General features: G+C 38.5%; 1 protein-coding gene across 1 annotated transcript; it reads left to right on the top strand.

Annotated features, from left to right (window-relative positions):
• Positions 1–5027: 5027 nt before the first annotated feature.
• Positions 5028–73270, top strand: HSD17B4 (hydroxysteroid 17-beta dehydrogenase 4). Its single transcript, XM_083354055.1, has 24 exons — positions 5028–5278; positions 7833–7886; positions 22219–22326; positions 24033–24092; positions 24809–24830; positions 24932–24978; positions 25077–25161; positions 27977–28164; positions 28277–28368; positions 29137–29161; positions 29755–29883; positions 37367–37473; positions 40169–40405; positions 41143–41194; positions 41900–41971; positions 43821–43924; positions 44476–44541; positions 55141–55210; positions 57222–57328; positions 57958–58044; positions 60191–60277; positions 61706–61844; positions 70955–71082; positions 72761–73270. The coding sequence occupies exons 1-24, from the start codon at positions 5221–5223 to the stop codon at positions 72848–72850; spliced, it is 2214 nt and encodes a 737-aa protein (XP_083210181.1). The 5' UTR covers positions 5028–5220; the 3' UTR covers positions 72851–73270.
• Positions 73271–126560: the final 53290 nt, after the last annotated feature.

Below are 126560 nucleotides of genomic sequence, written 5' to 3'. Positions count from 1 at the left end.
TTACCAAATGCTCTTGCCCTGAATAAACTCTAAATTGAGTGTATCCAAATTCAGTTGATCTTAATGTGATTATCCTGAGTAAAAACATTCATTCTAGCATGATTTCTTCACTTTTCCCTCGTTAAAGGTATGGCATTTCCACAGAAAGTCTCTTTACCGAACATTTTTTTTCAGTGTCTTGCCTTTAAAGTAGGTTAATTTTTAATTTTTGGTTCTTGTTCCTTGTCTCCTCCTCCCATCAGAATAGTGTGTGAAGTTCAATTCTCTGCATTCATTTTTTTTAAAAAAATGTAATCGATAATCACTTTAAAGGATAACCATTGCTCTACTTTTAGCTGTGTCCCTTCATTTCACGTTTTTGTTAAACATCTTCATCAGTTACATATTAAAGCACAGAAACTTCCTGCCCACGGAGCAAACAAGAAACAATGGTTAACTTAATCCCTGAGATGTTTCACGTGTTAATCTGTTAATCACACTTTTTAATAGGCAAAACGTTGCAACACTGCATATACCTTTAAGCACGCTGTAGTGAGAAAGATATATGTATATTTCTGTTTCCCAATATTTTATGGCACACTGACAATTCTACAGATTAATTCACTCAAGAAAAGCACATGGTATTAATAGAAGGTATTAACATTATGCATTCTTTATTTGAAGAGAAGAAGAAAAAAAGAATTCTTTATAATTTAATTATAAGCAGTCAGGTTCCCTGTGTGTGTGTGTGTGTGTGCGTGCGTGCACACGCGCGCCATAGGACCAGTCTAACAAGAGAAACCAGTATGTTATGCTTGTACCTTAGGCTCATTATGCGCTGCAAGTGCAAAGCTCTGTACTTGCAGCTAAACAAGAGAACAGACCATTCTTAATAAAAAGAAAAGTGAAGTGCTTCTCAAAATATTTGCATTTGCCAAATTGTTTTGAACTATGTCATTGCACAATACTTCTTGCTTGCAATCACATCCAGGCAGAAGGGTTTTTTTAAAAAAAAAACATGTTGATGACAGATGGTCAACTGCATAAGTCTGACAAATCTACAACTTTACTATTTTTGAAGCAAAAAAATAAGAAACTGCAAATTATTCTAGTGTGTCTGTACTAGCTCTGTACTAAATTAGCAACTTGTCACACATTGCAGGAAGTATTATTGCCACAAAAACTCCAAAAAAATATGTTCCAAACAGCTGGAAATTATAAAAGTGTGTGCTTTGAATCAGACTTCTCCATCCTGGTATTCTTCAGATGTATGGTCCTGCTCCACAAATTCTCAGCGAATACTGCATGTTAATTGCTAGAAGTTGTGAGAGTGAAAGTATATATTTCTGAAAGCTTCCAAAATTAGGTAAGCATTTTTTGCTGTTAACGAAGGTATCTGGTCCCTTAATGAAAGAATGATGCGTGGTCTGGGCTTTTGTGAGCAACTAATTTCAGGTCCAATACAATTCCTTTATTTTTCATAGGCCTTTTTACTGCAAATAAGCAATTAAAAATAGTCTCTTGACCATATCTGTATGGATTAGTCCAGGGCTTTTCAACCTTTTCACCCATTGTACCACTTTTAGGATATGGCAACATCCGAGTACCACCAGTTGCCTAACGGTGTCAAAAACTTGCCCACCCCAAAAAGGAAAAAAGTGATGAAGTAAAAGTAGTCCTCGACTTACAACAGTTTTCTGAGTGACTGTTCGAAGTTACAATGGCACTGAAAAAAGTGCCCCCCAAGCCACAGCTAAGCAAGATACCTGCTTGCCTGCCCGGCACTGCTCTTCCTCCTGTCCGAAGTTTTCATTGTTGTATTTCTGTTGAGGATTGGCAGTGGGGGAGTGTTTGGTTTTTATTCCCCCCCATCTGCTGGGTGGTTGCAGCAGGTTTTGGTCACTTCACAAGACCCTGGGACACTGACCGTCATAAATATGAATCAGTTGCCAAGCATCTGAATGTAAATCACAAGACCCTGGAGATGCTGCAACATTCCAGCTGATCGGCGCTTTTGGGCTCAGCAGAAGCGCCAGGATCAGTGCCGAGCTCCAACGGGAGCCTAGCGCTGATCCTGGCGCTTCTGCTGAGCCCTGACAGACCTGCAGCTCCAGCCATCTCTTGCTCAGGCTTGTGCGGTGCTGCCACCGGTTCAGCTCATTCCCTTCCCTTGCTACCACTTTTCTAGGATGGTCATGTATAACCTGCCAGGTGCCAATGTACCACAGTTGGTACCCATACCACTGGTTGAAAAGCCCTGGATTAATCCATCTAGGTTTGTTTTGCAACAAGAGGACAGATATTTGCTACTGCTTTCTATCAGTACTTATTCTTTTGCTATTTAGTCCAGCCAATAACTATGGGATTTCTAAATAGTCTTCCATATGATCATGCTTAGTTTTGTAAAAAATCAAAATTAGGTGGTGTTACGTATTGTGATAAGAAAGCAATTATTATTGAAATAAAACCCTACTTGCATATGTGCTGCTCAAAACCTTCGATTATTTTGTCAGAATTTATTTTAACAATTATTCTTGAAAACAGATTCATTGTATTGAAAAGAAAATGCTAAACAACATTCATAATCGGCTTAGTTCAATACAGTGTGTGTATAACTTTCAGTCAGTGATGATTCCTCACAACTGCATGTCCCTTGGCAAGATTTTGGGAAGTGGTTTGCCATTTTCTCCTTGAGGCTGAAGGTGAGTGATTGGCTCAGTTGACTATCAAAGGCAGAACTAGAAGTCCTGGTCTCCTGATTCTAGCCTAATGTAGCAGTCTCTAGTTCAATACAGCAAGAATAGTAATTATGAAGTTGAGTGTTATACATGGGTCTTAGGAAACAATTTTTCAGGCTTGAGTTTAGAAACATCAAAGATGGTATTTCTTTAATCATATTCAATAGGTTTCCCTCACTACTGAATAACAAAACACGATGGAGGCATATGCCACTATTATACACTATACACTAAAAATGATGTTTCTCTGCTCCTTTTCGAAATTACCTCTTATCTTTAGCAGGCCGTAGCAATGTGTTTGTTGGGTTCTGGTCAGAACTCTGCTTTGTAAATTGTGGTTTATTGATTAACATGTGAACTTAAGCAAATTATGTTTTACTCAATGATGGTTAAACTTTGATGTGCACATGTAGACATCAACATGTGGAAGATAAAAGTTGATTGTGAAGACACGGTGAGCTGAGGTCAGTTCAAGGAAACTTTCTCTTTTATGGTCAAAAACATTGATCAAATCATAGCTCTCGGCTTCATGTTTTGCTATAATTTGATACCCATAAGGCATCTCAGATATAGAAGAAAAATTATCAACCAAACAGATTTATGCAATTATGATTGAGATCTTAAGGAAAGCAAAGGCAAGAACAGTAATACCTAATACAAACTCTGGCTGCCTTTCAATGAAACAATATAGTTTTGTTCCTTGTGCATTTAACTCTATTTATACTAAGTAAGGTTTTTAATTCTGTACTATGTTTTCAAATTAAACCAAGTTTATTTTTCCATAACAAACACACATGCTGAAAACTGGTATCCCACTCAAGTGTTCATTGCTGTCCTTTTCTACATTAGAAATATTAATCAGAATAAATCTAGTACTTTCCTCTAAAAACTTCAGATTTATTTTGGAGTGATTATGTACTAATATATAAAATTTAAGACTGTCTTCACCTTTTCAAAGGCTACTCACACAACCTGCATCAAATTATTTTTATAACCCCAGAGAAAATTAGGAATTTTAAATATCACAAAACACGATTTCACCATTATTTGGGTGTAAGAGGTATAGTATAATAGCATGTCTCCTGGTGACATATTTGTGATACCCTTCTCAAAATCTTAAGAATTTGTGTCTGTGATCCTTACCTCTGTGATTTTGGTTGAAATTGCTGAATAGTTAATTTTTACCCAACTGCTATGGAAGCAGTTAAAGTCTGCTATTTGATTGAGCTTTGTCCACTGAAAGCAAAGAATATTTTATCATCTTGCTTCTTGCATTATTTTTTTTTACTTTTTAAGCATATGAGTAGATTTCCAAAGTCAGAGCAGGCTCTCAAAATACCAAATGAAAGGAGAGCGGATATAATGAAACCATGGCAATACTCCCCCTACTGGTTTAAAAAAAACAAAACAAAACACGTATCTCGAGTGTCTTGAAGATTTTGCCCAGGTCGGAGAGTTAAGGATGGTACAGATGTTTCTAGCCTTTTTAATGGCCCCGGCCTTCAATAAGTCCAAAGTCTCCCCATCTTTCCTCCTTCTAGGATTCCGCCCAGAATTAAGGTATTTAAAATACGGATGCGAAAAAGAGAAATGTTCGGGCTTCTTTTTCCCACCGCGGACTCCTCTCAGAAGTCTGATCGCGGCTCGCAGACGCAGGGAAAAAAGGATAGAAACAAACGGCAAAGACCGTTCCCCTCGGAGAAACATCTTTTAAAAATATCTCTTAAAAGAAGTGAGTACCGGTACCTTACTGTTCACTTTTATGCGTGCCTGCATGCGCATGCGCCCCCACTCCTATATTAGAAGTGGGGGTGCAGTTATGATGCAAGGACGGGCTTAAAGTGGTGTTCTCAACTTTGGCAATATAAAGACGGGCGGATTTCAACTGTCAGAATCTCACAGCCAGCAAATTGAGAAACACTGTCTTAAAGAGAGGAGGAATGTTTTAGAAATCAACGGCTTCACTGAAGTGCCTTGCATAAGCACGATCTGGATCTCGGAGCTGTTTTTTTTAGTACTAGGGCTCAGTTCAAGGCGAGAAGGACTCCACCTGCAGATGTAATCGATCCTCGGTCTCCTCTCATGGCACTCACATTTATAGCTCACCATATTTTGCTTAGCGTATTGTGAATAGTATCTAATCCCGTGGTTGAACGGGGCCAGGGCACTCAGGAATGGGGTTGAATATGCCAGGTTAATTTAACTATCCGTAAACACGCCCGATAATTAAATCTTATTCCTATTATGCAGTGGCTCTCCTCCGATTGTCGAGGCTGCTATGATGAAACTGTTGTGGGGTGAGTGGGAGTGGAACGTACAGTGATAAATTATACAATTAAATTCTCCTAACTCGGCAGCCGAGAGTAAATAAGAAAACTACATTTCCCAGGATGCAGCAATCTATTGTGCGCATGCGCATTTTCAAGTGCCCTTTGCTCTTATTCTCTCTAGTCCTGCAGAACATTTCGAAAGGTTGTCTGATTTTGTGTTGATCGGGCGCAGGATGTCTTCTCCCCTGAGATTTGACGGGCGGGTAGTTCTGGTGACCGGTGCTGGGGGAGGTAAGTGGTGGATCACGGTGACTGTTGATCATCCGGAGGTTTCCTTGCATGTGTGTTTAATTGCAAATAGGTTACAAAGAGATCTTTGCAGCTTTCTTGTATTCTTGTTTGCATTTCTCCTTCAGGACGAAGACATCTAAACCTCCCTTTTAAATGAAGCTGAGTTTATAATTCTGTCCATGCCTTTCTGGAGTTTACTTTTAAGTAGATCCAATGATAGACCTTTGTAAGTGCAGTCTGTTTTCTCCCCAGAAATAAAGTCATTTAGTGGTTGATGATCTTTTTTTTTTAATGAAATCCTGAACCTAATAGTAATAATACCTGTTCACATACCTGTTAGTTTCTGGGTTGAGCCTGGAAGTTGGGAGACTTCCCAAGTACCCTTCGTGGCAGTAAATTCTGTGAATTAAGTTTAGTAATTCATGCAATCAAGTCATAATTCAAAATGAGATGATCTGGTCCCTTTGCATCCATTTTTCTTTATTGATTATTTCCCTACTAACTCAAAGTCACATGTAAATATAATATTATAACTGATTCAAGAATAGTAAAAAAAATCACCTCCATTTTTAAAATGTCTGTGAAATATTCCCTAGCTTTAACTAGGCAGAGATTGGATAGATAGCTGCCTATTCAGAGATGAAGAAATGTGATACCAATAGATTGTGTGATAATTTTTACTCACCATTGACTTGTCAAACTAGTTTTGCCGAATAAGATATTTTTTATAGCAGTCTTTCTCCATTAGTTCATTAGCTGATTGTGATTTTTGTTTTAATGGCATTACTTATACATGTTTTCCCTTTAAGTTATTGAGAACTGGCTTTAGGAGACAGACTAATTGACCGTCTATTAATACTTTAGCATAAGGTGCATTCTGATTTCTCCTGTTCAATAAATATATAATCACCCATTGGATTCTCTTTCCCCACTGAATAGTGCAATGTATTTTAAAAATAAAGGGAAAAATATCATTATATATTTGAATTTGACAGAAATTTAGCCAAGAATATTGAAACATTACTGAATTTAGGAAAATATTCAAAAATCTGGATGAGATTGGCAGGCTATTTGATCCACACAATATCAGATATCGAGGTATACCATTTTAGTAAGGGTTTTGGACTTTTTACACTCAATTTCTCTACACATGCCAAGATACTCCAAATCAGCTCTGTAAGGTCTTTCAGTTCTCCAGAGCAGATTTAAGATCTCTGGAGGGCTGGAATAAAAGAAAAATCTGTTCCACTTGTAGGTTCTTAAGTATAGTGTATACATCTTATATATAAAACAAAATAAAATTACAAGGAAACCTAATGGGACTTTTGAGCAATATGTAGAGAATTGTACTGACAGATATAATGTGCTGATAGTTCATAGTACAGAGTTAGATTACAAGGTTCATAGTACAAGGTTAGAGTCATTCTCTCCAAAACAAACTTCTTTTGACTACAAAATCATCATTTAATTAATTCACTGAGTTGTTAACATTACTCACATTTAGAAACAGAATTTATCATTGGCCTAAACTACAATTAAGAAGAGGAAAGAGGCTACAGAATTGTGTATAACTGTAGCTATGATAAAAAGTAAAAAAAAACAACACTTTTAAGTTGGAACCATCAAGATCTCAGTTGAGGTTTGCTAAAGAAATGCATAATCAAAGATGAATTGATACCTTGTCAGCAGTATTATTTTGCACTTTTGTTCAAAAAAGGACATTGAATCATTCTGCTTGAAAATATGTCAGATATATTCTCCAATATATTCAGATCAGAGATTGCCTATGTAAAGAAACTTAATTATCAATCTTGTCTCAATTTGAAAATGTGATTTTAGTTTCTAAATGTGGTAGCTGTAAGAACTACATAGCCAGTTTATCTTTACAATAATTTTGTCTGAGTGGAGAAGGCAGCTTCAAGAATGATCATGGGATGAAATTCAAGAAAAGGACACTTTGAAAATATTTTAATTCATATGTATCCTTTTCTGTTTAGTCAAGATGCATTTTAAACTATTTCACTTGTACTGAAAAGAACTTCAAGAAATTTTATCATGTGTCAAAAAAATTTTAAAGCCTTACAAAATTCCCTCTTTAGTAGAAAATTTCTTCCAGACATATAAAGGGCACAATATCTTCTAAAGTTTCGTGGCTTACTTGAATTGTACCAATTTGCTGCATTCTGTGCAGTTTTTTGCCTTTTCAGATAGTTTCTTCTCTGGTAACCTATTTGAAATTCCCACTTGATTCTAGAACATGGTTTCTTAATCTTGATAACTTTTTAAGACATGCAGCTGGGAAATTGTGGAAGTTGAGGTCTATGCATCTTAAGGTGCCAAGATTGAGCAACACTTGTGTAGATCACATGTCATCAGAACTGAGTATTTTTTTGCTTCTGTTTAATCTGATGCATCAGATACTCAGATATCTGAGAGCCATACCACATTTTGCTTTTAAGTATATATTTGCCTCCTTTGATGTTGACGTCCTGTGTATTTTTTTAAACTGTCAGGTTATAAAAGACTTTACTTAATTTTTTTTTCTTTATGCAAGGACTGGGAAGAGCATATGCATTGGCTTTTGCTGAAAGAGGAGCTTCTGTAGTTGGTAAGTATCTTTTTCTTCTGCCAGTAATTATTGAAACCATAATTGTTTTTTAAAATGAAACTTGTTTTAGTCTTCACCTTTTTTAAAATAAAATTATTTTCTTTACTCATTTTTTTTGCTTTTCCATTGAAAATCCTCATGAAAAAATTATGTGCTATGGTAACAAAGATCTAAGGAAGTTTGTTCAGTGGGTATCACGATACTTACTCACCGCCCTGAGTCCCTAGGGAGAAGGGCGGTATAAAAATTTAATAAAACTAAAACTAAAACTAAACTTAGCATGCTAGGGTACTATTAATATGTCACCTTACCCACTACTACTTATTTATGGGAAACATAATGCTAAGTTATGATGATGGCTAGTGGTTAGGAAATGTAAAGTTCCTGAAATACAGGTTCATTTTGTATTATTAGGCTTTCTGAAATGCCTTATATGACCATTTCTAAATCATGTGTACAATACTAGTATACACAGATAACATTGTGAAACTTAAGAGATTAATTTGGATATTTGGCATACATTTTTTTTTAATTCCATTTATATCCCGCCCTTCTCCGAAGACTCAGGGCGGCTTACAAGCTTAGCAGTAGCCTTCATTCTATGTATATGCCTGCTTATTAGGGCTTTCACACACACCCCAAGCGGCATTATTACAAAGTCAGCTTATTGCCCCCAACAATCTGGGTCCTCATTTTACCTACCTCGAAGGATGGAAGGCTGAGTCAACCTTGAGCCTGGTGGGATGCGAACCTGCACTAATTGCAGGCAGCTGGTGTTACTTAAGGAGGCATTAGCCCACTGCTCCACCAAGGCTCTCTATTGGTAGCTCTCTTTTGCAACAAGGAATTGCCTACTGCAGTTAGATATTTGTACATTGACTACATTAGTTTTTGTCCACTGAAGAATTAAAAGGGTGTTGACCAAATAATATTTACATCCGTGTAGGAGTCTAAGTCAAGTTTAGCTATGAACTAGAAAAAATTGGAGGACAAAGTGCAAATGTTACAAAATCCATATTCTGGTGTAACTCCATAATGAGTATAGAGTGTCTAGTAAATTGGTGTCATGTCAGAAAACCTGGCAAAGCCAAATCTTACAATTTTGGGAACAAAGAACACAGTTTCTTATACAATAGTTTATTCAGCTGGAACTGGCAACAAATAGTATAATGAAAACATACAATTTTAAGAAATGTAGGTAACATTCCATCTTGCTGGCTAGACTGACACTAACTAGCCACAGAGGATATTGTACTTTGGAATAGAATAACTGTCAGTTTCTGACTTTTTCATGTTCACATTAATCTGTGAACAAGTAGTATTGCTTTCAATCTGGATGTGTTTGAGTGGGACAAAGCATTTTCAGCTGACTATCTGTTCTCCACCCTCATAATCTTTGGACCGTGGTTCCGTGGCACCTGTTGTGATTTTGGTCGGTGCCATTGGATTTTTGGACCTAAAAGAGTTAGACTTAGCTGATTACAATCTGGAAGGCCCCAATGACTGCAGAACTGAGGGCCCATGGAGTTGTGGCCATGAACAATCTTCTGGAAAGGCAGAGCAACGGAGGACTCGGCTATTTAGCAGTGCAGACTTTGATGGCGTATTACGATGGATTATGATACTATTATATCTCTGCCTTCGGACTGTTGCTTATTGTCATCCATATATCATCCCCAAAGGATTCAGCGTTCCCTGGGTACTAGCCACCGTGAGAGGGTGGCTTGAACTTACATCTGCTGCCCCTAGAGGTGAGAGCTCTAGGGGACATGCTATACCCAGGATGGGTGTTTCGGACCACTCCCCCAGGAATAGGCTTTGCGACTGTCGTGAGAGGACGGTGGTTGGCCTGTCCTGGGGTTGCACCCAGCTGAGTGGCAGTGGCTGGGTGGAGGCTCATGACACCTATTTGTCCTCTGCTTGGACCCTCCTTAATTAATTGACTATGGACTGCCTGTATCTGGACTGCTCTTATGCCTTGTTTTAGGTACTCCTCTACGGACTTGCTCGCCCTCGGGTGCTCCCCCTTCCTGGGGGCGACCCGCCTTTCCAGCCGAGTACAATCTCGAGGAAGGGCCCATTTATTGGGACCCTGAGAGATGGCTGGGCACGGGTACGGGCCTCCGACGTAAACCTAACAAGAGGCCCCTGGTTTGTTTTTTGTCGAAATTTTTTCGGGGGTTAGGGAGGAGTGAGGGTTCTTCTTTTGGTTGTTTGGACGAGGGGGGCAGTCCAACAACCTCTGTTCAGGCCAGTGCCGGGGCGGATCGCGGGGGGGAGGAGCGGGGGTCGGTTGCTTCTGGGGCTCCAGGGCCAGTCGTGGGACTACCCATTCCCACGACGTTAGGGAATGGCAGCAGGTGTAGGAACAGAGGGCCGTATCGATCTCAGGGAAGGTCTCTCCGCTGCTTACAAGCGGTGAGGCACTCCGACCCTCTGGTTCCGCCCCAAGGTCCCGGGAGTGAGGATGTGCAGCCTCCTGAGCTCCGGCTGGTGTACTTGAATGCCAGGTCGGTCGTTAACAAAGCTCCTCTCGTCCGTGACTTGGTCGAGGGTGAGCAGGCGGACCTGGCTTGCATCACGGAAACTTGGTTGGGCCCAGAGGGCGGCATTCCTCTGGTTGATCTTTGCCCACCAGGTTTCCGGGTGCTGCACCGGCCTCGGGCTCAGGGTAGGGGTGGGGGAGTGGCTGTTGTTATGAGGGAGACCTTGTGCCCGCGGGAGGCCACTGTTCCCCAGATAGTCGGGTGTGAGTCTCTCTTTTTGAGATGCGGCCCTGGTGCGCAGTTGGGCTTGCTGCTGGTGTACCTTTCGCCTAGTCACGCAGCAGCAGCCCTGCCTGAGCTTCTCGATGTCCTCTCTGGGTTGGTGATTGAGTTCCCGAAAATTATAGTTTTGGGGGACTTCAATCTACCATCTCTGGGAGGATCATCTGAGTTGGCTCGGGAGTTCATGGCTTCCATGACGGCCATGGACCTGACGCAAGTAATTTCGGGACCGACTCATGAGGGAGGCCACACCCTTGACCTAGTTTTCTTATCTGGACGGTGGTTAGATGATCTTGGTGGGGGCTCGCCAATTGTTATGCCCCTGTCATGGACCGATCATCATCTTCTGCGGCTGGTCTTCCGTTTTGCCACCCCCCGCCGTGGGTGTGTGGAACCTATCAAATGGTACCGCCCCAGACGCTTAATGGATCCCCAGAGGTTCCAGGCGGCGCTGGGGTCCCCACCTGCCTCCCTTGCTCACAGCTCGGCAGACGCCTTAGTGGAAGCCTGGGAAAGGGCAGCCACTGAGGCTCTTGACCGAGTTGTACCCCTGCGGCCCCTGACCCGGTGCAGATCCCGTCGAGCCCCATGGTTCTCCGTGGAGCTCCGGGAGATGAAGCGTCGGAGACGGGGCCTAGAGAGCGGTTGGAGATCCAGCCGATCCAAATCCGATCGATTGCGACTAAGAACCTATACTAGGTCTTATCTCGCTGCGATAAGGGAGGCGAGGTCTAACCACTTCGCCACCCTTATCGCGTCCGCAGATAATCGCCCGGCCGCCCTGTTTAGGGTGACTCGCTCACTCCTGAATCAGGAGGTGAGGGAGGATCCCTTGCAGGGTCGTGCCGAGGAGTTTAACCAGCATCTGTCGGACAAAATCGCTCGGATTCGGACCGGTCTGGACTCTGACTGGGCAGAGTCTGTCGAGCAGGACACGGGTGGTCTTGTCGATATCACCTGGGAGGAGTTTGATTCTGTGACTCCGGAGGAAGTGGACAGGATCATGGGGAGGCTGAGCACCACCACATGTTTTTTGGACCCGTGCCCTTCCTGGCTGGTTTATGCAGCCCGGGAGAGGACACGTAGCTGGTTCCAGGCAGTTATATCGGCGTCTTTGAGTGAGGGTAGCTTCCCCGCCATCTTGAAAGAGGCGGTGGTGAGGCCTCTCCTCAAGAAGCCTGCCTTGGACCCAGCTATATTGAACAACTTTCGTCCTGTCTCCAACCTTCGCTTTCTTGCGAAGGTTGTTGAGAGTGTGGTGGCACATCAGCTCCCTCTGGTCCTGGATGAAGCGGATTATCTAGACCCGTACCAATCGGGTTTCAGGCCCGGGTACAGCACGGAGACGGCATTGGTCGCGCTGGTGAATGATCTCTGGAGGGCTCGGGACAGGGGGCATTCCTCTGTCCTGGTCCTATTAGACCTCTCAGCGGCTTTCGATACCATCGACCATGGTATCTTGCTGCGGCGTCTTAGGGGATTGGGAGTGGGAGGCACGGTTTTGCAGTGGTTCTCCTATCTCCAGGGACGCTCGCAGTCGGTGTTGGCAGGAGGGCAGAGGTCGACCGCGAGGTCTCTCATTTGTGGAGTTCCTCAGGGGTCGGTCCTCTCGCCTCTCCTGTTGAACATCTATATGAAACCGCTGGGTGAGATCATTCGTGGTTTTGGAGTTGGGTATCATCAGTATGCTGATGATACCCAGCTTTTCCTTTCGACCCCAAACCACCCCAGTGATGCCCTCACCGTGATGTCCCGCTGCCTGGAGGCGGTTCGGGTCTGGATGGGGAGGAACAGACTTCAACTCAACCCCGACAAGACCGAGTGGCTTTGCATACCTTCATCCCGGGTTTATTCGGACATTCCACCTCTCGCTATGGGGGGCGAATTATTACCCCCTGTAGATAGGGCTCGCAACTTGGGAGTCCTCCTAGATTCACGGCTCACCCTGGAAGACCATATAGGAGCTGTGACTAGGGGGGCTTTCGCCCAGGTTCGCCTGGTGCGCCAGTTGCGGCCCTATCTAAGCCGGGATGATCTATGCACGGTCACTCACGCGCTCGTGACCTCTCGACTAGACTACTGCAACGCTCTCTACATGGGGCTGCCCTTGAGGACCACCCGGAAGCTCCAACTGGCACAGAATGCAGCCGCGAGAGTTGTGTTGGGAGTTTCCCGATACTCCCATGTCACACCTCTGCTCCGTGAGCTGCATTGGCTGCCAGTTGTCTTCCGGGTGAGATTCAATGTACTAGTTATGGTATTTAAAGCCCTACATGGCAGGGGGCCGGAGTACCTTAGGGAACACCTGCTTCCAGCGTCAACTTCCCTCCGCCCTGTGCGTTCCCACAGAGAGGGACTCCTCAGGGTGCCACCGGTCAGAGAATGTAGATTGGTGGCCCCCAGGGGGAGATCTTTCTCTGTGGGCGCCCCGGACTTATGGAACCAGTTACCGGTTGAGCTCCGGACGGCGCCCGATCTTCGCTCCTTTCGCCGTGATCTGAAAACATACCTGTTCGAACAAGCCGGCCTGGCCTGAGGGTGGGATTGCTGGGGTTTTTATTATCATTTTATTGGGGTTTTTATTAATGTATTTATTGTTTTTATGGGCATGTATTTAATTACTTTTTAATTTTTGTAACTTTATGTTTTATTCTTGCCCTGTACACAGCCCTGAGTCCTTCGGGAGAAGGGCGGTATAGAAATATTAATAAATTAAATTAATAAATTAAATTCAAGTAGGTAATATCCAAGGAGCTAAATTAGATTTTCTTCTTTCACTTCAATTTAGAATTGTGTGTTCAAATAGTAACTCTTAAATAATAGTTGAATTCAACAAGAGTTGAACAATAACTTTGATTTCTTTTTTAAAAAAATGTTTTTCACTTAGTTTTATTGTTTTGAAAAAAGAATATATCACTAAGGTCTTTGTCCTATGCAGGCTGTGTAGTTTCACAGGTATTACTTGTGATCTTTGAATTTTTAACAAGTATTTCTAGATTTTGATCAAGAAAATCCAAAGTATCTTTTAACTTTTTCTCCCAGGCTGTGCTAGAGGGAGTAATCTTTTAGACTACTCAGCTGACAGAGTAGAATTGTCAGAAACGTTAAGTGATACTTAACAATCTGTGTTGCATTACCGTGTTTTCCCAAAAGTAAGACCTATCCTGAAAATAAGCCTAGCTTCATTTTTTGGGGTGGGCCTACCCCAAAAATAAGCCCTAGTTTTAGGACACACACCTAAAAATCAAGCTAGGGTGGGGGGGGTGCAGCTGCCTCACATGCCCTGCACTCACTTACCTTGCTGCCAGCCTCTCCTTGTCAGCACACTTCTGCAGCGTCTTTTGCAGCCAGGCCTGCATTTCTCAGTCACAGGCCTTTCCAGAAGGCCATTTCAGCCGATTCAATCCATAGCTTGGTTCTGCAAGACCTCTGCAGCCGAGAACCAAGCTATGGATTCAATACCTAGCTTGTACTCGTCTGCATAGGCCTTCCGGAAAGGCCTGACTGCAAAATGAAGCTGCTCCTTCGGCCCCAGAAGAAGTGGACCAGTTGGGCGGGGCTGTTAGTGTCGGAGGTAAATATAAAAGACATCCCACAAAAATAAGACCTGATGGCTCTTTTGGAGGCAAAAAAAAAGACCAGTTTTATTTTTGGAGAAACACGGGTATTAATTAAATATTTTTTAATTTCTTTTACAAAAGAATGAATGTCAACAACCCTCAGTTTACTAAAATTCCTACAAATACATAAATCTGCTTTTAGTGACATAAGTTTGTAATTCCCTGTACTTTTTCAACATTAACACTGTAATCCTAACTGGGAAATATGTGTTACTGATCTCAGTGAGAATTATTTCTGAATAAAGAGATCTGGGATTAGCCAAGTAGGTACTTTGACCATCTGGATTTAACAGTGGCTGATTCCAACTTCCACTTAAAGAAGAATTATTATGATAGTTTGAAATTACCTGGTATTTAGAATGAATGGCAAACCATTACATCGTGGCTGGATAGTTCAGCCACTAACTAATAGGGTTATCTTTTGAATTCAGCTTAGCAGTAATGGAAAAGATTATTAGACTGGCAACCTAATTTAGCCCAGTGTGCTTACCATAGGATGTTATGATGAACCTAATTTAGGGATTCAGTAATGGAAAATAAATTAAGCACCACTATTTAGTTGCTCATTTGCAAGACTGTGTACCTTGGTTCATTTAAAAGCAATTTGGAGCCAAATTTGTTGGTAATATAGGTGTCAAATAGATGGGTTAAATTTCCAAATACACCTGCTGTAAATTTTAATGTCAAATAAAATATTGATGAAAAATAAATCGTGTATATTTATATACACATACATACATATATATATACATTCTCACATATATACATATACATACACAAATTAAACGTGACACTGATTTTGAAAGTATTAAATGGAAAAATATTAAAAATGTAGTGTTTTACTTATGAAGTGGGTGTCTGTGATTGGAAGAATTTATGGTTGTTCCCATATAGAAACAGAAAGGTAGCAAAAATGAATCCAAACTTAAAATACAAACTTGTAAGTGTGCCTAGAAAGATATTTGACCAGTTTCTGATTGTAACAATGATTGTAACTCCTGCACCTTTCAAAGAGCAGAAAATGAGAAATGCAGTGTGACTTAAGCTAGCAGGAAATATGTAGTTGATCTTCAGCAGGTCATTGAGAACTCAGTGTGGAAAAAAGAAAATTTATATATTTTGTTATTTAGAACAAAATTGCTAAACTGAAATTCAAATTATTATGAAGGTTGTATGAGGAATAGTTTATTAGCCCCAGGTCTTCAACTTTAAAACTTTTTCATACTTTGATACAAAAGTCTCCAGTGAATGAAAAGTGAAAAGGTAACTAACTAAATAAAATAACCTCTTCTGCAAAAGAACCGCTTTTTCACCATTTCATCGTGGTTGCCTATCTGACAGCTTTTTAAATATTATTTACAAGACTGATATTTGGTTTTGGTTGTTGAATAAGATTAAAATGTTAAATCCCTTGGCAGGATTTTTCCACTCATAAGAGGCAATTATGTTATGCCTGAAAATTGTTTCCAGTTGTGCCCAGTAATAGAAATGGCACTGGCAGTTCTCAAAGGAAAGAGGGAATTATATTTTGTCTTCCATTTGGCATGTATCACCCTCCAGTAAGAAGCTGTCATTTCTGCCAATTTAGTTAAATGTCAGATTATTGTTGATGGAAAACGGGAAAATACAAGCAAACAAATAGGTATACTGTTGTGATGTAAAAAAATATGATTGGCAGTTGTGGGTCTTCCAGGTATGTATTTATTTTCAGGATTTATCTTGCTGCCTATCTCACATCATGATCTAGGCAGTTCACAACAATTCATAAAAACTATAAAAATTAAAATACTGTCTCCCCCCCCCTTCCAGGTGCCACATGAAACAGCCTACCACTCAACCCCCAACTTAGCTTCACAATCCTCCAGAAGCTTAAAGGGAAGGGATCCTTCTTAGATTTGGGACAGGGTAACACTCATCCAATGGGAGGTGTTCCAAGAGACTGAATGGCTACCAAGGAGACATGCTTCATAAGTCTCATCCAGTAGCAACTTTTAAGGGTAGGCACTTGGGGCACACTCACCCTATCTAGCTTAATTGAACAGGCAGATACCCTTTATGGGAGAGGGGGGTCCCACAATTAACATGGCTCTGTGCTATATAGGGTTTTAAAGGTGGTGGCACAGTGATTAGAATGCAGTATTGCAGGCTACTTCTGCTGCCTGCCTGCAGTTCAGCAATTCAATTCGGACCGGCTCAAGGTTGACTCAGCCTTCCATCCTTCCGAGGTTGGTAAAATGAGAACCCAGATTGTTGGGGGCATCTGACTCTGTAAACCGCTTAGAGAGGGCTGTAAAGCACTGTGAAGCAGTATATAAGTCTAAGTGCTATTGCTATAACCACCTCCTTGAATTGCAGTTGGAAGGCAGCTGGGACCTATTGTAGCTCATGCAGCAGAGATGACTCATGTGAAACAGAGCAGTCAAAACTATGTGCTGCTGCATTATGGACTACTTGAAACCAGATGGTCTTCAAGGGGAACCTCCTATGGAGCATGTTGCAGTAATCCAAACTGGAGGTGAACAAGGCATGAATGACTGTGAACAAGGCCTCCTGGTCCAGGAATGAACACAAATGGAGCACCTCACCCCCCTGACCACAGCTGCCTCCTCTTGTAGCTGGAGCCACAACTCTAGGGGGCCCCTCAAATTCTAAAGCAGGTCTGTCCAGATGTGTGTTACCTTGTCCAAAATCTGAGATGTCAACTCTCCTGACCCCAGGTGGCCAGAAACCTTCAACCTCTCCACCTTGCTTTCGTCGATTCATAGCCAGTTTTTCCCCATACAGGGTCTTACAGCTTCTACTCCCAGAGCTAGCATCTGAACAGCATCACTTTCCCCGCAAGGGGTAGAAATGTATAATTGGACATCACTAGCATACTGAACATAGGACAACAGAACCATAAAAATGGAGTTTCAAATTCCAGTGAAGATGTGAACTGAAGACTTGTCTCTTTTGTTAGGCTGTTGGGAGCAAAAGGCAGTTTGTGGCAGAAGCCCAGACTGGTGTCTTTAGGATAGGCAGGTGGCTTCTCCTCAGTATCAGGAATATGATGATGCAGTGCCTCATGAGGGGATTGCTTCAGGGTAAGGTAAAGCCCTGGTGCAAGTACCTTGTCTTTGCCCTGGGAAACAGAGAATAGCTATCCCATTATTTCACTAGGAATCTTCCTGCTACATAGGCAGAGGTGACCTTCTGCCCTTTTTTAGGCCTTCAGCGGTCATCTCCACCAAGCAAAGATTGTTATAGTTGGCTGGGGTACATTGGTCCTTCTTCCCACTTCTGCCGGTTTTTCCCAAAGCAGCCATTCCCAGACATCCTGACTTGAGTGGTTAGGGAGCAAAGTGAAGAATTGATTTTGCTTGGTTTGTTTGTTTGGAGCACCAGCCAGCAAGCCTACAGTAATTTACTTTTGTTCCCCAACACAACCCTACAGTGAGATAGAAACAAGACTTGGGGGTGAAGGGTGTTTTTCCACGTACACATACTCGCACAAACCTAAGTTTTCTTTTTGTCTTTTCAGGGCTTTAGATTTCAACCAAATTCAGCCCTATTTGGAGTTCACTTTGAGTTCTATTTTATGAATGAAGAACTGTCTTCATTTAGTAACTGGTCAAAGTTCCAAAGGCACTGAAAAAATAACTTATGACCGTCTTTCACACTTAGCAACTGTTACAGCATCTCCATTGTCACATGATCAAAATTCAGACACTTGGCAACTGACTCATATTTATAATAGTTATGTCCTGGGATCATGTGATTGTCACCTTCTGTCAAGCAAAGTCAATGGGGAAGCCAGATTCACTTAACAATCATGTTATTAATTTAACATCTGCAGTGATTCACTTAACTGTGGCAAGAATGGTTGTAAAATGGGGCAAAACTCACTTAACAACTGTCTCATTTAGCAACAGAAATTTTGGGCTCAATGGTGATCGTAAGTCGAGGACTACCTGTATAAACAGGAAAAAAAGCTTTTGAATTTACCAGACCTGTACCATCCTGTAGAACAGTGTTTCCCAACCTTGGCCACCTGAAGATGTGAGGAAGTCATCATGGCTCTCTGAGGAATTCTGGGAATTGAAGTCCACGCATCTTCAGGTGGCCAAGATTAGGAAACATTGTTTTAGAATAAACTTGTGATGATGGATGCAGGCAACAAGCAGATTAAATTATGCTGAAATCTTGAATTAGGCTTTGTGCCCCCAGTTTCAGCTTGCAAATCTATATGATCCAGGTCTGATTGTCTTAGCAGTTTTGACTACAGCACCTCATTACACTAGGTTTTGATTTGAGTTAATAGGTGTGTCAAGTTCTTGTTTTTATTCTGTAAGTCTCTTTCTCAACCTCAGCAAGTCCTCAAGATGTATGGACTTCAACTCCCAGAATTCCCCAGTCAGCAGAGTTGCCATGGTTGACAAATACTGTTAATTAAAAGGGGTTGGAATAGGCCTTTATCATTTTATACTCAATAAATGTTACATAAAACAAGTGTTTTACAGCAAGAAAGCCCCATATTGGATAGATGCTGTTTCCTTTTTTTAGATGTTTTTAAAAATCTATAAACTGCACAGAATTATTGGGAGAATCAAAGTTGGGCAGCGTAATAATTACGGTATTTAGGATTTAAAACTGTATTTTAAATAATGGAAAAAATATTTTTCCATTTCTGTTACTGAAATAACCATAAATATTTATTTTTGAATGTTTTATATAGCTGCTGTAGTCAGCATATGAATATAAATATAAGCAGGATAATTTTATAGACAAATGCTAATCCTTTGCCAGAAACATTGAATGCAAACATTCTTTTTGAATAAAAATCCGATTTGTATAAAGCTATTTTTGTTTCCACAGTAGCTTTCATGAACTTTGTATTGGCCCATTAGCAGTTTTGTTTACTTGTGTTGCTTTTGTGAGGATCAGAACTCTTAGAATGAGCAAGAGTGAAAGTGAATTTTTGTGGAACAAAGTTTTCTGAGTTTTCATTAACAAGATTTGTTAAGAAATCCATCACGACAAAATATAAGCACCTGGATGAATACCTTTGGTTTCAAATGGGAAAGTTGTTATATATGGATAGTTCAGTACCATCAGTTCATTGCGTAGCCCCCCCCCCCATCCCTTTGGTAAGAAGTGACAGGCCTGTCTCCAGAGAAGCTGAGCCTTCCTGCATCTTGATAATGCCCCAGTATAAACATTAGCCAAAGCAGAATGAATAAAAAAAGAAACAAAAGTATAAAATAGAAGAAAAATTATTGCACATGTCTGCCTATTTCATGGCTATATTGGGGCTTTGGAGTCAGTGCTGACTCCTGGCAACTGCCTGGACAAGTTCCTGTAGTTTTCTTGGCAAGATTTAAGAAATAGCTTGCCATTGCCTGCTTCCTAAGGCTAAAAGAAATTAATTTTCCCAAGATCTTTGTGCCTAGATAGGACTAGAACTCAAAGAGTCTTCTGATTTCTAGCCTGATGCTTTAATCGCTAAACGGCCTCTCGTCATGAATAGTCTGTATCTTATTGGAAGCAAAAGGAAGAATAGCTAGTAAAGAAAATGAAGGCAATTTTTTAAAAAAATGCAATATCTAGTTCAGGGGTCTTCAAACTTGGCCCTTTTATGACTTGTGGACTTCAACTCCCAGAATTCCTCAGCCAGCTTTGCTGGCTGAGGAATTCTGGGAGTTGAAGTCCACAAGTCATAAAAGGGCCAAGTTTGAAGACCCCTGATCTAGTTGAAATAAAGTAATGCTGGAAATGTAAAATAGTTGATTTTGAAGTCAGTTTCCCCCCTCCCCCCAAGTGGTTCCTTTAAATGTACTGCAAATTGAAACATAAAGACTCACTTGAATCAAGCTCAACTCCTGGTGACTAAAATGTATTCTGTGTATTTTGAATATAGTCTGTCATCCAAATAAATGATTAAACATATTTTTCTGGTTAAAACATTTTTAGGTTTGACCACATGGGGGAGATGCTGCTTCATAAAAACAGATTTTGTTAATATACTTTGTTCTATCTTGAACTGTTCTTTTAGATGAATTATTTTCTGGTATTATTGCTAAATTTGGAATTTTCTGTATTATTTAGATAGAGAGCACTCCATTCATCATGAAAAAATGCAATGTTTTGGAATGGCTTTTTAGATTAAAAATAGTTTGTGAAGGAGTAGTAAATTCTTGGCTCTGTCAAAGGTTGATCAGCATTTTCAAAAAATCAGTGACTTTTGTGCTTATTGCCACAAAAGGTTTGTCCACATTTTTGTATACAGCTTACATTAATTGTGCATCCAGCACACAACTGTTCTCACAAATGTTTTCCCATGGTGTCCCTACTCATCAAAAATATGGATTACTTGATGATTTCTCAAGATTCTTCAAAGTATTTTCACCTATTCCATGAAAGAAAGATTGAACTTGTCATGTTGCATGAGATGGTCTTTATATATTCTTTCTGAAAATCTTTTTAAAATGTATAATTTATTTTACCCCTTCAGAGTCTTTTGATCTGAATGGGCTATAGGTTTGTACTATAAAAATAAATCAGTAAGCGCTCTCTGTATAAACATAAATTAGGTCTGAGGCCTGGTTGAAAAGAATGACTTCTTTGACCTGGTGGGCTGAGCTGTTAGTAAAGAAAATAAATAAAAGAAATGTAGCACTACAGGTTGCCCTTCACATATGAGTGTAATTAAACCTGTAATTACATTTGTTAAGTCATCCTGATCATGAAGTGGGTCACCATATGCCTACACCCAATCTTTTTTTGGTGGTCATGAAGTGAATCACCATGACCATTAAGTGAATTCATTGTCCACAATGAATTGTCAGGAACTAGACGTAAATGCCAGTTTCCAGCAAAAAAAGTATATAAATTGTGACTGCTGGATCCTGCAAATGTCTGTAAATGGTGGCTGGTTGCTGAGCACCCAAAATGGGAGGGCCTTTCTAGCCGTTGAATTTCAAATCTGGATCATATGTAGCCATGGGGAGGTATGTCATAGTTTTAAATCAGGGGTGTTAAACTGCCGGCCCACGGGCCGGATGCGTCATCCAGAAGCCACACCCACCCCATTGCCCGCAATTGCAAAACCATCCCAATATGTTGTGCGATGTCACGTAATGTCGCAAGTTTGACACGTCTGCTTTAAATGGTTGCTAGGTGATCAATTGTAAGTTGAGGGCTACCTGAACTCTGGTATTCATTAAAATAGCCAGAGTTTTTTCAGGCTTCCATGTGAGTCTTAAAAAAATATATAATATTTTTTTGAAGAAGCCACTCATTAAAATTAATGAAACTGATAAATCACTGATAAATCACAGGAAATGGTATTTAGTACTTAGAGCAGTTGATTGGATAAGCTAAATTGCTTAATATCTGCAAAGCTGCTGCAAGAATAAAAAGACCTCTTCAGATAGCAGTTTGTGGAAAGATATTAACAATATTAACAGTATATTCAACATAAACTCTGAGAAAGACTCAGTTCAGTTATCTGCAGGATGGCAACTACTTATACTATTGTCACACTTTCATAGGAGATGCTAGCACGTCTGTCACTTGGCCTCACCAACCTGAAGCCTGAAATTCACACATTCATTACAGCATCTGGAAATTGAGTTATAACAACTGGATCTCTTTTCTTGTTGATTTGAAATGTTTTACTGCTTATTCAAATAGCTTCTTCAGTCTTCTAATATCCTTGAGTAAGCATTGAAATGTTTTAAATCAACAAGAAAAAAAATCCTGTTGGCATCACTCAACTTCCAGACAATGCTACTTGGAGAACTATGAATCTTCATTGACATTCATTACAGCATGAAATCTTCACTATACCAGTGAGGCAATGCCCGAATGGTCACTGAAGACTGCAGAATATGACAGCTATTTTATCTAAGCACTAGTTGGACTCAATTTCTCTGTCTCTCTTTGTCTTTTTTACATCTGTCACAGTGAATGATCTAGGAGGCGACATCAAGGGACATGGAAAGAGTTCTTCAGCTGCTGACAAAGTTGTACAAGAAATACGAGCCAAAGGTGGAAAAGCAGTAGCTAATTATGGTATGTTTCTCCCACTCCATTCCAGTGAAAATATCTGCAGATAAATAACAGCTGTAATTTTACAATGGTGCATGCTACAGATCTGGACACAAGCATCTGCCATTCTATCATTGAGGTGATTGTTGTAAATAATAATCAATACAAAATCAGAAAGTTCCTTGAAGTTTTAAATGATGTCTCATGCTAAATTATTCCACTCAATAGAAAGTGGTCATGCCACCAATCGGAAAAAGATCTGATGTGCCTTGAATTTCATGATATTTAATGCATTCAAGGATTGTTTGTGATTGTAAATCCACGTTAGATATATATACTGTATAGCAGTGGCCTCCAACCTTTTGGGCACCAGAGGCCAGTTCTGTGGAGAGAGGTTTTCCCACGGATCAGAGGGGGTGTGGTTTTGTTTGCTGCCTGCATCCTGCAGATGGGGCTTCACTTGTTCGTGGCCTGGTTTCTGGCATGCTGCAGCCCGATGCTGATCCACTGACCAGGGGATGACGACCCCTGCTGTATAATATTGAGCCATGATCCATAATTCCATTCATTTTAAAATTTTAATTTAATTTAATTTAATTTAATTATATTTTTATACCGCCCTTCTCCCGAAGGACTCAGGGCGGTGTACAGGGCAATAAATATAAAAAAGCAGAATACAAAAGTTAAAAAACGATTAAATATTTAGCCCAGTTAAAACAGTATTAAAACATATTAAAACCCCAACCCTAACCCATCAGACCACTGATGGTTCACTGCCTATTAAATTCTTATTCATGCGTTGTGGTGTTTGGTTTTGAAATATATATTATATAGATGCATTACGTGAAATAAAATCCAGGTAAAACTGATATCCCTATTTTAAAAGCTTGGGGATCTTTGGGGAAGAATAGTATATTCTTTAATTTGTATATATTTATTATACTTCCCAGAGTTTTGTGTGGTTAAAGAAATAATAGTGCACACTTAAACTTCGCACACGATAAATATACTATGCAAGTGAGTTGTTACAATCTCCCCTCTAGGAATATTATGTGCCACTGTATGATGTGTGATGTCGAAAAATTCATTTCATCATTTAAGAGTAACCGCATTCTCCTAATTTCATATTCAAGCTTTTCCAAATGTCATTTACAATCCTTGTTTTTTCTGACCATAAGAAAACTTGGATACAATCATTTGCAGATTTATTGCATCTAGTGCTACCATAAGCAGACCCATGTACCTATTTTTGCAGTCATTCCTGAAAGGCATCTCTTTGGGTAGGATATTTTGGGGAGATAGGGACATAACTGGGAAGTGAGGATATTGGCTTTTATGCCCAAACCTAAATTCCCCTATTCATAAAAAAAGAACATTTAGAATCCAATTCAGTATTTCTTTCCCATGTGGAACCTGTTTTTCTAACCATAGCTACCCACTTTTGTTAGTTGTACCTCAGGGAATTATGAATACAGCTGAAAGATTTCAATAGCTGCAGTCATAGGAACAACTTCTATCTTTATCTGTCATGAACTTGCTATCATTGGTTAGTGCATACCAATGAATAACTTGCTTATGAAAGAAAATATTTGTACAGAATATTCCCTCAAGATTACATTCTGTTATCATTTCATGTTCCCTCCCATTGTGCTAGGATCTCCGTCATTTCAATAGATTCTGATCTCTGTGTTTCTTTCTTTCCTGTTGGTTTCCCCCCCCCCCCCCCTCAGATTCAGTGGAAGCCGGTGAGAAGCTTGTGCAAGCCACTCTGGATGCTTTTGGAAAAATAGGTATATTTCAAATAGAGGCATAGTTTGTGGGATTAGATTAGCTGGACTCCTTACCATTATTCTGTATTGTTTCATGAAAAAATGGAGCAGCTATGGAAACAAAGCAACAATAAAGAATCCTCATAAGAGTTTTCACTTTTTCACTGTAAGCTACACACATGCAAAATCTGTTATGATTATTCTTCTAGATAAGATCTTTTTCCCCACTAGCAGCGCTGCATATTTATGCTAAATGGAATGGTGTCCTGAAACGTGGACTTGCTGTACCAGCAAATAGTTATTATAGCATGCATCAGCGTGTTTCTTTATCCTTATTTTACAAATGTTACTTCATAAAGATACAGAAATGCATTTGAATTACAATGAGGCTGTTAAGCCTGTTTAACTTATTGCAGAAAGCAAGCAAATGACTTCCTGCTACACTTGCCCAGAATTTTGAAACCATTAAATTCATTCTACAAAATATACAGAGGGTCCCTATCTATATCTGAGTTCATTTTTGCTCCTTAGGAGATTATCATAGTTCAGTCCTACAGGCAGTGTCAAAGGTGTTTGGCAGTCTTTTACAGCCACAATAATTCTGAAATTCTATTTCCTTTATCGATTTTGGTAAGGACAAAATTAAATGCAAATGGTATGTTAATGTTATCCTTCATGTCAGAAGCAAGAATAACTAACTTTGTTTCTTAATATTTTTTTATGAATTTAATTTACAGATATTCTGATCAATAATGCTGGGTAAGTTGATCTGAATGTTATTTTCTTTTTCCAATACACTGGAATATTTTTGATTCAGTTTATGATAATTTTCCTCTTCTTTTTTCCTTTTTGACATGTAGTATCTTGAGGGACCGTTCATTTTCTAGGATCAGTGACGAAGACTGGGGTAAGTTGATTATGTACCACAGTCCATTTTTTAAATAAACATATTATGTTCTTAATGTATTTAATGAATAGATATAATCAATGTTGAATTGTTTCTAGATATAATTCACAAAGTTCATTTGAGGGGATCCTTTCTGGTAACCCGAGCTGCATGGAACCATATGAAAAATCAGAAATTTGGAAGGTAAGTAGACATGTTTTCTCACCAAATGTATATACTGATCAGTCCAAGACTGTCTAGATTAGTCACAGAAAAAGTGGCTGGTGATTATACTGTATAAACATATATTTCTCAAAAAATCTTCATCATGTAAAACTATATCTAGTATACCCCTTATTTTCTACAAACAACCAAACAGTAATATATATCAGAATATTATTAGATTTCTTTTTAACAAAAAGCAGCAATATAATTACTAATATAAACAGTGCTGAAGAAACTGCATTCTTTATAATTATTCCTACGGCCATATAAACTTCATTTCCCATGTTGTAGCTGCTGCAACTGAATCTAGAAATTTTGCCTAAGATTTCCAACTGCATCCTAAAGTTGGGATAGTAGACGAGAATTTACCATGGATAGTTTCTTACTGGGTATTGCAGTAGGTTGGAAAAGTAATTAGAGGTCTGCCACAGTGGTACCATTCGCAATAGTGTTTAATTGGAAGCCCAGAGCACAACCTGTTCTGTTCTTTTATGACACCATGGAAATTATGATTAGCCATGGCTGAAATCCACAAGTTGGAGATGATGGCAATGGAGATGCTGAATTCTGGAAGTGCTACCTATGTTTTCCCGGAAGACCTAGTTTAACTTTTATGTTTGTGCCTAATATGCTTATGGGAGTATGTTGGTACTCCCATGTTACACCACTCCTGCGCGAGCTGCATTGGCTTCCGGTTGCGCTCCGAGTGCGTTTCAAGGTGCTGGTAATAACCTTTAAAGCCGTACATGGCTTAGGCCCGGGGTATTTGCGAGACCACCTGCTGCCATTGTCAACCTCCCATCGCCCCGTTCGCTCCCACAGAATCGGCCTCCTCAGGGTGCCGTCTGCCAGGCAATGCCGGTTGGCGGCCCCCAGGGGGAGAGCCTTCTCTGTGGGCGCGCCGACCCTTTGGAACGAACTACCTCTGGAGCTGCGGTCCTTCCGTCGTGACCTGAAGACTTGGTTGTTTCAACAAGCGGGTCTGGACTGACTACGTATTTTAATTAGGTTTTACTGGGTTTTAAATTGTCATGTTATCATTGTATTTACTAGTTTAATTCTTTTTAAATTTTCTTTCTGTTTGTTCTTTTTAAATTTTTATTGTTGTGAGCTGCCCTGAGTCCTTAGGGAGAAGGGCGGCATATAAATTTAAGTAAGTAAGTAAGTAAGTAAGTAAGTAAATAAATAAATAAATAAATAATATAAGCCCTACCTCCAAAATAAGCCCTAGTTAAGACTCTGCCCACTCATCCCACCATATGTTTGTACAAGAGGGGGGCAAGGCGCACATGTAAAAATCAAGCTAGGGTGGGAGTAGGGGATGGAGCTGCCCCACAAACCTATGCACCTGTTTACCTCAGGGCCGCCGCAGCCAGGCCTCCCACGCCCCAACACCTGCTTCGCCTTGTGGCAGCGGCAACAGCAGCCCAGGCTACTACTTCTGGTTGCTGGCGGCTGCTCATGGCAGGAGGTCAGGTGGTTAGTTGTGCCGGTGCTGCCACTCTTAGCAGGCCATTTGCATCTTGATGGTGCCACCACTCATGGCAGGAGGCCATGTGTGTTGCGTCAGTGCTGCCACTCACACATGCCACAGCATGATGTGCCACATTGCTTCCTGCCCCGAGTGGGGCACAAACGCGATGTACCACGTGGCCTCCAGCGTGAGCGGCCGCAGAGGTCAGGCGGTGGTGCAAGAGGTGTCGGGCCGTGGGAGGCCTGGCTGTGGCAGTCCTGAGGTAAGAGGATAAGACATCCCCTTAAAATTAGACCTAGTGCCTCTTTTGGAGGCAAAAAAAAAAAAAGACTGGTCTTATTTTCAGGGAAACACGTATATGATACACATTGGAAGCTGTTTTTAAATAGGGTTTTTTCCCATTATCCCCAAAGCCAAAACATCGTTAACAAGTATTTCACCAAAATAATAAGAATAGCTCTCAGTAAGGACTGAAAGCTACTCCTGCTGTTTGTGGGAAATGCTAGTTCTCTGAATAATTTGACTGCTTTAAATTTTGAAAGATTTAATCTAAAATTGAATATCTTTTCAGGAAAAGAGGCTTTTTCCAATTGCATCTGTGTCATTAATTGCACTTAATCACATTTAAATAGGATAAGTTTAGAAATAATGATCACATTACAAAAGAGTTGTTTACTCTGTTTTTAATTTTTCTGCATTCATTTTTGCTTATTCCTTTTATAAACTGTTTTCTGTAAGTTATCGCTAAATAAAGAATGTGACTTTTTTTCTTGCAACTCTTTGATGTTGTTTTCTTCTACATTCAACTAGTTTTCATTACCAACAACATGTTCTGAAAGCAAATTTATTTGCAATAAAGCTCTGTGACTCAACTAGGGCCTATGTCTATATTCAGTAGTTATGAAATATAACCTTTGTAGTCACTCCACGCATATCAGCTCTTCAGAGATATTGGATTAAATGTTGTCTGACGGTAGTCACAGTAACATGCTCAATGGGTTCCTTAAACACAGCTACTTCGATATTTTTTATGAAGCCTAATGCAGAATAAGAGAATATATTGAAAACAGCTTATGTTCTATTTAGCAAATGTTCATTGGCACTTCTAAGAGTTTGTTAAACGACAATGTTGTCTAATCAGCAAAACTTTTACATTATTTTGCTGCTTTTTATAGAGAGGTTAATGAATTGAGCCAGATGTTTTTTCATGTAGTACCACCTAATTCTATTGCTCTTACTGATGGGATTCTCCTTCAATCTTCCATCAGACTTTTTGTTGCTGTGTTCTAATCCCACAATTTCTTACTGTTTATTTTCAAGAATAATCATGACTTCCTCAGGTGCTGGAATATATGGGAACTTTGGCCAGGCTAATTACAGTGCTGCCAAACTTGGCCTTTTGGGTCTGGCAAACACACTTGCAATTGAAGGCAAGAAGTACAACATCCACTGCAACACAATTGCTCCCACAGCAGGCTCCAGGTTGACGCAAACTGTTATGCCTCCAGGTAAATATACAATATACAAATATTCTCAACAAATTAGCCAGAGTATATGGTAAAATATCTCTTCTGTTCTCTACTCCTGAGGCCTGTTTTGTATAAATTTCATTTTCCCTAGCTATGGTGGAAGCCTTCAAACCAGAATATGTGGCTCCTCTTGTCCTTTGGCTTTGTCATGAAAGATGTCAAGAGACCAGTGGACTGTTTGAGGTAATATCCATGCATTGTCCTTTCTCAGCAATGTTTCTTGCATCCATCATGTTTTCCTTCTCTTTCCCTCTCCCTCTCCCTTATTTTCATAATTCAAATCCATGCAGTAATCATGTTAATATCATGTTGAAATTGAAAAACAACAATGGATTTGCAATCAAATGTTTGATCAAACTGGTGAAAAGTATATTGAAAAGATTCGAACACATGTTGAACCTTGGGTAATAACTGCTGTAAGAAGAAAGAACTCCTTTGATGGCCTCATCCTTCATGTATTCTAATTCGATACTCCAATTCACTACATTCACAGTCAAAATGGCAAGGACCACAGGGAAGAGAGAAATATTAGTTGAGTTGCAATAATCCCACTTTTTGCAGAAATATGAAAATCTTTAAAAAATAATCTTAAATACTAAAACCTGTGAGAATGAGCATGCTCAGAACCTAAACAATATTTGACTGACTTGTTATGTGGGAGAAACTGAGGAGACAGGACACAAAAATCGGAACAATGCCTTGTAATATAAGAAGCTAATGCCCAGCCTTGTTTAAAGCTGGTCATGTATTGGTTGGTTTGAACTAAATCTAATCATAGTGCCTTTTATAAGAATCAGCTTCGTATGGAAGTAAAAAGTAAAATGCACATTTTGACCTATTGGAACTAATCTGTTGTGATTAAATGGGAACCACTCCCACATAATTTGCTTTCCACTCTTCATTTTCAATTTTCTTTGTAAATTATATTGATTTTTAAAATGTATGTTGCAGGTTGGAGCTGGCTGGATTGGAAAATGTAAGTCTTCTTGCTCATTTGGTCTAGTCTTAAAGACTCTGAATTCGACACAAAATCCAAACTAAATTAGGATATAACATTAAGTCATTTCATTTTAATAGTAGAATTTGAGGATAATTTCAGAGATTTTCCATCTGAGTTTCCTGCCCTTATTCTCTTTCTTACTATATTAGGATTGGATTTTGTTGATTTATTTATTTGGTTTGGTTAAAGAGATTAATCATAGATAGTTGGTAAATGCAGTTACTTTTGCTTTAAATTCACTGGGATCCTCAACTTTTTTGTAATTCTGCCATTTCTATTCTTAGCTGTCAAAATGGTTTTGGTCTCCAACTCCAAACAATATGTTGATAACAAATCAAGAGAAACTGCAGCAGGTTCATATATTCAGACTGGAATAAATGCTCTTATTCAAAGTCCTCAAGAATTACACAATATGCTAAATTCTAGTTTGCTACCAGCAGGGAAGATAATCCATTCTTTGTTTTGATCAGAAAAATCTAACATGTATAAAAGAAACTAGTGATGCAGTTACACCTGAATAACTATTTTTAATTGGAGTTTAATACCCTTTCTGATTGTTATTTTCTTAGTACGCTGGGAGAGATCCCTGGGAGCTGTTGTCAGGCAGAAGAACCACCCAATGTCACCAGAAATTGTGGAACATAATTGGGAAAAGATCTGTAATTTTGATAATGCCCAAAAACCTAAAGATATTGGAGGTACAAGCTATTTAAATTCATTACATACTACAGTATGTAAAAATAAAAGTGCATAATGATTTATTTTTATTTTAATATTTTGTGTGTGTGTTTTTGTGTGTGTATTCATCTACTTATGTCCTCCATATAGCTTTAGAAAATAAACTTTTTTCCATAATATTTCATTTTCCCCAAAATTTTTAAAAAATTTAAGATGTCATAAATTTTTGTGTAAGTAGATAAAGTCATACCAATTTGCATAAAATGTTTCCATTTTCTTTCATTAATGCTACTAATTTATAAATTACCTTTTCCATAAAGGCTAAAATACAAAGTTTCATCCCAAAACTTTAGTCTACTTTGATTTAGTTCCAGGTCTGGACTATAACTTGTTGCTGTTAAGAAAAACACATTTAACACTTTGCTGCTTAATGTTTTGTTGTTTGTGTTACACATATTTCAAAGTCTGTGTTTTGCACTTTGCTTGATAAGTCATTTTTTTTCAGCTTTATGAAAACGTCTATAAGATAGTACAAAATCACCATAAAATGTGCCTTTTTGTGTATATGCGTGGCAAGATAAAGTTGTCAAATTCTCATATGTTCGGACAAGGGCAATATACATTCTAAGTGAGGTACCATCTCTGAAGCATTTCTTCTGTTTTTGCTACTAACTTTAATCTTCCAAACTGAAATCCATGTTTTTTCCTCAGTCGATCGTCACATATTTTCTTCAGTTCATCTTCGAAGTCTAATAGCAATCTATAATCTTTTGCAGTTGTACTCTTGGGTGCTGTTAAACAAAAGTTTATTATTTGCTAAAAAATGATTAAAGGTCAAAGAGCTTGGGTTTTCACTTCAGAGTGTGATAGAAAATAGTTAAATTATGTCCAGTGCAGTCAAAGTAAATTGATTGGGGTCTGTTGATGTTTTTGATTTTAAGACAGCATTTATATAAAATCTTTTACATTCCAAAATCCAATTTGGTGTGAGTTGTGGGTAGAGAGTCGTTTTAAAGCAATTTAAATTCCTTCTTACAAAATAAGCTAGAAGCTAGCATGAGACTGAAAATATTTTAAGGAATTGAAGAATCCAGATTAATTAAAGGTAGGAATGGAAGTGTTTCAAAAATTTGATTTCCTTTTATTATTACTATAATATTGTTTTCAAAGATTTTTAAGAAAGTAAGAAAAAAACAAGGAACAAACAAGGAAAAAAGCAGGAAGCAGAAATAAAATGAATTATGTACAAATCATTGAATTAAATAAGACTGAATTCATTAGAATTTAATAATTGCTTGAGATTTGGGATATTTAAATCCAAGAATTTGAATATCTTTCAATATTTCATTACTTTTACACAATTTAATATCTTATGCTATTATTAAATGTGCAGATCATTGTTCAAATTCCATTAGAACATACATACCAATGGCAGTATTTAGCCTGGTATAAATCATGAAAATAAAGAATTACAGTAATTTCTATCTGAAGAATGAAAGATCTGTATTGAGTGAAAAGGGCGAAACATGTTAATTTATGGCAACCAACATTAGGAGGAGTTTAATAACATATTTTCTGACTACTGCTATTAAGAAGCGTATGTTTTTGTGAGTTGTAACTTAAATTATCAGGTAATTGAAAATTATAATATTTTAGGTTAAAAGAGCCCAAATTTTAAGAAGTGGTGCAATCCCATAAATGGCATTATAATCCATAAATCATTTGCAAATTGAATTAAATTTTAGATCAGATTATTTTTCAAATGCAGTTATTTTAAACATTGAGGCATATTCTGACAACCTATTTAAACATTCTTCTGCACAACTATCTACATATACTTTTTAATACCAAAAGTAAAATATCCTTGCTGCAGTTGCAATGTACAAAACTAGTTTGGTATACCTTGTGGGAATGTAAGATTTAGTAGTATTTTATTTGTTTAAAATTAGCAGGTTTCAAAGGAAATTCAGCTTTTAAAATTAGACAACTGCATATAATCCAAAAATTTCCCATCATGCTGTATACAAATATATTACATTACAAAAGAGATGAAATTTATTTCTCTGTCATAGGAGTTTACTGAGTTAAACAGCAAGTTATAAAGCACATTTTTTTAAGTTTGTTTCCTGAGGAATGACAGTAGTCTAGTTGTAAGACTCTTGGGAGTTAAGTTGTATTGATGCTACATAAATTGTTGGCAACAAGCTAATCAGATGGGTCTATGTGGAAATATATGCTTAATCATTTATCAATTCATATAGATTGATATACATTTTAGGTATATAATTCCAACAACAGATCAATAAAATGATAGGCATATACATTATTCAAAAGGATCACCTACTCTTCCTTTTTCAAAGGAATCAAAATGATAGTTGAGAAATTCCTGTTAATTGACTGTCAATTCAATAATCCTACCTTCATTATTTAACAGTGAAAATCAATTTTAATGTGATTGGGAATGGCTATGGCCATGAAAAGACTTTTTAATTGATTGATTTTTTTAAAAAACTAACTACAACCTTATTTTAGGACTGATCATTTGGCATTTATTATGCACCTAATTATGTGGATTGAATGCTGGAAATTAGGTCCAGGTTATGTTTCCGGGACAATTTGAATAAATAAGCCTAAGCACGTACTACAGGTACTAATTATTGGAAGAATTAGGGGAGAAAGGCATATCGAGGTGCAAAGATGTGGCACTCCTTTTATCTCCATATCTTAGTTTCAAATAAATATTTTGGGTACATAATTTATTTCTAAATAGATGAGCAATAGTTCAGGAATGCAACACATGCTTTGCATGCAGTAAGGTCTCTTTATAGGTTCCAAGATTTGGATCTAGATGTGTCCCAAATCCTTAAAAATCCTTGCTGTAAGTGTGGACAGTATTGGGTTAAATTTATGAATGATCTGAGTTAATGTAAGGTTGCTTCCTATGTTTTTGAGCTCTACTTAACACAGAAAAGAGCAATTTCAAGCACATTTCCCCATCTCCATGTCCTTTCTAGCAAATCCAGGTAGTCTCCAGATAGGACAATATGTCACAGACCATTGCTACCTATGTATGATAAATAGGTATCTTAGGTAAATATGCAAGTGTTTCAAGATTAGAGACAGATTGCTAAGAGTTCATGGCATATAATCAACTCTGAGTCTGACAAGTCATGGTATCTTATACAAAAATTATTAGTTTTGCTTTGCATTATTCTTTTTGATTTTGACACATCAATAAGAAAATAGCTTATTATGTATAATGTGCCTTTTAGTTTTCTACTAAATCGCATTTTGCATGTTTTTTGGGTGAGAGCCCAACTTCTCAATCTTCACCTGTGAGAATTTATATACCGCCCTTCGGGAAAGGGCGGTATATAAATCTAAATAAAATAAAAATAAAAATAAAATAAAAGAGGAAGGGAAAAATGCTACACATACCTGAGAGACTATTTAGTTTTTCTGTGTTAGAGCATTAGAAAATTAGACAATTAAAAAAAACTTTCTCCCTTAATGCCTGAACACATTGAAGTAAGGAAAACTAATTAGAGTATTTACATTAAAATTGAAGGCTATATTCCTTTATATCTGCAAATTAAAGCTATCCTAGTTTTATTAAAAACTATTACAGCATTAATGTAAGTAAATTAATGTTCTGAAAAGCTGTTATATACCAAACCATTATATATAATTGTACAAAAATACTAATTAACATAAGCTTTTACCTATCATTTGTAAGGATTAGCTAGAGTTGTATTTATTTGCAACTATAGGTTTTAGCAAAATACATGTAAAATTTCAGCCATTCAATACATGCTCTCTAATATTAATAGTACTATTTGCCAAGTTGTCCTTTCGCATCTTCCTTGCAGCCATTGTAAACAATGAAATTTGCTTTGTTATATTTGTCTTCATCAGATTGATTCACTTGGATTAACAAGAGTGAATCTGTGCTCCTGATAAAGTTTGCAGTAGGTCAAATCTTCCACCTGTAAGTTATTACACATGCATAAAGTGGTGTGTAATTGGTTAACCTTTTTGTCTTTCATCCAAATAAACTGTTGGCATTGTTTGAAAACAGAGTTCTGTAAAGGCTTCTCTCAGGGATGTAGGAGACTAAATAGTATGACATTCCTTGTCCTTCTTTAAACCTATATGTGGGTCAAGAAGCAACAGTGAGAACTGGACACGGAACCACTGATTGGTTCAAAATTGGGAAAGGAGTCCGGCAAGGCTGTATACTGTCGCCCTGCCTATTTAACTTATATGCAGAGCACATCATGAGAAAGGCAGGGCTAGATGAATCAAAAGTTGGAATTAAGATTGCTGGAAGAAATATCAACAACCTAAGATACGCAGATGATACCACTCTAATGGCAGAAAGTCAAGAAGAACTAAAGAGCCTCTTGTTGCGGGTGAAGAAGGAGAGTGCAAAACTTGGATTGAAACTTAACATTAAGAAAACCAAGATCATGGCATCTGGCCCTCTCAATTCCTGGCAAATAGATGGGGAAGAAATGGAGGTAGTGACAGATTTTGTTTTCCTGGGCTCCAAGATCACTGCAGATGGGGACTGTAGCCAAGAAATTAAAAGACGCTTGCTCCTGGGAAGGAAAGCCATGGCAAATCTAGACAGCACACTAAAAAGCAGAGACATCACCCTGTCAACAAAAGTGCGTATAGTCAAGGCTATGGTCTTCCCAGTTGCAATGTATGGCAGTGAAAGTTGGACCATAAGAAAGGCTGAGCGCCAAAGAATTGAGGCCTTTGAACTCTGGTGCTGGAGAAGACTCCTGCGAGTCCCTTGGACTGCAAGGCAATCAAACCGGTCAGTCCTAGAGGAGATCAATCCTGACTGCTCTTTAGAAGGCCAGATCCTGAAGCTAAAACTCAAATACTTTGGCCACCTAATGAGAAGGAAGGACTCACTGGAGAAGAGCCTAATGCTGGGAAAGATTGAGGGCAATAGAAGAAGGGGACGACAGAGAATGAGGTGGCTGGATGGAGTCACTGAAGCAGTAGGCGTGAGCTTAAATGGACTCCAGAAGATGGTAGAAGACAGGAAGGCCTGGAGGAATGTTGTCCATAGGGTCGCGATGAGTCGGACACGACTTCGCAGCTAACAACAACAACAACAATCTCACTTAAGCTTTCACACCTACTTTCTATCTTGTCTAAAATCTTTAAAAACTATATAATTTTTCAATAATGTATGTTAAATTATATCACTCAGAAGTTCCTTGATCTAGTGAGAATTGTGAGAGTAGTTTTAGACACCAATTTATCCATCTGTTACCATTAATTTTTTTGTGAAGGCACTGTTGTGCCAAATCACCATCAGGCATATTCCTATAATATTATATTCCTGTAATATAAAATTATTGCTTTCTTTACCCTTATATTTATTGATGGAAGGCCCATTTCTAATCCCAACATTGCTATTGGTATACATGAAGGTAGGGCTAATATTGAATTTATGAATTTATTCTGGGCCATTTCTGGATCACTTCTAATTCTTCTGGTTCACTAAATCCCCAAATTTGGGCCTGGTATTAACTGTGATACTGTTTTCCCCAGAAAAGTGCTAAGCATAGACTGTACTAACCATCCTTTATAGAATTATAAACTATGGCTCAAAATGGTATGCAGTTATTTAGTTTCTGAATGCACATAATCTAAAATTTCATTTTACTGAGATTAACAAACGTGAAAAGTTGAGTGTTGTATCATTTCAAAAATGATTTCTTTTTGTAATAACCTTAATAAAATGATTATAAGCCTTAATAATATGTCAATGTTTTGTGTGGTGTTTTTTTTTTGCTAGATAATTATAGCATCTTTGTCCAAAAAATACTATTAAACAATTGAATAATTAATGTAATAAGTTACTATAACATTTAATCTGGATATATGCTTATGTGGAGTCTGTGATATCTTAAGACTAGCCGATTATGTTGTGTTGGCTCAGATTTGGGAATGAAATTCTGTTAGCTCTTATGTTTATTTGTCAACCTGCCATGTTTTAACTACTTATTGTGTTCAGTTAGAAGGTCATGCTGAACTTTTGAGTTAAAATGAGATACAGAGATAACAGGGAATGAGTATACCATAAAGACATCATGTACGAAGGTGGATAGCTTTTTAAGTAGCTAGATGGTAGCTAGACACAGATGAACAGTGTTTTGTTTTTGTTTTTTTCCTTTCTGCAATGACATTCTCTTCTCTGGTACCAAACAGACCCAGTGTTACTTACTTCAAAAACTTTTAAGACAAAAACTCCCCGTAACCATTTGTGCAAGGTAAAGAAACAGGATAGAGCTTTGAAACAGATATTATGATTGATCACGTTGAACCCCTACTTTATTTCACTTTGCACAAACAATATGAACAAAGTATAGGATTAAACCAAACTGAAGAACAATCTGTCACTCATTGTGACAGCATTGGCTAAGAAATACAATCTGTATGTACAATCTATATCTAAATATTCTTACACCAGCTGGTGCAGAGTGCATCTGCACGAGTGCTTTTGGGGGTCTCCCGATACTCCCATATTACACCTCTGCTCCGTGAGCTGCACTGGCTTCCAGTTGCCTTCCGGGTGAAATTCAAGGTGCTAGTGATGACATACAAAGCCCTACATGGCGTGGGTCCGGATTACCTACGGGAGCACCTACTGCCAGCGTCAACATCCCTCCGTCCTGTGCGCTCCCACAGAGAGGGCCTCCTCAGGGTGCAACCGGTCAGAGAATGTCGGCTGGTGACCCCCAGGGGGAGAGCATTCTCGGTGGGTGCACCAATCCTTTGGAACCGCTTACCAGCTGAAATCCGGATGGCCCCCGACCTTCGCTCCTTCCGGCGTGATCTAAAAACTTATCTATTCCAACAAGCCGGCCTGGCCTGATGGATTTGGGTTTTAAAATTTTCTCACTTTATTGCTTTATTGTATTCTTACTTTATTGCTCTGTACACCGCCCTGAGTCCTCCGGGAGAAGGGCGGTATATAAAACAAATAAATAAATAAATAAATAAATTTTTAAAAAAATGATTTTGCTTCCCGCCAACCCTGTATAAAAGTATTAAAATATGTTTTACAATGTTTAGGAATACAAACAGAGTCCTTTTCTTCAAATAATTTTTTGCCTCAGTGTGATTCTTTGAAATCGGCTTCCAGCGGTCCTCTTATGTGAAGACAGTCAGATGCAATTTCCAAAGCACCCATGTGAACATTAGCCATTCATTTGTACTGTAATAACACAACGTATAGGAATAGCAGACTGACCTAAATCATCCCTGCTTACTATAGACAGTTTCTTATTCATTCCAGTCAAGTAACACTTCTGTAATTTACAAAATGTATCTGATGCTGTTAAAAGATACCCACTGCATGTGAAATCAAATGTCATGTTAACATTTTGAGTTGCTTGTGTTACAGCTCCAGAGACAGCTATGGAAAGGCTATTTTCTTTTTTGTAGTTTTGAAAGTACTATTTTTTCTATTTCCAGATGTACTTGCTATTCTGAATGATGTACTGAATCAAGCAGAGTCCCAGAATGTCTCTCCAAATCCTATAAGCCACAGTGCGCCCACATCCTCTTCAAACATTAACTCTGTAAGTAAAATGCATGTGTATATAATTGTACTTGGAAGACATTCCACTTGTCTAAAACCACGAGAAACGTCTTACAGATGTGAATCAGGCGATGCAGTACATAGTCTTAGAAGTTCAGTTTTAAAATGTGATCAAAAAGAGAGGTACAAAAATATTTTTCTGTCAGTCTTACTGTTTTCTTCCTTAAATAACATTTATAAAAACCATTACATTGATTTGATGAGAGATGAATTGTTTTTGCTCTGGAAAATTCTGACCATTGTTTTGTTAAATATATTTAAGTTCTCTAAGCACTAAGACAAAGTACAGTTTTGGCCAAAAATAAAATATTCTAATTCATAATTCTAATATTGTGACTTTATAGCAATAGTACTTAAACTTATATACTGCTACACAGTGTTTTACAGCCCCCTCTAAGCGGTTTACAGAGTCAGCCTATTGTCCCCAACAATCTGGGTTCTCATTTTACTGACCTTGGAAGGCTGAGTCAACCTTGAGCTGGTGAGAATCAAACTACCGGCAGTCAGCAGAATTCGTCTGCAGTACTGTATTCTAACCTCTGTGCCACCACTTTATATTTCAGATAATATATCTGCAGCAGTGCCTTTTAAACAATTAAAGAATTGAGAGGACATTTATTATCCTAGGATTATTTGTACCTTATAGGCTGTCTTACTATATTTCATTTTGCAGAATATGATAAAAAAATGGTGTTTGATCACCTAGCAAACAGAAAAGTGGAACCTATTGTTTAATCATACAAGAGTTAAGTTAAAGAACACATGGTAGAAATATAGATGAATCTCAACATGTTAGCTTCCTTTCATTTTGACAACAGGATTTTCCCCTGCTTTCCTCACTTCTGCAAGCCTCACCTAGACTTTCACAATTAAATATCATGATCACTTTTGGAAATATTTGATCATTCTGCTTAATAAAATCATTCCTATAACAAGAATGGTTAATTGGAGACTACCTATTTTAGTAAATATTTCTCAATTGAGAGATAGACTGGAGGATGAAAACACCAGATTTTATGAAAAGCCAGATCCAGTTAGAGATAATCAGGCAGGGACCAAACGTGACGTAAGTAGTGAGCCAGATAGAAAACTGTGGATACATTCAGGTCCTCTATCCTTTATTTCCAACATTTGAGGGGCTGTCACAAAGAAGAGGAAGTCAGTCTATTTTCCAAAGCACCAGAAGGCAAGATAAGAAACTATGGATAGAAACTGATCAAAGAGAGAAGCAGCCTAGAACTAAGGAGAAATTTCCTAACAGTGAGCACAATTAACCAGCTTGCCATCAAACGTTGTGCGTGCTCCATCACTGGAGAGACTAGACAGTCACTTGTCTGGAGTGATATAGGATCTCCTGCTTGAGCACGGGTTGGACTAGAACACGGGTCGCCAACCCGCGGCTCTTCGAACGGGCAGTGGTGCGCGCGCACCTCTCCAAATGGAGAGTGGCACCGCCCGTTTGGAGAGGTGCGCGTGCACCTCCGAATGGGCGGAGGTGCGTGCGCACCTCCCCAAACCTTTGGAGAGGTGCGCGCGAGCGGGCAGCGGCGCCGCTCTTTGGGAAAGCTGCCGCAGCACATTTGCAGGCTGCCGAAAGCAGCAGCTCTGCAGACGGGCCACGGCAGCTTTCCCAACAAGCGGCGCCGCTGCCCATTCTGAGAGGTGCGTGCACACCTCTCCGAATGACTGTAGGTGCGCGCGCACCTCCCCAAACCTTTGGAGAGGTGTGCTGCTCTTTGGGAAAGCTGCCGCGGCACGTTTGCAGGCTGCCGAAAGCGGCAGCTTTGCAGACGGGCCGTCGCGCAACCAGGAACCGGTTCCATCACACATAAAAAAAATGGCAACCGCGCGCGTCCACGCATGTGCAAGAAAAAACCGTTTTGCGCATGCGCAAAATGGTTTTTTGCGCATGCGCATGCATGGATGCACGCGGCTCCCACTTTTTTTATGCGTGATGGAACCGGTTCCCAGTGGCTCTTTTCCTTTTTCAGGTTGCCGACCCCTGGACTAGAAGATTCCCAAAGTAATTCTAACTCTGTTATTCTGTTATTTATCTGACACCATATTCTACAGATGGTTTTTAACAGAAGTTTGAACTGATACCTTACATCGAGATATCGAAATAAGGGTGCATTTGCTCTGGGGTTATAATTAACCCATATCACCTTTTCCTTCAGCTTTCCTGACATTTTAATGCTTAGAATTAAAAAAAAAGATGTGTTATGCTTAGAATGATTTAAATCTTGATAGGATTTATTAGGATTATGTCGTAATTTATAAAAAGATTTTTACAGTTCATCCATGCCTTACAGTTCATCCATACATTAGGAGTGTCTCACTCTCACAATGATTAGATTTACTGGCAGTGGGGGTTCAGCAACAATATTGTCCTATATGTTAGTCGTTAAAAGGTATTACTCCATAAAATGCTTAGTGTGTCATCATTTATATAATAAAATAGGTGCTATTAAAATATGTAAAATCATTGTCTAAGAAATGTGAACCACATTTTTTCCTGTAAGTATACATACACCTTGATACAACTAGAGATAATTATCATCACTTATGGCAAGTATTTATTTACAAACATTAATCACTTTAAGCTGCTTGAACTAATGGTAAATATTATTAGCTGAATATCTAAATCAAGTAACATGTGTATTTAATACCCACAGGCAAAATACATTGGCCAGAAACTCCCTGAGTATGCATATGAATATACTCATTTGCAGCCCATCTTGTATGCCCTTGGAGTGGGTGTGTCTAGCAGGGATCCAGACCATCTGAAATTCCTGTTCGAAGGAAGTGAAGAGTTTTGCTGCCTTCCTACTTTCGCAATCATACCAGCTCAATCTTCCATGCTTGGTCATGACATATACAGTATTCCAGGACTCAATATTGATGTAACAAGAGTAAGAGCAACTGAATTTGTTTTATTAGGAATTGGAAAGAGTTTTAAATATATAAAACTTTAAAATCTTTGGTTAGAATCTGAGTGTCAAATCCATAGTTTGGCTTCCCATTTTTCCTGTGTCCAAGATAACGAAGTTTGGGAGTTGGGTTTAGTCAATTCTGTAGGATTAATATCAATATCACAGCAATTTAGTAGCGATGGAATAACAAAGTAATTGGATATGCTTGATTAGACATTTCATGTAGGTGTTTTTTCAATGCTTCTTTGAAGCCAGGATGAAGTACTAATGAGCTTGAGGTATTTTGCACTTTAATTTCTACTTTCAGAAGAAAGAAAGAAAGAAAGAAAGAAACTAGGAAAGATACTGATAATATGATTTTTAAAGAAATACCCAAGTCACTGAAAGTTTAGTGAAAGGAAAAAGGTGAATTAAATGAAAGCTACTTTTTAAATTGGATCCTTAGTAGAGATAAGGATATTTTGCATCTAATGGCATATTCACTTCCAGACACTGAAGATTTACAAGGCCATAAAATAGTAATGCCTCATTTCTTTCATTACTTTTCACCAGATAAAAAAGTAATGCCTTTTATTGGGAAAATCCTCAATGTGAACTTTAGTCCTGTTTTTCCCCCCACTTTGCCAAATTAAACTGGTAATGTATTTAAGAAAACAAGTTTGGTATATATTTCAGTGAAATAGTTCTATATTCTGTGAAAAATCTTTTTTTCTTAGGCTTTACATGGTGAACAGTATTTGGAGTTGTACAAACCGCTTCCTACATCGGGTGAGACTTTTATGTATCTAATTCCATTGGAAAATATATTGTATTCCCATAAATGTACCACACAATTTCTCTCCTTTTTTCAAGAAGAGTTATTGTTTTTTTCTAAGTTCTTTGAAATTATATGAATAGGAGTTCCATTGGAATAGAACCACTTCTGAATACTGTAGAGCTATAGCTAAGTTATACCTTTTCTGCCTGCACTTAAGGGAAGATGTTCTAATCTATGTACTATCATGCATCAAAGAGTATTTAATATAATCTTCATCAACAGTGACTCCAAATTGGTTAAGGTTCAAATAATCTGTGCCACCTAGGAATAATGAAAATGAAAATTCCAACGCTCCTGAAGACCACGTTTTTTGTAGGATGAATTAGTGTTTTTGTGCAGAAGGATACTCCTTTTGCATTCAAATCAAGGACATGCAAGGGGGTCAAACAATTCAAATGATTGCCACAATTATCTAGTTGAAACCCTGCCTCCTTTATATAAGTATCACAATGGGGCTTCAATCACATGGTTACACCTGCCTTCTTGATTGGTCTTGGTTGTTGCCCTCAAATGTCCTTGGTTCAAATAATACCATTTTGTGTAATACCTGTTCTGTGCCATATTAATAATAAACATTGATAGTCTGTGAAGAAAACAGAAAAATATCTGTTCTGTTTGAATGCTTATTTGTTATTTAATTTTTTTTTACATTTTAGGAAAACTGACTTCACAAGCCACTGTTGCTGACATTCTTGATAAAGGCTCAGGAGCTCTTATACTCTTAGATGGTAATTCTCTTGGATTTTGTGATCGATAAATGGCTAGAGGGGTTGGAGTAGAAACTGTGCTGAAAAGTCATTGATGATAACTTGGAAGCCATCTCAGGAGAAAGTTTTATAAAATGAATTTTGCCTGGGTTTTCCAAACCATTCCCATAGCATTCCATTTCCACAAAGTAGTATTGTGGCTCTTCCAATTTTGCAATGCTGCCTAATCTGAAAAAGTAGTGATATGTGTGTTTGAAGTCCAATTTTTTAGAAGGCATACTGAAGCCTAGCGTCTCTTACCCCAACCAGACATTCTTCTTGTTTTCACTTATAACCATATTCATAGATATATTTTAAAAGTCATCTGCTGTTTTAAAATACCTTTTACAATTCCTTTCAGCTGTTCCTACAATAGTTTTTCCAATAACCATAAATTTTAACAAATGGGTAAAATAAAGTCTCAACCTAGTTCATGTAGGTTGGTCCAAAATAAAATAAAAGCATTCAGAATAAAAAATGATAAAGAGCTGGCATCAGACAAGGTTTTATAGTCACCAGTAGCTAGTTTCCTGATCTCAGATGGGAAAGTGATAGAGTAGAGCATTAAAAACTTATGACAACATATAGAAAACCCTCACATAACTTTAATTCCTCTAGATGTGCTAAAGATGTTCAGCTGTTCCAAAGTATTCGTTCTGTAGGGCTTTAACTGAACATGCCAACCTTGAGATAAGGCTAGAAATAGAATAATACAGGTAGTTCTTGACTTACAACAGTTCATTTAGTGACCATTAAAATGGCACTAAAAAAAGTGACTTATGACCGTTTTTCACATGATCATTGCAGCATCCTCATGATCACACGATCAAAATTCAGATGCTTGGCAACTGACTCATATTTATGATTGTTGCAATGTCCTGAGGTCACATGACCACCTTTTATGACATTCTGACAGACAAAGGCAATGGGGAACCCACATTCACTTATTGTGTCTAACAGTTGCAGTGATTCACTTAACAAACATGGGAAGAAAGCTTGTGAAATGAGGCAAAACTCACTTAACAAATATCTTGCTTAGCAACAGAAATTTTGGGCTCAATTGTGGTCATAAGACGAGGACGTAATCTGAATGAGGTGAAATTAAATATATCATTTCCAGTTTGTTGCAGTCAATAAGTAATATCCTAGCAGTATCAGAAAAACAAAGTGATTTTGGTTAAAAATCCTATTAAATTGAAACTAAACCTATATAATAACTCTGTTTCACCTTAGTCCAGTTCTTGTACCGGACATTGCCTGGACAGTCATGCCCTCCTTATCTCCCTCTGAGGGCAGAAAAATAACCCTAGTCCATTCTTCTTCCCTTCGCTGAATAACAACAAAGAAAGAAATCCTGAACTCATGTATACAATATAACTCAATACTATAATGAACCAGCATTTCATATACACATTACTTATGCCTGCCAGTGTTCTAAAACAGGAGCCAGTCTTCCCCTTCTAGTGTTTTATAATTAGCTGACCATTACCCAGTTCATTCATAGCTGTAGTCAGGTTGATATATTCCATATACCAGTGATATAGTCTAGGATGGCAAAAGCATCTCTAAGAATCATCAATCATTTTAGTGTCATACTTACCGTATATTAATTTCAAATACCGGTAATAATAATACAACCTCAAATATGTGAATATTTCAGTTTCCAGATTGAACCATCAGCAAAGTTAATACTCTCCCAGTGATTGTAGGTTTCTATCTTTGAAAAGTGTATTACACCCAAGCCACTCTATTCATTTAAAAAAAACCAAACCAAACCATGGTATGTTTAAAATTAAAAAGGCACCATTTTTGACTTTCTATTCCTATCTAGTACACACATACCATGGAAAGGATCTTTTGTGCTATAATCAGTTCTCTGTCTTTGCTGTTGGAGCTGGAGGATTTGGGGGAAAGCGATCATCTGAGAAAGCCAAGGTAATATTAATTTTGTGTTAGGCTACTGAATTTCAAATGTACTGCCAATTACTTAACAGTCATAAAAGTAATTACTCCCTGTATTCAGTTCACTCACTTTAAAGTTGATTCCCCCCCCCCACTAAGTTCCTTCCAGCTCATACTATGCTCCCTACCATCGCCTCTCAGAATGTATCTATTGCATTGGTTGTGCTAAGTACGGCTGATGGTAGGGCACTGTAAGTAAAAGTGAGGTAAAGATAATATGCTCCCTGGCAACATTTGCTATTTAGGGAGGATGGTCAGGGTGCTGATTTTTGGCCTAATATTACTTTGATGTATTATTATATCAACTTAAAACTTTGCAGTGTACCAATCGATTGCCCCCTGCAATCCATGTTCTCATTAATTACCTCTGCCAAATTTTCAGTACAAGGTCTCTACATGAGAAACTGTCCACTCTAGTTAAGTTTTAGAGTTCACCAATTTGTTTAAAACTATTAAATATCTGGCATTTCATAAAGAAAAAGAACGCTTGTTTCTGTGTTCATTTATTCATTCCTCTCCTTTAGGTGACAGAGGAGGCCCCCAAGAGGCCCCCAGATGTTGTAGTCACTGATGCCACTACAGCAGATCAGGTAAATACTTTGCTTCTTAGTGAAATGTTTCATCTGTACAATTTTATGTGAGGAGTCTCAGTTCACATTTTTTTATAAATACTAAGTTACTACTAAAATTAGAGGACTCAACGATTTTTAAAATTTTGCAGTACAGAGTTTAACTGCTTGAATCCAAGACCTAACTTAGGTCTTGTATTCTACGGCAAACACCAGCATGCTTCCTATTTTAAACATGTTTTAAGCATCCATTAATAGAACTTTGTCCTTTAAATAAATATATTCACATAATCACATCTAAAAAAACCTGTTTCCCTCCTTTTCCTAGGAGGTCAATGTGGGATACAGATCTAACAATCTCACTTGTTCAGTAAATTCCTCAGAAATAATCCTCTGGGGTAGGCTGGGCCCAACATCACTCAGTGATCTTCTACGAATGAGAATAAATTTGAACCTCGGCTTCCCCAGGAGTGAGGGAAGATACCAGCTCACTTCAACAACTCTGAATGAGGAAAATCTAGGTTTTCATTTGCACCAGTTCTTATACATGGCGTTGAACTAAATAGCAGAAGCTTTAACCATTCACAGTGCACTTTTCTAATATGTGGCTGAATAATTATGGGCAGGAATTAGTCTTTCTCTCTTTGCCTCAGTCATATGCAGAGAGGCAGAAGGAATCAAAGGAAGAAGGAAATGTTCTTAAGCAGATGTTTAAATCATTGTCAAAACCTTTCTTGCATTCACTCCATACTGAAAATCCCCATCATCTGTCATGACTGGCATTGGAAAGCATAAAGACAGAAGTGATGGAGGGAGCAGAGGTTGCTATCACATCAGAAGCCTGAGGTCCTTTTCCTTATCTCTCTCTCAGCCTTTGAAGCATATAGCGAATATTCTTCCCTTTCCATCTGCTTTTGCACAGATTCACTGACTTTGCCCCTAGTCCACAGGTCTGCAACCCGCAGCTCCGGAGCCGCATGCAGCTCTTTCAGCCGTCTCCTGCGGCTCCTGGTCCTCTGCCATGTGCAGTCCCAAAAAAAAAAAGTGGGACTAAAAAAGTTCAACCAATGAATTCAAATATGCAGGGTAGGTGCATATCTCGCCTTGGCTCCACTCTTCAGTCAAACCCTGTTCTGTGCATGTGCGCATGTACATGCATGCGCACATATTTTTTGCGGCTCCCAGTTTTTCCTTTTGTGAGGGAACCAGTTCCGAGTGGCTCTTTCACTGTTTGAGGTTGCTGACCCTTGCCCTAGTCTGTAAAGTCAGGTTTTTGGCCTGCAAATCAAGACTGACCAAGGAGAATAGGACCAGAAGTGCAACCTACTTTTCGAACAAGCTGGCCTGGCCTGATGGGATGGGGTTGGGTTTTATTAATCTGTTTTAACCTATTTTTTAATGTGTTCTAACTTATTCATGGGCATTTTGTTTAATTGTTTTTAATTTTTGTATCTTGTTTTTTAATATGTATTGCCCTGTTCACCGCCCTGAGTCCTTCGGGAGAAGGGTGGTATACAAATAAAATTAATAAATAAATAAATAAACACTAGGCTCATTTCCTTGACTGTGAGGGGGCCAATGAAGGAAAGAATTTAATGACCTGAGGGTATCCAGAAGCGATTGTTTTATAACTTCTGCCATACAAGAGAGCAATTATTTCTACAAAGTCTCCCATCTTCTCTAGCAGTCCATGATATTTAAGGCAAGTTCACTGCCTTAAAACAGTGAAGGAGGAGTGGCAGGAGGGAGGAGGGAGAAAAACATTAATAGGTTGTCATTAGAATATACAGTGATCTGTAATATCAGGTAATTGGCTTGGATTCTGGCTGAATTAAGTAATGTGTTCTAAAAGTTTCAACATAAATTTTAAAAGACTTTTTTTTCAGCCATGAAAAGCAAATGGTGCTTTTTTTTCTATCCTTCCCGTTATTTCTTTGTAATGGTGCGCTTCTTTCAAGTGTGTTTTCTTCTGTTTAATCTTTGCATCAAGCCAAAGTGTTGACAGAAGATAGAACTAAATCTAAAAGCATTTAATTGTTAACAATTTGTGGACAGATGAAAATATCCATTTCGCCCCCGCAGGGGGATGCTCTGACTACAGAGTTTAAAAGGATCTTCTCTGTACTGCCAATTATCAGAATGAGGTTTTAAATCAATGAAAGGAGAAATATTTTATCAGGGGATTTATTTCCCTATTGGGAGCCATCTCTTGATCTGTCTGTGATGGCTTTTGGAAAAGGGCTAATAAGAAATCAGTTTTCAGAAACTCCTATCACTGGGAGTCAGTAAGGAGAAAATAAATGGTGGCAAATAATGGCAATGACAACAAGCAGCCATTTGGGACAACAGTTGTGTCATTGGTAATGCATGTAATATTTTGTATTTTTTCAAAGTTAACCTAATGGACTTTTAATTCCATTCTTTTCCTCTGTATAAAGAATACATACAGTATTAATGCTGGATATAATAATGATATATTCTCATTGTCTTGATTTTTGTGTGTCTGTGGTAGTTTTCATATGTTGTCTTTGAATTCCTTTCTGTTTGATTCCTTCACCACTTATTGTGCAAATATTGTAAATTGACCTAATAAGTGTTGATAAAATGTTCTCCTCTATTCATGTTTTAAGAAGTATTTATACTTCAGCTACTATAGTTCACAAATATATTGGAATATACACAATCTCCCTACAGGTGATTGAGGCTAGTACCTAAAAAGGCATTTTTTATTAAGATTACAGTGTTTTCTCAATATGTACTATAAACCACTAGAAGAGAATATATGTAGCTCAAAATTGAGCTGTGGGGTCCCTGGTATTTTCTGAATTTGGTTGTTTTCCTACAGATGTTTCATTACCCAACTAGGTAACATCTTCAGTCCTAGTAGAAGAAAGCACACAGTACTTTGCCATGAAGCATGTCCAAGATTCCATGAAATACTGAATTTTCAACAGTTTTGCCCTTAAGTGTATTGTGTAACTTCCATCTTTTGTCCTACTGCTATGTAAGAAAAGTTTTTTTAAAGTCTTTGTTAGAAGTTTATGTATTAAATGTATAAACTGTTTGACTTCATTATGACTCTGGGCAGTATAACATTTAAATAAAACTATTCCACACAGTATAAAAAGAATGTCCAGAGAAAACAAACACTATCTCCCAAATTGGTTTCAGACAGCTGCCCCCACTCACCCCTCTTTGAGAAAGAACTATAAATCTAAGAAGATTCCTCAAATTTTGCAACAATCCTAAAGGCAATTCAACTCCCCCCCACAACTAAAGGTGGGGTATGTCCCCCATCAAGATGGTCCAAATATCCAGTGATAGATGTCTGTGCTACAAGGCAGAAAACCAAGAAATAAACTTCACACAAAAGTTAAAAACTATTTTTATTTAGACTGGCTATAGTAACACAATCTTGTAAGTCTGATTGCACTTCCTCCTCCTCCCTTTTTTATAAAATGTAAATTAGGAAAGTGACTGAGAAGTTTGTGGACACTTTTTCTTTTTTATCATATTTTATTGATTTTTTTTTACAAATCATTAGTGCTTAGTAAACAATGTGTTGTCTGGGTTCATTTTTTACTTAAAGATACAAACAAGACGTTTGTCCACACTTTCTACATATCACAGGTTCAATCTACATTTTTCTTCTCATGCTCTGGGGAATGGTTTCCCCATGTCTCCTTCAATGTCATCTTCTTTACTCTCTACAATAGGGCAGTTCAAATCCAGCATTGCCATAGTTTTTAAATGATTCATAATGGAAAAGATTATGAAAGAGATTGAAATAATCTATCAATAGCTGCACCTCTACTTTGAAGGGGATGGACATACAGAACTACATCTTTGAGTCAATGTGAAAGGGACCTTTACTGAGACACGAGGTACATGCAGAGAATTTCTCTGTTTGGGGAACACATGAACACCTTTGCACTACCACTGAACCCATGCTTATAGAAGAAGCATGAGGTACTGGTGGACTGTGTAGGAGATTTCACTAGTAGGTACCATTCTTCAAACAGTTAAATGTTCCTACCTTTAGGATTTATTGGTGACCTCTACAATTCATACTGTTTCTAGTCTGGGGGTCCGTTTGGCTTCTGTTATTACTTCTGTTATTGTAGTTGCATTGAATTGTGCTGGATATTGAAACACCACATAAAGTATAGTACTAAAGACTGGGGGAAGCTTTCAGAAGCTTCAGTGATCTCTTTGTTTTCAACTCTTATAGTAAGCATAAATAAGCAGCAATAGCATAGCAATAAACAGCAAAGCCAGGAATCCAGACAGCAGCCTAGTTACATAAAAGGAAGGAAGATTTCAAATGACTTAACAGACCAAACGGATCTTTTGCCAACTCAGTGGAAGCACCTACATCCCAGGACTATATATCTTAAGTGAAACTTGTCGTAGTAGAAATTTATAAACAGAAATACGTGCATGTTAAATTTTTTAAAAGTATACATGTAATAGCCTCTGTGATTCAGGAAAACAAAAGCACTCTCAGAGCGTGGATATATGTGCATTTAACATCCGGTTTCATTAGCTCATCTTTAGTTTAATTCTTTTCCTCCTATCCTTCCATATCTCAAGGTCTTGATGAACTTCAAGGATTCATTGTTCTATGAGAGAAAGTGAAATCTGTGGGTCCTTGTAATATTTGCTTTTAATTTGGTAGCGTGACATGGCGAAAATGTATGTGTATTGTTTCTGCCATAGATTGATTTTTTGCTCCACAAATTACATATCCTTGGATCCTTTAGTGTTCTTTTATTTCTGTTTTTCTTCCCTTGCTATTTCAGCTGCTCTTTGATAGGGTTATGGAGTTAAACAACAGGGCTGGCCTTAATTCACAGTGCTGCTGTTTGTTATTATAGAAAATAATCTTGTAAGGGATTAATCTTGCAGAGGGCAGACCTAATTCTAGCTTAGGTATTTTTTTTAAGCGTCCTTTGGCCAGTGTGTTTATTTCTAGATGATAGAAGATAAAACTGTAGCTTAAGGGATTTGTCAGGCTGTTGCTTTTTTCCCTTACACAAATGTTTAATATCTGACAACTAAATTTATCTTTATAGCATTCCTTGCTATATCAATTTTCAGAGCAAACATTCCCCTTTATGTGTGCGTGTGAAGCTACTGATAGTTTTTCTCTCCGTATGTACATTCTCTTGTATAACATATTTGCTTTCAAGAGCTTTAATTTAAACTTTAAATATTTGTTAAGTTTCCATATTTTCAAGAAATTTATATTATTTTATGAATGTAGTAGAAAGTTTTCACTTATATAGCCTTCCATAAGTATGTTTTAAATTGATAGCAAGAAGTTAAACAGAACCTAGTTCTGTGCAGATGTTCACACAAGAATGGATAAACAGAAGAAAAATATGCATGTGATACTCCCGTTTACATAGCTTCTTTCAGTTATTATTATGAAGAGCTCTATAAAATGCCATGTGTACACTTGCAATGCTATATTGTGTTATATTTTGTAATTAAGGAAAGAGAGGGATTTTCAGTGTTTTTATAAAAAACTGCAAGAAAAAATGTTCACTGTTTCTTTTGAGAACTGTGATCCTCAACCAGATAGGGGCAGAACTGCTCTTTATCAAAATGTATAAGAAATAAGAAATTCAGTTGTGGATCTACATATTTTCAATTTAGCTTTATTAATTACTTATCTATACTATGCCACTATAATTGTTTGCTTTATTCTAGGTCTGAAAATATATTTGATTAAAACACTTTTTACTTAGAGAGAGAGAGAGAGAGAGGCTGATTCATTTTCTCTCATTCATAAAATAATGCATGATTGTATTGTTGGCTTCAATTTATGTTAGTTTTGCCTGTAACCTTTATTGTTGACAGCTGGCAGTACTGAAAAATGGGTACAGACAGGCTGGATATTGTCTTTCCACTTTTGATCTGGCAGAACTTCTAAATTGTTAGGAAATAAAATTTGACAGTTTCTGTTATTAATTGGAGAACAATCCACCCATATCACAACTGACTTCAGTCTATTACTCCTAATGATTTGATTTTTGTCCAGATTTTTTTACATGATATTGAAAATGAAAGGAAATATCATTGTTGCAGGCATGTAGAGGTTGCTAGGGTTATTTCATTTGTTTTTCAGTTCTCTTTTGCCAATTTTATCTGTGCTCTTAAATTACTTTTAATTAAGACAGAATAGATTCCCCATACAGCATTGTTGGCAAAGTGATTTTTGGAAGCATGAACATTAACTCAGAAGCAGCAAATTCCAGGGCCAGTTTGGTGTAGTGGTTAAGGCACCAAGCTAGATACCAGGAGATTGTGGTTTCTAGTCCTACCTTAGGCATGAAAGCCTGCTGGGTGACTTTTGACAGGGTTCTTTTAGTGGGGAAAATATGAGAAGGGAGGAGTATTAGATACGTTGAGTTATTTACAAAAATAATAAAGGTAGGCTATAAATAAACGAAGCCAAGTTGTACATAGCAGTTTATAAAAAGTTGTATGCTTCTGGAACAGTTTTGCTTTCCAATATACTTCAGTTCTACCTTAAGAAAGATCTGGTTGCTGCCTGCTCCCCATCAGTCCTAAATGTCTCAGTTATATAACAAAGTAACAGATGAGCAGGTTCACTCCAGCTGTACATCAGCAATCCGACCGATTGCGACTAAGACCCTACATTAGGACTTATCTCGCTGCAATAAGGGAGGCGAGGTCTAACCACTTCGCCACCCTTATTGCGTCCGCAGATAATCGCCCGGCCGCCCTGTTTAGGGTGACTCGCTCCCTCCTAAATCAGGAGGTGAGGGAGGATCCCTTGCAGGGTCGTGCCGAGGAGTTTAACCAACATCTGTCGGACAAAATCGCTCGGATTCGGACCGGTCTGGACTCTGACTGGGCAGAGTCTGACGATCAGGACACGGGTGGTCTTGTCGATATCATCTGGGAGGAGTTTGATTCTGTGACTCCGGAGGAAGTGGACAGGATCATGGGGAGGCTGAGCACCACCACATGTTTATTGGACCCGTGCCCTTCCTGGCTGGTCTATGCAGCCCGGGAGAGGACACGCAGCTGGTTCCAGGCAGTTATATCGGCTTCTTTGAGTGAGGGTATCTTCCCCGCCGTCTTGAAGGAGGCGGTGGTGAGGCCTCTCCTCAAGAAGCCTGCCCTGGACCCAGCTGTATTGAACAACTTTCGTCCTGTCTCCAACCTTCGCTTTCTTGCGAAGGTTGTTGAGAGTGTGGTGGCGCATCAGCTCCCTCTGGTCCTGGATGAAGCGGATTATCTAGGCCCGTACCAATCGGGTTTCAGGCCCGGGCACAGCACGGAGACGGCATTGGTCGCGCTGGTGAATGATCTCTGGAGGGCTCGGGACAGGGGGCATTCCTCTGTTCTAGTCCTATTAGATCTCTCGGCGGCTTTCGATACCATCGACCATGGTATCTTGCTGCGGCGTCTCAGGGGACTGGGAGTGGGAGGCACAGTTTTACAGTGGTTCTCCTCCTATCTCTTGGGACGTTCGCAGTCGGTGTTGGCAGGGGGGCAGAGGTCGACCGCGAGGTCTCTCATTTGTGGAGTTCCTCAGGGGTCGGTCCTCTCGCCTCTCCTGTTCAACATCTATATGAAGCCGCTGGGTGAGATCATTCGTGGCTTTGGAGTTGGGTATCATCAGTACGCTGATGATACCCAACTTTTCTTTTCGACCCCAAACCACCCCAGTGATGCCCTCAACGTGATGTCCCGTTGCCTGGAGGCGGTTCGGGTCTGGATGGGGAGGAACAGACTTCAACTCAACCCCGACAAGACTGAGTGGCTTTGCATACCTTCATCCCGGGTTTATTCGGACATTCCACCTCTGGCGATGGGGGGTGAACTATTACCCCCCGTAGATAGGGCTCGCAACTTGGGAGTCCTCCTAGATTCACGGCTCACCTTGGAAGACCATATAGGAGCTGTGACTAGGGGGACCTTCGCCCAGGTTCGCCTGGTGCGCCAGTTGCGGCCCTATCTTAGCCGGGATGATTTGTGCACGGTCACTCATGCGCTCGTGTCCTCTCGTCTGGACTACTGCAACGCTCTTTACATGGGGCTGCCCTTGAGGACCACCCGGAAGCTCCAACTGGTACAGAATGCAGCCGCGAGAGTGGTGTTGGGAGTCTCCCGATACTCCCACGTTACACCTCTGCTCCGTGAGCTGCATTGGTTGCCAGTTGTCTTCCGGGTGAGATTCAAGGTACTGGTAACGGTGTTTAAAGCCCTCCATGGCATGGGGCCGGAGTACCTCAGGGAACATCTGCTGCCGGCATCAAGCTCCCTGCGCCCTGTGCGTTCCCACAGAGAGGGCCTCCTCAGGGTGCCACCGATCAGAGAATGTCGATTGGTGGCCCCCAGGGGGAGATCCTTCTCTGTGGGCGCTCCGGAGCTGTGGAATCAGCTACCGGTAGAGCTCCGGATGGCGTCCGATCTTCGCTCCTTTCGTCGCGATCTCAAGACATTTTTGTTTGTACAAGCTGGCCTAGCCTGATGGGGATTGGTGGGGTTGTTTTATCTTTGGGTTTTTAAATTTATTTTGGGGTTTTTAGAATTGTATTTTATTGTTTTTAACTAGGGCATTGTTTAATCTCTTTTTAATGTTTGTATTTGCTGTTTTATTCTGCCCTGTGAACCGCCCTGAGTCCTCAGGGAGAAGGGCGGTATATAAATGTTATTAAATTAAATTAAATTAATTCATCAACCTCCAGATATGGTGGACTGCCATTTTTCTCCATTGAATTGTAATGTAGTTTGTAGACCAAAGACATAGACCAAATATATATCTCTTTGGACCAGGTTACTATGTCACTGTACTTACAATTAATTCTTCTTTGCTTAGTAAATACTGTATATGTCCTGACACAGATGACCTAACAGTACTGTAATATGGATTTTTTTTTAATGAATAGTGGAGGATCCCATGTAAGAACCTAAGTGATTCCTCTGGAGTCACAGCTTAACAGCATTGCAGATTTGATCCCATTAAGTTATTTCATGTGTCAGTCATCTTGTCAACAGTTTATACAGGAAAATCCAGAATCTTAGCTTTCCAAAATTAATAGCAATTCTTAAGCTGAAAAGGTATAAATATTTGGACTATCAGGAAGAAACATGATGCATATATTTAAGGTTTGTTCAGTTGCACATATAGCTTATGGAAAAAGAATATTAATATGTGCCTAAAGAATATTGTCTGCCCAGAGGGTCAGTCTGAGAATGGAAAAGAAATAAAGACTGGCATGAATGCTAAAGGTTTCCGTGGAAGAAAAAGAATCCAAAATGTTGCTGTTGGTTATGTTTAGAGCATCCCCCTTGATTTTGAAGTGTCTTTTTTAAATATAGATTTTGTACAACTATATATCTATGCCTCCATCCACATAAATAACACACACACATAGACACACAAATACGTATTTTTGTGTACAATAGCAAACTCTCAGGTGCCAGCTCCTATAGCAAAAAGAAAATTGAATTGCACACAATACAGAGATATCTGAAGGCTTAGGAAATCTTAAGGTTTGTAATACTCCAAATAATATTTGGTTTCTTCCTCAACTCTAAATTCTAATCATTCTCCTTGGACAGGAGATGGCACCTGATTATTATGAAAACAAAAGTAAAGGTTCTTTCAAACAAAGTTTAGCAATCTTAGAATAGAATAGAGCTGGAAGGGACCTTGGAGGTCTTCTAGTCCAGCCCCCCACTTAAGCAGGAGAACCTATATTATCTCATGATGTTTATGTGGTTTCCCGGCAATAATGCAGAATGGGCTTGATGCTGTCTTCCTCCAAGATTTGGAACTTGTCTCTCCAGCCTAAAACCCTAGGATTTGAGGGAGGATCATCTTAAGTATTAACTGGTTCTACCCTTCTTGCCTGCTTTTCTTTTTTCCCTGAACCCAGTTCAGGTCAGATAGGCACTATCACCTAGAGAGGAAGAAAAAAAAAGTCAAATAGAGAATTTGGAAGAGACTGTCCTGCAAAATGGCATAGTTAGCTTAGCTGAAATGGTAAATAAAAACATTCCAGCAGCATTTTATTGCGTATTGATAGCAGTAGTAGTATTGAAACAGAACTGGAATTAACTTCCTTTCAGATTTTGATCCTGTCGTTGGTCGCTCAAATGACATGCTTCAGTTTGTTTGTTTGTTTACAAATTGTAGTGGTTAGGTAGTTGATTCAAAAACAAGGTTCTATAGAAACCTTCTCCATCTCTCATTCTATGTACTATCTCAGCCCATTTGGCCGAATCAGGCAGATGTACACTCCACACAATGTATCAATCTGTTCTGGAGGATGAAAACACAGACGACTTTCCATTCTGTGTTCATCCTTGCTTGACTGATGTGCCAGGAAATGCAGCTGAATTGAGCCTGTTTGGTTACATTACAGCATCGGTGGTGTCCTGCTTAGATTCTGTATCTTGAAATTTGTTGTGTGTTTTTTTGTTTGTTTTATGATGTTACTTTATTTCCCTCTCAGTAAACTGTAAACTGCAATGAATGTATTTTGGAGTAAATTCTGCTCTTAGTCACAAGAAAAAAATGTAAAGTTTGATTTATTTGTTGATCATGTTTTTCAAATGATTTTTCTTCTGTAGGCTGCCTTGTATCGGCTTAGTGGTGATTGGAATCCTTTGCACATTGACCCTGGATTTGCAACCCTTGGAGGTGAGTTTGAGTAGCTTTTCCATGAAATGAATGACTATTGCTTTTTTAAAAAAAAATGTCCTTTTTAAAAAATATGTATAATTAAGTTTGAGGATGTTTGAATTGTAGCAAACAGTGTTCTTTCCCTGGAATAAAATTACTGTAAGTTGCTTTTGTTTTTCCCTTATGTAAAATACGGTGATGTTTTTAGGTGAAAGTGTGTTTCAAATGTATAACAATAACAACCGTTTGAAAAAATATGTATTTTATTATTCTTCAAGATTAGAGTTGGTCATCGAAAGAAATATTGAGCACTTTGAGAAAACTAAATTTATCTAAAATTAACTTGAAGTGATTAAAACAATGAAACATTGAAGCGTGGGAGAAATGAGTATTTTTTTTTTATTGAAAAGTTTTAACATACATTTTATCTTTAACAGTCCCCCCTCCCCCTCCCCTCTCCCTCCCTCCCTACCCCTCTCCCCCTCCCCCCCGCCCCGACTTCCCAGAGCTAAGTACAAGGTATAAAAACAAAAAAAAACAATCATAAACATCCATATGCTAACAACCATAAACTCTAAAATCTATCACTCTCTGGCTCATATAGGATAATACAAACACTATTAATATTAAATATATATAGAAAAAAAAGGAAAAAAAGAAAAAGAAGAGGAAGACTTATTCAAATGCTACATGAAACTTTTTAGTCCTATATTTGTTCTGGATATACTCAATCCATTTTCTCCATTCCATAATATAACGTTCTTGCGAGTGATCTTTCAAATAAGCCGAAATCTTTGCCATCTCTGCCAGGTCAGAAACCTTTAAAGTCCATTCTTCTATAGTCGGCAGTTCCTCCTTCTTCCAATACTGACCTATTAAGAGTCTTGCTGCCGTAATTAAATTCAACATCAACTTAGTGTCCACAACCGTAGCATCTGTAATTATTCCCAACAGAAAAAGTTGCGGACAAAACTTTATCCTTTGCTTGAAAATCTTCTGCATATTCCACCAGATTTTTATCCAAAAGGCCTTAACCTTTTTGCAAGTCCACCATATATGAAAATATGTTGCATCTTCATCGCCACACCTCCAGCATTTTGGCTGATAATTCGGGTACATACTTGCAAGCTTTTTAGGAGAAATGAGTATTTTTATCTAATGCCAAAAGAACAAAAAAGGAATGCTGCATTCTTGGAAAAGATGTTCCTTAAACAGGGAGTTACCAAGAACACATTTGAAGTCACTTTTTTTTGGCTGGTATCTACCTACTAGATGGGAACATCCTGGAAGCAGAATGTAATAAAGAGAAAGTTTCCTAAAGGAGAATATTGTCCTTCATACACTGTAGGTCAAGACATTTATAGATCACAGCATTTAAATACAATCAGGATTACTTTCTACAATGTCTTTTATTTCTCCAAAAATAAAGGGAATTTACTACTGCAAGTTGTATTGTCAGCTTTAACCTCAGATGACTTTAAACGGAGATTGGGCAAATTCATAGCGGATAAAGATGTTTCTGAATCCTAGCTACAAGGCTGTTTATTACAATATGTGCAACTGTTGGAAACCGCAAGCAGTGCTATTATAGTTATGGCCTGTTTATTGGCTTTCTGTTGGCATCTTCATGGGTCAAAAAACTGCATAAGGCAGACTTTTGATTTGATGATATATACCTTTTGTTCTCTCCAGTTCCAGACTGTGATCCTGGTTAGCAACTTGGCTGCTGTGTTATGCATCAGTTGAGGCCTTTGGAGAATGACCGGATTACAGTCCTTTAGCCAGCAATGTGCTCTATTGCAAATATTTCATGTAGCCATCTGTACTAATTTCAGTGTTTTTGTTGGCAGGTAGATTCTAACACACACTCTGTGTGTGTGTGGGGGGGGGGTGTGCGCGCGTGCGTGCGTGCGCGCGTGCATGTGTGCATATGAGTTTGTAAAACAATAAGTAGTCACGATCACTAGAGTTCACGCTTAAACATAGGAATGTAAATAAATAAACTCTTTGAAAAAATGTTTTCTAATAGGATTTCAGAAGCCAATATTACATGGACTTTGCACTTTGGGATTTGCTGCCAGGCATGCTCTAAAACACTTTGCTAATAATGATGTGAGCAAATTCAAGGCACTTAAGGTCTGTATGGGTTCATGTTTTCCTTAAGTATAGAAGATTACTTTTCTTAAATACAGTTCTTAAAATTACAGAAATGCTACGTTATATTGTTTGAACAAGCCAGAATTGTAAGCCATAGTTTGATATTTACTTTTTTTTAAAAAAAATGAACAAGACTTAGTTTCCAGTTTGGTACGCCCAGTGGGAAACCTGTGACTCCTAAGATGTCTCTGAATTACCACTGCCAGCACACTTTATCCTTGGCCACGCTGGCTGTTCCATCATTGAGATGTCATTCAGCAGTATCTGGGGACCCATAGATTTTCCACTTCTGTGGAAAAGCTCATGACTTTTGACCTTCTCCTGACTTCAGAAAGAAACAAATGGATTTCTTGATAATTCAAGACTCTATTATTCTACTTATATTATCCAGTTGTGACATTATGCCTAACCTAGAACACCTGAGATGCCCATACTACTGGCTTGATGAAGTTAGGCAAGATCTTCACAACAAAGTTCTCTGCATTTTCTTTCTTTCTTACATGTGACTACTTGTCGCAAAAGTGGGTGAGGTTGCAAAGGTTAATTTTTGTATTATGCAATTATGTTTTATCTATATTTAATGTCTTTGATTTTTTTTCTTCTGACAGATTCGTTTTGCAAAACCAGTTTTCCCAGGGCAAACTTTGCAAACAGAAATGTGGAAGGAAGGAAATAGAATTCATATTCAAACCAAGGTCAGAGTCTCAAAAGTATAGCCTTGTTAATAGTTTGTATAAATCTCACCGATTTCATTGGGAAATAAACAGAAGAAGCTAACATGCTTCTTTTTGTATGCAGACTTCCTAAACATATAAACATAAACTTCTTTTAGTACATAAAACTGTTTAAAACAGCAACTTGAGAATTCTAGATATGGCATAAGGAATACTTTGATGAAAAGTAGAGAGATGTAGGCATATATTTAAATTCGACCCATAGATTTTGATACATGTTCATATTATTCATATCTTATTTTTTAAATAATCAATACTAACATACTAAAAACACTTTTATAATATAATTAAGATTTCTAATTCTTTTAATTGCCAGCATTTAGTAGGGACACGGTGGCTCAGTGGGTTAGGACACTGAACTTGTCGATCAGAAGGTCAGCAGTTTGGCGGGTCAAATGCCAAGTGCCGCGTAACAGAGTGAGCGCCTGTTACTTGTCCCAGCTTCTGCCAACCTAGCAGTTCGAAAGCATGTAAAAATGCAAGTAGAAAAATATGGACCACTACAGTGGGAAGGTAACAGCGTTCCGTGCGCCTTTGGCATCTAGTCATGCCGGCCACATGACCACGGAGACGTCCTCGGACAAGCGCTGGCTCTTCGGCTTTGAAACGGAGATGAGCACCGGCCTCTAGAGTCGGAAACGACTAGCATGCATGTGCAGGGGAACCTTTACCTTCATTTAGTGTATATGCTGTATCCTACAATAACTTCTCTTCCATTTTGTAACCTGTTTTAACCCTACACTGTGCCTTCTGGATGTGATGTGCTACAATTCCAATCATCATGACCAAGAATAGTACGAGTTGCCCAGCATATGTCTAGGTACCAGGTTGAGGTGGCTTGCTTACCCAAGCATTTTTTTCTGTTTCAAAACTGAATAATTTCATAACTCTGGCATTCTAGGCAGTCCTCTGTTCCTAGCTGTGAAGCTCCTGTTCTTGTGGACTAGAGAAGCAATGTTCAAGATTAAAATCAGTATCTTGATATTGGTCTAGATGCATGTATGGCCATCAATAAAATTGGGTTAGAGCCATAATGATGTTATTCTTAGGCACAATTTGTGGACTGGTTTAGAGTTACTTTATATTGTAAGGTACTTGATCTTACTACCTGGCAGGAGCTGTCTAGGATTTTAAAAAAAATTCTAATCACTTCCCCAATCCTTATTTTTTAATTAGAGATACCAGAAACTAGAATTTGGGGCATGAGAACCCTTATGTGTTCTGCCATATTACTACATACTCTCCTTCACTTCTCTTTTTTATTTCATAGGACTTGATATAACAATTTAATTGCAATTGCTTTAAAGAGTTTGTCTTGTCTTTTAAACTTTCATTAAAAATCTAGGGAAAAGGAATTAAAATAACTTTTAAAAGCTCCTGTTTCATGTGCTTGAATCTTTTTTCTCATAAGAAGTGCACTCAGACTTTGTTGGCCTTTAAAAAAAAAGATCCATGTAAATAGGCTTTGTTGATACTGCCTCTGGCTTGAAGTCCCTTGGCATCACCCCCTCCCCCCGCAAAAAAAATCTTTTATTTTTCATTCATCTCTATTTTTCTAAAACACATTTCCTTCCTGTATTTTTGTAAAAAGCCCACAGCAAACTGAGAAGAGGTATTGCTATAGAGCTGTGGAAGTGAATAAAGATTTTGAAAAACGTAAAGTGTATTTTATTGAAACAAACAAAACAGATTCCAAGTTAAATGGCTGCAGTTTATTAAATGCTAGAAGCTTGTTGTTCCATTTGCAGTGTGCTTAAAATGTGCAGCTGTTCTTTATAAATCTACATTTAACACCAAGTGTTTCTTTTCCGTGCATGCGGATTTTATCCATAACTGTGTTAGGAATTGTAGATTTTCTTTCATTAACTGTTATTTGCATTATCATAATGAATAGTTGTACGAGCAATTGTTCTATATTTAGGAGGGTTTGCTTTTTATGATTTCTAATTATTTCACTTTTTCATTTCCCTCATACTGAGGCTTTGTTTGTGCAATGAAAGGAATGAAGAGGATTTCTCACTTGACATAAAGCATAGCAGTAACCCTGCTTGTAATTGTAATGTTATGGAGACGAAAAACCCACTTCTATTTTTTTTTCCTTTTACAGGTCAAAGAGACTGGAGATGCTGCAATTGTAGGAGCATATATGGATCTAGTGTCATCTTCTATGCAGCCTTCAGCTAAGGAACCTAAGGTAGGAAAAACATGAGTAGCCTCTTGGTATGATGGCCTCCAGATTTATGTGTGCCGTCTGTCAGAACAATAGCAGTAACTTTTGTATATAGCATTTGTACTTCCACAAAAAAGCCAAATTGTGTTGCCTGTTTACATGTAGCCAATATCTGTTTATTTGCTCTGTGAGATTCTGCCTGTATTAGACAAAAAAGAGATTTATTTAAGCTGCTGAAGCCACTTTTAATTTAGCCACTTATATTCTTTTTGCTAGTTATGTGGTCTTGTGTTCTCTGAATTGAACCCTTTCTACAGCTGAGCATTAAGGCTTATTAATAATATGCAAACATATCAGAACAGTGTATTCTCAATCCAATAGTATTGGCATCACTTGGTACTTTCTTTGGTGAATGAGATATTGGGAATATAAATTGAAAGGGAGGATAATCTGAATATTTCGGGTTAAAAAAATGACTTAAAAATTTGTTCCATATCACTTAAATGGGCTACATCCAGAAGTGTATCAGAGCATTTACAATTAGTGATTTTAGTGACTTAGATATCTTACACACTGCATATGCCTCAATCCTAGAGGTACACAGATTCATGACAGAAATATGAAGAATGCATTCTACTGATAGATGCCAATCTATAAGTGCACCAATATACACTATTTGGTTGCTACAATGTTCAAAAATACTCTTTTCTTTAGAAGCTGTACGATAGGCAAAAAGTTTATCTACCCAGTAGTTTTCCATAATGATTTTACCTTAAAATCTGCTATGTTTCTACTATTCTCTTACAGGTTTCTATTTTGTACACTGCTCAACTGCCAGTGCTGAGTTGATCATTAAGAAAATATTAAAGTTCTAAAACAATACAGTAATAAATGATAAAGTGGGAAAAATGAATGAAAAAACTAGGCAGCAACAAATTATACACTTACTCCTCAAAAGAGGCTATGCCCTTCCTAACCAAAATCCTGGGCAATGAGCCAAGTCTTCAAGGCGCTCCCAAGACACTAGTATTATGTTACCTGGATCTCAGGAGGAACCTCATTTCACAGGGCAGGAACTGTGACAGAGAAAGTGCACTTCCAGCATCCTGATAGAAGGCATTGTTCAACTGAAGGAAAGAGCGCAGAAACCCTGTTGGACCCAAGTGGACAGGCAGATATTAGGGAAGATAGGCAGTGCCTCAAGTAGTTGCATCCTATGCCATGTAAGGCTTTATAGGTAAAGCTACAAGATGACCAGGGTGTGAATGATTTGAACTGTTCCTGATTAAAGTGAATAGCAGCATATTGATCTCATTTCTCTTTCAGTGCAGTTAGTCTCTATTAGTGACACCTTAAAAAGGAGGCTATAATGTTATATAAAAGTGGCTGACTTAAATAATATGGATGTGAGGTGAATGCAATATCTCAGAGAACCTTCAATTTCTATGCTAGGCAACAGGGTTGCAGAGCGACCTTATTTTTGAAGAAATTGGTCGCCGTATCAAAGAAGATGGAAATGAGCTGGTGAAGAAAGTAAACGCTGTATTTCAGTGGAACATCAATAAGAATAACAAGCCTGCAGCACAATGGAGTAAGTTGCAAGTTTAATTAATTTATGGAGCATCTTATTTTATCCTCTAATGGAATAAATGAATCTTGTTTCTAAATCCCACTATGTGAAAAGCAACAACATAATGTTCCCTTGTCCTGGAACTGACAATTGTAATTGTGCCTTTGTCGGCCATGGACATTCATAAGTTTGAGCCAGTTGTTATCTCTTAGTTCAATCTGTCACATAGATTTGTTGCAGGAAAAAAATAGGCATGTGAGTTCTATTTGTGCAACCTTGAATGTACGAAGGAAAGGCAGCATTTTAATCTAATAATTGAATGAATGCTATGTTTTGTTTTGCTAATTTTCTTTTCCAGGGCTATATTGTATACTGGCAGTCCTCACATTAAGCAAACTTTGCCTTTGACTAAAACCTTCTTTTAACCAAGGAATGATATTAATAATTAATAGCTGTGTTCCTGGACAGTGTTGTGATTCAGGGTCAGCCTGTGGGTTCGGCAGTTGGGTCGGACGACTCAGAGGAGGAGGGGGGTGTTGAAGACCTTGCTGAGGGGGTTGAAGATCTTGCTGATGATTGCCCTCAGGCAGGCCCCTCCCACTTGGTCACCATGGAGACCCAGCTGTGTGAGCCTGACAGTGTGGATGAAGATGACCCACAGCTGGCCCTGTTCAAGGACGCCCGACGCAGGAGGCAGTCAAGTAGGAGTAAACAGAGGAAGGCATTGGGGCTTCTCGGAAGGAGGGAGAGAGAAGCCACGCCCTGAACTCTTTATAAAGGGAATGTGTGGGGAGGGCTGGTTTGCTGAAAGCAACCGCTCGGATAGTGTTTCAAAGCTCCTGTATCTTGGTTCGTGTCTTGTTTGTTTTTGTAGTAATAAATGTGGCAGACGTTATTCCAGCCTCTTGCCGTTTGTAAAGGGGTCGTCCCTGCTTTTGTTGCAGGGCCGGTAGCAGGCTGGTACAGAACAGACAGCTAGTAATGTGGGTCCACAAGATTGTAAAATTTTAACATCATCATCATCATCATCCAGTCAACCAGATGTTCAGACTGGGTTTGGCATTTCTGTCTATCTATTGAGTACTTACCAAGAACCTGGGATAGGCATGTATGAATGTTTGATGGTGTTACAGATATTGTCGCAGGATGGATGCTATTCCCAGTAAAGCTGCCTTTTGCAAGGTATTCAAGTGATGTTCCAGTTGTTTTGGGATTGAACCCAAGGCGCCTATTATTATTGGTACTACCCTTGCTTGCCTTTGCCATACTCATTCTATTCTATTTGTAGCTCTTTGTATTTTGTTATCTTCTCCAGTTCTTTCTCTTTTGTTCTGCTGCCTCCAGACACTGTCACATCCACTATCCAGACTTTTTTGTCTTTCTTATCAACAATTGTTATGTCCGGGGTGTTATGTGGCAGGTGCATGTCTCTTTTAATCTTAAAGTCCCAGAGCAATTTAACTTTTTCATTTTCTATGATTTTCTCTCTTTTATGGACCCACCAGTACTTGCTTGCAAACAAATGAAATTTCTTGCAGAAATTATAGGTTCTGCCTATAATTTGCAATTCGAGCTTCGTATCTACTGATTTTCCTGGCTACAGCTGTTATTTGCTGCTTTATTATTTCCAGTGCTTCCTTGATCTTCCTTGTTTCTAAGGGGTATTTCTTGATTAGGTATTCGTTGGTCTTCTTCTTCTTTTTATTGTTGTTGTTGTTGTTGTTGTTGTTGTTGTTGTTGTTGTTATGGGAATTGACCTCCCTTGTCTTTAGGCCCAAAGCAGAAATATTTCTGAACCACTGCTTTTGAACAGTTCCATTCCATTTTATAAAAGTAAAGTGTCATATGGTGAAACCTTTAGGTCAGCACCTCTCCAAGGAAGATGGAGGGGGGGAAAACTGCATAGGCTCTGCTAGTTGATATTTCAATTCAGACATAAGATAGATTGACCCAAACATTATTATGTCCTAAATTCTGTCTTTCTTTCATATAATACCCAGGGACAATTTATGTAGCAATTAGAAAAGGCAGCTAGCTAAGCTTAATTTTAGCTATAATTTACCCTTTTAGACTGGCATTTTAATGACAACAAACCTGGGTGTATTTTTTTCTCCATTTTTGTTTGTTAACTTTGGTTAAAACTTGCTTGCTTGTTTTTATGTCCCGGAGTCTTTGTCACTTCCCACAACCTTTCTTCTTGGACCCTCTGTTGTTAATAACTAGTAAACTAAAATTCACCTGCAGATGTTAGCTTCTGGCACTTTCTCTTTTCCTGTATCACCTGCTAGTTTGTTTGTATTGTTAACCGTGTGTTGCAGCCTACCTTTGTCACTGTTCCTTGGCCTTCTGCTGCTCTGGGCCCTGTGACTGCTGAGAGCTCTGGCTACCTTCAGAGACCCTGCAGCTTGTAGCTGTTGTGGGCAGTGAATAAAACTCTGGCAACTTTGCCTGATGTCCTTGGGCTGCTTGTAAGGAAGGGGATGGGGGAGAGAAAGCCTTTAAGGAAATGATTTGCAGTTCTGGTTGACATGCCCAATAATTTTATTCTTCCCAAATTCATGACTGCCAAAAAAGCTTTTATTGCTTTGTGCAATTGTCTGTAGCCTCCTCCCTCATATCACGCCAACCTCTTCATTTCATTAGTGTCCCTTAGCGGCTGGAGTATGTGAACTAGAATTAATATTTGCAATGGGAGTGCGAATTCTTCACTGTGAAACTTTTAGCAGTTTATTTTAATAATAACAATATTTTATTTGCAGGCTGCACAGAAATGCATTTGATATATCAGGACAATTCATTGTCTCCACCTCCCCCCCCCACCAAACATGCATACCCTGTTTAAATCAGGACCATTTTCCTTCCCTCCCCTGATGATTAACTAGGTTTGTGAAGCTATTTAGCATTAGACTACTGCAATGCCCTCTACATGGGGCTGCCCTTGAGGACCACTCGGAGGCTTCAACTGGTGCAGAATTCAGCCGCGTGAGTTGTGATGGGAGCTTCCCCATACTCCCATGTAACACCTCTTCTCCGCGAGCTGCATTGGCTTCCGGTTGCCCTCCGGGTGAGATTCAAGGTGCTGGTAATGACCTATAAAGCCCTAAATGGCTTGGGTCTGGACTATCTAAGGGAACACCTGCTGCCGGCATCATCTTTCCATCGTCCTGTGCGCCCCCACAGGGAGGGCATTCTCAGCGTACCGCTGGTTAATGAATGCTGGCGGGTTATTCCCAGAGGAAGGGCGTTCTCTGTGGGTGCGCCTGCCCTATGGAACCAACTACCCACGGAACCTAGGACTGCCCCCGACCTTCGCTCACTTCGCCAGGACCTGAAAACCTGGCTCTTTGAGCTGTTTGGTCCAGACTGTGAGGTTGTTAATTTAATTGGGTTTTAGATTTACTTTTGGGGCTTGAATTTAATTTAATTGTTTTAATTGATTTTTGATTTTATTTTTTTGTATTTCATGGTTCCAACTGCTCTGTAAACCGCCCTGAGTCCTACGGGAATAGGGCAGTATACAAATTCAATAAAATAAATAAAATAAATTTATATTTATGCAACGCCTTTCAAATGTCCAGAATGTTGTGTATATGAACACCAATAAAGCAGTCCTGTACATATGCAGTTAAACAGCAACTATGTATAGTTGGCCTGTACTACTATATGATCCCATACTGTTGATGATAAGCAGAGACTATGATTTAGCAGATACCAAGCCACCAGGTGTTTTTGTGGGAAAATGAAATGTGAATCTACCTGTGTTTCCCCGAAAATAAGACTGGGTCTTTTTTTTTTAACCTCCAAAAGAGGCACCAGGTCTTATTTTTGGCAGTTGTCTTTTATACTCATCTCTGGCACCGACAGCCTAACCCAGCCAGTCCACTTCTTCTCAGGCCGAAGGAACAGCTTAATTCTGCAGCTGCATTCCAGCCTGCATTTTGGAGTCAGGCCTTTCCAGAAGGCCTATGCAGCCGAATACTGAGTTAGGGATTCAATCCATAGCTCGGTTCTTGGCTGCAGTGGTCTTCTAGAAAGGCCTGTGATGGAGAAATGCAGGCCTGGCTGCAGAAGATGCCACAGAAGAACTGGGCCAGTCAGGCAGAGACCTGTCTGCAAGGTAAGAGGGTGTGGGGCCCATGTGGCAGCTCCATACCTCCACCCCACCCTAGCTTGATTTTTAGGTCTGTGCCTTGCCCCAAAACTAGGCCTTATTTTTGGGGAAAGGCTTATATTAGGCCCACCTCCAAAAGTCAAGCTAGGGCTTATTTTCGGGGTAGGCCTTACTTTCGGGAAAAACATGGTAGAATTTCCTGAGTATGTACTGCTATAGGCTTTCATGGCTAGAATCTCAAAGGCAAGGGTAGCTGGCATTTTCAGAGGCAAGGTGGTCTCTGCACAGAACCCAGGCAACTGAGCAGAATGACTGGGCTTTAAAATAAATATTTGATTCTTGCCTGGTCTTTACCTGAATTAATTTCCCATTAGTGCAGGTGAAATTAAAGCTGCATAAACAATGGACAAATCAGAATAAACAGCATTAAAATGACCAATCAAGATCAGGCACAAAGAATCGATTGGAGATAAAGTCCTCACCAATCTGCAACAATCTGAGTCAATTCCTTCTCAGTTGTGTGTGATCTAGGTAGTCATAGTTGCTGGTGAAACTTCATGAAGTCTGTCTAGATCACAGTGACTAAATCCTGAAACTCAATACTGCCCAATAGCGTTTTGACCATTGCTTGTATTCCTCTCCAATACATTAGATTATTAATATGTGCTTGTCATAGACAATTTGTATTCAGCTAAGTTCCAGTATTTCAAGCCATATATCCTCTAACAAAACAATTCTATCAAAATATATTTTTTTTGTTTCATTAACTTTGATTAAGCTCTGTTCTTCAGAATGAGTAATATAACTTAGCCCTTTCAGTACATGTATTATGCAATTGTTATGGTAAAATGGAGCAGGTTTTTAAAGAAACTAAGCAATCAGGTCAAATCAGATTTTTCATGTGCATTGAATATTCTATATTAAAATGTTTTTTTAAAAATAAAATTAGTTTAGATGAAAATATTACTCGTAGAAACAAATTAAGGCAGCCTCCAAATTGTTGTCTTATGATGTCTTTTGCAATCCTTGTATGGGGTGAGAGAAGAAATAGCTCTGAAAATCTGCAAGACATGAAAATAATAATAATAATAATAATAATAATAATAATAATAATAATAATAATAATAATAATAATAATAATAATAATAATAATTTAATTTCTATACCGCCCTTCTCCCGAAGGACTCAGGGCGGTGTACAAGGCAATAAATACAATAAAATACAATGTACAAACGTTAAAAAAGAATTAAATAAGTAGCCCAATTATAATAAAAATTAATAAAATTAATATTAAAATACCCCAAACCCATCAGACCAGGCCGGCTTGTTCAAATAAGTAAGTTTTTAGGTCACAGCGGAAGGAGCGAAGGTCAGGAGCCATCCGGGGCTCAAATAAATAAATAAATAAATAAATAAATAAATAAATAAATAAATAAATAACCGGTAAACGGTTCCAAAGGTCTGGCGCGCCCACAGAGAACGCCCTCCCCCTGGGGGCTGCCAGTTGACACTCTTTGACCGACGGCACCCTGAGGAGGCCCTCTCTGTGGGAGCGCACTGGACAAAGGGAAGATGATGCCGGCAGCAGGTGCTCCCGTAGGTAATCCGGACCCATGCCATGAATTGACAGAAAACAATGTTGTCACAACATTCTCCATTGCTAATATCATAATACCTGACAACTTAGGTACCTTGTAGTAGATCATTTTGGCAGTATATCTTGTGCAAGAAATAGGACTTTGAAAATCAGACACTTTGAGAAATAGTGGTATTCCTTGAAGAAAGGAGATCTACTTGGCTGACATTCAGGATACTTGTGAAACTGATTGTTTTAAAGAAAACAACAACAACAAAAGAAGAAAGTCTGTAATATACAGGAGTTTAGGAAATCAAAATTAAATAATAATTTCTCCTTAAATATTTATAAAATAATACATGTATGCTGCTTTCTGTTTTTCCCAATCACAACTGTGAAAAAACACTTATTAAATATGTTACTTGATTAGAGTCTTGGATGGTTATGCAATGGAGAAAATTCAGCATATTTCTGTGAATGATAAAAATATTTAATAATTTGTAGAGCCATGGCTCTCTTTTTCAAATGTAAGAGTTAACATTGAGTAATTTATGCCCGCTAGCTGAGCAGATGTCTGTATATTTCATTTCCATTCTGCAGTTTCACAGCACTTGTGAGCACCAATTAATAGAACAGAATAGCTGTATGTATCACTTCATAGTTCTTTACAGCCCTCTCTAAGCAGTTTACAGTCTCAGCATATTACCCCCAATAATCTGGATCCTTATTTTACCGACCTTGGAAGGATGGAATCAACCTTGAACCAGTTAGGATCGAACTCCTGGCTGTGGGCAGAGTTAGCCTGCAATACTGCATTCTAATCCCCTGCACCACCACAGCTAGAATTAGAATTAGAATTATTAGAATACTTCATTTGGCCAAGTGTGAACAGACACCCAGGAATTTGTCTCTGATGCAAAAACTCTCAGTGTACATGCAAAGCAACAGAATAATAATGATCGTTATCATAACAATACCAATTCCAATAAGATGGAGTAGTAAAGAAAATAAGGATAATACTAATATTACAGCCATACAACATGGGTAAACATGCATAGACATTAGACAGTACTGTGAGAGTTAGGTGTTCAGCATAGTGATGGCACAAAGGGGAAAAAAAACTGTCCCTGCTTGTAGTTGTAGTTGTATAGTGGTATCCCAAGGGGAAGAGTTGAAACAATTTATGCCCTGGATGTGAGGGGTCTCTAGCTATTTTCTCAGCCCTTCTTCTGGCCTGTGCAATATATAGATCTTCTATGGAAGGCAGGCTGGTTGCAGTTATTCTTTCTGCAGTCCTAACTATCCGTTGGAATCTGTACCTGTCCTGTTTGGTTGCTATACACTTATAAAAGTACAAATGACAGACTCAATAAATAATTCCTCTGTAAAACTTTATCAGCAGCTCCTAGGGCAGTCTGAAGTTGATGCAGGAAGAACATTCTTTGTTGGGCCTTTTTAAGGATGGTTCTAATGTTGGGTATCCATTTCAAATCCTGGGAGATTACAGAATACAAAAACTTGAAGGACCCTGCTGCTGATACTGTGCCGTCAAAATATAATGAGAGGTGATAGAATAGAAAGGCTCCTCCTAAAATCCATTCTCATCTAGAAATAATACTTTCCTTACTGAGTTTTAGATAATCTAGAAAAGTGCCAGCAAAAAAGCCCATAAAGAAGAATAACATTTTTAAAAAGAATAAATTTAAATAAAAGCACTTGCTTGATGAAGGTACAAAGAACCTATGATGTGGGTTAGGCTCTGTCTTATGTTCTGTCCTTGCAGATCGAGTCAGATGACTTTCCATGGCTATTGCTCTTGACATAGTTGATATTGGCATATTGAACTGGAAGATCTGTTTACCTATTTATTTGATTACAGTTATTAATCATAAGCCAAAACACAATCTTTTTAATAAATTTCATGGGTCCTTTCTTTATGGCATTTTTCCTTTACTTACTTAATTGGAAGCTGTAGTGTAGTGGGTAATAAAGACCTTTAAAAATAGGTAGACATTGAATCTAAATTCTGAAAAGCCTGTCCAGTTCATTTACTAATTACATTTGGCCACTTTCGCTGGTTAGAGGGTTACAGAGGAGAAGAATATGTTCATGTCATATGATGCATACCAGGTGAATGAATAAATCAGCAAAAATGCTATTCAAATTTCAAACTAGAGTAATCCAAGGTTCAGTTTGAATTTGTGATTCATATTGAAAGATGACAAGCTTCTACTTGAATTGATTCAAGTTCCAGTTGGATATTAATAATAATAATAAAGTTGGAAGGGACCTTGGAGGTCATCTAGTCCAACCCCCTGCTCAGGCAGGAAAACCTATACCATTTCAGACAAATGGCTGTCCAGGCTCTCCTTAAAAACTTCCAGTGTTGGAACATTCAGTTTCTGGAGGCAGGTTGTTCCACTGATTAATTGTCCTAACTGTCAGAAAGTTTCTCCTTAGTTCTAGGTTGCTTCTCTCTTTCGTTAGTTTCCATCTGTTGCTTCTTGTCCTGCCTTCAGGTCCTTTGGAAAATAGCTTGACTCCCTCTTCTTTGTGGCAGCCCCTGAGGTATTGGAAGACTGCTATCATGTCACCCCTCATCCTTCTCTTCATTAGAATAGACATACCCAGTTCTAGCAACCATTCCTTATATGTTTTAGCTACTTAGATAAAAGATACCCTTTCCAGTTCAGCCTATATCTCAGATTAGTTAAGAAAGAAAAGATCTTAAATGTTCCCCATGTCTGTCTTACTCAGTTTAGAAAAATACCAGTGCTTTTTCTGAAAGTTTTCTTGAATAAATAGCTGTTAAAGCATGTGAACAATATCTTCATTGAGATACTTAATTGAAGGTAGTCTCTGGGAAATTGGAGACTTAACCAGCATATGATAATCTGAATGAGATGAAAGGGCTTAAGTACTGTACCTGGGGAAAAGTCAGTATGGAAAGCTTTGCATTTGTCCCTTAACTACAACCATTCTGTTAGCATATTAATACAGAAAGTAGAATGATTAATGACTAGAATGAGTGCATGGGATGCACATAATTAGATATATGTTATTACTTCTGTCCTTTATTAAATTAAGAAGTCTATGGTTAGAAGTTTGAAACTAAGTGGTAGGAGAGTGGTTTTCATAATTTCTGTGTCTATATTATTTCCTATTTAATATATTTTTTTAAAAAAAATCTGTTTAAACTAATTCCATTTATAAATTAAGCTCATTTTCTTCAGTTACTAGTATTCTGTCCTGTACTTACAACACCTATCTTGATCTAAAGTTTTTGGGTAGAATAATATGTTTCCCAGGAAGCATGCAGCTTTTCCTCTGATTTTCTTCATTAATTTTTCCCCTTCCAATGCTACTGCATAGAGTTTTAAATAATTAAGTTCACATTTCTTCCTTCTCTTAATGTTCCTTTTTGGTATCTTTTTCCCCCACCAGCCATAGACTTAAAGAATGGCTCTGGAGAGTTATACCAAGGACCTGCCCGTGGAAAAGCTGATACTATTTTCATTGTGTCAGATGAAGACTTTATGAACTTAATACTAGGCAAGATCAATCCACAGCAGGTATACATACAAATGTTTGCAACAAGCTGTAACTTATTAAGTAGAACATCGGCATGAAAATAATCAGCTTGCATTTACGCTTAGCTGCTGCTATGAAACCAACCTTTTGTTATTAATCATGGTCTACACTGCCATAATGTTAACTCTGCTTTAAATTATATGATCCAACTTTGGATGTATAGGTAGTCCTCGACTTATGACTACAACTAAAGTCAAAATTTCTATTGCAAAGTGAGACTATTGTTAAGTGAATTTTGCCCCCATTTTACAACATTTCTTGCTACAGTTGTTGAGTGAATCACTGCAGTTGATAAGTTAGTAAATGAATCTGGTTTCTCCATTGACTTTGTCGTCAGAAGTCACAAAAAGTGATTGCATGAGCCTGGGACACTGCAACCATCATAAACATGAGTCAGTTGCCAAGGGTCTGGATTTTGATCACGTGATCGTGGGGGATGCTGCAATGTTCGTAAGTGTGAAAATGGTCATAGGTCGCTTTTTTCAGTGCCATAGTAATTTGGAATGGTTTGACTGGTTGTAAGCCGAGGACTACCTGTACTCACAAAGTGGTAAAGGTCAAGAGTTCCTGCAGAGTTTAATTGCCTAGTCATTGCCGACTGTAGGAGGTGGTGCTCATCTTCGTTTCAAGGGCTGTTGAGTCAGCCCTGTCCAAAGACGTTTCCACAGTTGTGGGGCCAGCATGACATCAACTTGCAAAGTGGGAGTAAATAAATAAATAAGTAGGGGGAAAAAGACAATACATAATTTTAGGCCAGCCTAAACTACCTCCCAGGATTTTTATTTTGGGGGGAAAATGAAAGGAGGGAGCAATATATTCACATTCTTTTACCTGAAAAAGGACTGTTTTCTCTCTGCAAAGAGGAATGTGTGTGTGTGTGTGTGTGTGTGTAAAAAGTCTCTTGTTAACCTCATAAACTTTGTACGCCTAAACTTGCAAATGTTCCATATGTGCAACAAATGTCATTTTCCCCCTGAATTCTTTCCTCTCTGGGTTTATAGGGGTGTGTGTGTGTTCACTTGTGATATGCATCAGTTTTTAAAGATTTTCAAGCACAGTAGCTCAGGTATCAAAACCAACTTAAAAATAAACTTGGCCAAGAATTACACATCCGTTGAAATTTCAGTGTCTCCAGTTTTCAGCCTCTTTTCTTAAAATTGTGGAGTTTAGTTTTTGGTTGGGTGTTTAGAGGTATTGGAAGCATTGCTGATTTCTTGAATACAATATCAAAATGTTGCAATTATAAGGGTTTCATGACAGTGTAATAAGGCTGTAAAGCATAATATTTAAAGCCCAGATGAAATTATTCTCAAATTTTCAAAATGAAGGCAAGTTCCTCACATTTATTGCTACAGTAAAAACTTTATGCATACAAAGGATTTTAAGCACAATGAAGAGAAGGAACAATTCTTCCCTCTCTACTGCTTTTCTTCTTCTTATGTCTTCTCCATAATCTTGGCAAGTTATCTAATGAAGGTGACCACACTGGATATCGAAAATAGTCATAATGTTGTTTGGTTTGATTTCTTTTATTTGACTGTAGTTGAAGTATGTGTCTAATTGTGGTTACTGTGTATTCGGCCGTAGTCGCTTTTAAGGGTTTCAGAGGTGCCACTTTCAGGCACACTTAATTGTTTTTCTTTCCTTTTCCTACTATAGGCATTCATCTCTGGTAAGCTAAAAGTTAAAGGAAACATCATACTGAGCCAGAAACTGGGGACGATACTCCAACAATATGCAAAGCTGTGAATTTCTTGCTGAAATGATTTACCTTCTGAAGCAAAAAGGAAACAATTTCAACTAGAAAGACAAAGAAACAGCTCTTTCATTTTTAGAACAACCTGAAATGTTATACTAATTCTGCATTAGATAATTTCCAAAACACTTTATTGCTAAGATGAAAGTAGTCTTGATTCTTGCAGATTCAGACAGTGGATTATATTACTGTTTCTTCTCTTTTATTCTATATTGCAAGGCTTTGTACCAGATTTCCTCTGGCTGGTGTCTTTAATATTGCAGTTGATGGGGTTTTGTCATACAATTCCACTGTGAGAGCATCTTATTGGGGACACTTGATTTATGCCTTTTTCTTATTCTTCCTTAGTTAAAAATGCAATTAATATATTTCTTATGAAATCTAAATATAAGTAAATAAACTTTGTTTGATACTAACCACCTGATTTTGTTTCTTCTTCCTGTCACTGACGTAAAACAGATTTCTTAGTTAATTAGTTCCTTAGCTATAGAATTCATCATTTGCTTAAAAGCAAATTAACTGGGAATTGATTACTGGTTATATTAAGGAGATAGGGGTGTGTGTGTATTTTATTGTATTTTACTTTGAAGTGCTTGGTGAGTCTGCAACCTGCAATAAACACTAAAATAAAATAATTTGTTATTTAGAAAAAAATTATATAAGCTAAAGAACTTTGGAGATGGGTGTATTAATTTTTAGCCTATGGTAGATCCTAGAATTACAGGAGCTACTAACTAACTTGATTGACTAGATGCTATTTGGAAGGGATAATTATATATTTGGTTCTGCTCACAGATTTCTAATTTTAAATAATTGAGGTATATAGAAGAAATGGTGAGATTATTTTCTTCCTGGTCATACTACATGTTATAGTTTGCCATGTCCTGTTTTGTTCCTCTTCATTTCTTAATCTGAGTTTCTAACAGAGATTAGTTACCTGCATCAAAAAGACATAGATTTAGTTCACATAGTGCTAAACTGAAATGTGATTTGTTTAGCATATTATGCAACTTCTGGTAAATATTTTGTTCATTAAATCAACGTTAATTAGGTTAACAAAATGTATGAACCCTGCCAATAGAGAAGTTTCCATCATTTGTTAGTTTAATAGCTTGGGAACACAAGTCATAATAAAGAATTTCAAGTAATACAGCAGCAAAAATCACAGTACATTTTTGAAACATACAAAAGTTTTGGAGATTAATTTCTGCCATTGAATCAAATGCTGAAGTTATTGGATCTCATATCATTTCTGCCTCCCAGGAATTCCTGTGTGTGGCTCATTTCTTTCTGGCCTCTCTTATAGCATCAAGCACTTCATCCTGCTATTCACATTCAATGTTATAATCATTAAAATTGCTCTTGAAAAATGAAATAAGATATGCAGATGCGGTCAGATTACATCTATTTGAAATGGTTTAGAACAGAGGTCCCCAACCTTTTGGTCACTAGGGACTGGTTCTGTGGAGAGAGGTTTTTCCACGGACTGGAGGGGGTGTGGTTTTATGTGCTGCCTGCATCCTGTGGATGGAGCTTTGCTTGCTTGTACCGACCGGTCCACGGACGGGGTTAGGGACCCTTGGTTTACAACATATTTTTTCTTATGCATCTGTATGCAAAAGCAGATACTTGGATCTCTAATCAAAAGTAGTTTGCAGCAGTAATTCTAGCTGGAAAAGCAATAGATAATTAGCAAGATACGTACAATGGATATTATTAGGGCTTAGACTTATATACCCTTTCACAGTGCTTTACAGCCCTCTCTAAGAGTTTTACAGAGTCGGCATATTGCCCCAACAATCTGGCTCCTCATTTTACCGACCTCGGAAGGATGAAAGGCTGAGCCAACCTTGAGCCGGTGAGAAACTGCCGAACTGCTGGCAGCTGGCAGTCAGCAGAAGTAGCCTGCAATACTGCATTCTAACCACTGCGCCAGCATGGCTCTTGATGGATAGTATACTTTAAAAAGTATCTCTATAGCACGTAAGACAGCTATTTATTTAGTTGCACATAGAGAATTTCAGAAGGCGAAAAGGAGTGAACAAGTTGCTTTCATAAGAATAAAGGAAAAGATGCAAATATGTAATAAACTGGAAGGGCAACTATGGTTACTGTAGAGACCATGTAGGATGTATTGTATGTATTGTATGTATTGTATAGACCACAGTTAAAGAAAAAGACTTAGTTAGTTTATTTTGGGGTCAGAATTTTGAGTTTGCTTGATTGTGTCTGACCTATATACCAAGCCCTAGTTCTCAAACCACACCCTCCTAAAAAGACAAACAGCAGGGAATAGCTTGAGGAAGGTGATGAGATGAATATTGATCCTCTATGGTGCAGAAGAAAAACAAGATACTTTAGGTGCTAGTCTTCAAATTGCAAAGCAATTCAAAAATTCTAAGAAAAGAAGCAGCTTCAACATATCAAATCTGAGGGAGAAAATTACTTAAAATCATTCTTCTTAAAAACTAGAAATTGGATAAAAGATTTTTTTACCAGGATCGGAGAAAACTAGTATGCTTGTAAATGGTGAATGTATAATGCAGAAGTGCAGGGTTACAATAAGAAATCTGTGTTTATATTTTGCCACTTTATTATGTTAATAATTCAGTAATCCACCTAGAAAGTCTTGTTGTTGGGGCTGATTAAAAGATAAAAGATAATTAACTTTACTTGATATGATGACAAATTGATGAACTCAGTTCTATCCCACGGTTTATATCTTTGTTTTTTTATTAATTGTTTAGTAGAAAAGTCATTTTCTCTTTGTTTAAATCACTCTGCTGTGACAAATTAGGGATCTAAAGAAAATTAGAGTTTCTGAATAAGATGAACAATTATGAGCTTTAGCTTCTGCTGAATTTATTCTTGGCCCAAAGTAACTGACGAAAAGGGTTATATAGAGTTGCTGCCACTATAAAAGTACTCATCTTTTGTAGTCTTAGAATTGAATTTATCCAATCAGAAAATAATTAAAATCCTTAGTGATTGATTCACAGGAAACTAGATATAATCTGCTTGAAAATACTACTAAAGTGCTAGAGATTTTAAAACTGTCAAAATCAAAGTTGTCAAGATTAAGTGACTTCTTTACAGGATCTGCCTTGTAGAATGATTTATGATTCTTAAGCATTCCTCATAATACTAAACTAAAAAAAAGTCTTTAACAATCTTTGTGTAGAAGTGTATATACTTACATTTACTGCAGTTGTAGCACAAGCTTGAATTGAAACTTTATTATGAAGGCACCCTTTTTATTGCTTTCCATTTCCATTGATTACAAAAATGCTGCCCTGTTTCAAAAATCTATAGTACAGTCTACTATCCCACAATGATATCATCAGGCACTGTCTTTATATACGATTAAAACTTTTGTTATGACCTTTAACTGTGCAAAATGGTACATCCTAGGGCAACAATTTGAACTGAGGTACTTCAAATGGGCTAATGTAGAGAAAGTGTCCAAAATTCCCTTTCCCCCCTCCCCATAAGGAGGAAAGGGAGGGGAGCTGAGAATGGAGCAATCATCAACTTTCCAAGCACATATAAATTGATAGTCAGAGCATGGTGAATATAAAGAATTGAAAAGAATTCCAAAAGCCTTGCTTCTTTACCTTGTCTGAATAAAGTTTCCTCAGCTACGTTTAATGTGGTTCATTAATTCTGAATTCTGGGAAAGACTGCTGATTATGGAAATTTCCTTTTAAATGATTATCTTGGCATATAGATTGTTCTAGCAAATGATACTGCTTTTTTACAGACCACCCTAAACAATCTGGCTTCATAATAGAGCAATAAATCTCAAATGGTGTTGGAATACCACAGTGATTGTTATTTTAAACATACATTCAGAAAAACTAAAATTGCCATTGGTGATCTCACTGGACACGGAAAAAAAAATATTGAATATGGAAAATGTCTTCCTTTTGACCTCTGTTTCTCTGTGGGACCCAAGAGCTCAGCTCCAGAAACCACAATAGGCATAATTAGAAAATAGTGCCATAACCTATATCTTGGCAGGGAAAATTGTTAGTGAAAATTGAATTGGTAAGCATTACAGACACATATGGAAGCTGTTGGGATAAAAGCATAATTTATACTTTTTGTTAATATGATTTTATGGACTTCTGACTTGGCATCGCAGTGGTGCGGACGCGGTAAGATGAGCTCTGTCTTTCACATCTGAATTCACTCCATTTGGAGACCCTGGGAAAAATTGAAAGTTGCCCCATAGAGGCGACGAGCAAGGGGGGACCCACGTTTGTTTGCGGGAGGGTGGAGGCTCTTCAGTTTGATGCGGGGAAGCCCTCCAAATCAGTGGGGGAATGACCCCGTCATATTAATATGGCTGGTCACTAAGCTGCTGAATGTCAAAAGTACCACCAAGCAACTTTCAAGCAATGCGGATGAAACTGGGTGAGACCTGATCCTCTCTTTAAAATTCTAAGTTTATTTTCCTGTAAAAGCTGCCCAAGGCATTTTTCCACCTGTGAGGAGAGGGAAGGGAATTTTTACCCCACCCTCTAAGAAAAGTGGCAACCAACTACCCAGGGCAAACAGAGCAACTATAAGATTAATTTTAATCTGATTAGATGTATATTCTTTTGAAACTTGGGGACTAAAAATGTTCTTTTTATTATTGGAGACTTTTAAAAAAAAAAGATTGGGAAAACCACCATATAAGTTTTGGACTTAAAAAGCTTAAAACGGCATTGGTGACATCCTGTGGTGAATTATGGTATTGCAATTTGTTATTGCCTAAAAGACGCTTGGCTTGAAGCCCAGACTTCAGATAAAATTTGTTTGACCTTGACAGTTACCAACTTTAAAAAACCCAGCTGCAAAGAAGGGGCTTCTGAGTGGCTTATCTGGTCTGCTTGAACTATGAATGTAAACTTGTACTGATTTTCAGAGCTATACTTGGAGCATTGCTTTCCTATTTCCCTGCATGAGAAGCCTATGTAATTACATGAGCTGATGGAACACCTTGGATTGTAAACTCTTCCTTGATAAACAATTTCTACTATAAAGACCACCTCTAAAATGTGAAATAGATAAATAAGAAGCAATACAAAGGAACAAGGTACTAGCTTAAATATACAAACCCAGAACTTGACTACAAGCAAAGAACTAACAACGCAGAAAAAAATTGGAATAACTAAACACTAAGACAGAGGACCCAGCTGACCAACAGACCCAGCCAACTGAAAAATCAGAAAACGGAGTGACAACATTGAAAATGGAAAAGACTTTTTACAAATTAAGAAATCAGAATATATTTGAGGAAAAGGAAGAAGAACAGATTGAAGGGAAGATAAACCTATCAGGACAATTGTGGGAAATTGGAGTAATAGGGAGACAATTTAATGAATACCAATAGGTTTGTCCTTCCAAAAAACTTCAGCCAAATGGTCTTTCTTATTCCAAATAATATATATAAAAATAGAGGGAGAACTATTTGATGATTCAAAGGAACTGACATAGAAGGTTAACTGGCAAAGGAAGAAAACCAGAGTAAGGCTGAAGAAAATAATGGCTTTCACCTACTAAAGGGAATATTATATTATTACTTAGATGGTTGAATATGGTGAGATATAAATAACTTTTAGAAAATAGAGTAACATTCTAATCAAATAGATAAGATGTGTAATTAGACTATTAGACTTTGGTATGAAAAGGGAAAAAGGGAGAAGTTGAGATAAGGGAAACTTGGTCACCTAAACATAAAGTACTTGGAAATCATAAATAATAGTGTTTTCTTGAACATTGATGGGAAATTAAAGTTTGGGGGGGGGGGAAGAAGCAATAATAGCACATTGTTTATATAAGGATAGTGCAAATGCAGTTAGGATATATATAGGCTAAAATTATTGATAAATGTAACAAAGATCTTTATATTTAGTTGAAAATAAGAATTTTGTTTGCCTAATATGAGATAATAGATAATGGAGAGAGGAAGTATTTGATGTTCTAATATTAGACTTAAACTAAAAAATATGTATATTACTGAACTATTGGTTAACCCAGACAACACCTGATAGCAAAGTGCTCCTTGAGTTATCAGGAACCTACACAGGCAAAAGCGTACTGAGAACAGTAAGAGTCACACAGTAACCACACAGATACACTGAGTTGTGATAAACAGAAAAAAATACTTTACTATTAGGTGTAAAAACAAAAACACAATCCGAATAAACAGTCCAGGTCATACACGAAGAACAACAGATAAGCAACAGCAACAGTTCAGAGAGTATCCAAAATACAATGTCTTCTTACTGGTCTGAAGGTCAAGTACACAGTTCCTAAGGTTTAACACAGTAGTAAGCCAAAAAGCAAAAACAATGAGAGCAAAGAGAGAGAGAGAAGCCACGTTCCTAGCTCCCTGTTATGGCCATTGGAAAAACTTACACACCCATTGGCCAATTAGCACCTTAAGGTTATAACATCATGGTTTATATATTTCCAACCCAACCAGGTAGGCTATAACCATATGCCTAACAGCACCTATAATAGTTTTGACTTATTAGAGGGGATACTGTATTATTAATTAAATGGTTTAACATGATGGGAAATAGATATTTTTTTAGAAAACAGAGTAATACTATAATTAAATAAGATGTATAACTTGCTATGAAAAGGGAGACTTTGGTCACCTAAATATAAAATACTTGCAAATCATAAATAATAGTATTAATTGGAATATTGATGGGAAATTAAAGTCTGAAAAAAGCAATAACAGGATATTGATTCTATACAAGGATTAAGTGCAAACACAATTAAGATATGTATAAGCTAAAAATTACTGATAACTGTAAGAAAGATGTTTTTATTTAGTTGATAATAATAAGAATTGTACTAGCCCAATATGAGATAGCAGATATTAATGGAAAAAGAGAGGAAATATTTGATGTTGTAATGTGCAATTTATACTAAAGACTTATGTACGCTATTGAACTATTGATCAACCCAGTCATCATGTTGCTTTTTAAATACCTAATTGTAAAATGAGAAAATTAATAAAATATTATAACAAAAAAATATAAACTCATAAATATGATATTAAACTGTATACCAAAATTTTGGAATATACCAATATATGGATGATGGATTTATTTAGCATGGGATATTTAAAAAAAATGTTTTACAATGGGATTACTGTGCCCTGGATTTAAAACTTTGTTGATGTGTGTCCACATTCTCCTTATAAACTTGTTCTTTATTGATGTAATAAAAAAATTGTTCAATATTATTCCATATGCTCATATTTATAGCAATGTTTAAAAACTGGCTTGTCTTTTATATGTTTTGTAAACTGTTTCTGCATCTTTCCCCCTTTCTTTCTGCTTAGGAAAGCAATAGTTTTTTAAAAGTTAATAAATGCAGTATTTAATGGTAGTGGAAATGCCTTAGGCATGGCATTTTCCCTTTTCAGACCTCTGATTTAAATATATATGTCTTTTATGACTGTGCAAAAACTTTAACGAAGCTGGTTCCAAGCCACAAGCATGTAGGTTCAGTCACAAGCAGCCTCCTGAGTCAGCTATGGATGCTTGGAAAAATATGTAGCTATTTCAATCATTTGAAAAGAAGCATTTAATACAGGCTCCCATATGCCATATTTTTCCGTCTATAAGGTGCACCCTTGTATAAGATGGCCCCCAATTTTCTAAACAAAAATTCAGTGGCAGTAAAACAAGTGGCCATGCCATCACACAAGAGAGGCGACTTCCTCCATTCAGATGGCGCTCTTCAGCTTAGTCCCGCCCAGCCCCTCGGCCGTCAATCACTGTACTGAGGCGGCTTCCTGGTGCCTCTTGCGGCTTCAGCCCGAGCTGCGCTGGTGAAAAATGGTTCATAGAAGGCGGCTTCAGTGGGACTGGTGGCATCCTTGGGGCAGTGCAATCCTCCAGCACCAGGTGGCATCTTGGTCCAGCTTTCTCACTATCCAGGCAGCACCTCGGGCCAGTGATATCCTCCTGCACCAGGCAACATGGCAGCGGCATGTAAAGAACCCACACAGGCATACCCTGGGCTGTGGAGATTACCATTATTTTTCGTGTATAAGACGCTGCACTTGTATAAGATGCACCTGATTTTTGAACAGGGTGTTTGCAGGAAAAAATAGCATTTTATACATGGAAAAATATGGTATTCTGAAGAGCCTTTTTCAAAATGTTTGCATAGCTCTGATACCTTGAAGCTTTAGCAGAGTGAATAGCCATCTACAGAACGCTTTGGGTTATTTGTGGGAAACTGTACAATAATCTTGCAGGATAGTAATAGTGCCCTGAGATTTTTGAATTTTGTATTGAGAAACCTGTGTCCCCCACCTCTACCACCAAGCCTTAAGGATGTAACAACATATAGAAGAACTGTAAGGCAGTAGCACATTGGTAGTAAAGCATTAAGATCCCTCCACCCAAAAAATATCCAATTTTCTTTACTTTTTGAAGCAAAAGGGACTTTAACCTAACTAAAAAGCTAAAAAAAAGAAGCATGTATGACTGCCAGTGCATTGTAAAGAAGTCTTATGTTATGGGGTGCAGGAGGATTAGTTCTTAAAACTGGTCTTTTTTGCCGACCACTTACAGTGGCAATTCCAAACATAGCTGTCCAATACATTATATTTTTAATAGATGAGTGAAATGAATGCTTAGAGGACAGACCAAATTTATGGAGTCATTTTTGAACTGTATTCTTCGTTTGATGGAAGTTCTCTAAATCTCTTCAGTGTAGATCCATCTGAACCTAAGATCAGAGGTTTAAGTTTTAAGGTCCTTAAAACACACTTTGCATAGTTCTGCATAAGTTACAATAGAAGAAGAATATATAATCTTTCCAATTTTTGCTTTGTTTCCATAAATTTTGGGTTATGGTACAGCACATCAATTTCCCTTGCAGGAAATGGTTGCATTCCCAATGCATAGAGAGATAGACATAGACTTGGTTTGGAGGGTGAAAGATAATTAAATTTGATCAGGACCATCTGTAACAAAAACAGGCTTATTTTTCTCCTAAAAAACATGAGGATAGTAATGAAATTACAGTCAAAGAGAATATATAATTCTAATTTTCAGATAGCAGATAATTATATGTAGCAGAAGGAACGTGTGGAGAAAGACTAAAGTTAGGCATATAATTTTTAAAAGAAGTATTAGTGAGACTGGTGCTTATGTGAAAGAAAAAGATAAGTTTGATTTAGGCAACATTATGGAGATAGGAAAATCAGAATAGTACTTTAGTACTACAGTTAAGAGCCTATAATGTGCTGTACTCTATTATGGAAAGAGAGCTAGTAGGTAAATACTTGAACTATATAGATCAGATCTGAAGAGCAAAGGAGAGAGGAACCGTGACGAAAGCCCTGAGAATATTAGTTTAATCAAAGCATATCGTCTATCTTTTCTATGGGAAGAAAGAAAGCACTTCAGCTCAGTCAGCCCATTGTGCTATATACTTCACACATAATGATACTTGATATCAAAGTACTTTTTATGTGAAATAGCTTTCTCTGCTTTGGGAATTGGGATTCAACTTTATTGTCCTTGTGCATAATTGTGGGGTTTGTTTGGTTAATTCTTCTTAAAATGCAATATTGGTTTGAACAGCCAAGTTAGCTTTTGACAAACTAGTGCTGCAGATATGTATTTTCCTGTAGATGAGAGGGCAACTTCTGACTGATTTTTTTTGACTATCTTCTCATCCTTATACCACATAATATATAATCAAGATAAATTAAAAACATATGCCTTTTTCTTATTCTAACAGCTGGTATATGAACAGGGACCCGCTTTGCCTTGTGGGAACGCTGCATAAAGCAACAATTGATTCAGTTTTTAATTCCGAGCACTTCCTGCTTATTTGAGCCCAGAAATACTATTTTGTAACTTGTTCAGGATTTTGTTTTTCTTTTTCCAGTATCTGTGGATCCTGGTGACTCTTGCTTTTATATATGTTCCTCAGTGTCCCCATGTGAGAAAACTCTTTATATACTGTACGTGTGCATGATAAACATCAGACTGCAATATGACAATGCTCTATTTGAAGTGTGTAAAAGATTGAAGGTGAATATATGTGTCCCAGGATAGTGTTGCAAGATCCAATCTGGGTCAGTCATCAGGACCAGAGCTTTCGTCTTCCGAGCTGTCGGACTTGTGGCTGGAGCCCATCCATGGGGAACTTCTCTGTGTGCTTTGGGCAGTTCTGTGTGTGGTATTTATATAGTTCTGGTTGTGTGTAGCTTTTTAGATGTAGATTGGGGTGCTGAAGGCTCTTTATTAAGTCATTCCAACAACCATCCCAATCTATATCTAAAAAGCTACACACGACAGCCACCATATAAGTAACACACAGGGAACAGCCCAAAGCACACAGAGACGTTCCCTGTGGATGGGCTCCAGCCTGTGTCCGAAAGCTTGGAAGACAAAAGCTTTGGTCCCGGTGACTGACCCAGATTGGATTCTGTGTAAAAGATTTATCATATTGGCTGAATAAAGTAGCTCTGTACTACAGCCATAACTGGGACTGGAATTCCTGTTGCTAAGTTATGCAGTTGTAAAGCATAATGCCCCAACTGCCCTTGTAATTTCAGGTGTGCAGGTTGTTAAATGGGAAGCAGGAAACAGAAGATGGAAGTGGGAAGTCCAAATAAAAAGCATGGAGTGCTACGGGGGGGGGAAGAGGCCCTGGAAAGCCTGGTACAAGGCATGTGTGACTTGGGGGAGGGAGGTTGCTACAGTGTGCCTTTAAGTATGCCAGGAAAGGAGAGTATGGCTGTGTGTACATGCATTTGTGCAAATACAAGGAGGCTAGAGAAAAAAAGAATATGCTGTGATTCTGGGGCTTCACAGTACAACACAAAGCTGCAGCCACTCCTAGAAATCTTAGCCACCCCAATTCATTGCACCCCGGAAATCCCCTAGTAGCATGGCACAAATCCCCTATCCTCTGGTAAGTACAAATGAGCTTTTTGGTGCACCACAGCTCTTAGACTGCAAAGTATTAAAAGGATGCTCACTGAGAGACGTAAATGTGCAGATGTACTAGCAAAAGAGGGGAGAATGGAATCCACAGCTTTTAAAGGCATTTTTGGATATGCTGACCAGCTGAGAATAGAGCAGTAGGTAGCCCAGAATATAATGACTGTACAAGGCACCAGTCAGACCCATGTAGAAAAGGTCATTCTAATCACTGCAGACAATCCATGCTGTGGTTATCACTGAAGTGGAATGAAGTACAATAGTCTAAGAAGATGGCAGTTTTAAGGCAGCTCAGAATGGAAATGTGCAGTTGAGGCATAGTCAGAGATGCATTTATGGTGGGTTGGCACTCGATGGAGGACAACATTGTCAGTTCCTATATTCAGAAAATGGAGGGTGGTTCATGAGTGGCAATGCAGCAAAGAGACAGTACAGTGCAATTGCTTATTAGTGGGAAATATAGGAAAATGCTATTTAACACTATTTGATCAGAGCTGATTCAGGACATTATACAGCTTGAAGTGGAGGAAGAAATTCACAAACAGCTTTAACCTGTTTTTAGCATTTTAAAAACACAAAACACTAAATGATTAGCATAGTCACTACTGTCCTTTGATGACCTTTAGTATCCGCCTAATATTCAGGTTATCCTCATAATTTTTCTTCCACTTTTTTTTTAAAAAAAATGGGTGTTAGTTTGTTAGCTGTTCAGCTAAGAATTCAGCTGTTTTCTAGTTCAGCTGCTTAAAAGCATATATTGGAACATCATTCCCCCAGAGATAAGATTGGCCCCCATCTTGTTGCTTCTCTGCAAGGCCTTGAAAATGTGGTTTTGTCAGCTAGTTTGGGGACCTCATTTGGAGCCAATCAAATGATTGTCTGAGTCTCTTCTTGTAGAACTTTTCTTCTGGACTCTTTAAGACTCTGGATGTAAAACACAATATAAAATATAAAAAATATAAAAACACAATATAAAATATTTCAGCTGGAAGCTATATGCACTGTGAAGTCCCAAACAACCAGGATGTAAAATATGCTAAACAAAGCTAAATGTTCCAATTGATTTAGCATGTCACAATCAAATTTGTTTCTTGCACTTTTAAATCACCCATTACACACAGGATTTAGGTTCTTATTCGCTCAATATGTACTGGAAATGGTGTTGCCAAGAAAGATTGCTGGCATTTTTCTCTGTCAGGCTTACTACTCTCTAGCTAGCTTTGCATTAATTTTCCATTGTTCATTTGAATAGGTCTTTTTGCATTGTTTTTATTCTTTGCAACCCAACAGAATGCTGGAAATGAATTATGCAAAGGGTCTCAGGATTCTGTCCAACCATCTGTCTGGCCATCATCAGGTTAAGTCTTTGAAAACAGAACAGAATGGGACAAATTCCGGTGTGGTGGAGAAGCTAAGAGGAGAAAGTTTGACTTTGAAAATGGACCAGAACCAGTGATGCTTGATTAAGCATCAAGACATAACAATACAAAAGTCACCATAAAAATCAGTGCATGGAGTTTTGCTAAATCACTTTTTCTTTTTCTGAAAGATGGAGAGATATGAACTGATTCATGGCTTGAGTTTCAAAGAAAAGGGGAAAAATATCCCCACTGTCTGTCTCAAGCCTTTTTGTATTTTCTTTTGTGCCAATGTTATGGATGTCTAGAGGTTTTTGTGACTCCTTTTCTGCAAATCAGTAGAAGAATTGCAGTGGAACATTCTCTTAAGTAATCCATGTAATGGCTTTTAGATAACACAGGAGAAGCAAAAGAGAACTAAAGCTTTTTATGCATTTGTTTCAGCTTAACCTAGCTCCACGCTGCTGACTATTGCCTTCAAGCCATTGGCTTTGCTCTTTCTTAATTAGGTTATTCTGGAAGATTTCCCTCCACCTAAGAACTGTCTTCAGGAATTGGCATTGCTTATTAATGAATTACTTTAAAAATGAATGGGAAGATAAAAGGACGAGAACTTTGTAGCCTGAAACTTCTGGAGCTGCAACAGGCTTTGAAAGGGGGAGCCATTGAAATACTTCCATACACTATGATGGTACCATCTTTGGTAACTGCTGCAATTCCCACAGATTAGTAAAAGTAAGATCGCTATGCAAGGTCAAGAACTCTCTAAACACTTCCCTACATAATTTGTTCTTTTTAAAAGAACGTAAAAGGTATTGTTGTAAATATCCCAGCTGCCATGTCCTTAAGAAAGGTTCCCTGGCATCCACTCATAACCTTCCCAGTTACCAAATTTATGGGATGATCAAAATCTGTAACATGCCTATAAAAACAATCTTCCTCAATGGAAAGTGTAAGAGCATAAAGGTCACCCTTCCAGGTGGTCAATTTTTCCATGTACAAATACTTTTCAGCATATGGAACAAGATGTCAACTATGTATTCCTGTGCAGAAAATGAATGCCATCACGACACTACATATGTTAAGAAGTCAGGTCCTCCATCTTTTAAGCTGGTATCCTGAAACTGTTCTAGTGCCCTATCTCTGAACAATAATGTGTAACTATAATAATTGCAGGTGAGATTAAGAAAGTTCACTTTAGTCTTGGAAGAAACCTCAAGAAGAATATGCTAATCCTTGCAGCATCTTTATTGAAAAAAATGTATCTTCTAATATGATGAAAAAATGCTAAGATATGCTAAGACCCTGTTTATTTCTCTCTACCCAGTCAACTGGAAAATAAAATTTGTGGACTGCATTTGAAGATTGCAAAGCATAACATTTAATCAAATTCCTTCTGCTGGTCCTGGGGTTTTGGAAGATATTAATGCCATGTAAATCCAGGAAACAATGTTTTTCTTCTTTCCCCTCCTTTTTTCCCCTTGCAACATGGATGCATTGGAGATGTTATAGAGTTAGGGAAAGTCAGTCCTTCAAAGTAGATCAGATCAGGAAACGGAGAACTGTCCTTAACAGAAATAGGCTATAGTAACAGTATCTTGCAAATCTGTGTCTGCCTTTGCTCTCTTTTATACTCAAGGGATTTATGTGTGTGTGTGTATGTGTACTCTCCTGCATATTCTGCAACTGCTCTACCTCTAATTGTGTTTGAATTTTATGTCCAAGATCATCTCCCCGGCTGTCCCCTAGCCTCAGATTGGAGTGGCAGCTGGAACCGCAGCAGAGAGGAGACAGACCTTTTCCAGGTGAGTGATCTGTGCCTCGGAAGCTCCCTAAAGCCGGAGATGTGCGTAAGTTCCAGCACCTTTTTTTAAAAAAAACAAAAAAAGCACTATGTGTTTGGGTATAGGTATGTTTGTATGTGGGTATATATATATATGTATGTATACACACACACACACACACACACACACACACATATATGTACTGTATATGTACTGTATGTGTGTATATAGATATACATACATGTTTTCTGAGGTTTTTGTGGGTGTTTGTATGGAGATCTTTGGTCATTCGGTTTTTCCCCCCCACGTTACGTGGGAAAAATTCCCAATTTTACATGGGAAAAAACCCGAATGACCAAAGATCTACATATATATACATATATATATGTACTGTATATGTACTGTATATGTGTATATGTGTATATATATACTATATATATATGTTTGTAATGTGTATATGTATATATATTATAATAGTAAAATCTATACAAATTAAAACAATAATAAGAAAGTGAAAGTTGCAATAGAAAAGTAAAAAAAGTAGAAAATAGGGGGGGAAAAGGAAAAGTAAGAATGTAATAAGAAATATATAAGGAAGTGATTTCCAACCTTCATTGTAACAAGTATAAACAATTTTAATAACTTAAATACCTCAACTTAGTTTATGACTGATGGTTCTCTTCATCCCACAACCCATCTCTTATCTATTGAGAAATTCATGAAACATCATTCTTTTCAGTCCTGCCTGGTGTCAGCACAAAATCCAATAAAGTTTACCAGAAATAACAACATATCTTATTTTAACCATAATCAAAATAAACTAATTTTATATTCCTTTCTTTTACTTCTAACATTCTTAAACTTAGTCTATTCAAACTTAGTCTATTCATTTATTCTTTGCCCAAAATCCAATATAAAAAATTATCCCAGTCACTCACTTGGATTATTATTTGTGTTTGATTTTTGAAATATCAACCAAGCTTTTTATATGTTCAGTGTGGGATAATAATAATAATAATAATAATAATAATAATAATAATAATAATAATAATAATAATAATAATAATAATAGTTGGAAGGGACCTTGGAGGTCATCTAGTCCAACCCCCTGCTCAGGCAGGAAACCCTATACCATGGATGTCAAACTTGCGATGTCATGTGATGTGTCGTAACGTATCACAACTTTTTCCCCATTGCCAGTAATGGGGTGGGCACGGTTTTGGCGTGACGCATCTGGCCCATGGGCCAGCAGTTTGACACCCACGCCCTATACCATTTCAGACAAATGGCTGTCCAGTCTCTTCTTAAAAACTTCTAGTGTTGGAATATTCACAGCTTCTTGAGGCAGGTTGTTCCACTGATAAATTGTATTAACTGCACTTCTTCCATGTTATCTTTGTAGCTTCTGCAAATACCATCTCTTTCTTGTCAAATAAAACTTGTTCATTATCTGCCATTGCTTCTATGACTTCTTCTGGATACAGTCTATCCATAAGAGGAAAGCATCGCTGTTGATGATGCTAACTTCCGATTCGATTTTTCAAAAGTAATCCTTTAGTATTTTCAATATAATAATGTTTTGTGTCATTTTATAAGTCCAAGTTAATTAATTGTCAGTCAAACTTTGGTATTTTTCTCCTTTAACTAAAATCTATAGTGCCCTGTAAAGTTCAGTTTTTTAAATGACTATCTTAATTGTGTCTTACAAAAAATTCAAACAAATCTATTTCCCATGGGTAGGATTCTTTATCATAAAATCCAAAACTTTATTCTAAATTTATCTGGACTCTTAATCCATTTATATTTTTTTTAGGATCAAAGTTTTATTTAGATTTTTTTACTGTTTATTTCAGATTTTTAAGCTTATGATTCAAATTCTGAACATGATTAGAAGAGGAAACCTGCAAACTTAGTGCCCTTTAAAAGGCACCTACCATGGTTGCAAGCAAGATGGCTATTCCTATTATGTCCCACTGCTTAAAACCCGCTGGGGATGGTAATTGTTGTGACTCAGGGCCAGCCTGTGGGCCCGACAGCCGGGTCCGATGTATCGGAGGACTCAGATGTGGGGGAGGAGGGAAACGAACCGGCTGATGATGATTTGGAGACTTTGCAGAGTCCTCAGCCGGGAACCTCTTCTCAGCTGTGTGAGCCCGAGAGTGCGGAGGATGATGACCCACAGCTGGCCCTGTTCAAGGACGCCCGACGCAGGAGGCAGACGAGCAGGGACAAACAAAGGAAGGCTATGGGACTCCTCGGGAGGAGGCACAGGGAGACCACGCCCTGAGCTCTCTATAAAAGAAGTGTTTGGGGAGGGGCTAGTTGCTGAAAGCAACTTTTTCTTTGAGAAGTCAAGCTCTTGTATTTTTGTAACAGTGTAATTAAAACTTGGCAGAAGCCTTTTGATCTTGGACGCTTTCCAGACTCTTCCTTTGATTAGGGGTGCGAGAAGAGGGCTGGTTTAGAACAGTAATCTTGCAATCTCCTTATGAGGAGGTCTTGCTTGCAGCACATGTGGATGATCTCCCATCTTGTTATTCAGAGAGGTTCCAAAAAGCTGGTCTACTCATGACTCTCATGAGAAAAGCAGGGCTAGATGAATCAAAAGTTGGAATTAAGATTGCCGGAAGAAACATCAACAACCTAAGATATGCAGATGATACCACTCTAATGGCAGAAAGTGAAGAGGAACTAAAGAGCCTCGTGTTGCGAGTGAAGAAGGAGAGTGCAAAACTTGGGTTGAAACTAAACATTAAGAAAACCAAGATCATGGCATCCGGCCCTCTCAATTCCTGGCAAATAGATGGGGAAGAAATGGAGGTAGTGACAGATTTTATTTTCCTGGGCTCCAAGATCACTGCAGATGGGGACTGTAGCCAAGAAATTGAAAGACGCTTGCTCCTGGGGAGGAAAGCCATGGCAAATCTAGACAGCACACTAAAAAGCAGAGACATCACCCTGTCAACAAAAGTGTGTATAGTCAAGGCTATGGTCTTCCCAGTTGCAATGTATGGCAGTGAAAGCTGGACCATAAGAAAGGCTGAGCGCCAAAGAATTGAAGCCTTTGAACTATGGTGCTGGAGAAGACTCCTGTGAGTCCCTTGGACTGCAAGGCGATCAAACCGGTCAGTCCTAGAGGAGATCAATCCTGACTGCTCTTTAGAAGGCCAGATCCTGAAACTAAAACTCAAATACTTTGGCCACCTAATGAGAAGGAAGGACTCACTGGAGAAGAGCCTAATGCTGGGAAAGATTGAGGGCAATAGAAGAAGGGGACGACAGAGAATGAGGTGGCTGGATGGAGTCACTGAAGCAGTAGGCGTGAGCTTAAATGGACTCCAGAAGATGGTAGAGGACAGGAAGGCCTGGAGGAACATTGTCCATAGGTTCGCGATGGGTCGGACACGACTTCGCAACTAACAACAACAACAACTCATGACTCTTTGTTCTTTACATGGTCATCAGCTTTTCGTTTTGAAGAGCCTTCTTTAGTCCACCATTTCTTTGAAGAGGACTTACAGCCCTGAAAATATGAGTTTTAAGTGTATAATAAATGTCCCAGACATTTGGGATATATACTGTAGTTAGATGATTTAGTGCACCTTAACCTTAAGTAAATCTGTAACACCATTCATATGAAATCTAAAGAAGTCCCCTGGACCACATAGAATGACTAATAGAAAGGTATTAAAAATCCAGAGCAAAGTATCTTTTTCTTTCCTTTTCCTTTTCCTCTCTTTTTATAAAATTGAAACATACAAGCCACTATGAGTTCTTCCAGTTTGGTAGCCATATAAGTCAAATAAATCATCCTACATATACTACAATATTGCAAACTAATAAGGTTTTTAAAGACATGATAAATGCCTGAATTTCTTCCATCCTGTGGTGTATATGAGCAGGTCATACAGGTCACAAAATTTCCCACGGCTTAAAAATCAGTAATGCTGGCTATAGAGAATGAAAAGATTTTAAAGTAAAGTAGTTATTGTAGTTTCATAAATAAAAGTACTATTCTAAACTATAGAAAATAAGATCCTTGAAACTGCATTTAAAGTCCAGGGTGCCATAATTATGGTATTTTTCTCAAAAGGAAGTGATCAAAAATGCTGAATCACGGTAAGAGATTGATTTCACTTATCTGGAACCAATACCAGCTGCACATGTTGGGCTGCAGCTAGTTTGGCTTCAACAAATCTTGTCATGAAAAAGTCTCTCTCTCTCTCTCTCTCTCTCTCTCTCTCTCTCTCTCTCTCTCTCTCTCTCTCTCTCTCTCTCTCTCTCTCTCTCTCTCTCTCTCTCTCTCTCTCTCTCTCTCTCTCTCTCTCCACCCTACTCTGTCCTGATTTTTATATAACATGTAATGATCGATTTGTTATTATCCTGAATTGTTTTACATTATATTGACTGGTATCCAACCATTCAACCTTTCCCCCCCCTCTTCTGGTAATCTTCTGTCAAACTATTTACAGAATATGGAATGCAGAAACATGTCTGTGTTGGACTGATTACATATCTGCCAAAATAGTTTTAATTTTGTTGGAAAGCTCTTATATTTCTCCCTCTGTATTTCTCCTTAGCAGTAGAAAAAATAGGCAGAAAAAATTAGACTCTGAGGGGAAATAAACAGGCAAGCATCTATATCTGTCTACGTCTGTGTCTGTATCTATGTATCTATATATCATCAATGTCTATCTATCTGTCTGTCTGTCTATCATCTATCTATCTATCTATCTATCTATCTATCTATCTATCTATCTATCTATCTATCTATCTATCTACCTACCTACCTACCTACCTACCTACCTACCTACCGTATCTATCTGTCTGTCTGTCTGTCTGTCTGTCTGTCTGCCTGCCTGCCTGCCTGCCTGCCTATCTATCTATCTATCTATCTATCTATCTATCTATCTATCTATCTATCTATCTATCTATCTATCTATCTATCTATCTATCATCTATCTATCTATCTATCTATCTATCTATCTATCTATCTATCTATCTATCTATCTATCTTCTTTCTTCTATTTATATCACACTTAGAAACTTCTACCCTATTGCACCAGTTGTATGAAATCCATATTTTGCAGCTACAAGACAGTGAATACTACCTACTGGGTTGTACATTGTTATTTTATTATGAAAACTAGTATTGAACAACTGAGCCCTATCTGAAGAGCACTTTTCTGACTTAATTACCAGATCTGATAAACACATAAGAAATGACAACTTTGGGACTTGTTTTGAAGAAGGTCATTTTAGGGATTGCTATAAACTGTAAGAAAAAAGTGTTTCTTTTCTTTGTGTTTTTTTAATCTTTTCCATCAGATTTATGCGACCTTAGAAGAATCACCAGTGTTTTAATTTTACACTCAGTTCCCCAATCTTGTTAGTATTTTTTGAATTATTTTAAAAAGAATTTGCCTGTAGTAGTACACACCAAACCAATTTCAACTTGGCATAGGGAATTTGATTGCAGTGCATGTCACTTGCTATTTCAGAGATAATTAAATTTTGAAAGAGCAGAATATTGTTTCCCTTTTTAATGTTTGCTTGTCTGGGATTTGTGTGCTGTCCTTGCCTTGTCCTTGGCACACTATTCTTTTTTTCTAGATCAGAACATTCCAGTTTTACATATGACATTGTTCTCTTTTTTCATTGATTGAATACCTTGATTACTTTTTGGAGATTATCCAAAGCATCCAATATTAAACATTTTTCACACAATCATTCCACTATTTTCTGCAGGTAGTTTGAGAAGAAAATAGGTTAAAACTTAGATCCATATTTCTTCTGTTCTTGAAAGGAATAAATAGGTCCAGGACAGAAATGACATTTGACTGATTTCATTAACATGTTAAACTAATTTGAAATAAATAAATATACAGTCTAAACAGATTACTCTTTAATCACCTGTTTAATTATTTTCCATTTTTGTATCATTTGGTGACAGTTTCTGAAGGTGTTAGAAAAGTCAAATGATGCCTTGACCTATTTGGTTGTTTTGCCAAGTGCCCAAGCAATTTATTCTTTTGAGTATCCAAATAAAGTCCAAGATTTCTTTCATATCTGAAGATCTTACTGGTTTATTGAATACATGACATGGTAGGCAAAGGAAAACTAACTCTAAAATTCCAAGATGTCTAACCAAATCATATAACAATATTTCCAGCCAAAACTCCGAGATGTCCACATAGTTCATGTAAACACCTCATTGTTCTGAGAACGTTCTGTTATCTTCTTTTCTACAGTTAAAATGTCCTCAAAAAATTTCCATACATCTGTGTTTCCACAAACATCTGCAGAACTGGAGAGGTTTCATTTCTCTAACTAACCCATCCGAAGTCTCACCTCCCCCCCCTCTTTACTCTAAGGACAAGATGAAAACAATAAGGCATGTAGCTACCAGGTTTTCACTCTGGACACACCCCACGAATGAAGGAATTTTAAGTTTTATTATTAATTCAATTGAACAGATCTAAAAGTATAGAATAAAAAGCATACGTACCAAGTAAGATGATACTCAAATCTCTCACAAGTGGTCAAGAGCTCCTCAATAGTCACAGCAGAAATATTCCAAGGGTGGGCAATATCTACTGTACCCAATGCTAGCTTCTGTGTAGAAGTTCCCAGCTTCAAGATCAGTACAAAAGGTTTTATTAAAACTTGGCACCAAGACTTTATGGCCCTGCTTCTATGGTCATGAACTGACTTTGAGCAGGTGGCTCTTGAATGTAGGATGGAAACAGAAAGACTGAGTCTTTCACAGATAAGAAAAGCTTTGCAGGTATGTAAAGATTCCCTATTCCTCATTCTCCTTTATTTGACAAACAAAAGTAGAAAAACAAGCATGTTAGCTCAGAATGAGCCCTAAACATTTAGACCTTTCTTAATATGAAAGAGAAATAAGCATATGTCAATAAATTCCTTGGAATAAGAATGGTCTTTCACTTTGCCATTACAGGGCTGTGTATACCCATGTTTCCCTGAAAATAAAACCCTATCGTATATATTTTTTTGGACCAAAAGACCCATTAGGACTTATTTTCAAAGGATGTCTTATTTTACGGCTGCTTGCCCACTTCATCCCACCATATGGTTGCTCGTGGCCACAACGGGGCAGGACAGCACATCGCACCAGTGCTGCTGCCATAAGGTGAGGCAAGGCAGTTGGGGGAGGATGGAGCTGCCCCACATGCCACGCACCTGCTTACCTCAGGGCCCCTGCAGCCAGGCCACCCATATCCCACCACCTGCCTCACCTCACAGTGGCAGCACCACCAGCAGCAGTCACAGCAGGAGCCCGCATGGCCGCCAGCCTGCTTGTCTGGTTGCTCATGGTCACAACAGGGCAGGAGAACCAGTGCTGCCCCCCACGAGTTAAGGTGAGGCAGGTGGGGGGGTGGAGCTGCCACATGCACCCCACACCTGCTTCCCTCAGGGCCCCCACAACCAGGCCACTTCCTGTTTGATGATCTCCCCCTGGCCTGTTTAATGACCCGGCTGCCTGCCAGCCTCTTCCCTTTCACTTCCCTCCCAAACTAGACTGCCATGCTATGGAGGATAGGTGGGGGAGGCTCAGTTGCCTTACCTGGTCCCCCTCCGCTGTTTCAGAGCTGGGGAGGATTGATGGCAAAAGGCCTCTGCCACTACTGAGCATCTGCCATGTCTGCTGCTGGAGGGGCATTCTTTGGTCCCTACCTCCCCTTCCCTGCCCTGCCCTGCAGACCACCTGCTGGTGGTGGCAGCTGCCTCCTCCTCCACCTGCCTCTTAGGTCCTGCATTGCTGTGTCATGCTGTATTGTATGGTTTCAATGGTAGCAGCTCTGGAGGCCAGTGATAGGTTCTCTGCATCGTCCCTGGGCTAGCTCCATTTGCGGCTCTCCCCACACAGCCATGGGAGACTTATACCAGGGCTGGTGGTGGAAGTGCTCCAAAGACCGCATTGCCATGACTTTAGCCACCAACTCTCCCATGGCTATGAGGGCAGAGCTGCAAAGGCGGCAGAGGAGAAAGTGGGGGTTGCTGCTGGCTGTTGCACAGCAGTGGCAGAAGCCTTTGGCTGTCACTCCCCCCTGCTTCTAAAATGGGGAGCAGGCAGCTTGAGGCAGGCAGAGGAGGAGGAGGTGGCAGCTGCCACCAAGCAAATGATCTGCAAGGCCGGGCAAAGCAGGAGAGCAGGGACAAAGAAAGCCCCTCCAGTGGTGGATGCAGATGTTATGCAGTGGTGGTGGAGGCCTTTTGCTGTCACTCCCCCCTGGCTCTGGAACAACAGAGTCGGACCAGGTAAAGGGACCAACACTCCCCTGCCAATCCTTCATAACATGGCAGTCCGGCTTGGGAGGGAAGTGAAAGAGAAGAGGCTGGTGGGCAGTGGGTGCATCGCACATGGGGAAGCACCACACACCCCCACCACCTGCCTTGTCTTACCTCGTGGTGGTGGCAGCGGCGTGCCACATGGCCTTCTGCCCTGTTGTGGCAGTGAGCACTCAGATGGTGGGACAGCATGGGTGAGCTCTTAAATAGGGCTTATTTTGGGGGTAGGGTTTATATTAGACGCGACGGAGAAACATGGTATTTATTGCAAGTATTTTTGCAGAAAAGTCTAGGAACTAAGGATGGCAAAGGAATTGCTTCAAGTAACTGAAGCAATTGGATAAGGTATGGTGAACCAACAATTACAAGCAGAATCCATGGGAAAATGTATGGACCAAAGAATAAGACACTGTGATCTCCAAAAATGAAAATGTATGCTTGAGCAAAGAAAAATACCAATTCACCTAAACATTAAGTGATAAGAAGGGGAGCAAATTTAAAGCAATAGAGGCTACATTTTTACCCCCTATCTGCCCATTGAATTGATTCTACATAGTTTGAAAGAGGCCCAGGAACTTCATGTTCTCTCAGGGTGATAGATTTGTAGTTCATTCTGCAGAGAAAATTACCCAGTAGAATAAATAGTTACAGAGTATATTTACACTCTTTTAAGTTATGGTATATTTGTTTATATAGGTTTTAGAAAATATTTATCTATAGAATATAGGTAAAATTATAAGTCCATGCTTTTTCAATCGCTGTTCTACACACAAGGAGACTGATGCATTGGCCCTGCCTTTTTGAGGTTTAAATTAAGAAAGTGATTTTTTTTTTCAGATGCTTCTGAGTACTCTCCAAGAAGAAGGATTATTCACACACTCTCTTGAACTAGAATGGAAAGGAATTTGACACAGTTAATGATAGCACGTCAGCTGCACCAATTAGAGCATATTTGTGAATATGCATATTTGTATAACAGGTTAGATAACTAAGGGGCCAACAACCATGTTAGGGCAGTAGAAATAAGGATGATGTGAGCTTGTTTAAAACCAACCAAAGTCTCAGAATGACAGGGAAAAGAAAAGGAAGCGCAGCAGTTAGTGGGATACAGTTTATCCATACCAAGTATGGGGACATGCATTTTATTTGTTATGTAAATGGCTGCAATTTCCACTGAAAGCCACTTTTGAGCCCTATTCATTGTTATCCATCTCGGTAGCAGACTCCTATCACCCAATCATTGAAATCTTGCTGTGTGAAGCCAAATAGAGGACAGTGTTACTTAAGTAATTTGCATAATTACAGTATTACAAAACCAACACTTTATTATTACAAAGGTTTTTTTTTGTTTTATCAGATATTAAAGCTGGATCTTTTTTACTACAAATGTGTACAAAAAGGGATTTCTTCATCTCCCTTTTTTGCTGCTTAGGGCCAGACCACAATGTACAAAAGAGCACATGTGCTTGATTTATATGCTTGTTTGTGTGGATGGTGCACTGGATGGTCATGATGACAATAAAATTTACAACTTAAAGATAAATTTATAGGAAAGTATAGCAAGTTTTAAATTTAACAAATTTTGGATGCAATGGACAAAATATGTCAATACAATATATGCTTTGTGTGCATAAAGCCACATTCACATTTAATATTTTAATTATATTTCTAGACACTTAACATATTTTTTCTAGTCATTGAAAGATTTGCCCATCAACATTCTCATGATATCTGATTTCAAATTAGGAGTCTAAGGAAGCTTCTCAATTAACATAACCCCAGGACACAGCTTCCATTAGTACTTTATGCACAGCTGCTGAAGGATGAACCAGTCTATGAACAGCAAGCATTTCAAGGTAAGCAGTGCCATTATAGGCAGTAATATGGGTATTGAGACAACCATTAAAACAGATGGCGGAGGCTGATATTTATGCATAAAGAGCCCATATTCACGGGATCCTGCAAGAATAACAGTTATGTTGCATTGAAACAAACTGTCCTGGGACATTTCACTGAATCAGTGTTTGTGTGTGTGTGCGTATTTTAAAAAATCATAGTTTTATTTCATTTATTGCTATTATTTCAGTCATTGAACTCAAATGTATGCCAACTCATTTTTATCAGAGCAAAAAGAAATCCACTGAGTGTTTTGGTTTCCCACTGTTACCCTGGTCCTATTAGTTCCATGCCAGTGCCTTTTTCATTTGTGTTTTGTTTAAACACAACATATTAATTTCTGGAATGTACACTATATGTTTTTCTCTGCATGCCAGTCTTGTTTCAAAGAAATACACAAGGAACAATTCATTTACATCAGCTGGTATGCAGGTGGTTTTCCAAGTGTTTTGAGCTACTGTTGAGCATGCCTTATTTATTTATTTATTTATTTGGTTTATATACCGCCCTACTCCCAAAGGACTCAGGGCGGTTTACAAGGCAAAATTTAAAAACAATACAATATAAAATTAAAATAAAATTAAATTAAGTCTAGCCGCAAAAAATTATAATCACAATTTAAAAACATTAAACCCCTCAGTCCAGACCAGATAGCTCAAAGAGCCAGGTTTTTAGGTCCCGGCAAAATGAACGAAGGTCGGGGGCAGTCCAGAGTTTCGTTGGCAGTTGATTCCATAGGGCAGGCGTGCCCACAGAGAACGCCCTCCCCCTGGGGATTGCCCGTCGGCAATCCTTGACCTGCGGTACCCTGAGGAGGCCCTCCCTGTGGGAGTGCACAGGATGATGGGAAATTGATGCTGGCAGCAGGTGCTCCCTCAGATAATCTGGGCCCATGCCATTTAGGGCTTTATAGGTCATCACCAGCACCTTGAATCTCACATCCACACAAATCGTTTTGAACAGCTTTTCTGTATACAAAATGGGGTGTGTAAACCAGATCTATGATCCATCCCAAAGCAAAATGTAAATTCTCCTCCCTTCCACCTTGTAAAAATTGCATTTGATTTTTCTTTTTTATGCCATTCAGGATTACAAATACTCATTTACTTTAATCAAAAGGTATGGTGTGGCAGCTGCAAATTATATTGAAAAATCGCAAACAGATTCCAGTAAGAATGCTGGGTTTCCTTTCTATGGATCACAGCTTTAAAAAGTATAATCACAGCAGCTGTGAAGTCTGATTGATTTTTTCCCCTCTTTCATAGTCCTCATTTCATTCTTCTGAGCAATGGAATGATATGCACTGATTGGAATTGAAGCAATTGGAGGAATTGGAATTGTTCATGAAATCCTTGCCAAGAACCCATGCCAAGTTCAAGAACCTCCTATTTCATCTCCCCTTTGTAAGCAGGAGAGCAGAAAGAAAAGAAGATGGAGCAGGACCCAAACCTTCCTCACCTTTTAAAGAATGGACAGTGGTATGAGAGACAGGCAGAAACAGAATCAATTCTGCCAATCAGTCAGAGGCAAAAGACAAGTTTTGCCCCAAAGCATGAAATTACCATTGCTATGCAAAAGTTTAAGTGGGCTGTTGAAAATATCATAATCAATCCCACTGGCCACCCAAAGTTAATACTTCAATTTTTGCCAGGTTGTTTTACATATGTAGTAGGAGAAAAATCATATTCATTGACTATGACAACCATACATCCACATATACAAAGAAGGATGAAGTTGATAAAAGATAATTCTACAAGGTATTTTGTTTAAGTTATATCCTTCTGAGGATTCAGTGTGAATGTTATCAGTAATTAATACATTCTATGTCTTAAAAAATGATTCCTGTATTAATGAGAAATATTGTACCTCTGCTTTTTCATTTTTTTAAATTGAAACTCAGAATTCTTTAAGACAGTTTGTTCATTCCAGATAGAAGGAAGAAAGAAAGGGACAAATAAACATTCATTTTGAAATTCTAATTAACCGAATAAGTATTATTTAAGAAATCAGAATAATTAAGCCATGAATTATTTTGAAAATATAGATTTATTTCTGGGGCTTGTGAATATAATAAAAAGGGACAAATCCATAGAAATTAATCTGTAGCCTTTCCCCAAAATGTTAAAAACTGGTTTTCTATGAGAATGATAGATTAGCATGTCCTAAAAATTTCTGAAGGGACTTGGTCTCTGCTCTTCCCTTGTTGCAAATAATCTCTGTAACTGAATTTAGAATATTAACAGAACTAGGGCAGCCTGAATATTTTTATTCAAAGCTGTTTTCAAATACCTCCCAAGCATTTTTTCCCATCGCAGGATCAGTTTTCAAGTTAGAAAACTGTTATTTCTAAGGTTAAACTATATCTCCTTTGTATATTTGGATGATACCCGTCACACTCTCCATTTCATCTGATTTCTTTTATTTTACTTCACATCTACTAATTCTTAATGGGAAACTGGCAGTTGTAAAGCCAAGTGCTAGCCTCCAGCACCACCTTTGTTTCCAAGACCTACTATGAGCGTCACATTGATTCCAATGCACATTCTGAGAAAATAAAATCAATGGGGTGACTGTGCTAAGTTTGGAGGAAATGGTCCATTTGCTCAGAAAAGGAGTCAAAATTAACCTGGCATGGTACAGAGTAGTGTGAGGAACTAGAAGGAGGTAGTGTTATGTATGGGGTTTAAGCAACAGCTCGGCAAATACCACCAGGTGGCGCTGTACCGTTTCCGTATTGGCTGGTTAGCTTTTGGCGGGAGATTCAGATGAACGGATTGGCCGAGAGCGTACCTGGCAAGGTATATAAGGGGTACAGGTAACCCCCTTTGTTCAGTACAGTCCTACCCACAATAAAGAGCTGATGCTGTACTCATCTGCCTGCTGTCTACCATGCGGTCTAGAACCCACTACACAATAAGTAGCATGCAGTAACTTCATTAACTTGCTTTCATTTATTTGTAACTAGCCACACCCATGAAGGCAGTTGTTTTGTGCATGGGCAACTTTATGAAAGTTCCATAACATGATCTTCAAATTCCAGATGTTCTCACTAGCCCCAAAGGATTGGGGTTGCTTGGTGCTAGACCTTAGGCAAAAATAGGTCTATCATCTGACCCTATTAACAGAATTTAGCAAGAATTGAGCTTGGAATTTTCTACATGCAAGGCAAGTATTTTATTTAGATCTTCCCTTTTACATTCATTTTATGTAAGATGAGCTATATTGGCAAGTCTACTCATAATACACTTCACTGAGTATTTTGCAAGGGAATGGGCAATATAAACTGTTCACCATAAAGGACAACTATCTGGATGGTTATGGGCACCAGCAACTTGTAATTACACACAAGAATCATTTTTGCACTGGGACACCATTTCCACTCACTGAAGAAAGTAATCCACTACCTACAAATCCCTTCAGTATTTAAAATATGCATAAAGATGTTGTCCTGTGACTAACTATTAATAAACATTCTAGTTACACAACTACTGATCCTATATCTCTATATAGGTGTCCTCAATGTGAGATGGGATTCTGATTGGTCCAGGATTACCATTTGCATTTAAAGAAGTCCTTATAAATATCTGTAGGTAAAGAAGTACAGACTGTTCACAAGTTCCTAAATACGTATTGTAGTTTCATCTACCAGATCCCTTCTGTTCTGTACCAGCCTGCTACCGGCCCTGCAGAAGAGGCAACCCCTTTATAAACGGCAAGAGGCTGGAATGACGTCTGCCAAATTTATTACTACAAAAAACAAACAAGACACAAACCAAGATACAGGTGCTTTGAAACACTATCTGAGCGGTTGCTTTCAGCAAACCAGCCCTCCCCAAACATTCCCTTTATAAAGAGTTCAGGGCGTGGCCTCTCTCTGCCTCATGGTGACCAAGTGGGAGGGGCCTGCCTGAGGGCTATCATCAGCAAGATCTTCAACCCCCTCAGCAAGGTCTTCAACACCCCCCTCCTCCTCTGATTCGTCCGACCCAACTGCCGAACCCACAGGCTGACCCTGAATCACAACACCTTCCTTGTTTCTACACATAGTTAAAAAAGCATCCTTCTCAATGTCTGAGTAAAAGTCCATGGAAATCAGTTTATGTTTAATTAATGAGAACTAATAATATGTTCTCATTATATGTAAAAATCTTTCCACTTTTGGGGTGAGATATCATAATTTGCGATTGGAACTGGTGAATTAAAAAAAGCTATTGTTTAGATGATTTTTATGAATGTTCATTTGAAAATGTGGCTATGGGTGACTAAAAGCAAATTAAAAATCTAAAGCAACAGCAATCTCACATAAAGACAATTACAAAAAACACAATGTCCCTGAGCTGATTGAAAGTTAAGGCAAATTATGATCTTTCTAGCAATCAGTTGCAAGGTTAGTACATTATAGAAATGTTGCCTTACTCGGTGTATGGTACTTAAATCAAAGTAGTATTTTGGATCTTTCCAGGATCTTCTCATTCAGGGGAAACAGAACAAAATGTGGATGCTATTTCCCATAAATTATTTGATCATTCCAGATAAAACTTCAGGAAAACCTGATATTTAAGTAACATTTTTTGTCCTGGTGGAAAATTGCTTTTATTACAAGATAAATGAGATCACACACTTGATAGTTGAAGGGAAGTCTATCTGTATATAAGGCCTAAAACATATAATAAACTAGACCGGGGTAGGCAATCTCGGATCTTTTATGACTCGTGGACTTCAACTCCCAGAATTCCTGAGCCAGCTATGTTGAAGTCCACAAGTCATAAAAGAGCCGAGGTTGCCTACCCCTGAACTAGACCAATAGTCTACAAAAACATGAGAGAATGCTTGGCTAATTTGCTGACTGGAGCTGCATACATTTCAGAGTATTTCTAGTTTTGTTCTCATAAACACATTTTAAGTGAACTCTGAAATTAGAAGAGATGTTCATGGAAGCCAATGTTCATCCGAGGATGACTGCATTTTTTTTTCAACCCCAGAAATCCACTCATACATGAGAAGACCTACTTTATTGGCAATATAGAATACTCATTAGTTAAATGTTCTGCTTATGTCAAAAGATAGTTTATAAGCCTCAAGGCACTCATTTCATGCCTTAATTTCTTTCCCTTTCCCCCAAGAAAGGAAAAACTAAGGGCCAAATTGTTGGCTCCATCACTTTGGGGTCCACAAATGAACTGCATGCTTTTTGCAACTCTAATTTAAGATTATGGATGAAATAGACTCCTTTACCTGATCATGAATTCCTCTTAAAGAATCCTGATGTAGCACTATGTGCAAAAGACCAGGATCTTACAAAATTTTACTGATTCTCAGCTGAATCAAAGTCAATATTTGGTCAATTACTATATCCAGAGCATGTGAAAACACTGAATAGTCAACATAACTATCATCCCTGTGAAGTACGATAGGTAGGTCAGGTCAAGAAACGGGAATGGCAACAATTTATTACAGTAAGATAAAATAACAATCTTGAAACACTGTCTAAACAAAAAAAATTTTATTTTATGCTAAATAAAATCAAATCAGAGTTAGAGTTTTCTTCTCACCCTTGCTTCAATCTCTGTATTGTGTAAGTCTGTTTAATGCTTCTTTCTTCTATTTCATATCTTTTCCAAGGTCAGCTGTAAAATCTTGCATGCAATATGTTTTTTGAAGGATTAACTGTAACAGGAAAAAGGAATCCATTAATCAGTTTTCTAAGGCAAGCTTTAACATTTGAATTACCTAGGATTTTTATTTAGACAGGATACAAGATTGTCATGTGTTCTACTTGCAGAGCATAGTCTTTTATGTGAAGTTGTCTTTGTTATAATCCAGGTTTCAAAAACTGTAACAACAGAGATCAGGAACTTTGAATGTGTCCATTAATTACTTATGAGTTGAATACCTTATCAAAGACCTCACTTTGTCGTCATATTTACTACATTTCTATTTAAATTGTAATTATTCTGAAATTTGCACCTATATATATCAATGATAGCTTTAATGTAGAGTTCTGTCTATTCTTAAAAATGCATTTCTTCTTTGGGATAATGGGGAACTAGATTTTGAGATGTGTGGGGAAATGCTTTACAATCCATGGTGAGATAGGTAGGATAGACTTTTAATAAATAAATAAAATCCTCTTTCATTTATAGAAAGAGGTATAGAAAACTAAATAAATAAATAAATAAATAAATAAATAAATTTATAAAATATTTGACAGATTACCAGTGTAATGTATTGGGCCTTGTTTTACTGAGTGTACCACGTGGGGTTTGAATGCTGGAAGGTTGCTTAAGCAGGGAGCTGGCTAACAACCCGTCTCCAGCGCTGCCATTGGCTGCCTCTAGGGCGGCAATAGGTTGTTTTAAACCTATTGGCCGCCACCTAGAGGCCAGGGTATAAATAGCTGCATTCGCAGCCCTGTTCCCAGTTCAGTTTCTGCAAGCAAATAAAGAATGTTCCTGACTGAACTCAGTCGCCTCGTCTCTTCTCTCCTCTCAGGCAACGAACCTAGTACACACAGCCAGATTACGAATATTATGGAAAGGTAATCTCTGTTTAGGAATCCCCATAATTAAAGCTGTAACAAGAACTCCATGTTATTTTGATTACTTAGACCTCCTGGTCTAAGACCTTTTTTTTTTTTAAAGAAAGAACACAAATCCTTAGGAAGGAAATTAAGCTTCCTTCCTAATTCCTGGGCATGAAAACTGCCAATCCACAGCATCTCCATTTTATTGGCCCCCATTCAGACTATGATTGTTGATAAGAATTAATTAAGTAACTGCCTAAGGGCAATTTGACGAAAATTTAGGGAGATAATATGCACAGTCCCCATCTCCATCATTATCCAATCTCTCTATAATCAGGCAGATGTTCTGAAAGAGTGTTATATTGTGTTTCGTGCAAGTATAGTTCTACACAAGATCTAATAAAGCCCTATATCATTCTACCCACATTCAAAAATTCTACCTGGTTGTTTGAATTGTCTGGCCTGGACTGAGGGATTTTAAATTAAATTAATTTTAATTTTAATTTTAATTTTAATTTTAATTTTAATTTTAATTTTAATTTTAATTTTAATTTTAATTTTAATTTTAATTTTAATTTTAATTTTAAGGGCTTGTATTAATTTAATCTTATTTTATTCTCTCTTTTTGTATTGTTTTTAACTTGCCCTGTGAACCGCCCTGAGTCCTTCGGGAATAGGACGGTATATAAATTCAATTAATAAAATAAATAAATAAATAAATAAAGTGAAACTGAGCATAGTTACTTTTCAATTCATTCATCTCAATATAGAGAGGTTGGAGAAACATTCACAAATTCCTTCTCCCCTTATATTCTCCTCACATTTGGGCACCTGTTTATAGTGAAAAAGATACCGGTAAATACTGCAGAACAATCAAAAGACAGGTTAGATTTAGATTAAATCCAGAGACTGTATTCACATTATGCTGAGCCATGATTTAGTTTAAGATGGATTTGTTAAACAATGTGTGGTGACCTGAGTTGCCTTTAAAAAACTGTATGTGTATTATACGTTTCCTACTTCTATAGATAATCACTTACATATCAAACAATTAACACATATTCTAATGCTACATTTGCAATGTAACAAATGTAATACATCATGCAGTCCTTTAATTTTTATTTCCTTTCAGCAGTTCTCATCTTCCAACATGAAGTTTCCTGGAAGAGAACAGTCTTTGCCTTCCAAACTGTTAGCACAAAAGTGGCTATCTGAATTTTAACAGAAGTGGGACTGCTACTTGAAGTCTTGCTTCAGAACAACTTTCCATAACATCTTGAGAGGGATTCTCAGCTTACTGTTTTAACCAAGGCAAAGACCGTAAAGGGCTTTTAGGTGGTAAATAGCAACATAAATCAGGTTGAAGCTGGCAGGCATTTTAGCTTTTGCAGTCAATGTTATTTGCTATGCTGGTGCTCTCAGATGCAGACAGCTACACTGTGTACCATTATTTTGGGAATAATAGCTATTTAATATCAAGCATTGGATAATAAGATGGACAGCATATAAAATTAATAAATAAAATAGAAGTATTTTTCAAGTACCCACCCCCTAAAGTAAATTCAATAAGGCTAACCATGAGATGATGAAGGCATGGACAACTGTTGCTAGAGTTTTCTGATCCAGAAAAGGCTTCAACTGGCACGCCAGCCAAAGTTGAACAAGTACCGTCCTCTCAGCTTTCCACTTGATGTTCCAGCAGCAGAAGCGATGTGTTCTGGGGAACCTTTTCAGAAATTCTCCTTTAGATAAGGATCTAATCCGTATAGAATTAAACATAGAGGAGTTACAGATATTGAAAGTGTTTGTATAAACAGCACCTCTACTTTTCTGATATCAGTTCTAAGCCTTTTCTATCCTATCCAGTCTTTCACACCCATCAGGTTACAGGTCTGAATTTCCACCATTTCTTCTTCTCAGTCGGGGGTGAATATAGCTAGGTAACTTTAGCATAATGATGATATTTCACCCAAACCAGTACATAACCTCTTACAATGGTATCACTGTAAAGATTTTAAAGAGGACTGGGAATAGGTCTAATCCCAGAGGTAACCATCATTCATTCATTAAATTTGCATGGATGCCCATTTCAAATTCATGACTCTGGGCAGCTAACAATACTTGAAAAAAAGATGACATAACAAAATTACAACAAAATATGTAGCAGATGAGAAAAGCCAACCATCAACACATAGCTCTTAGTCTATGACTTGCTTAGTGGAGTCCATAGGATATGTCCTTTGACAGTAATATTGAGTGCCTGATATTATGCATCAGGTAAGTACAGCAGTTATATCTAATTTTCTGACTTCATTGATCCAGATACTAATTTCATTATTTATTAGAATAAGAACCAGTGATTTGATAAGTCACTATAAACACCTTAGCCAAACAATGTCACATTAATGACTTAGTACATGGCACACTATGCATTATGTAATTATCTTTCAGAATCTGCATTTAGCAATTGTGGGATTATGCTTTGCAAGATATTTCTTTTAATTTCTTGTAGGAATCTGCAATACATGTGAACATATCAGTCCAGTTCATCAATACAATTGGGATTTTGGTCCTGTCAATGTTTTACAAGGATGGTTGCTGCTGCTGCTGTTACTACTGCTACTGCTTCTACTATCACCTCCTCTACCACCACTACTACTATATTATGATATATTAATTTATTATTTAATGTACAATTTGGATCCAAAAGAGCAACTGCTTGCTTAATAATTTGACAGTTGCAAATTAACATCAGAACTAGTTGTTGCCTAATTTAAATATTGTTGAACATCAGAATTGGTGCAGGTAAACTTTCCAGAAAATTACTTGTACCAGGTGGAACTGCATAAGTAAGAAGATCTAGAAATGAATCATCACCAGCCTCACCTCTAATTTACTGAGGCATATTTTAGCATCCATTCAATATGTAGATACTCAAAATTGCTCCAATAAATAGTAATGACTTTTATTCTAGAATGCTGGTAGGATATGATGAGTTCTACAAAGTTAGCTTACCTTACTGAAAGCTATTATTGGTCATCTAGTTTAGCATTGCTTATATACACAAATTTCTAGAATTTCAGATGTGATTTCTCTCCCCCCACCCCCACTGTACTTAAAAATTGGGATTTAGGCCATTTTTCTCTGGAAAGTATCTATGGAGGTTCTCAGTCATTCCAAGTCATGGTTGTCCCAAAGTTGCTTTCTTGTTTTTCTTTGAAGATGTTTCGCTTCTCATTCCAAGAAGCTTCTTCAGCTGTGACTGGGTGGTTGGATGGTGGAGAATCTTCTTGGATGAAAAGCAAAACGTCTTCAAAGAAAAACAAGGAAGCCCAGTTGCCTCCTGAAAAGGCACCTTTGGGACAACCATGAGCTGGATGATTGAGATTTGCTCTGGAAACAATAGAAGACCTTCCAAGTTGTACGTCTTTTCTCTTTGGTGAGCACAATACTATCAAAAGACAAAGCTGATTTAGCTTAGAATTAGTAGACTTCTGAACTAATAGGCACTCCACCATCTTTCCACTGACTATGACAGACTTACAGTTTCATCTCCACTCCCTACCCTCCTGCTTAAAAAAAGTTCTAAACTGAAAAGAGTATTCAGCACTTGCGTTAAAAATAAGTACTGGGTACTGCTTCTGCTAAGAACAGAAAATATTTCTGGTTTCATGTTATCAAAAATATTTCGTTCTTCCTCACAGGCATATAAATACATATCCACACATACTTTATTTTCTCAATTAGAATTCCTTTCCTTATATTTGACAGATAAATGGGGAGTGTAATGGAATCAAATTAGTAGAAACGAAGTGTGATGCACATCTTATACAGTTATTAAATGCCAGAGGGAATTTTTCTTTACAAAGCAATGAAAATGAGATAAGTCTTGAACTCTTTTGGCCCTAGCTGATGAAGGATGCATAGTAATGAAGACTGATTTCCTGTGACATTTGTTAAAACGAAAGCGGCATCATCATTTTAATATTTGCATTGTGATTTCACATATATAGTTCATTTCATGATCCTCTATATAAAAATTTCATGACTTTGATCTATGATTTTACCTAATCCTTCACTTGCTATCTTAAAAAAATGTGAATTTTACTTAGACATGAAATTAACCAGAAAAAATGAATGCATTGTTTTGCTTATTGACCTGGAATAAAGTACCAGGCTTCTAATTTTTGGATCAATATTGTTTACACAAAGTCTGTGGAGTTCACATAAATAACTACTTAATCTTTACAACTACAGACTAAAAGTTTCCAGAAGATAATCTGATCTACTTCTTTGTCTTGGAACAGTATTCACCTTATTGACTTCCTGTACAGATCAAGGGATTACAACTGCTGTAGGAAAGAACAAATAGTTACAAACAAGTTTTTGTATAGTAAAAGTTTTTGCTATACATAGAACTCTGAGAAAGAGTTCTTTTCATTCTTTTCATCCAAGAATGCAGCTCTCCAGGAACAATCAAGGCAATTTAGAATGAACTACTTTAGTTCCAGCGAAAAATGTGAAATTAAATCTTTTCACCCAGGAATAGTTGGTAGTTATATATTCCTACTAACTCTCATCTCTAAGTTGTGGCATTTCTTAATTCTTAGTGTGATGGTGATACTACACAAGGCATCAGCTGAGGTCCTCTGCACCACTGAGTTGCAATTGAAGCACTTGATCAAAATAATAATAATAATAATAATAATAATAATAATAATAATAATAATAATGATGATGATGATGATGATTATGATGATGATGATGATGATGATGATGATGTTGGAAGGGACCTTGGTGGTCATCTAGTCCAACCCCTGCTCAGGTAGGAAACCCTATACCATTTCAGACAGATGGCTGTCCAGTGTCTTCTTAAAAACTTCCAGTGTTGGATCATTCACCACTTCTGGAGGCAGGTTGTTCCACTGGTTAATTGTTCTAACTGTCAGGAAGCTTCTCCTTAGTTCTAGGTGGCTTCTCTCCTTGATTAGTTTCCATCCGTTGCCTTTTCTTTGTACTGGGTCTGAATGTGGGTTTAATCTCATGTTCACATCTGGAACATAATATAATTGTATCTCTTTTTTTTAAAAAAAACACCATTGCATTATTGTGGTTAAGTTTTCCTGTTTGCAGTTTCTGATCCTATTCAATATTCCAGAAATTTCCCAATTTCCCATACCATTCCAGAGATGAAGTTACTTTGTATGTGATATATTGGAAATGAATTGGGCTGTATGAATGCAATTCTGCCATCAAAATATATGAAACATTATACATTTAGGATTAAAGCTTTTAGGTATCCTTAATTTTTTTGGGGGGGAGGGGGCAAAAAAATATACTGAGAGATTTTAGTCTGGATTAGAGAACAAAAGAAAAGAAGGGGCTACAGAAAATGCTGTTTCTTCCCAAACTGCCATTTAATGCAGTTAAATGGACAGACTGGAACAACTGCAGTGCTTTTTTAGTTACATTCATATGGGAGAAACAAAGCTTTGGAAATAATAGCATTTTTTCTCTCTCTTCACTGCAAAATTCTTAATCGAGGCCTAAATAGAGGTGATACTTTTTGCTGATTTGAACAAGGACAGCCTTATTCATTTTCTACACTGATATTGTCTCCAAATATCAGTCAGGAGTTGCTAGAGGTAGGACTGTTTGCATGTAAGTCACATACTTGGCCACTGAGAAGAAAAAGACATGAGGAGTTGTAATCATGGGGCTTTCATGTCATGTCTACTTTTATCCGGAGGTACTGAACTTTCCAGTTAGAACTCAGGGGATCTGAATGTTATAAACAAAAAATTGCAGCTGAACTACATCTGATCTGAGACTCTTCCTCTTAAGGTTTGTGGCAACTTTTTTTTTTAAAAAAGGAGGATGGAATATAGTGATGAAATATGCAAATCCCTCCAGTGGCTGGTGCTTTTTCTGAGTTTCCTTTAAGCATTGCATCTACTTGATAATTAGATCTCCTTTATCCCTGTTATGTATTGGGCTTGTGGTATTACACCACCTGCGTTGCTGGAGCAGGTAATGGCTCTCCAGCAACCCAGACTAGCTGTCTCCAGTCCTGCAATTGGTTAGCCCCAGGCGGCAAGAGTGGATTCAAACCTATTGGCTGCCGCCTAGGGGCTAGACTATATATTGTGGCTGGTTGCAGCCCAAGTTCCAGTATAGTTCTAGCAAGAATAAAGTATGTGTTATCTTGTATTCAGCCTCATGTCTTCCTTCCTGCACAAGAGCCCATGACTTAACGGTGGCGACGAGGGTGGGATTCTGCTTCGCCGATTAAGAGCTGAAGTTAATGAGGGGTCAGCAGCACACGCTGGAGGGAAGAGGCATTTCCCCCCCCCCAGAAGCAGGATCCGAAGATCGCAGGAATCTGAAGGAAGAATGCCAGAGGTTGGCAAATTAAGAGAGTTTGACGTGAAGCATCCGGAAGAATGGCCATCTTACCTTTCACAAATAGAAAACTATCTGAGAGCAAATCAAATTGTGGAGGAAGGCCTGAAGGCCACCACGTTGCTTTGCATGTGCGGCCCAGCAACTTTCAGCCTAGCAGAGAATCTTTTCGTGCTGACGCCCATCGAAGCAGTCTCATACGCAGACCTTAAGAAGAAGCTAACCGGGCACTTCCAGCCCAAGATGTCGGAGATAGCGTGGCGATTCAAATTTGATCAAAGAGTGCAGCTACCTGGGGAGACAGCTTCGGAGTTCATTGCGGGCCTAAGACAGGCCGCACACCTTTGCAAGTTCTCAAACTTAGAAGAATGACTAAGAGACCGGCTCGTCTGTGGCCTTCGAGACAGAATGCTTCAGCAGAGACTGTTTGCTAGACCCAACTTAACATTTTCCAAGGCACAGGACGAAGTGATGGCTGACAAAGCCGCTGGGGGCGCAGTGCAGACTGTTCAGCCTACCAAACCTTCAAAAGTTGAAGAATCAGTCCATCTAGAGGTCGCCAAATGAGCCAGAGAATTGTCAGAAGAAGAAGAACCCGAGATCAACAGACTTCAAAGGCAATCCAATGCACAAACCCGCAACAACCACCAGCGAGAGAACGGTTACAAGGCAGTTCTTTTACCAAGATGTAAGGGGTGCGGAGGCAACCATCTTCGCGCCAATTGCAGATTTTGCTCAGCCATGTGTAGAGTTTGTGGAAGAACAGGCCACATCACAGTGGTTTGCAGAGCCTGCCAGACAGACCAGCCACCCAAACACCAGTCGGAAGAACTGACTAGGAGAGGTACTGGGGCCCAGGGTCCAATTAGTGTGGGATTCTGCAGAAGCCGTAGAAGCGTATGCCACACCGGGGCTCGATGCCCCCTCAAACCCAAACTTAAGCTCTTGGTAGAGCTACAAGGAGTTCCATGTAAGATGGAATTGGACTCCAGCTCTGCAGTCTCAATCATTTCGCAAGACACATTTTACTTCGTGTATAGGTGCAGTAACAATTGGGCTAAACTAAGACCCTCAGATATCATTTTAATGGATTTTCAGAATGCTCACGTTAAAGTTAAGGGTGAAGCCACATTATTGGTAAAATTTAAAGGGTTTTTGGGGCACCTGGATGTAATAGTAGTAGGGGGCCAAAGAACAAGTCTTATTGGACTTGATTGGTTTGATGCCTTAGGTATTCAGATTACTGGCATAAACCGGACACAAACTACAGACCTCATGTCAGTATGCGAAGAATACGTGGATGTTTTTGATTCAACCCTAGGGACATACACTGGCCCGCCTATTTCCTTTAAGTTAGATCCTAACATTGTTCCAATTAGGGTTAAACCTCGCAGGGTCCCCTTTGCCTTAAAGCACAAAATTGATTCCAAAATCGATAAGCTTGTAGAACAGGGCGTGTTACAGCCTGTTGATGGTGGGGAGTGGGAAACTCCTATTGTCACCCCACTGAAGTCCAATGGGGAAGTTCACATTTGTGCTGATTATAAATGCACATTAAATAAGGCCCTCAAGCAACACGCTTACCCGGTTCCTGTAATCAACCATATTTTAGCCTCTTTGCAAGGGGGAACCATTTTTGCTAAACTTGATTTACCACAGGCCTATCAGCAATTGCCAGTTGATGAGGCCACAGCCACGATCATGACTCACAGAGGGGCATTCAAAGTTAAACGCTTACAGTTCAGAGTCAGTGTTGCACCGGGTATTTTCCAAGGAATTATGGAACGTACACTTAAGGGCATCCAGGGCGTCTGCCCTTATTTTGATGATGTTCTTATTTCTGGGGAATCCCCAGAAGTGTTGGCCAGAAGGCTCAGGGCTGTTTTACAGAGGCTTCGCAAAGCAGGCCTCAAATTAAAAAAGAGAAAGTGTAGTATTGGAGTTTTATCAACAGAATTCTTGGGGTTCCGAATTGATGCTAGCGGCATTCACCCCGCTGATTCTAAAGTGAAGGCCATTAAGATGGCTCCTAGGCCCAAATCTAAAGGAGAGCTTCAAGCATTTTTGGGTCTCCTAAATTTTTATCATACATTCCTACCGCATAAGGCAGCAATAGCAGAGTCCCTCCACAGGCTACTTGACAAAAAAGCTCATTGGAAATGGACTAATTTACATGAAAAAAGTTTCCAGGACTTGAAAGCACTACTGTCTGAAAACTCCACTGTAACTCATTACATAGAGTCTAAACCTGTATGTCTTGCATACGCCGTCCTCACTTAGTGGCCATTCTAGAAACCTTTTCCTGAGTTGATCAATATGTCTTCTGACAACTTGCCCTCCCTCCATCCCCACTTCATAAGATAGGAGTCTGGATGCCTTGGTTATTTGACCAGGAACCCATAAATTCCCTTGACCATAGTTCCTGGCCCAAACCCAATTGCCCATGTGCAGCCCCGTTGGAGGCTTTGGTCGCGAGGCTTCTGCTGCCACTCTGTCTGGATGCAACCTGTCCAGTTTAGTAATCAAATGCTTCCCCCAATGTAATTCTGCAGGACTTTTACCTGTGGCCATGCAGGGTGTAGAATGCTAGCAGAATAAAAAATCTGCCAATCTTTGATGCCAGTCACCTGTGACAATGTATTTGAGTGCCTCCTTCACTGTCCTCACCATGAGTTCAGCTTGACCATTAGAAGATGGATGAAAGGGTGCAGATGTTGCATGTCTGATGAGATTAGCTCTAAGGAAAGCCTGAAATTCAGCAGCAGTGAATTGGGCCCCATTGTCAGAAACTAAGACATCAGGCAACCCATGTGTTGCAAAGAATTTTCTCAGCACCTGGATGGTCCTAGCAGTAATCATGTTAGGAACTGGAATTACTTCCAGCCATTGTGAGTGACTATCCACTACTATCAGGAAAAGCTGCCTCTGAAAAGGCCCAGCATAGTCTATGTGAATCCTAGACCAGGGAGTATGCGTTTCCTCCCACCTGTGAACTGGGGTCTATGGTATTTCAGGCCTCGATTGCTGGCATGTATAAGAACCATGGACGTGACCCTCGATGGTCTTATCAAGGCCAGGCCACCAAAGGTAGCTTCTAGCTAAGGCTTTCATTCTGACAATGCCTGGATGGCCTTCATGTAAGGAGTGTAAGACCCTGTCTCTTAGGGAAGTGGGAATTACGACTCTGTCCCCCCCATAAAATGCACCCTTTATGTGCAGACAACTCCTGTCTCCTGACAAAAAAACTTTGAAACTCAGAGCCTGGACTTTTTTCCAACCAGCCCATGTATACCCATGACAACACTCTACTAAGTATTTTATCTGTGGCAGTTTCAGCAGCAATGTCCCCTGCATGGAGGGGAAACTCAGGTATGTCCTGTATGGACAGTATTCTAGCAGCAGGAGCTGGAGCTGGATCCATTAGTGGCAGTGGTAGTCTGCTGAGGCCATCAGCATGGCCCATTTCCTTCCCTGGTTTGTGGATTAGTTTAAAATTATATGCAGACAGAAAAATAGACCATCTCAACATTTTTGGAGATAGTATGTGGGGGGTTTGTTTGTCTGTTGTAAACAATCCCAACAGAGGTTTGTGGTCAGTGTAGACAGTGAAATCCCTGCCATATAAATAATCATGAAATTTTTTAATTCCAGCAACTATGGCCAGGGCCTCTTTGTCAATCTGGGCATAGTTGCGCTCAGCAGAGGACAAAGTCCTTGAGTAAATGCTATAGGAACCTGTTTCCCATTTTTCTCTAAGTGGCTTAAGACTGCCCCCATCCCATAGGGAGATAAAGTATGTGTTATCTTGTACTCAGCCTCGTGTCTTCCTTCCTGCACCCAAGAGCCCACGACTTAACAAGACTCATATTTAAATTCAATCTGTGGCCCATTCTTTCAGAATTTGATTGTATTCTATGTGTCAGTTAATACTTTCCACAATCCCTGTGTAGCATGTTATTCAGCTTAACATAGGAAGATGAGAGGACAAGAAAAGTTGCTTAGGATCAACTCATTATCTTCTCCTGAAAAAAATATTTTAACTTTTAATTCACGTCTACATAGCCAGAGTAGGCTGGGGCTGCACATTTCAGGTGTAACTGGTATTCAAAATTAAACCACCATGTAGTAGTAGCCTGTGATGGGGTTACCTTTAATATCAAAAAGAGTGGGTGGCATGAAGTCTGACCATTCCCTTTTATGCTACCTTCTAGTGCTGCACTGCTTATTAATTTTCTTCTGGGTCATCTTCAAGGTGCTAATTATCACCATGAAAATCCTACATGGTTTGGCATAATCTTTCTTACCCAGATATGACCAAGTGAGGACAAACTGAGATTCTGCACCATGTGAGAGGTAAGGGAGACAGGGACTTTATGATAGAATGATATGATAGAACGGCTGTACCTATTTTCAAACATATTTTGCCTCCTGAGAGAAGTGATGTTCTCCAACTTCTGGCCTTAGAGAACTATTTGAAGACCTTCTGAAAAGTGTATGGGCATCTTACGTAGATTATATTAGATGAGATGGGATATTTATTTATTTATGCCATTTCTTGAATTTGAGCTGCCTCAAATCCTCAGCAGTAACAGATATAAAAATGATTAATTAATTAGAGTGCATTTAATGATCCATTGGTTTGATACGATGAATTCATGAACTTGAAATCTTTGAATATCTTTAATTTATTCATTCTGCTTTCTTTTACAACCTTACAGTTATTCTTCTTTTTTTGCATTATGTTTTATGTTGTAGAAAAATACTATAACTGGAAGTTGTACATGTACACAAATATCTCAGTATAACTCAATGTTGTTTTTTAAAAAAAACTTTATACTATAGACATATAGCAAGTAGTTGCTTGTTTCTGGTTAGAGAAATAACTCAGTGGATCTCATTTTATTCAGCTGACTTGTAGCAGTTTGGGAAGAATGCCAGTAATTTTATATTGTAGTGGGCTTTTAGGTAGGAAGAATATGAAATATATGACAAGAAATTTATTTATTTGTTATATTTATAATTCACCTTTCCTTAGAAGCAGAAGGAGAAAACCTGATGAGAGAATGATTTACTAAAATGGCTTCAGCTTTTTAAGTAGTAGTAGTCTGGCATAAAAAGAATCATAAATGGGCTAGTCCTAAGAATATGGAATAAATATAAACTTAGATTTTTTTCAGAAAACATCTTCATGGCTTTCAGCACTAGAAGCATTTTATTGATGAAAAATGATAAGTAAACATAAATGGCTAACCTCTTGAGACTTACTAGAATTTTCTCAAGTGGACTGTAAAATGAAAACAAGAAAAGATTTAAAAAAGAAATATATTTGCATCAATGATTTTCTTATGTAAAATTAACAGGTTTTAACAGATAAAAGATTGTACGGTTTTGAACAAAGTAAAAGTGAATTTGAAATAGAATTATGTTTTAATGATGAATCTAAAAAGTATACATTTTTGTTGAAATATGAGACAGAAAAACAACGTGAAAGAACATACCGTATTATAAAAAGGACTAAAAATATTGGACATACAAATGGACCAATACGAAACTATGCAGTTGAAAGGATTGACATTTACATTATGTTATAGCCTTAAAGAAATTTTTATAAGTTGATGTATTGTTGGTATTTGTCCAAAAGAAATTGTCTAGAAAGCATAACGGTATTTTGAATCATTGCTGGAAATGCGAATAACATGAAGGGACATTCCATGTTTGGTGGACCTGTAAAAAACCAAAATATTTTGGATACAAACGCACGCATTAATTCAGAAGATTTTTAAAGGTTAAAGTACAACTGAAATCAGAAACTTTTCTTTGGGGACTGATGGACAAGTAATTAGGAAAAGTCACAGAACTTTGGTTTTTATATATACTACAACAGGACTATTATATGCTCAAACGTGGAAAGTCTTGCCATTACTGTAGGGTTTTTGCAACTGAAACTAGAAAAAGAAATAAATGGTTTAGCCTAACTGTTGCTATCTCACTTCTGTAATCAGTGTTTGTGTCAGGGACAAATTTTGTGCAAGCGTGAAAAAACACGTACACGGATGTACTGAGGAGGGAATAAGGGAGTGTACAGGAATGATTGATGTCTTCCTTATATAGTAATGACTCTATTGTCTAATGTTGATTGGTTGACAAAGTTTATAAAGTAATGCCATTAACTTTCTAAGGTGTGGTACTTCTGAATGCAATTGCTGCCAGCGTTTCAGATTATGACCCACCCAGCACTTTATTCGATCGAATAAAAGTAGTCTATGAGCTATTAGGGAAGGAACATCTTCACCCTCTTTCTCTCACACATAATATTGGGACTGAGTTACCACTTATTCCTTCAGAATTTCCCCCTGTCTCCTGGGAATCCACCTCCTTACTACATCTGATTACATTTCCATCTGATTTCTTCTCCTGTCTATATTCTCTTTTGCCTGTTCAGATACCTGATAATCTTACTGTGACCTAATAAGTGGGAAGAATAATATATTTTAGGTGTCTGTTGCTACAGACCATTTGCAAGCATTAGCTAAGGACACTATCAAACCTGAAGTTGTGACAAGCAATTTAGTATTGGTTGAAATGGGGCAATTCATAATTATAAAATGATGATGTAAGACTCAAATTAGGCAAAGTGATAACCATTAACATGGATGCTTTTAAAAATATTTATATGTCTTGCTTTCTACATGAAAAAAATATCTCAGATAGCTGTTATGGAATGCCAACGACCCTTTGCTTGCCAGCGGGAGTTGTCTTCCCACCAAAAATGCTAGCATGAGAATCCAAGATCTGAATTGGTGCTTTAATAATCTATCTTTTTCTGTCCATGTAATAGCTCTGATCTGGGTTGCGCTTTTCCATGGTGTCTATGTTATGGTTGTTTTTAAGTGTGAATAAATTTGGAAATAGTTTTGGTTTTAATAATAGCTGGCTTTTTATTCTGATGTATCAAAAACACCATACAAATATCTAAAAAAGGGTAATGTAAAGGAACTTGGTCAAATAATTCATACCAATGATTGTTGATTGGCTTCACTGGCAGTATTGTGAAATATCACTTTGATAAAACCAAAGGAAATGTAATCTTAGGCATTAGCATACAGAATTAAAGCATGAAACAAATAAGTTTTTTATGGAAATGTTTCCTTGCTTTTTACATGCTACCAAATATCAAGATTAATATTTCTTTGAGGGTTTTAAATGCTTCTTACTTATTGGTTCATCTCCATTTCTTTTCCTTTTGGTTCCCTTAAGCTAAGTAATTTTAACAAGAATATTGGAACATATACATGCACTTAAAATACAAATTATTTTTGTTGGCTTTTAACTGTTGAATTTAATATCATGGGAGAACATACATCAAAGCACATCTTTGATTAAGTCTAAGCTTATTCCTTATGGCTAAATTGCCAATGGCCAGATTTCTGGATGTATCATCAAAACCTTGTTTCCAAATGTTGCAAGAGCATATGATTTGAACAACCAACCTGTCATTGTACATTTAGTGTAATGTTTTAACTATGATTTTACCAAACCAATTTTTATATTATTATCACCATGGAAATTTCAAATTTGAGGATAGTGGGGAGTTACCCAGGTTTGGGAATTTTGTGTGTGATAACTCAGAAATACTAAAACAAAGATGATTTTTATTGAAACAGCATTAAATGTGGCATTTACTTATCTTGGTACAGTTGGAAGAGGCTGTTGGGACCAAGTCTTAAGAAATAAGCTCACTGGGCAATTGTGGCCCCTTTTCATTAAAAAGAGGAATCGTACTTCTATACTCCCTGTGTTCTCCCTGTAGAATACAAACAAAAGGAACAAAATTAAGCTGAAGAATAAGCATGGAGCATTTAAAACCAAAAGCCTATCGATGAAAAGAGATTTTCTTTGGCACCAGTCTGATAACAAAGAATTAGGCAGATCTTCTATGGAAGGGAATTCCACAAACAAGACAATGTCCCCTTTATCACACTTTTCAACCTGCAAGCAAGGACCAAGCATCAAAGCCTTGCAATGCATATTTCAGGTACCAGGCACATTCATCATAAGTACAGCCTAACCCTCTGCAAGCCTGTTCAAAATAGGCTGAGTGCTGGGCTGCTTCAGGCACTGAAGTTGAAAACCAGTTATGTCTTATAACAGATGAGGAAGTCAGTGAAGTTCAAGATCTGTCTGAACTTCTTTATAATTGTGAATCCCACCAAGAACTTATGTGTTATGTGCTGTGAACAAAGTGAAGAATTCTTCCAGATGGAGAACTCCTGCTCTGGTAGTGCTAGCTATTCGAAGGCAGGGTGTTTGTGTGATAGCCTCATCTCAGAGAATCTCAGATTTCTGAAGCCATTGCAAAGGCAGACACATATATATCATGTTGCATTAACCAAACAAGGAGATTATTTTTAAAATACATTTAGAGCTGCGGTCAGGTTAACCTATGAACATGAGAGGCAGATCTGATTCAACTGATATGGAGAGAGACAAAAAAACCTTAGTGATAGCTTATCTTTGCTCACGTTTCATGGAGAATATGCTTATTAATGTATATGTGTGTATGTGTGTGTGTGTGTTGATCAGATGGTATAAAGAATGCCATTCAGATTTGTCTATTGCACAAGGTCTAGTAGAGAGTACTGTATTCATACTGTATGCGTGAATAATGTCCAAAGTTATTTTGAAAATGTATACCGTATACACTGAGAAATATGCCCAGTGCAATCTTTTTGTGGAGTAAGCAGTTGCACATTCTCCATAAGGAGTAAGAAATAATCACATTGGCCAGTTAGTATGCATATTGATAGTTAAAGTCACAATTTCCTTAACATACTGTACATGAAAAACACACAACATAGCATTGTCTTATTTGCATTTCTTATGAAGTGTTAGTTTGCCACAATGCTAAAAATATGTGATGTATTTTGACTTTCAAATTTCTTTGTCACAGTAACAGCTCAGGATCTAAAGTCGGACTAACATTTGCAGAAAAATCCTACAGTTTTTCCCACTTTTGCTGCGGTATCCATAAGTGGCCTCCTTCCATGGCTATTTATTTTACAGTTTTCATACATAGTGAGAAATGCTTGTTCTCCCTGACTTTTTGACTGCTGACCCAAGTAAGAGTACATTCAGCCTGAACTTAACAGGCTCATGTGTAGTTTGACACCTATGTTGTTAAGAAGCTTCAAGAGGTTTCAAAAGGCACTGTTTTGTCACCTTGCTAATCACACACTCCATAAAAATGAATCTTAGTATTCAGAACATGTGACAGCTATGAAAAAGCCTATGCACATGCCACAGTTACCACATTCCTGGCTTAGAACATTTTTTAAGTGTGTCCATGTTTACTTGTATTTATTATTAATAAGAGTTAGGTATGTCAAAAAAAACATGAAAGGAAGTGAAATGCAAAGGGAAAGGGATACTTAAGAAATGTGTGTGACAAAGCAAGAAAGAATAGGATCAAGAAGGAGCTAATGCTGAATGGACGTGGAATGAATACAAAAATGACTGAGGAATATAAAAGAAATAGGTTGGGGTATTTTTGATCATATAGAGAGTGAATGAGAATTGAATTGCAAAGCAAATACATGAAAGAAGCGTGAATCAAGAGGAACGGGAAGACTTAGAAAGTCATGATTGAATGGAGTTCTTGAAAAAGAGAGATTAGAACAATGACATCTGTGTGCGACTGAGAGAGAGAAAAAATATCTCAGTAGGATGGTCTTGATTCTGAGCCCTGTTGCCTTTGTACATTTTTCATCCATAAACCATAATTATGTAAGCAAGTTCCACTTCAAAGAAGTGATAGAAATTAAATTCTTTATTGAGCACTTCAGGCAAATCCCAGTTTTTCCATTCTAATAACACCAGTGCACTCTTCCCATCTGTCTGACCAACGGGTTGCCTGTAAAACCTGGGGTGTGGTCTGTCATGACTGCAGCTTTGCCTAGGCTTTCCTTACTAGATTAGCAGGTTAAAAAAATGGTGATTTTGACTTAGATGCTCCAGTGAGTGGAACACTTTAACAGCTGGTTCTCTTGAATTGAACTGGGCTAACTAAATGACACCTCAGCTCTTATTTCTAAAGACTAAAGGTGCTTCCCAGAATTTCACATGATATCATATATAAATACATAACAATGGTCCAAACAATGCTACTTGGGAGCACTGCTTGCATCAATAGTGTACAGAATGGCAGAAAGATCTGGTGTCCGCTTCCTTGTTTCTGGAACTTATCAATTCTGGCTACCTGTCTTTGATGCTAGGGAGGTGCTTTCATATCTGTTTTTCTTGTCCCTCTTTACTTCTCTCCTCGATTGATTTATTCCTCCTGCCTGAGTGATTTTGATCAGATATGGGCACATTATTTACAGACCTCTAGCATTCAGAGTATAAGTTCTATTTTCACTGTTCAGGCTTTCTTTTGTCTTGGCCTGAATCATCTGTAAACAATTTCTGATCTCTGTCTAATATGCAACCTATATTTACATTTTACTGGCTGTAGAAGGAAAATCAAATTTTGCTGAAATATTTCTTGTTAAGTATAGCTATTGGTAGATGTTTATTGGCCAATTACTGTATTGGCATCAGTCTCTCTCAGATTATTTCCATTTTAGGCTCAAGTGAAGAAACATTATGTTGTGGTTTCTGCTTAATAAATTCTTGGTTATTTTAACTGCTTGAATTCCAGTGGCTGGCTCTCTGTCCAAACTTATAGAATATATAATACTAACGGGAAATCAGAGTTATCCTCATATAAAATGTCCCTTGGCTGTAACTCCTCCATGGGTTAATGTTTATATTATTGGTTTCAGTAAAATTAAATGAGCGTAACTTTGTACTGGATTAGAAAGCTTTCAATTTTCCCCTTTTCTATCTTCAAAACAAAGACAAGGGTTAATACAAAAATGAAGAATGCAGAATGTATGTAATATTCTTCTTAAAATTAACTTCTTTTTGATTTCTTTTTGATTTCTTCATAATCAGGAAAAAACTATAATTAGTGCAATATGTCTTGCTATCATTAGCATTGTTCACAATACTATTTTTGACTGTGTGGAAGAAAAATATATACGGTATGCTAGTCCTTCATATTTAGCAATATGTAGAACAAGGTTTTCCAAATCATGGCACACAGGTTACCTGTAGTTCTCCACTGATTTTGAGTAGCGTACACTTCAATCCCCCAGAATAAGAGGAATTTTTCCTTAAACTGCCAAGAATCAAACTATGGCTCAGTGACTGGATGGGGAAGACTGAGGGAAAGACTTTGATTCTTAACACCACATCAAACTAGCACCTGTCAGTTCACTGCTTGGATCTGGGATGAACCTTTCACCCTAAAGGTGTGGTAAAGAGGCAGTGAAATAGTCCCAGTCCTGACGTGTGATCAGGTGGACAAAAGTTCACTTCAGGAGGCAGGGACAGGATGAATGATCCCAGTTCAGGGAAATGGCCTAGATCTGGCTATCTAGGAATGGGTAAGGAGGTGCCATTGCCACTCTCCATGCCTAATGCCAAAGCTAGAAGAAACCCCCAACTACTTCTATGAAGCTGTCATGAGAGCTACTTAGGATAATTTTATGATGGGCACTTAATCTACAATTTGCATTCTGTACCAATTTGCTCTGGAAATCAGCAATGCTGAAGACAAAATATTAAATTAGTTGAATTTCAGCTTAACACCATTTTGAAGCAAAAGTATATGATGGGTAGAATAACAGAATGTTAAGAATCTCCTTCCTCGGAAACATTTTCGATGTTACTTATTGCCTACTAACAATGAGGTTTATACAGTTTTTCTAATCTGTAAAGTTAACAAATCTGTATAGCATTGATATTAAGGACAAATGATAGATATTTGCCAGCCACACCGTAGTTGGTTTAATCTTAGATATAAAACCCAGTGCAAAACATGCTGCAGAAAAAAAGGCCAAACTGAAATGGTGAAAAAAGCAGTCTATCTTGGAGTAAATGTTTTTATTTAATAAATGTTTAATCATCCTGTGATACATTTAATTTTCTTAATTTTTGACTCACTAGAGGCTTTTGTAACCAACTATGAAAAGGCTTTAGAATTGTAGCCCTCAGGCTAACAAATTAATCTTCATGTCGCCTTTTGTGACAATCAGAGTGGTAGACCCTTGATGTAGTTGGTAAACTTCTGTGGAGAATGTTTTCTAAGCTTGCCATCTGTTTCTACTTATTCTACTTATTTACTTACTCTTTCCCTGAATAATTTAGAACTGTAATTGTCTTATATAACAGAATTTCTTGTTTCTATTGTGTCTGTATAATCTAACTGAACTATAATTATCCTTTTCTTACAATGCAGCCAAAAAAAAAGACACAGGCAAAATATTTGGAAACTATCCTGGCCACACCATTCTTTTGGGCTTTGTCAAGTATGGAAAGTGACTGTAGTTTACTGTATGGGGGCAATACATTGAAACAAGTGTTTGGTTCCTCCACAGTTTTCAAAACATTTGAAACAATGAGTCTGTGCCAGGAAAGACATGTGTAGGGCAGGGGTCTTCAAACTTGGCCCTTTTATGAATTGTGGACTTCAACTCCCAAAATTCCTCAGCCAGCATGCCTGCCTGAGGAATTCTGGGAGTTGAAGTCCACAAGTCATAAAAGGGCCAAGTTTGAAGACCCCTGATGTAGGGCTATATCTTGAATTTTTAATCACCAAATTACAGGGCTCTTTTAGGTTCCTGTTTGTATGCTTTTTTCTAAGACAGACACAATAGTACTAATTTGAAATGGGTTCGATCCATTTAGGATGACAATGAAAACAACAAAATAAAAAAGTCAGGAGAATCCAACATGACATCATCAGGCCAATAACATCTCTATGTCTCTTGGTGTCTCTCTGCCTGGGAGAATGCAAACATGCAAACAAATATTTTCTTCCTTAAACATTTTTATAGAATTATATTTAGTAGCTGGTTGCTGCCCTGTGCAGCCATTTTATCTTGGCCTGCCAGGCTGCCATGATCTGTTCGTTCTGGTTGGCAGTTGCTTTTATCTATATCTATATCTATATCTATATCTATATCTATATCTATATCTATATCTATATCTATATCTATATCTATATCTATATCTATATCTATATCTATATCTATATCTATATCTATATCTATATCATCTATATCTATATCTATATCTATATCTATATCTATATCTATAGCTATAGCTATAGCTATAGCTGTATCTATAGCTATCTGTCTGTCTGCCTGTCTATCTATCTATCTATCTTGCAGTTAATTCAACTCAAGACAATAAAACTTAGAAGCTCACATTCCATTCAAGTCTATGTCTCCCTGTGGGCACCCTTTTGGTTTCTGCCCAGACTGCGTGAAACATTTTCCCCTTAGTTTCCTAGTCCCTTTATCTAGTACTGTGAAATTTTTATCATTTTTTTAAAAATATGCCACTTGGAGTACAAGAATGTTAGTACTTATTGCATTTCTACAGACCTGAACCCTCCTTATAGCAGAGTTTCTATACAAAGGAAAGTAGGAACCCAAAAAACAGCCTTTGCTTTGATCATTCAGAGCAAATAATGCATCAGCAAGGGGAATAGAAGAAAAAAGATGTGATCTGTTTTAGTGTAGAAGAAGATAATGTGGAAAGGAGGCATCAATATGTAAGGGCATATTTTCCTCCGGGAAAGGGCGGTATATAAATGTAATAAAATAAATAAATAAATAAATAAATTGAATTTGTAAAAGGATCACAGAGAATGAAACAATCCCTAAAAGAAAAAGGCATACACTGTAGACAGGTCTGCACAAAAGCCAATCAGGGAGCTTTACCTTCCCTTCATGGATGGGAAAGACAAAAAGCAAGGAAACTATGCAGTGTAGATGGTGCAGGGCAGTCATGTCAAACTCATTACGTCATGTGATGTTGCATAATGGGGTGCAACAACGGGGTGGGTGCAGCTTCCATGTGATGTGTCCAGGCTGCGGGCTGGCAGTTTGACACCCCTGGTGTAAGGTATCATATGATAATACCTAGGCATACTCATTCTTCCCATGCTGCTTCTGAGTAGTTTTCAAGAATAGCCCCCTCTAGAGTTCATTACAATAATGAGGAGGATATGAATGACTGTCTGAAGAGCTTTTTGATCCAATGGAAGGGTATAACTGGCATAGCAAATGAACCAGAGCAATGGCCTTTTTGACCACAGCTGACACCTGCTCATCAAACCAGAAGCTATGGGTACCAAAAATAAACAAACAAACAAAACTCAGACTGTGAACCATTCTTGAATGGGGAAGTACAACCCCAGCAAAGATTTAAGATGGAATTTCGCCAAATCTAGATGGTCCCAATATCCACAGCCAGTTGACCTTGGTAGGATTCATCCAGAGACTGGTTTTTGAAAACAAACAGATTTTGAGGGAAAAAATGTTTGGTCCTCTTTCAGAAGTGTGTTTTAGTAGTGGTGTCAAGCTATCAGTCAGTTGGAAAGCATTTGGTTAAAAAGAATGCAAACAAGTAATGAAACTATGAACATGAAGGAAAACAAAACCCTCTTCTTGGATAACGCTTGGCTTATATCCAATATGCTTATAGCTAAGTCTCCATAAGTGCAAATAATGAGTCCCATGAAATTGTATTATATATGTAAACATTCCTTTATTCAATGTATATATATGTTAACAGAAGGCATCGCCTAGTATATAGAAGTAAAACCGCCTGACAGAAACACACGCGGGAACTTTGACAGCTGTCAAAGTTCCTCGCACCACGCAGGCGCCACCACTGACAGCTCGCGGCTGTCAAACGCCGGACTACGAAGAAGCCTGAGCTGTCAAAGCACCCACCGTACAGCGCAGGCGCGACCGCTGACAGCTCGCGGCTGTCAAAACACCAAGACACGCGGAAGCCGGAGCTGTCAACAAAAGACGACGCGGATTGGTCCCTGCCTGACAGGGCGCCAAAATGAACACCGCTGATTGGTCCTCGCTACCAGCTGCCGGCTATAAAAGCCGGACAAGTTATTCTATGTTTGCCTTGCTCTTAATAAACCTGTTGTTGAACTAGCCTGTCGTCCCGAGTGGTCCTTCGGCTACTTCACTGGCGACGAAGGTGGGATCGCTCCGGAGCTGAAGTCACGGCCGAGGAAGAGAGTTCCCGGCAAGAGCTGTCACGGAAGTTTTAACTTCCATCGGAGCAACCCAGGACCGGACGACATGGCAAACTTCGGCCGTGTGAGGGAGTTTGATACCCGCCATCCCGAGAGATGGCAATCACACCTCGGCCAAGTCGAGGGATTTCTCCTCGTCAGTAAAATCACTGACGACCGAGCAAAGGCCGCCGCTCTGCTGTACATCAGCGGGCCCCCGGTGTACGACGCAGCCGTCGGGCTGTTCAGCCCAGTGCCCATCACGGAAGTCTCCTACGCTGACCTGGTGGACCAGCTGAACAAGTACTACATGCCAGCGCGTTCAGAACTGTACTGGCGGGTGCAATTCGCACAAAAGAAACAACGGCAGGACGAGCCTGCCAACAAATTCATTGCCGGGGTCAGACACGCCGCGCGGAACTGCTCCTTCCCCGACCTGGAAGACCGCATCAGAGACCAGGTGGTGATTGGTCTGAGGGACGAGAAGCTACAGAAGAAACTGACGTCCAAACCCGACATGAACCTGGCAGAGCTGACCAGGGAGATCATGGCATATGAACACAGCCACAAGAAGAAGCCGACGAACACGACCCCAGAGACCCCCGCGACCGTCTACCAGGAAAGCGCAACCTTCAGCGACAGCGGAGAGTCAGTAGACTTCACCGATGGAGAAGCCCTACAGCGCAGGATGGAGCACCGACAGCCGAGGAGGGAAAAAACGTCGGACCGCCGCGGATCCAGGAACCCACCTCCGCCACCACCGCGTTACGAACAACGGGCCGCCTGTGCCAGCTGCGGGGGCAACCATGCCCGAGGAAGCTGCCGTTTTAGGAACGCGAAATGCCACAACTGCGGGAAGACTGGTCACATCAAGCCGGTGTGCCGCAGCAAGGGCCGGGACAACATCAATGAGGTGGAGGCAAACCCCCCAGGTAGGCCGGCTGCCCAGGCCAGCAGAGAAACCCCACCAGGCCCCCTGGTAGAGACAATTGACAGGGTAAACAGCATAAGCTCCAAGGTTAAGATCTGGGTCAGAATTCAGGGGGTGCCCTGCCACATGGAGGTAGATTCAGGGTCAGCAGTCTCATTAATTTCGCTGACAACCTATCAGGAAATCTGTCAGAAAGGCCGAAGACAAATCCCCCTGAAACAAACTCAGGTACACCTTGCAGACTTCCAGAAAACCCCTATTCCGTTGGAAGGGAAAGCCAAGGTCCTGGTGCAGTATAAGGGGTTCAAGGGTCCCCTGGAGGTTTTAGTTACGCCAGGGAACCGTACCAATTTAATAGGGCTAAAC

This window comes from Vipera ursinii (genome assembly GCF_947247035.1).
Source record: "Vipera ursinii genome assembly, chromosome: 2".
NCBI classification, from domain to species: domain Eukaryota; kingdom Metazoa; phylum Chordata; class Lepidosauria; order Squamata; family Viperidae; genus Vipera; species Vipera ursinii.
Note: the sequence above shows the minus strand (reverse complement) of the source record. Positions and strands in the feature narration are given on the sequence as shown.

Excerpts from the sequence above, each read along its gene's own strand:
- HSD17B4 (XM_083354055.1), top strand. The coding sequence starts at position 5,221 with ATGTCTTCTCCCCTGAGATTTGACGGGCGGGTAGTTCTGGTGACCGGT. Across the intron at positions 43,925-44,475 it reads GATCATCTGAGAAAGCCAAG|GTGACAGAGGAGGCCCCCAA; the intron begins GTAATATTAATT and ends CCTCTCCTTTAG. Across the intron at positions 71,083-72,760 it reads GCAAGATCAATCCACAGCAG|GCATTCATCTCTGGTAAGCT; the intron begins GTATACATACAA and ends TTCCTACTATAG.